General features: G+C 44.6%; 2 protein-coding genes across 4 annotated transcripts; one reads left to right on the forward strand and one right to left on the reverse strand.

Moving 5' to 3' along the window:
• The first annotated feature begins 5,259 nt into the window (after positions 1-5,259).
• On the forward strand, positions 5,260-76,588 carry Tnn (tenascin N). Its single transcript, XM_087906371.1, has 22 exons — positions 5,260-5,377; positions 11,760-12,201; positions 13,520-13,894; positions 14,640-14,903; positions 19,122-19,307; positions 20,826-20,915; positions 29,798-30,061; positions 33,185-33,448; positions 34,207-34,470; positions 36,967-37,230; positions 38,984-39,247; positions 43,844-44,107; positions 46,954-47,217; positions 48,267-48,530; positions 50,519-50,782; positions 54,462-54,592; positions 56,458-56,590; positions 56,995-57,146; positions 64,902-64,998; positions 65,788-65,955; positions 72,627-72,790; positions 75,463-76,588. Exons 2-22 carry the CDS (start codon positions 11,793-11,795, stop codon positions 75,601-75,603), a joined length of 4,686 nt encoding a protein of 1,561 aa, XP_087762497.1. The 5' UTR covers positions 5,260-5,377; positions 11,760-11,792; the 3' UTR covers positions 75,604-76,588.
• Positions 76,589-84,923: 8,335 nt separating this feature from the next.
• Kiaa0040 (KIAA0040 ortholog) lies at positions 84,924-119,120 on the reverse strand. Of its 3 annotated transcripts, none has more exons than XM_048420793.3 (4): positions 118,787-119,120; positions 105,147-105,218; positions 90,294-90,481; positions 84,924-88,436 (listed from the first exon to the last, which is right to left on the reverse strand). In XM_048420793.3, exon 4 carries the CDS (start codon positions 88,311-88,313, stop codon positions 88,008-88,010), a length of 306 nt encoding a protein of 101 aa, XP_048276750.1. In that variant the 5' UTR covers positions 88,314-88,436; positions 90,294-90,481; positions 105,147-105,218; positions 118,787-119,120; the 3' UTR covers positions 84,924-88,007. The 3 variants fall into 3 exon arrangements, with proteins under 3 accessions (XP_048276750.1, XP_048276752.1, XP_048276749.1); XM_048420795.3 differs by lacking the exon at positions 90,294-90,481 and adding an exon at positions 104,657-104,820; XM_048420792.3 differs by lacking the exon at positions 90,294-90,481.
• Between the last annotated feature and the right edge of the window lie 25,059 nt (positions 119,121-144,179).

Genomic DNA, 144,179 nt, shown 5'->3' on the forward strand with positions numbered 1-144,179 from the left:
AGTCTCTCGGGTAATAGGAAAGGAAGGGCTGTTGGAATCGGCTAACAGTGCCTATCGCCATGGCTCTGGCTCAGTTTGCCTGGTGTTGGAGTAGTTTGCTTTGTCCTGGAGCATCTCGAGAAACAGATCTGACAAGATGTGATTAGAAGTAACTTACTACATGCTTTGGATCAGTGTTAAAGCAGCAAAGAAAAACGGTTACCTCTTTCTCCATGACTCACAACGAAGTTAAGAACACTGCATGGACAGATTCATCCAAGAGCCCATGAGCACAGAACGTATCTAAATGGGATTCTAAGAAGAAATCCTACAATGCAGAGGTCAATCAAGGTTAAATGAAATCATCCCTAATCTCAGTCTTAAAGCCTACGAGAAGTCAAAGAATCCACTGCTCCTCCGTCCATCGCCAGCTTCTGTGACTTCTGTCCTGGGCAGGCAAAGGGACTGAATTCTGTCACAGTGTGCCCTACATCCTTTAGTCACCTCCTGCTCTTCGGCACTGCTGACCATGATGTGACCCAGTTCCTGTTTTTGGTTTATTTCCGTTCATAGGAGCAGCTGAAAAGTGTTGGTGTGTGTAGAAAACAGCCAAAGTGTGGGGTGATGGAGAGCGACTCACACAAACGTAAGCAATCTAACACTAGGTAGTCATTCTTGTTCTTAAAAGTGATCTGACTTACTTTTTGGTTGTGGGTTTGCTTGCTTGTTTGTTTGTTTGTATTTTGAGACAGGATTTCTCTGTGTAGTCCTGGCTATCCTGGAACCTGCTCTGTAGACCAGGCTGGCCTCGAATTCTAGAGTGCTGGTATTAAAGACATGTGCTACCACCACCCAGCAAGTAATTTGATTGTTTTGTTTTGTTCTGTTTTAGTCCAGGCTGAACTTGAACTTACAGAGATCCACCTGCCTCTGCCTCCCAAGTACTGGGATTAAAGGCATGCCTTTTAAGGACTCTGATTTTATTCCTCCTCAGGCTCTGGCCTTGCTGTCTCAACCCATTATAGCCTTGCTTGTTTTACCATTTCCAACCTTACTCGTTTCATGTAGGGCGGATTAGCTTTGTGGGTAGGTATTGCTTGTTTCATGTAGGGTGGATTAGCTTTGTGGGTAGGTATTGCTTGTTTCTTTGCAAGCTCATCCTTAGATCCCTAAATAATTACTTAAACTTCCCTGAGGGAAATTTTGGGGCAAGTTGTTTAAAAAGTAAAACTGGGGGCCAGGATCAGTGGTTACGAGTACTTGTTGCTTTTACAGAGGTCGTGGGTTCAATTCCCAGTACCCACATGGTAGTTTACAAGCCTCTGTAACTCCAGTTCTGGGGGATCCAATGCCTTCTGGCCTCCATAGATAGCAGGCATTTGATACACATACACAGAGCACACACACACACACACACACACACACACAAAATAAAATAAATAAATCTAAAACTAAAGCAGGGCTTGTCCCTTAATTCAGGTGATCTAGCAAGAAAAAGCAGAAAAGGTGTCATGGAGCAGGGCACTGAGAAGTGAGGGCCACATGACTAGTGATGGGAGGAGGGAGGGATGCTATGTCTACTCAGGTAGGGAGGAGCTGGGAAACACTAATCATTTGTGTTTGTAAGTAGAGGGAAAGAACTTGGATACGGGGTAAAATAGAAAGGGCTGTGATGGCCTAATCCCAGAGAACTTGAGAAGCCCAATCCCATAGTAAGAGTTTCCTGGGAAATTTTAGCATCAAGTCTAACATGATGAGAGAGATGATCTGAGAAGGCCAACTTTTTTTTTTAACCACTTCTTTTTCTTTTCTCTTTTCTTGCCTTTCTTTTTTTTGAGACAAGATTTCATTGCATAGTCCATGTTCACCTTACACTCCCAAGGCTCTTGTCTCAACCTTCTGGACTTAAAGGGATAAAACCCCATGACCAGTCGTCTTAAAGGTTCTTCTTGATGGCATCATCCCAGCTAATAAACACAGATGGTGTTAGAGGGCTCTCCATCAACCGCCACCATAGCCAGCAGTTGCTCCAGGTGAGAATCCGCAATAGTTAACTAAAAGTTACATGTGAGAGAAGGAGGGGATTTAAAGATTTCAAAATAAAGACTTACAAAGGGACTCACATTCGCCTTGAAGATGCTTGGTACAGATCACCGTAAGTAAGTGACCCAAGGGAGCACTGCCAACTGTAGGATAGCTTGACCTCAGTGCCCTCTGATACGGCAGGATGAGGAGGACTCCCAGCACCCTGCCAAAGCCACACGCTAACTCCAGTCATGAAGGAGCATTAGATAATAGTAAACTGCGGTGTTCTTCAAGATGACTGACCCCACTCTCCAAAGCTGCCAAGGCTGTGATCGATAAAGGGAAGAGGACCCACCCTAGACTGCAGACAGATGAATGCCACGAATTATCCTGGATTAGGTCCTGGGACAAAAACCATATTTTTTTTTGATATAAAGGACATTAGAGAGACAATTGATCTGGTTTGAATGCAATCTGTAAGCCAGGCAAGCAACAGTCTTATGTCAGTATCAATTCTGCTTTCTACCATGATGTGAAAGTGGTAGAAGGGCTTAGTTCTGCTTTGGGAGGCTCCTATGCACCAAAGTCATTTAGGATGAAGAAGCAAACCATATCCCGAGCATAGTCTCAAAAGTTTTAGGAGAATGTTGGGTCGAGGGGAATTCCTTATAATATTTTTGCAGTTTTTCTCTAAGTCTGAGTTGACTGTAAGATAAAGTAGTTTCATTTGTGCAAGCAATGACTTGTACTCTCTTCTGTTGTTATGCGCTCCCCGGTCTCCTTGGCTGAGCGATGGTTCTGGAGAGCCCTGTGATGGCAGCTCCCTGGCTAAGCTGCCTTTTGTGATGTCATGAGAGAGGAATCTTCCATCTTGTTTCGCTGTTGCAATGGGGGCACCAAGGAGCTTCTGTCACTGATGTAGTTATATCTACGGAAGGTGTAGAAAGTAGAGCAGTGCAGAGCGTAGACAAAGACCGCTCACGTGGGGAGCATTGCCAAAAGGAAATTAAGGCTGGGAACATGATGAGGGGTTGCTGCTGGCTTCAGGAGCAGCTCCTGAGGGCAGCTTGTGAAGTTAAGAAGCAGAAAAGGAGCCCCAAGAGGGAAGGAAAATATTTGGGGCTGGGGAATTTCAGCACACTGGTCATTTTGATGATTGCCTTGTCCTAATTCCTGGGGCAGAGTGCAGAACTGTTTGTGGTTGTAAATGGAGAAGATAGGCAACTAGGAAACATCTGGACTGAGATGGAGATTATCAAAGAGTATTTTGTGGAATACACAAGAATCAAAAGGGATAATAATCATAGTAACAGCAGCAGCGGATGCTGGTTCCTTGTCTTGTCCTATGATCTAATGTAGTTCAACTTGTTCGACCTGCACGATATGTGTAATGTTCCTGTTTCAGAGAGGAGTAAACTGAGGCCTGGCGAAGTTAAGACAAAGATCACTTGCCAGTTAGAGACACAAGCTTCAGACTCAAGCACCCTGACCCTGGGCTCGTCTCTAAACTGAAACCGAGGAGAATCCTGAGTGACTCCTTCAGACTGAACACACTCCACTCCCTTTCAGTTACTAGCTTTTATGACCAGTTTTAGAGACCTGTAACTAAGGGCTATATCATATCCACCAGTTTTGTTGTAGATGACATAGCTCTGCTACGTGAGTCATAAGAGAAAAAACCTGCCTAAGTTTTATGTTTTAGAGTTTGGAGGTATTTTTTTGCTATCTCAAATCAGTTGGAACTAGTCCGTCCTCCTGGACCTGTGCAAAGCGTAAGACCCTTTGACATCCGCTTTTTGAACCTGCTAGCACCAGTGTCTTCTGAACACGTGTCCTGTGAGGAGCTGGACATCTGGTCATGCATACTCTAGCCTCCAACTTCCTCACCTTTCCTCGCCTCTAATACCCTTCCCCATGCCTCTTGATGGCCCTGCTTCTTTATCCCTTGGGCATCGCTGAATCCCAGTTTCAGGGAGATAGGTTTGAGCTTTCCTTTCGCACCTTCATCCTTGGCCACTGTTTTTGTTATCTTCTCATTTCTGCGACAAAACACCTGACAGAGGAAACCTGATGGCGGATGAGTTTACTTTGGCTCTCGGCTTATGTAAAGTCTACCATGGCGAGAGAGGCAAGATGGCAGGAGGGTGTGGAGCCTGGGCGTGTTGAACCTGTCATCAGGCAGCAGAAAAAGACAAATTCTCCTGTCGCTCACTCCTTGTTCATTCAACCTGGGACCCACGTCCATGGGATGGTGCCACTGGCATTCAGGGTGGTCCTTTTCACCTCGGTTAAACCTCTGAAAACACCCTCACAGCCACACTCAGAAGCCCGTCTCCAAGGTGATTCTAAATCCCAACAAGATTAATTATCACAATAGACTTAAACCCTTTCTCTTTTGAAAAACATTGTTTCAGTATAGAGTCTGATGAACAGAATGGGCCTGGTTCAACACCAAACCTGGAGAACTTTTCCCCTCTGTCCCCATGCATCTCCTTTCCCCTTAACAGTCTTTGACGGCGGTAGAGATGAATTGAAAAGCCTTGGACTCTATCCATTGTGTTGTGATATGCACCCCCCCACCCGATTATGCTTTGGGCAGAGCCGGAGAGGAGTGGTAGGGGAGGAAGATGCAGGTTGGACTGTAACCTGCAGGAACGCCACAGGAGGATAAAGGTCTGTACAAGGCAAGAGAAAAGCAGTGGCTGGGAAGGATGCTCGTCTTCCTTGGCTAGGGTTCCCATGTAGGAGGATGTGGGAGGCATCTGGGAAGGTGTGTGGCACAGTGGGCCCCAAGGCCCCGGATCTGTTCTTGTCCTCAGCCCTCTTCGGAGCCCCGCCTCTCACAGGTGTGAGGTGATGGAGGACTTGGGTCAAAGTCGGGTCTGCTGCTGGAAGTTTCTGCTAACTTCTTTCTACTCTAAAGGATTTTTTTTCTTATTTTAAGAGTAGTAAGCAGTAAGTTCTGGAATGTCTGGAACATGGAAAAGAGACTGAATAAATATACTTTCAAACCCGAGACTCAGCTCCTGGCCAGGAGACACGCAAACTTTTTAATATCCTTCTGCATCTGCTTAAACGGAAACAGCCCCCGGTATTTTTAGCTGCTGTGTAATCAAAGGGGGAATGTATACTTTTTTCCTGTCCTCGTTAGAACAGGAGAATGAATTGCTCAATCCTTAACAGAGTCTGGGAAGGGAGGAAAATCCCAGAGTCCCCACTGATTGGCCCCTCCTCTGTCCTGGCCAGAATTTAAACCCAGGGAGGGAAGAAGAGAGAGAAGAAGTTGAGGGATAGACCAGCCCTGAGGTCTGCAGTACCCGGACCAGTTCACAGGAGGCAGGAGGGTTGGAAGTGGTGTCCAGCAACCTCTCAGGTAAGAACGCCAGCTCCTGACAGGAGGCTTTATCTGTGATGGGGGGAGGATGACCACTGTGGAACGGCAGCAGGCTGAAGTGTTCACTGCTGAAAATCCAGGTAAGGCAATACAGACTAAGTTCAAAAACGACTCCCAGGACCTGTGAGCCATGTCTGCAGCAGGTATTAGACTCTGTCCCCTCCACATCAGGGGGTACTGTTCCCTTACCTGCCGAGTGCAGTGTATAGGGCACTAGGTTCTACCGGGAGCAGTGCATTTGAGATGAAATGTTTTCTAAGTCTCTTCTTGTTTCTTCTTGCAAAGGCCTCTTCTCTCCATATAATTTCTTATGTGTTATAGCTCGCTGTTCTCTTAAAACAGAATTTTCATTCCAGTTGTGATTAGGAACTATTATAACTTTTCCATCTTTGAGATTTTGTATGAACCAATGAAGATGATGTTTGTGAACTCCCACAAAGGGGCTCATTTAGTTGTATGTTTTTTAATTATTATTTGTGAATAGGAGAATTTCTTTCCCTTCAATTCTCACATAGTTACCCTTTTACAGTGCCCCCAAAGCAGGTATTTTGAAATACTTCAAGAGTCATGTGGTAGACTAATTTTTGGAGATCTGACTTCTTGTTTGTAATTTTTGAGGGTGGGAGAAGGTTGGGCTAAGAAGGAGGGAGGACGACCAAGTGGGACAAAAACAGCGTATCACCCCTAAGGACGAGGATTGCTTAGACATGCATTAATAGAAGAATATGCTCAAGATAAAGATAACCAACTATCCACACAGGTCAGTCATGGCTCTGCAGCCCTTGCAGACTCAGATTGAAAGGCGGCAGTGTCAAGAGAAGAGACACAGGAGGGAGTAGAGAGCATTAATACTAGGGTCATTTCCCCCAGAGACAAAGGGGAAATCACACCTGGCTTTCTTTCACGCCCCTTTGAATTCTTTTAATGTTTCCAAGTGTGTTGATGCCCAAAGCACGGACACTAGGGCACATGATTTCCAGTTCATCTTGTGGCTGTTGACTTCCATGCCAGCGCTGTGCCGTGGTTTGACACGTAGGGTGGGCTGGCACTTTTCTGAGATGATGCCTGAGGAAATTATGCCCAGGCCCATGGAAACTCTACCTCTCCATCGCTCACTCCAGAGCCATGGCTCCCATAGGATCTGGCTGCAGACATGAGATCATGGTATAGGTTCTGCTGGAGCCTTTGGAACCACCAGTCTGGGAGCGGATGGTGCTGTGCCATCGGGTCTGATTCCTGTTGGCAGCAGCTTGGCCTGTTCCACCGCAGAGGACTCAGGCAGATGCCAACCAGCTGCTACCTAAATATGTGCATAGCCAATGAGGGTATGTAAATTCTTGGAAGTTAGCATTGCCCCTTCAGCTGGATGGGAGGCCGGAACTTTAAAGTTGTTTCAGTATGTGAAAAACACATTAAACTAAAGAGAGAAATTGTAACTTTGCATTATGCATGATTAGCATTTACCTGCAGCCCGCGTGTCATCAGGCGTCCATCACCACCATAGAGAATTGGGATAATTGTAGATTGACTAACACTTTATCATTCTGGAGACTGGGTTGGTAAAAGCAGGCTCCTGAATTTAGATCTCATATCTATTTTAGCTTCCCATTGTGAATGAGATTGGTCCATGGGGACTAACAGAAAGCCTTCCTGTGAGAAATTAATTCATTCCCCCGGGGACAAATGACTGTCTTTGCCCATTGTTCAAGACAGTTTTAAAGTTCTTAGCATAGAGACTGATGTATAAGAAGTGTTTAGAAAATGGTAGCTACCATTATCATCATTCACTGGACCCTTTGCAGAAGGCAGGTTGAGATTTAGTTGATAAAAGAAAATGAGCCTGTTGAAACTCCTGAAAAAGTAGTTGAGCTCCAGGGAAGGGCTGGGTGCATCATCCATTGTCTTTTCTATCCTGGATGATTGGAAACATATATAGATCGAGGGTGTTGCCTAGGGTTGGAGAACCCTTACAAACTCTTCCTGGGGACCCATTTGGAAAACCCACTGGACTAGGACCACAGGAGCACACAACCTGGCATGTGATATCATGTAAAGTCACATCTTCACTCTTGACTAATCTCTCATCCTGTTAGGAATGCCTGTTCAGAGAGTTCAGTCACAGGTAAGAATGTGTGTATGAGTTTGGCTCAGCTGGAGGCTGGCCTAGCAGAAAGAGTGCTGCTTCATACTCTAGATTCTCTTACAGACCGAAGAATGGAAAATGGGGACATTGGTTATCTGAGGTCTTATGTCCAGGATAGACCACACCACCGTAGATTGTTCAGCTCCCCGAGAACTTGGTTTCCTAGATCAAGAACTCCTGTTGCAAGATTCAGAACAGCCCAGGGCCCAGGCTGTTGAACACTGGCAAACTATGCTCAAGAAGAGTAAGGAGTAAAGTTCGCCATGACATTTGTGACTTCAGGACATCCACAGCCACCCGTTCCTTCATTTCTCCTTCGTAGTTCAATGGGTTCAACCCTATTATTTGGGGAGAGCATATCTTCTTAGTGACTCTATTGGAAATCCACAGTAATACAGCTTTTCTAAGACCCAAAGCGGTGCACTCATTTGCTTGTGGTTAACTGTTAGGCAGGATGAGGTCATGCAGGAGCAGAGAAAGCCTTGAATTTAAGTACGAAGCATTTTGCCAGTGGCTAGAAGTTGGCAAGTGCTTATTTGATGTAAGTATTTTTTTCCTGACTCAGAGAATGAGGTGACACAGGGGCCAGTCAGCCTTTCCGAGAAGACCTTGACAGCTGAGAGATCATTCTCTTCTGCTAAGATTTGGTTGACTTGAGCCCAGTGGATAGAGGTCTTGGTACCCTCTGCTGTTTCCTACCTTCTTGTGGGAAGTGGTGGGACCTAAGCCAACCAGGAGAGAAGGACAATTCATCATTCCAAGCATTGACTTGCACTGGTCACAGGCCAGGCAGGCTCAGGCTTCCCACAATTCATCATTCCAAGCATTGGCTTGCACTGGTCACAGGCCAGGCAGGCTCAGGCTTCCATTGCTGATTTATTGATGTTTTGCTGAGTACCTGATGTGCCTTGGCTTTTCCTTTCCCTTCAGAGCCTCTCTTGAAGGAAATATGGCAGGAAAGAGGATATTTGGTGTTTTTCTTTCCACATCTACAGTATATATTGCAGAAAGATGGAGAATCCAGACATTAATGGTGGATAGACCTGGTGTGTGATCCCAGCTCTGTTGCTTAACTAGTTGACTATCCTGACAATTATTTAACATTTTGAGTACTTATGACAAAGAATATTGTTGATTGATTCTCATCATTTTGAGCATTAATTAAAGCCAATGTTTTAAAATTGTTTGGCCCTGTACCCACCATCTAATAAATGCACACAAATCTAGTGCCCCTTATTATTTGATTTACAAAATATTTGGCCAAAGCTATGCTACATGGCTAGGAAAACAGGAGGGACCTGTACCGGCCCAGCAATCATCATCCCTGAACTGACAGGCAATCTGAGCTGGGAATAGACTTTCAGATTTGGACATGGACCATTTGGGCTAGAAATGAAAGCTACAGGAGTACCTGCGGCCACCAAGGAGAAAGAGCACACATAGAACCTTGTGACATCAGTGTGTCTCAAGGCTGATCCAGGGGACCATCCATCTAGGTCATGATGAGCAGTAAATGCTGTGGAAGACTTTCTCAGCATGATCACAGAGGCAGCATTTACTCCTGCCACTGTCCATACCTTCTCACACTACTCAATGCCCCTCCCACAGTGATGAGACAGTAGCCCTGGGGGACCCTTGGTGTCCATGGTTTCCTGTGTATAAATTCCCTTTGCTTCAAGAATTCCTCCAGCGTCTTCCCCACTTTCCACCAGAAACTACCTCCCCATAGAATCATCTTTACTCAGAAATGTATCATCTACCGTTTTTCTCAGTGAAATTTGGTGTCCCCCTCCCCTACACTGAGCTGTCTGCAGTGTGCTCTGCATATTAATACAGAGGATGAAGTCATGCCTTCCTCATGCTGTTCAGCTAGGCCAGTCTCTCTGCCCCCACTCGCTAGGGCCCGAGCCAGCATCTTCCCTTCTTGCTCACACTTGACAGTGTGAGATTGAGGGTTTCCCCTGTCCATCTTCTTTCGAGCAATCACTCTGCCCAGGAAAATCTGAGCTCAGCATATGCAATCTGAGAGGCTGTGATTAGCGAGGACATCTTGTTACAATTCAGGACAGGCGACACAGAAGGCTCCTGCAAGAGCTTCTGGGGCTTCTCATATTCCAGGCTTCAAAAACAAACACTGGGAGACGGGGTTTTGGACAGCCTTGCTGTGGTTTATGGCAGGAGTTCCCTCTTTTTGTTAGGAACTTCTTCAGAAAAAAAAAAGCCATCTGCATTCCATTTAGGGCTCAGGAATAGGGAGCAGTAGGCTGGAGGGGGGCGCTGGAGGGTAGGAGTGAACAGAGAAGTTGGTGTTGTTGACTCTATCATTGCCCAGAGTGGATTTTGGATAGTATAGTTTATGTCTTGCTACACCCACAGTAGGTGCTTGAGTGGGCACAGGAGCACACGGAAGTGAAGGCTCCGTTGCTCACCTAGGTCCAAACCTTGCATTTAGTGGTCACATACTCAGCAGCAAGTTGTTATGATCACTGCTTCTCAGCTTCCAGCTTGAGACTTGAGTGGACAGTTTGTGTTCGGTTGCTTTGTCATAGAGACGAACTTTTAAATGAATCTCTAGTCCACATTTCTGTTCTGCTCCTACCCTCCAACTCATTTTGGTGACTCTCCCAATTCCGCCTTCTCACAGAGGTCTCAAGCAGATTCCCAAGCTTTTCTATGCTTTGGGATTAAATGTCTTTCGTGAAGTCAAATTCTTTTTGTTGTCAGAACCTCAGTGCCCTCCAGTGCAAGGCTTTTCCTTTGTCCTGGCTCAGGTTGCTGGTATCCACACAGTATGAATGTGTGTGTGTGTGTGTGTTTGTGTGTGTGTGTGTGTGTGTTTGTGTGTGTGTGTGTGTGTTTGTGTATGTGTGGGGGGTTGTACCTAGATGTTGTTTGTCCTCTTCTCACAACTTGTACAACTGTTCTGGCTTTTCCAAGTTGCCTTCTGAGGTGTGGTGTGAGGAGGGAAGTGGACACCTTTATTAGTTAGCTCTCTCAGTTACTGTGATGATAAGTGTCTACAGTACTGAATGCATACCCCTTTGTAGGAACTGTTCATGAGTGCCAGAAACTCCCCAATTTCCCTGCTGGCACCTCCTACTTTGCCCACTAGGACAGAGAACCCCTGCTGAGCCTTGCCAGTTGTCCTGTTGGAGGCTTTAATGAGCCTTGCTCTATGGCATCAGCCTGACCTCATCAAACTCCAGGATGGAGTTCTTGTGGCGCTCCACCCATGTCTCTGCCAAGGGCCAACCCCTCAATTGCTCCTGGCTAGTCAGGCATCCATCTCCGTTCCTGCCATGTCTGCCCATTCATCTTGGTTTCTCCAATACTCCTAACTTTCGTTAGATGCCTAGGTGCCTCCCACCTATTTATTAATGGAACTCTGACAGTAAGAGATGTCTCCTGACCATTCCATCTGGAGAGTGTTCCTTATTCTCTGTGGGTTCATGTGTAGAGTCTTGAGCAGGAGTTTTGGAGACAGTGGACTTGGATCTGAGTGCTCTCTGCCCTTCCTGGCTGTAGTATCCAGGACAACTTGCTCAACCTCTCCAGCTTCTACCTCCTTACTGGTGCGGAAAAGCATGGTATGGTGGTATGGTGGTGAGCATGGACTTGAGAATCAGATTGCGCAGTTTCAAATCTTCCTCCTGGGTTGGAGTATATGTAACTTAGTGATAGAAACTTGCACGGTAAGCAAAAGATCCTCCCTTTAGCATTGAAAGAAAAAAATCCCATGACTTCTTAGCTGTGTACTTGCAAATGTGCTTCAGTTCCTGTCTGTAAATATGTATATATTTACAGATATACATATATATGTATGTACATATGTATGTATGTATCAGTGTAGTTCAGCATGAGAGTACTTGCCTAGCACATGCAAGGTTAAGCTCAATTCTAAGACACATGAAAAAAGTAATGGGGTTAACAACAGGATTGTTATGATGAATGAATGAGCTAGTAAATATGAAAACTCAGAATGGCTCCTGTTACATAGCAAGCATTCTATGTGCACCTATTGCTGTTGATCAAAGAACTGGTCAATATTCAGGCTGCTATAGACACTGGGGATTAGGGTGATAAAGGCTGGCTTAGGTGAATGTGAAGAGAAGCCCTTCCTGGCACTGTGGACAGTATATGGACTAAGAATCTGCTGAAAAGGACACTTTCCTCCTTGCAAGCCTCATGGCTTTCCTTGTGTTCTTTTCCTGGATCTAGGCCTCCTGGAGTGTCTGATCCCTTTCTCCAAGAATGGGTCTCTGGGGGATCTTTGCCTTCCCCCTGGGGCTCCTGCTTGCTTCTGTGCTCCTGGTGGCTTCAGCCCCAGCCACTCCGGAGTCTCCTGGCTGCAGTGACAAGGAGCAACAGGTCACCGTCAGCCACACCTACAAGATCGATGTGCCCAAGTCAGCTCTGGTTCAAGTAGAGACTGACCCACAGTCCCTCAGTGATGAAGGGACATCACTCTTGGCAGCCGGGGAGGCTGGGGAGGAGCAGAACTTCATCTTCAGGCACAACATCCGTCTTCAGACACCGCAGAAGAACTGTGATTGGGCAGACAGTATCCAGGACCTGCTGGCCCGGGTGAAGAAGCTGGAGGAAGAGATGGCAGAGATGAAGGAGCAGTGTAGTGCCAACCGCTGCTGCCAGGGAGCTACTGGTGAGCTTACCCTCTGGTATTCACTCTACGAACATTTAGTGAGAGTCTGCTATGTGTCAGGTTCTCCACTAGCCTCACGGGTACTGTGAGATCCTGGTGCAGGCCCCTCTCACTGTCAGCTTTTCTCGGGGTGCAGGACACACCCGTGCTGTTTATTTGCTGATACAGCTCAAGGGGCATCTGGAAGTCCAGGCAGGGAGGGTTCAATAGGCTGGCCTCCTGGGCTCATGACACCAGAAGGGAAAGATCCCAGGGCAGTCTGACTGACAGGCCTGATTGCTAGTCAAGGGGTAAGTATAGAAAGGGGAGGAGGGAAGCTGAACGTGATGTGAAATTTCTCCAGCTGTCCAACAAGGCTAATTTTATCAGCTATCACAGTTCTGAGACTAGAAGGTATGTATTTGTGTCCTGGCCCATAGTAAGAATTCAGAAAACTAAACATTTTATTAGTAATAAAGTACATTGTGGGTTTTATTTTTAAGACAAAGAATGATGTTTTCTCGGCTTCATGTTTTGTTTCTTTTTTTAATTTACTTAATTTTATGTACATTGTTGTAAGGGTGTCAGGTTCCCTAGAACTGGAGCTACAGACAGTTGTGAGCTGCCATGTGGGTGTTGGGAATTGAACCTGGGTCCTCTGGAAGAGCAGCCCATGCTCTTAACCACTGAGCCGTCTCTCCAGCCCTACAGTGTCATGTTTTAAGAACATAAGCTGCCCATGTGATAGAGAGTGGTGCTGTTTATTGTTCTAGTTAAGGGCACCTTCTAAATGCCAGGTACAAAACTAGAGACCAGGGACACACTACTGTGAAGAAAGCATTGTGATATCCCCTTTCCCCGCTACCCACACCAGAAGCCCCACTTTGGAGGTTTCCTTAAGAAGCAAAGACGGTATTTCAAGAGGCATAAGACTGACCTCCAGCTTCTCCCAGCTGGGTAGGAGGGCCCTGGCCTTAACTCACCCGTCATTGAGCCAGGGCTATTTTCTGTAGATTTGGTTCACAACCAGCCTTGCTTGGTCCCGGTACCGCTCCATCTACCTGCATATGGAGCCATTGGGGTCCTGCCCCTTTGAGGCTAGAGCCCGACCATCAATGTGGACCACTTAAAGTCCCTTTGTAGAAAAACGCTAGTCACCACCATTCAGAGAGGAAAGGACTCAGTGAATTCACCCAAGAAGCAGCGTTTTAGACAAACAAAAGAGAAACTGAGATTTGACTCCAGTGGAAAGTGTTTTCCTCACAGAGTCCCCACAAGATCCAGAAAATGTCAGTCATCTCTAACAAGTGGCCTCCACCTGTTTCTCCCCTCCTGGCAGATCTGAGCCGCCACTGCAGTGGCCATGGGACCTTCTTCCCTGAGACCTGCAGCTGCCACTGTGAGCAGGGCTGGGAAGGCGTGGACTGTGAACTGCCTACCTGTCCCGGGGCTTGCAGCGGTCACGGGAGCTGCGTGGATGGGCGCTGCGTGTGCGACCAGCCATACGTGGGGGTCGACTGCGCCTATGCCGCCTGCCCCCAGGACTGCAACGGGCATGGCGTGTGCGTGCATGGCGTCTGTCAATGTTATGAGGACTTCACCGCGGAGGACTGCAGCGAGCAGCGCTGTCCGGGTGACTGCAGTGGGCATGGCTTCTGTGACACTGGCGAGTGTTACTGCGAGATGGGCTTTACTGGCCCTGACTGTTCCCAGGGTGAGAGTTGGGAGAAGGGCTTTGAGGGCCACCCTTCCCACGATCCTTGGTCTCAGTTGCCCTAAGTCTATTTATTACATGTCTTACTTGAGAATCTCGCCCTTTAACCTAAATAACGATCCTTTTGGAGCTCTCAACGATAGAGTTGGCTGGTGGGAGAGGGGCTCCTCAAGTTCCTCCTCTACTCTAGGAGTTTAGACAATTGATGGCTGCTGGGCGTGACTTGTAGTAGGTTGGTGAGCATCACACCGAAGTGCATACAGGAAGCACTAACTGGACTCAACCAGTTATATACAAAAAGAAAGATGGGGGGCGGGGAGAAGAGTGGGAGAGGAGAAGCAGCGAGGGAAGGAGGGAAGGTGGGAAGGACCTCCCGGTGGGTGGGAAGGATTGTGTTTAGGGGTGGAAGCGGTAGATACACCCAAGATACATTGTACCTTTGTATGAAATTTTCAATGAATTAAACAAAAAAGAATCCAGTGCTGGGCCCGCAGCACTTTTTGGTAACACATACAAGTTCCTGGTAGGGATCGAGAATATGCATTTGCAGGAATTCCCCTGGGCCTGCTCCTGGTGGTGGTGGTCAGCGAACAGGCAAGAACTTCCTGGGGAGCGGTGTCCAGAATGGCATGATCCTTGGTCTGCATCCCGCAGGCCTCCTTATAGCCTTAAATAGGTGCTAGTTCACTTGATCGCCATGCATCACCCTCTCCACCTTCACCTCTTGTTCCTTTTCTGCTTGCAGTGGTGGCTCCTCAGGGCCTGCAGCTGCTGAAGAGCACGGAGAATTCCCTGCTGGTGAGCTGGGAGCCCTCCAGTGAGGTGGACCACTACCTGCTCAGCTACTATCCCCTGGGGAAGGAGCAGGACACAAAGCAGGTCCAGGTGCCCAAGGAACAGCATACCTATGACATCACCGGCCTGCTGCCTGGCACCAAATACATAGTCACCCTGCGCAATGTGAAGAAGGACATTTCCAGCAGTCCTCAGCATCTACTTGCCACCACAGGTGAGACACAGCCAGACACCCCAGGTTTCTCCGGGCAGACTCCATTTAAGATGTTTCTCCTGCCTTCCCCACAAAAGCTCTGCTGTTGATCGCCCTAACTTGGAGTCTGAAAACAGCAGCTGTGGTCCTGGGTGCTAGAGAATCCACCTACTTCTCTGTTGTCCTCTTCCGGAATCCTGGTTCCTGGGTCCTTCAAGCCAGGAATGGAAACTTGATGGATTGAGTCTCAAGAGGTCTCATGTTTCCGGAAGACCAGGAAGGTCTAGTTGCTCCCACACTCCCATACAAGTAGCCAAAGAGCGAATTGTCTGCTCCTTATTGAGCTTCCGAGGTCATTCGGCAAGTTCAAATAGGGCTGGGTGAGAAGTGGATTCCAGAAGAATCTACTGGAACAGGTAGATTCAGGTCCTGAGGGGAGAGAGAACACGGGGCAGCTGAAGGTTTACAGAGTTGTTTACAAAGGTATGGGCAGTATTTGGGCAGCTGAACACTCAAGGTCTAGCAGCAATCATTCTAGCTCGAAGGCTAGGATGGGCGTTGGTACACTGACCCAGGGGAAGCTGTAGGAAAAGCCGCCCAAATAGGGGATGCTGATAGAGGGATACAGGCAGTCTACTGCATCCCTGCCGAGAGAGTAAAAGAATCAATGGCTTGAGCTCTTTCCTGTTCCCCAATCTATTGCTGATTCCTTCTGGCTGAACCCAAACTGGAAGACTTAATTCACAGAGACAAAAACCTAGAGCACAGAACTGGGTGGAGTCCTGGACACAGAGCAAGGAGAGTGCAGGAGACTGGCTTGAAGGGCATAGTCTCCACTGTATCACCAAGTAACACTGAAATGATAGGAGGAAGGAACATCGCTGCTTATGTCACTAAATGCAATAGCTCATCTCTTGGTGAACATCCAGGGAATGAAAATAGTTGACAGGGATTTATTACTTGCAGCAAGTAAGGAAAGAGCTGGGACTAACTCTCTAAGCAGTCTTCTTTCCCAAACAAAGAAAGCGGAGGTAGGGTGGTATCTTCTATTCAGAAACATACTGATGAAGGAAAAATTACCATCACATGTAAAGATGAGCACATTCCTGAGCAGGCTAAAATAAGCAAACAAAAAGGCCAGGAACTTGAGCTTAGTTCCTAGAAACCATGTTAAAAAGGTGGGCACAAATATTTGTAATCCTAATGCTGGGGATGGAGAGTCAGGTGGATCTCTGGTCAGTCAGCCCTAGCCTGCTCAGTGAGCTCCAGACCAATGAGAGAGCCTGTCTCAGAAAAACAAGGTGGACAGTTCTTGAGAAACAACCCTCTGGCCTCCACACACATGTATAAGTGCACCCATGTATGTATACTCACACACCATGAACATACACAGTGGCTAATATTAACCATTCTGTGCAAAGAATTTAGTATTATAATGCAAATGAATGACTCGGAGCATCTGAACCATTCTGACTCAGTTGCTTTAATGGTCTTTAAATTGTAAAACCACCACCTGCACCATCACCACCACCTGCACCATCACCACCACCTGCACCATCACCACCACCCACCAGCACCACCACCAAGTGACTTTGAGCCAACTGTAGTGGCACATGTCTGTCATCCTAGCTCTCAGGAGCCAGATGCAGAAGGATCACCAGCTCTAGGCCAGCTTGAGCTACACAGTGAGACCCGTTTCAAAACAAAGGATTTTGAAAGTATGTTAAGTAGTTTAAAAAGGTGGCTGTTTTCCTCTAAGTGTGGATAGGAACTACACTATGTGGCTGCCTGGCAGCTAACACTCTCTAGAAATCTAGTTTTTCATGAATAGTCTTAAAGTGGTACTGACTTCCGGGAGTTTGCATCAATCTAGTTGTCCCAGTGACTCTGATTCGTTCCTTTACTCAACACTTGTTCACCAAGGAGCCAAGGTGTGCCAGGTGCTGTTCTAGGTGCTGATCAAAATGTACTGCCATCACCCTACTCCCAATCCTTGGGGGAAAGATCCAGATGGGTAGGATGTTGGCATGCAGTCGTCTTTGTGGAAACAGAAGGCTGCCTGTCCTATTTCAGTGGCAGGAATAAGGTTAGTTTGAGTAGATCAGTGTTGAAAATGGCTTGGAGAGATGTGGCAGTTTTAGGGCAGGCCTTTCTTGGGGATCACTAGAAATACCCCTGCAGCTCAACAGGTTGGATCTTGTTCATTTTATCCGAGGAAAATATCCATCTTGGAGAGCTCCAGTGGTATCTCAGCAAGAATGCAAGGAAGGATTGGCTCTAGACTAGGGGTTGAATTAGATAACAGGGAGCGCAGGGATTTGCTTTGGTGGGGATGCTATCAAGAAGTGGGGGCAATTCTGTGATTGAGCATCTTAGGGGATTTTCTCCAGAGTGAGGGCTCACTAGAGGCAACCAGAGCCATGACTGGAAAGAGGTAGTTGTGTTGCCTGTTAATCAGGAGGGGGAACATTTTGTTATTTCTGTGGACAATAGTCTTGCTTTTGTCTGTGTTCAGACACAGTCATAGGATGGCTTTGTTTTTGTCTCAATCTTGCTTGCTTGCTGAGTGTCCTTGGCTAATGCTAATGCACTGTGAAATGGTTTGTGAGCCCGGGAGAGCGCTGAGCACAGCTGCGAGAGCCAGGCCAATGTCTGACGGCAGGAGCTGCTTTTGTCTGCAGCTGCATTGTTTGTAGCTGCCTTGTCTGCAGCTGCATTGTCTGCAGCTGCATTGTCTGTAGCTGCATCTGCTACAGGCAGGACAGCGTTGAGACTCCCAGGAGAGCGCAGGAACATCTTGTGGAAAGCCTTAGCAACCCTTCTTAGAGTCTTCCTCTGAAGACTTGTAAAATCTCGCTACCTCGCTACTGTGAAGTTTGTCTTTCTGTCTAAAACTATTCAAGTTCAAACCTATCTTTCCTGCCCCTCGGGGAAGCTTTAACCTTCTAATACTCCCATCTTGAACATTCTCCTCAAGTCCTTGCTGCCTTTTTTTTTTTTTTAATTTGCGAATCTCCCAATTCTCTTAAGCCATGTAGGATGTCTTCCACAATCCTGCAGTCACCTTGGTCACTTTCCTGTTGCCTTTTCACTGGGGGGGGGGGATTTCCCTCTTTGAAAGAAATCTCAAAACAGAACCTGGGGCCAGCAGGAAGGAGCTGCAGGTGAGAAGAAAGGCTCTGAAGAGCTCCTTGTCTACAGAAGAGAGAATCACAGATATTCAGAGCTGAGGGAGCTTGAGATAACTGAGTTCATACTCTGCCTAATACGAAAGTTCCTTGTCTTATATCCTTAACAAGAGGTCAGTCAGCCGGGTGAAAGTGCCTCCAAGCTTAGGCAACGTGACCTTGGAAGGGGGTAAGGCTGGGAGTCTTGGAAGATGTTTCTCCCTGCCTCAGGCTTTAAGAGCGATCTCCATCAACCTGGGATACAGCTGTTGTAGTTCTAAGTCTTCACAGGAGTCCTGAGTTGCCCCTCTCAAAAGGTCTTTGCTTAGTGTGCCATTCCTTTGTATTATAATTTTGTGCTTTTCTTTCTAAGTGGCAGGGCAAATGTTTAACCCCATGCGTTTCACTGTGAACAAAGTCATATGATGAATGTTCTTTACAGGACAGGGCCGTGTGGCATCATGAGCACACTGGGGACCTTGTGAAAGTAGTAGAATTTGATTGACGGTTTGGGGAAGCTACAGAGACAGACCTAATTAAAAATCACCTGCTTTGTAGTTTTGCCTTGGGTTAATCTGTAGTGCATCTGAGCACCGTGGGCTCTAACTTGGGAGTTAGAGGAAGAGTCTGGCTCTATTAGAAATGTTATATATTGAAAATTTGAAATGAATTGCTCCAGCTTTACATGCATCTATTCCCATAGCTATTGCTAAGGACAGGGACTCAGTAGCCACAGGGAGAACACCAGTTCAGAGCGGCTGAATCCCAGGCTGAGTACTGTGGGGGCTGACCTGAGAGGAGCAGCTCTGGCTCCGTCTGAGTCTGTGTGGGGAGGTGGGATGTGTGGAATATAGTGTAATGAGGTGTGGGATCTTCTGTGGAAAATCTCGAGACTAACATCCAGCTTCTGCCTGGGGAGCTCTACAACCCCTATTAAAGACTGTCCTGGGGCTGAAGCCAGCTCTCAGTGTGTCAAGGAAGGGAGCTGACTTAGTGGCCAATGGCCCATTTCAGACTTTTGTGGCCTCTGTGATCAACCCTTTTCGCTTGTCTTCTCTTATCTTTGTCCTAGATCTTGCTGTGGTGGGCACTGCCTGGGTAAATGAAGAGACCGAGACGTCCCTTGATGTGGAGTGGGAGAACCCGCTGACTGAGGTGGACTATTACAAGCTTCGGTATGGCCCCTTAACAGGGCAGGAAGTTGCTGAGGTCACTGTGCCCAGGAGCCGTGATCCGAAGAGTAGATATGACATCACTGGTAAGAGTCTACACTGGGAGATTCTAGATGCTGGCTGCAGAAGCTATGGTGAAGGGAGGCAGTTTACACTGGGCCTTAGGGATCTAGATTCTAGATACGTAGGTACAAGCCTGCTCCCAAAGCATGATGTCTCTGTGCCAGCATTTCAGGACTGGAACCCCAGGACACTTCTTTAACAGTCTACTTCTAAAGTGTCATTCCTATCAGCAGAGTTTTTGAGGCCCTATGTGTATTTGGGGCTGGAGAGATGGCTCAGTGGTTAAGAGCACTGTTTTTCCAAAGGTCCTGAGTTCAATTCCCAGCAACCACATGGTGGCTCACACCATCTGTAACGTGATCTGGTGCCCTCTGGAGGAAGAGACCTGGTCAGTCATCCTCATCAACTTAGATCATGAAACCCAATATGGACAAGTTCAATAGAACTGCATACTGAAAAAGATGTATATTTTAGGATGTATTTGATGCTCTACAGGCACTTCTTTAGGAGGAATATTGCAGGGGAGTAGGGTGGGGAGATATCTATCTATCTATCTATCTATCTATCTATCTATCTATCTATCATCATCATCTATCTATCTATCTATCTATCATCTATCTATCTATCTATATATCTATCATCTATCTATCTATCATCTATCTATCAATCATCTATCTATCTATCTATCTATAATCTGTATATATAAATATACATATACATGCATATATTATTTAATTATGTATATATGCATATGTATAAATTGCTGAGTATCATGCTGAGAAGGGTTTTGTTAGGCAAACGGTAGGAATCCCTTCTTAGATGACTGAACTAATGTTACTAAGACCTGACTCTCAGGAAAGTCAGGGATGTGCCACACTTTGTAATACTCAGAGTTTCTATACTTTTCAAGGCCCTTTTAGAAAAGTGATATTATGTGATACACAGTCATGAGTATCAAGATAGACACAGGTCATTAGAAGAAGCCCATTCAAGTGAAGGATCCCCAGCTTCGTAGTCCATCCTCTGGGCCCTCACTCTGCTGCCTACTCCCTCAGTTCCTCTCTGAGAGAAGAGCTTGCAGCTCTCCCTGTTTGTGGGGAGGAGAATGAGCATGTGGGCTTCATACAAGCAACTGTTTGTTTCCATGTTGCCAGTGGAGTCTGAGCGGTCATGTCACGAGAAGCAACCACTCCAGTTGTTTCCACAGGGAGATAACTTAGGCCAGATTTCTCCTTTTTCTTCTATTATAAGAACGAGTTTGGAGGGAATCTGGTTGTTAGGAGCTGGAAAACATTTGGGCTATAAATAAAATCGGGAAGCAAGTAGTCAAGAGTCCACAAAGAACAGGAGACCCAAGGACTTTGTGCCACGTGTTCCTCACCCCTTCATGTTCTACCGATCCAGGGCTGCTTATCTGCCTCTACTGGCCAGTTTGGGGGTCAGCATAAATCTTACCTCCTCAAGAGAGCCCAGGTCAAAGCTGTGTGGGAGTGGGGTCTGGAGACTGTCTTCACATACACACCTTGGCTTCTTTTCTCTAGGACTGCAGCCTGGAACAGAATATAAGATCACAGTTGTTCCCATGAGAGGTGGCCTGGAGGGGAAGCCGATTCTCCTGAATGGCAGGACGGGTATGGAAGTTTAACCAATTTCACATTCTTGAATTTTTCTTGTCTCTGAGTGACAATTCCAGGATTTCCATGGAGAGATTCTTTGACTTTCTGGGTGGGCAGAAGAACAAAAGCAAATTTCTTCTGTTTCTGTAACATGAAGGGGCCTGCTTTTTTTCATTGCCATGAAGGGAATCTCTTCTTGGGATCTTGGAGTCCAGTGGAGATAGTATTCCTGACACTTGTCTTCTGATTTCAATTGTTTCAATCACTGAATTATTGTCTCAAGACACTTAGTAGTGTGCAGAAGTGCATTCCCCAAGGGCAGCTGGTCTAGATTATTTTTCATGTTGTATTTGCAGTTTTTCCATAATGTCCACATCCAAGCAGTCTGCTTTGAAATGGGAAGTGATGGTTAAGGCTGTCACAAGGAATCATGATATAGTTAGCATTTCTCTATGAGAATATTTATAAGAGGTTATGCAGCATTTACCAGCCAGAATGGAACTTGAAAATGTAGGCTTAAGTACATCTTGAACTGTGAGACTCCTGCAATGATTGCGCTCCTGCCCACGCAGATTGGGCTCTGGAAAAGGCTGATGCTTGGAGCCTGCAAAGAAGGAATCCTTCACTTTTGAGTTTTAGTTTAAAAAGTGGCTTAATTCTTTCCAGTTCAGTCTTAGAAGTAAGTAGGTGGGGGTGATGTAATAATGAGGACGAGGCAGTGTGAGGGTTGAATGAACTAGTTCTGTTTCCTCTGAGACAGTTGGAGTATGGAAGGGTTAGAGACCTGTGTAATTATAAAGGAAGAGATGTAATTTAATTTGTGACCCAGACAAGATGGACTGGGTTAGTCTGCCTAAATGGTTGCTGAGATATTTGAGTGAGTCAGAAAGTGGTAAATACTTCCCTTGCTTCTGAGAGCTTTCTCTATGGCGTGAGTGAGAAGTTACAGATCAATCGAAAGTTTGCTATGTGCCAGGCATCTTTCCCTGGACATCTTTCATGGGGCTTGTCATTTAGTTCTCAAGCCAGTCTATGGATGAGCTACTACTATTATTTCTAGGTCCTATGCATAAGAAAACAGACTCAAAGGAGTGAAGGCCAGGATCACCCAGCCAGGAAATGGCAGAATTGGATTTGAAAGAAGGATGTTCCCATTTAAACATTGAAGCTTAGCTACGGAGGCAAAGTGCTTCCTACTTGACCCATCTGTGAAAGATTAATAAGTTTTCTCCTCTTATACAATCAATACAACATATAACACTTGGTCATTAAAGTGTGTGTGTGTGTTCCACATGCACTAAGCTTCTCCATCAGATACCAACTGGGTATTGTACAAATCAGTTCACTTCTGATAGTACATACTAGAAGTAGTGTTAGATCCCAAGGCTGGAGAGATGGCTGAGGGGTCACTTGTTGCTCTTGTAGAGGACCTGAATTTAATTCCCCAAACCCACATGGTGGTTTACAACCATCCAGAACTCCACTTCTAGATCCAACACCCTCTTCTGACTTTCTTGAGCACCAAGCACACATGTGATGCACATAGGGATGTAAGCAAAACTCATACACAAAAAATAAAATGAATAAATGGTAAAAGAAAATAATAGAAGATTCCAAGGCTGACGGGTCAGAATTTAAAAATGGGTTCAGAAGGGAACTGGAGAAGTGTCTTATTAGAATTTGAAACAAAAACCTCAGCAGCCATGGAAGGAGATGGGTGGGGAAGGGGTGGAGATGTGAGTTAGGGTCTAAAAGAACTGGCTTGTTCAGTAGTGTAGTAGTGTAGACTGGCATGGAGCTGCATGGTAGGGGGTGAGGCGATGCTTCAGAGTGAGAAAGCCCAGAATGTTGGAAAAGGTTAGTATCCAAAAAAAAGAGAGAAGAAGAAAGAAGAAGAAGAAGAAGAAGAAGAAGAAGAAGAAGAAGAAGAAGAAGAAGAAAAAGAAGAAGAAGAAGAAGGAAAAGTATTTCTTTTTAAGTCTGAACTCAAAACAGCAAGCATGCTTGTACATTGATAAGTACATAATAAGTAATAATGATAAGTACATTATTGCATTAAGGGGATAATTATTCCTTTCATCGCCCTATCGTGTGGCTTGCCTGTGGCTAAATGTTTGTTTCCAGTGGATTAACTTTTGGGAGAGAGACAATAGTATGTCCTAATCTTTGCAGCAGATCAGAGTGGCAGTGTCTCCACCCAGAATACCCAAGAAGAGAAGTGAAACTCAGCTTCCTTTCCTTTGACCAGGGGGAGCTTGCTTTCCCTTAATTGATATAAGGAGCCCTGATACCTCTATCTTTTCATGTGTTATTTTAAACTTCAAGGAAGTCAGTTGTGAAGCTTCCCTTCCTAATGTTCCTGGAATGGTGGTAGGGATGGGGGATGGAGACACAGGATATAGACTCTAAAGCAGGATCAGGAGGAAAGATCCACTCTCACTGGCTGGCAAGTCAACTACAAGTCAGCCAATCCTGGTGGCAAAACTTTTACTTCTTGACTAAAGTCTTTCATAGTCACATTAAATGTCACAGTCTCTGAGTTCTTACAGCAATTAATTGCATGTACCATTGAATTGGTAGTTAACCTTTCAAGTATATTATCCCAACTAGACTATTAGCATCCGAGAAGTGTTTTTATTGTCAATTATATCCTAAAATCAGGATGAGATGCTTTATTGGATTGCAAATAAATCTATGGTATGTGCCCCACTAAAATAAAAAAGGAAAAGATTCTATGGTTTCTGAGGCCAGGAAATAATCTCAGGCCTGGTTAAGACTATTACTTAATTTAGGAGATGAACAGATTTGTGTTCTCCAAATGTTTTGCATCTCACAAGATGAAAAGAGTACCTGAGTTTAGGACAGCACATGCACAGGCAGGGAGGGAAGAATGTAGTTCGGTTATTTTCCACTTAGCAAGTCAGCCAGCGGAACTTGTTAAACCCAAACTCATAAAGCCGAAGGGTCTCCAAATAAGAGTTTATTGAGCTGTTACAGCTGCTTGACAGAAGCAAAACGAAACAAAACCCTGACCAGGTTCTTGGACAAGTTCCTTTGACTATTGGCAACAAAGCTAAGCAATCGGAAATATCACATGGGATATGAAATTAAGAATATATTTATAAAATTCTGGGAAGGAAAACGTGCATGCTTAACACTGAGTCTGCACTGACAATAGGGAAGAGAGATTGGATTATCATTGGCAGCAGGAGCACTCCACATTGTAACTCCACATTGACAGCTATGCCTCTTGAGTTCTCCCAGGGACCTCTGCTCTGCTACAGTCAGGACCTTGAATTATGCTGCAGAAAAGAATTTGAGGACAGAGCAATGAAGCACAATTAGTGTTTAGGAAGGAAACGGTGGCACAGGCTTCTCAAGGGATGGAGAATAACAAACATTTGACAACATCTATGAAGGATTCTGAAGTCAGATTGGTCAAAGGACAAGATCTGTATCTAAATTTAAAAATCTAAAATTAAAAAGGTGAATTAAAGAGTTCTAATATACTTATTTTTAATGGAAGACTTGTATCTGTCAGTGATATATAGGGTGGTTTATGAGTGTATTCTTCATGAATGAGCACAGGGAGTGCTGGGAAGGAAAGTTTCGGTCAAAAAGGTCGAAGAAGTTTTTACTATTTCTAGATCAGAAGAAAATCAAGACCTCTTCATCAAGACCTCATTTTGACTGTCAGCTCTATTCACAACATTTTTTAGGTTTCCCCCCCACCACCACCAGAAAAGTACAGGTTTATGATAAAAATCCTGATTTGGTGAACTCAAAGGCCACTAACATTTTGTTCTTCAACATGGCTAACTGGTTGTTTTAAGTGTTCTCCTTCATATATCTCCCAGGAAAAGTGACAGTGTTTCTATGCAGTTTTTACAATGGGGGTATGTGGTGATGGAACCTTTCCCTTCCCACCTCCCTTAATTTTCCTTATCTTCCTAACCTGTTTCAGGGTTATGCAGAGTGGAGAATATTTGAGGGGTAAGAGAGCAGTGTCTATTGCTCTGGATGAGTTGGTATTAGTACTTCTGAAAGCTTACAAGTTGACAGGAGCGGCCCTGGACAGTGACTAGATTTAAGTCAAGGTTTCTATGTAGCACGAAGAAGGGGGGAGGGCCTTATAGTTAGTTTCACTCAAATGTGCTAACAGATTCACTTCCTTTACTTCTTCTTCCCTCCTCCTCCTCAGCCATTCTTTTTATCAAGCTACTATTATGAAAAAGACAGGGCTGACAGAGGCGATGAGGAACCGCCCCCCCAAGTGTCCAGCAGGTGGGAAGTTGTAGCTGCACTTCCTCGTTGGGGCCAGGTTGGAGACATCCTGATCTGCAGCCGGGGCTACAGCTGTAACTCGTCTAGGATTTGGCCCACCACTGCAGCTACTGGAAGATTTTGCTGTGTGGAAAAAACGGTTTAATGATCCCCACATCCCCTCTTGGCAGACAGGGAGGTTTTGGTCTTGCGGCGCTGGCTTCATGCAATGTGGCATTTTGTGAGTGTGTGGGGTCCATCCATGAGGTCTGCCTTGCCTTCTCAGATGTCAGCATCTGATTACCACCCTTGTTCTGTCCTGTGAATACTTAGGGATCACAGCTTTGTGAGGATTTCCCTGCAAGTTTACGTTGTTCAAGAGTTGCGAGAAAGGGGAGGGGAAGGAGGCAGAAATCACGGAGTTCTAATCTCTAGCTGGACTTACACATCTAAAGCTGTTCTAGGCAAAGAACTAGACTGAGTTTTCTTTTCTGGTATCCATAACAAAGACCGATCTATTTATTTATTTGTTTATTTCTATGTATGTATACATTTATGTATGTATTTATTTATTTAGGCTTTTGGCTCAATTGTTACCTAAGCCAGGTCTGGAATCTTATCCCAAAGCAGGAAAACCCCATCATGTTGGGAAGATGAGTACTACAGAGAAAGAAATGCTTTCTTCAGTGACTGAAGAATGAAGAAATTGGAATTTTTCCTTGTAAATCACTCTAGAGTCTAGAGGGTCAAGGAGTAACAGACGTAGGATAAACCTGGTGAGGGAGAGAGAGAGTCCCTAATGAAGTGTGCGACTGTCTTTCAGAAACTCTGGTTCCTCCTCTTCATGGTCTATTGTGTCCGTGTAGCATCTGGTATATATATATATATATATATATATATTTAACCTTGGAGGAAGAAGAGAGACTTAGCAAGGTCTAAGTCAAGTTATAACCCTGCAGTATAAGCTTGAACAAAGCATTTCTCAAATGATGAGCATGTCTACACGCAGTGCAAAGTAGAATCTGATGCAAAGGGTAAAGCCACAGAGAGGACAGACCCAGCATGAAGACAAAGGTAGCAAGCGTTTGCATCCCAGTTTAGTCTCTCATCAGACGCACGCAGATAAAAGCCGTGAGCCGGTGTTCCTAGCAAAGTGTTCTTCAAGTCCTCGAAAAGTCATCTCTCTAGGCAACTGTTAACATTATAGCCACACACTGAAAGTTTCCCATGGCAGAACTGGTGGAAAACGACAGTGTGTTTAGCTTGCTTGTGTGACCTTCAAGGTTAGTGATTTTTAAGTGAAGGGCAAATGAGTCTAGAGGGCTTGTTTAGGGTTTTTCTTGGCAACTCCTTTACAGCATCAGTGTCCTGAGGCAGATGGAGGAGAATGAGCTCCAGGTCTAGCCATGTTGGACCTCTCAGTCCATGTAGACAGCTTTGGTCCTACCCACCCACTGGCCTGTGCTGAGTGCCCCACAGCTGTGGGCTGAGTACTGGATGGGCAAGCTGGAGAAGTGAGAGACACTGGGTGTTATAGATGTGGGCAGGCCACTTCAGAGAGAGTGAGGGTCAGGGACTTCAGGAGCAGGACTCACTCCTGTCTCTATGTCCTTACCCTCCTACTCGCATCTCATCACTATGTCCTCAGGCCGAGCTAGGGTCTTGGTAGGCTGTCACTATCATTTTCCTAGCAAGCACGGAATCATTTTGGATACAGAATGGGGAAGGGGGCAGGGAGGGAATCGTTTCTGTTGTGTGCATGCTTTCTTCTGAACAACCTCTTAAAGCCTCCTGAAGTTGGGGTTGGGATTTTGTAGGTTTCTACACCCAGATTTCCTCCTCTCTTGTAACATGAGGGCTGACTTGTTGGGGTTTCTGTCCTGCCCAGTACCCCACAACCATCAAGCCCCAAAGAAAATCACACACAGGACTCCATAAGATTATAAACTGATTGGCCCATTAGCTTAGTCTTCTTATTAACTAATTCTTACATCTTACAGTAACCCATAATTCTTGTCTGTGTTAGCCATGTGGCTCAGTACCTTTTCTAGCGGGGCAGTTTACATCTTGCTTCTCTGTGGTCTGGGCAGGAATGGAGGAATGGGCTTCCTCCTTCCTAGCCTTCTCCTGTTTTCAGGAGAATGCCCCGCCTCTACTTCCTGTCTGGTTGACCCGCCTATACTTCCTGCCTGGCCAATCAGTGTTTTATTAAAATACATGAATGACAGAATACAGATAATTCTCCCGCACCACTCTCTCATTCTAGGGGGCTCTCTTTGCTAGTGAGATAGACACATCTAGCACTCCAACAGCCTAGGGGCATTTTCTCTCTCTAGGATACTCCCCAAGTTCTAATATACTACTACTACTTTATTTCAGGTTACAGTAGCCTCTCAGAGCATATTTTCTCTACAACTTGTTATTAAGGGCTACTCCACGTAGATTGATGCTATGTCATTCATATTGAATTGGGTTCATCCAGATGACCCTATTTTGACTCTATCATCTCCTAAAGGATTGTTTAAAAGCAATAAGGTTCCAAACTGAGGTACAAAGCACAGCATGTTGGCATGTTGTATTGGAGCAGAAGGACTGGACACAATTTAACTCATGCCACCACCGATTCTCAGCTGCATGTGGGCATTCAAAGATTGTCAGTGGAGTGATGGCCACTAATATTTGCTACTATGGATCTTAGACAAGTTATATAACCTGTCGAAGCCTAGCATATACTTACTGTTCTAAGAGTGGAAGAGTAAAAATTTACTAGGAAAGTAGGCATTTCCTAGTAAATGCCTCTGTTTTTACCATGAGACTGATAAGTAATATATGAAAAGCACATGACCCCTGGTGTGTGCTTAGAAAATGGCAGTTGACTTACTAATGAAATATGAACGGCCTCTGGTAATGGAACACATTTCATCTTTTCATCAAATAAAACAGTGTTTGATGAAGGTGCACCGCCACTGAGGTCACAAAAAGGGACTGTGTGAAGTTGTCCCTTCTCTCTAGAAAGTCCTTTAATAAGACACCAAGAGTGGATTGGGGGAAAGGAGTTTCACTGCCTTAGACTAAGAAGTTGTTCAGTGGTTTTTTAGCTAAAAAGATGTAGATCCATATACAGAGGAATTGTAGTGGCTTGTCTTAGTTTTGTTCTGCTCAATAGCTTTATCGTTGCCTTGATAGATGTGTATGGATGACTTACTTGTAAAATTCTCCAATGGCAGGAAACTGGACAGAAAGGTGAGTATGTCGGATAAAAGACTAATTTATGACTGGAGCTTAGGAGGTAAAAGTAATTAGTAGGAATGTTGGGTCAGGACATTATGACACATTGCATAGAAAGGGGCTGATGGGCTTCACATGGAAGCCCTTATTCTATGATGTGCATCAGAACCACTAAAATTTTATAGTGTTTACTAACTTATTATGTATTTTTTAGATAAAGTTTTGCTCTGTGGTTTATTCTGGTGTTGAACTTCATATATATCCCAGGTTTACCCTGAACTCATGATTCTTCTGCTTCAAGCTCCCACGTGTAGGGATTACAGGCGTGTACCACCACAGCCAGGGAGCTATGTGTATATGTGGGGGTACTTGTCTCTAATCCCAGCATTCAGAGGGCTGAGGCAGAAGAGTGTGAGTTCAAGACCCAGCTGAGATAAATAGTAAGAATCTGTTTTAAAAGAACTATCCCACTCCCCCCGCCCACCAAAACCCAAAAGCAAAAAAGCAAGCAAGTAAGCAAAAAACCCAAAAAGAAACACTAGAAACAGAGATGCTAAGGCTCATTCTAAACTATCTGAAGTGGAACCTCTGCTGGTGGCACTTGGCAGGGACCTAGTGTTGACAAAATTTGAGTACCCTAAAGCTTGATAGTAAGTGCTGATATGAAAAAGCTTGGAGACTTCCTGAGGCCATAGGTACAGGGTGTGTTATTGAGACGAATGTTTGTATCCAGAATACAGTTGACCAATTGTTCTGAATATAAACGTCCTCAGCACAGACTTCCAGTTATTTATCCATAACTGCTGAGTGCTATCATGTTCCCTGTCATGCACATTGTGGTGAGGTAAATGAACTAATTTTTTGGCACTTTTATTTGAGAAAGAAAGAAGAAAGGAACATTATAGATAGATGATAAATGCCTGGTCTAGAAACATTCATTGGAAGAAGTAGATAGAAGAGATCAGTTGTTTTGATTTCAGGAGACGAGATGAGGAAGGCTACCTGTTCTTGAATACTTGCTGAGTGGTCTCCTGGAAAGGGACCTAGAGACATCCCATCTGGTATACCCTTTAAAGGAGTTATACTTCATAGAAACTACTACGTCATGTAGTAGTTTCTCATGTATGAGAACATTGACTACTTCTTAGGTGTTTATCTGCTGTGCCTGACGGAGGTAACTCAATGTGTTCTGTGATCTGAAATTAGAACAGCTATTTTTCTCAGTCTACCACAGACCTATTCTCAGTTTAAGATGAAAGCAGATGTTAGGTGTCTCCCTATCACAGTTGAAGGAGAGACCCCTTTGCATTATGGAGACCCCTGACCTGGACTCTAACTAAAGTGACTGTGGATTTCAATAGGCAAGTGGTTTCTCTAATTTTTCTTTCTCATGTATTTTTATGAAGAAATTGATGGACCAACCAATGTGGTCACTAATCAGGTGACAGAAGACACGGCATCTGTGTCCTGGGATCCAGTGAGGGCTGACATAGACAAGTACGTGGTGCGCTATATATCCCCCGATGGAGAGAGCAAGGAGAAAGCGGTCCCCAAGGACCAGAGCAGCACTGTTCTGACAGGCCTGAAGCCAGGAGAGGCCTACAAAGTCTTCGTGTGGGCTGAGAGAGGCAACCAGGGCAGCAAGAAAGCAGACACCAAGGCCCTTACAGGTAATGGGAGGATGGGATTGGGGAAGCTTCTTCAGGATAAGGAGAAGGTCGATTTTGAAGGTGAAGAGGTTGCCACTTGGCATCAATTCTTTTGTTTGTGGGGTTGAGGATATTTACAAAAGCAATTTAAAAATATCCCTTTTTATATAATATATTGTGATTACATTCTTTTCTGTATCCCAACCCATCCCAGATCCCCCATCTCACCTCCCTACTCATCCAACTTCAAGTTATTTCCCCCCTCAAAAAAAGACCCCAAGAAAAAAATAAAACAAAACCTTTAACACCCAAAAATCAAAGCAAACTAAACAAACAACCCCCCCTGCAAAACCATAACAATAAACTCATGAAAAAACATGGAGTTTGCTTTGTGTTGGCTTCCTGGGAATAGGGCCTGCTAGGAATATGATTGATATACCCAGTGATACTCCGTTGGAGAAAATGAATTTCTCTTTTCCCAGCGAGTATCAATTGTAGATAGAGTCTTGGTTAGGGGTCGGACATTGTGTTCACTTCCCCTGCTCAGTGCAGAGATTTTTGCCCCAAAACAAATTTCAATGTCATATTTATGATTTTTTTCCTTTTAACTTCAGACTGAGAAAGAAAACAATTTAATAGAAATGGTCATACTTATTTGGGATGAATTCTATATACATCTCTCTTGGAGTAGGGTAAAATTTTGTAATATTTACTTTTTTATTTATATTTATTCTTTCCTCCCATTCTCTTCTCCAAGCTCCTTCTCAATCCACTCCTTCTCTGTTTCTGTTCAGAAAGAGGCAGGTCTCCCATTGGTATAAACAAAGCATGGCATATCAAGTTGCTACAGAACTAAGCTTGTATTAAGGCTGGGCAAGGCAATCCAGTATGAGGAATAGGTTCTTAAGAGCCAGTCAAAGTGTTAGGGACAGCCCCTGCTCCCATTGTTAGGAGTTCCACAAGTAGACCAAGCTACACAACTGTCACATACATGTAGGTTGGTCCCAAGCAGGCTCTCTGGTTGTTGGTTCAGACTGTGAGTTTCTATGAGCCAGATTAGTTGTTTCTGTGGGTTTTCTTGTGATGCCCTAATCCTTCTGACTCCTATTTTTATTTTTTTAATAAAATCTATAAACATTGACCCAACTATGAATTTGAATGCTTAATGCTTATTTTGGTTTGCAGTGATGCAGAGGCGTTCTGCATTAACTTTTGCCAAATCCACTGATTCCTCTTTTAAGCATTCAGAAAGACAAGGACCTCCAAACGGCATGCACTTCTGCTCAGCTCAGGCCTTTGGGTGTTTTGAGACATACTGGGGCATAGCATGGCTGTCCTTCATGTTTAAACACTCCTTTGGTGGTTCCTTGAATTCACAAGCGCCTAATCGGTATCCACCTGCTCTTCCAAAAAACTTAATAGGAAGTTACAGGAAAAGGATTCACTGATTGTGTCTGGACAGTCACTGAATACAAAGAAAGAACTTCAGAGAAGTCTGCATAATAATTAGGACTATGGCTTTAGATCCTTGGCTGTTCAAATTTTAACCCCAGCGCTGCCATTAACTAGCTGAGGGACAGTGGGTCTATTCTGGTTCATAAAGTAGCTCAGGAGTGTCTATGTCGTAGGGATGTGGGGATATGCAACCATTGAGTGTCTTTCTTAGGCTTACTGTTGCTGTGATGAGGAAAAGGTATATTCAGCTTATGCTTCTGTGTCATAGTTCATCATCAAAGAAAGTCAGGACAGGGACCTGGAGGCAGGAGCTGACGCGGAGGTCACGGAGCTGCTTACTGGCTTTCTCTCGTGACTTGTTCAGTCTGCTTTCTTATAGAATCCAGGACCACCAGCCCAGGATTGAACACTGAATAAGAAAATGCCCTACTGGCTTGCCTACAGGCTGATCTTGTGGAAGTCTTTTCTTAATTGAGGGTCCCTCTTTTCAGATGACTTTAGCTTGTGTCAAGTTGACACAAAACCAGCCAGGCACAATGAGCTGATTCATAGAAAACAACCGATACATAGCAAGAGTCCTAGTTTGCTCACTGCTGTTGTGATAAAACACTGCCCAAAGCCAGTGTGGGTTGGGCCATTAGGTAATCTCAAGTGTCCTCTGTGGTAGACATGTCTGTGAGGTGGTAGGTACAATAGCAAGGGATGAGGCTGGGACATTAAAGGCAGCTCAGTGCCCTAGGAGTTAGAGCCTTTATCCTTCCATGACAGATGTCAGTGGTATGGCCCCATCTCTGTGCTTCTTAAGGTCGGTTGTCTCATAGGACTACACATTTTACTGAGGTGACTGCCAGGCTTTGGCAAGCTGCGATGTGCAGGGTGAAATGTTCTTTCCTTCTGGGAACATTCTGGAGGAGCTGGCTTTTAGAGAAGGGTAATCAAGGCATTGCTGTTTAGCAAAGTACAATGTTGTTACCTTACATTTTGAGGAGGAGGTGAGATCCCATACCCGAAATGCCACTATTAATAGCAGGCCATATAATCACTGACCATGTTGCCGTTCGTCTGTGAGGAAGGACTGCTCCTTCCTTCTCTGCAGAGGTACAGAGACAGAAACTTAAATCGCACAATTTCTCTTAGGTGAGGAACCCAGAAAACCAGAGCCGAGGCTCTAATCCAGCTTTGTCACACAGACACTCAGTCTGATTCTGCAAGGGTCATTTTCACTAGCCCACACCTCAGTACTGTCAGTTTAAAGCTCGCCCCAGGCCCTGACCACAGATACAATGTTTGTGTACAAAACATCGACAGCTCCTACTTCTAGAACATCTGTCTTCCCAAAGACCATGTCAGAGTAGATGGAGAAAATTATTGAAATACACTTGCTTTCAGGTGATCATGGTAAAGGAAAACTCCGTATGTAAAAGTCATTTTTTTAAACGCCAAAGCGACTTGTGGAAACAAGTTTACAGAATTGATCTATACATTTGCAGGGTCTGGAGACCCTTTCTTCCATTTATGCAAGTAGTTTATTCTGACCACTTGTCCACTTAAAGCTTTAAATTCTCTCAATCCCTGGCATATAGGTGACTCGAATTAATCGACATCGTTATTTTGGCTATGCCTTTGGCTGTTTAGAAAATTAGAGAGTAATAAGGCCCACCCTCTTTTTTTTTTGTATCTTCCTTGAAGAAATTGACAGCCCTGAAAACCTGGTGACTGACCGGGTGACAGAGAACACTCTTTCTGTCTCATGGGACCCAGTGGAAGCTGACATTGACAGGTATGTGGTAAGCTACACTTCCGTGGATGGCGAGACAAAGCAGGTTCCAGTGAGGAAGGATCAGAGAAGCACAGTCCTGACTGGCCTGAAACCAGGTGTGGAGTACAAAGTTTCCGTGTGGGCCGAGAAGGGCGATCGAGAGAGCAAGAAGGCTAACACCAAGGCTCCCACAGGTGAGCAGAGAGAGATGAACCGTTGGAATGAAATGTGAGCTTACGGATTTGAGTGTGTGTGGTCCCACAGGTTGGAGTCTGAGGTATGTTAAGATATGTGACACTGGGGAGGGGGGAGAGGTGAGGCAGAGGGTGGGGTAGGGTAGAGAGAGTGCTCAGATGGCAGAGGGCTTGCTGCCCATTCTGAGTCTGATCCTTAGCAGACCTGTGAAAAGCTGGATGTGGGAGCACACACTTGCAATCCCAGCACTGGGGAGGCAGACGGGTGGATCCCTGGGACTCATGGGCCTGCCAGCCAAGCCCAGTCAGCACATCTCAGTCTCAGTGAGAGCAGTACAAACTGCATAGAAGTGGTGCTGCTAACCGACGCACGGGATATGTGTAGAGGGTCTGGTTATGATTATATTTGGGACACTGCTTCCAGGGTTCTCACCGGTGAAGCAGCCCTTGATAAAATGATAAATTAGGTACCCTGACAGTGTGGCAGGTGTTTAATTGGCTGTCTTGATGTACCATATGTTACTAGGAAGCTATTGTTCCTTCTACATTTTAGGGAATCGAAAGTCAAGAAAAGATGCTAAGTGTGTAGCTAGCCTGACTTTGAAATTGAGATTCAGAAACTGCTTTCTCCCTTGACTCCCAGCAGAGACTCGGTGTGGTAACCCCCTGCCTGCCGAATGTTCTGGGAGAGAAAAAGCAGGATAACGGGGTGTGCCTTTCACTGTTACAGCTTAAACTTTCAAACATTTCTCTTCCAGACCTTGACAGCCCCAAAAACTTGGTGACTGACCAAGTCACAGAAAACACTCTTGGTGTCTCCTGGGACCCCGTTCAGGCCAACATTGACAGGTACATAGTGAGCTACACCTCTGCTGATGGCGAGACCAGGGAGGTTCCTGTGTCTAAGGAGAAGAGCAGCACTGTCCTGACGGGCCTGAGGCCGGGTGTGGAGTACAAGGTCCACGTGTGGGCCCAGAAGGGGACTCAGGAGAGCAGGAAAGCCAACACCAAGGCCCCCACAGGTGATGGAGCACGCCTTACCTCTCTATGCCATGGCTAAGCGTGTAAGATATTAGGTTGATTTCTCTTCCTCTAACCTTGGCAGCCAGGATGATTTCGTTGATTAGAGGTGGTTGTGCTCCCTAGCAAATTGTCTACCTCCTTCTCCCGGAATGTGTGTCTCATATTGTATTCTCCAAACTGTGGTCGTTAAAGATGGCTGCTTACTGCTCGCAGCCTCCACCTTTCTTCTACCTGCGTACCTCATCTGTTATTAGGGATAAACGTTTCGCTTTGGCAAGAAGCAGCTACGACAAAGCACAGATCACTGTCATGCCGAGAGAGCCAGACTTGCAGGTTGTGAGCCACAAATAATTTTTGCTTTTTAAAAATTTCTCCCTTGTTTAAACCCTTTCAATGAAGTTTGTTCCTATGTCTGCCCTTTGGATGAATGTTTTAGGCAGAAATAATTGCAGTGTTTTGTTATCTAAAAATAAGCCAGTGTCTAGTCACTCCCCCCAGTGTCGATTTTTTTTAGTAATGAAAATGTCCTTTTCCATGCAAGAGTCCATCCTTCATTTGCAGTTAGCTGTTTGCATGCTAGCTGCCTACCATGGGAATGGGCATTGCTCAGGTCTCTTCTGTTTTCTTCCTTGTACTTAAGTCTGTTCTTTCAGTTGGCTAAGTACATTTTTTTTCCCATCCTGACCCATTACCTCTCCTCCCTCCTATCTCCCCAGTACACTTCCTCTAATGGTTGGTGGACCAAGGTTGGTCAGCTGAGGATCCTAAAACTGCTCTGATGGCATCCTCTCTCCTCTAGGTGACCACCTCTAGGTAGTCCTCCAGCACAGCTCTTGACACAACCCCAGGCATATCCCACATTGCTCAACTGATATCTAGTCCATGGGAAACACGCATGCATCCTATGTCCACTCAGATAACACACAGTCTGTGTGAAATGCTGAAGCCCTTCTTGTTCTGTGTGAGAGCAACTGGCCTTTTCCTCATGGATGAGGCATTTTAGCTACCTGCCATATAGCAGCTCACTGATTCTCATGCCTTAGAAAGGGCTTCTCAACCTCATCACTATTGACATTTGAGCAGGGCACTCCTTTGTTTCAGGTGTGTGTGTGTGTGTGTGTGTGTGTGTGTGTGTGTGTGTGTGAGTGTTTCAGAGAATGTTTAGCACACTCTTGTATCCCCCTCTCCTACACTGAGTTGTGGCAATCAGAATGTCTTAGGCATTGCTAATCACCGTTGCTGAGATCTTTTGTTCCATAGCAAACACAATAAGCTCTATTGGGGATCCTGGTGAAACAAATTAAATTCAGACCTCATCTAAGGTACACACTATCTTTTCAAACAATTCCATTCTCTAAGTCCTAACATACTGGCCTCTCCAACTTCCTTAATAGTCTGGACATGGTTGGTCAGTCAAGGATCCTAAAACTGTTGATGCTGCCTTACTTGTAGGAAGTAGGAATTTAGATACCAGTTTCTTGTGGTCATAGCCTAAGGCAACGTATGAAGTAGAATCTTTGTGCAAATGGCCTTAGGAAAATGACTTTTGCAATGAATTATTTAGAAGAAAAAATATTACTAGTTTATTGATAAAACATGTTTTTTGATACCTTCTGCTATGTAGTATTAAGAAAGGTAATCTCTTGGATTTATAAAGTGTCAATGAATTGATTTCATCATTGGTGATAATTGAAGGTCTTGGGCATCTACTAATGTTAAGAACAGTCATAACATGTTATTAGTTTATGTGCTGTAACACTGTGACATAAAAATCCACAAGATATAAATAAACATCTCCCATCTCCTGTTTTTGTTTCCTCAGTGGAGAAGTTGAGGGACAAGGGCTGGAATGCCAATTATTACATTTTGAACCTCAGAAAGAATATACTGAGGTCCAGGAACTGTAAACATTGTTTTATTTTAGTTGACAGAGCTAACCACGCACACACACACACACACACACACACACACACACACACACACACACCCCTAAAGACTTTCATTCTACAAATGCAGAAGACAGTGAGGCAAGTTGTCCAAGTAATGAAACGAAGTTAATAATTGATGAAGGCAGGTGCACACGTTGAAGACAAGTCTCTGAAGGAGTCCGAAGTCTACATAACAATCTGTACATAATTTTCGAGATGAAGAAGGAGAGCTTACAAGCATCTAAGTGCGCCCGAGGCTACCAAAAGCTGGCTGACGGCAGAGCTGGGATGAGGTTCTCAGTCTGCTGGAACCTAAGGTGCCTCCTGCCCCTCAGCTCTGCTTCAGAACCCAGTCCCTTTGGGTGCAGCGCTCATTCTGCTCTCCTGTGCTGCCTCCTTGAGACTCTGAGCTCAGCTGTGGAGACCAGGTCTCCGGCCAGGAAACACTGAAAATGCATATAGGGTATGGGGAAACTGTAGGAACCGGAAAGTCTCCCGCCCAGGACAAATGGTCTCATTCTTTGGTGCCTGCTCCTAGTCTTTAGTGATCAGTTCTTTTCCTTTCAGATATTGATGGCCCCAAAAACCTGGTGACTGACCAGGTGACAGAGACCACTATCAGTGTCTCCTGGGAGCCAGTGGAGGCTGACATCGATAGGTACATAGTGCGCTACACCTCTGCTGATGGCGAGACCAGGGAGGTCCCTGTGTCTAAGGAGAAGAGCAGCACCGTCCTGACGGGCCTGAGGCCGGGTGTGGAGTACAAGGTTGATGTGTGGGCCCAGAAGGGGGCCCAGGACAGCAGGAAGGCCAACACCAAGGCCCCCACAGGTATGAACACTGCAGTTTGAGGATGTGACATGTTTCATGGTAAGCCTTTGGGAGGTGGGGGGCACTTGCTATTCCTTCTCTGGCCTTGGAAGAAACCAATGATTGTTAAAGACCAGAGGGGCAGGCTTCTGTCATATCTCCCACACCATCTCTGCATGCCCTTTACACTTAATCTGGAAATACAGACCTCATGTTTTGGTCTTACAAAGATAAATGACTGCTCACATCTCCACACTGTTCTTCTAATTGTGCATTTCCCTCACTGTCAATCACTGAATTGTTCCATCCGGAAGATGAAATGGCATAGAGAAAGCATATGGTTCAGCATCTAGGAACTAAGTGCTTCAGGGAGATAGTTTTCGCTGGGATTTTCTTGGCACAGGAGGGTTTATTGTTCTGTCGGGGAGTAGATTCTCTTTTGAGTACTGTGCGTTCCATTTTGACAAGCCTAGGCTTGCAGTCATACACAACAGCAGTGGATAATTTTAAGGCTTTTCTGTTCTTTCATTTGCAAGAATAGCTTTACTAAGATGTCTTTACATATAAAATTCTATCTTTAGCTGAGTATACAGCTCAGCATTCACTATTACATAGTCACACAGTCACCCAACTCTTAGATTGTATGTTTAGAAAATTTTCATCACAATAAGGAACATGATGTGCATTACCAGATATCATTCATACCCTCCCCGTAGGTAGCACCTGCTATCTGTTCTAGATTTCTCTGTTCTGGACAGTTCTAATACATGGATTAACATAGTATGTGGCATTGTATTATTTACTTCTTACACAAAACAGTTTTCAGGTTCATCTGTATTATAACATATATTGACACTTATTTTTATTAAAATTAATATTTGCTTGTATGGATACACACATTTATTTGCTAGTTTTTCTTGGTGGCTATTTGGTTTGTTTTCATGTTTTGAATATCATGAATAATGATATTGGGGCATTCATTTTTCCTTAGGTAGATATATTAGAACTGAACTGCTAATTCTGTATATTTGATTTTTGAGTTCCTGCCAAACTAATCTCCAAAGTGGTTGTGCCCTTTTACATACACACAAGCAAAAGTAAGAGTAATTTTCTTCATTTAGTTGGTCGTGAGAAGAATCTGTTGTGTGTGTGGAGCAGGAAACTGTGTTTCCATTCCCAGCTGAGAATTCTCAATCTAGGAGAGTACATTATTTCTGCAATTCTCACAGTTAGTGGATGATTCGTAGGGGTTGACTCATAAAATACCCATGAAATATTGCAGTATCTTATTATACATGTATCTAAGAAGCAGTTTTATAGGTGAGGAGACCGAGCTTTAGTTAGCTGCTGAGGTCTCTAAGGCCACCGCACTGGGACTGCGATCCAGCTTCTCTAATTCTGAGTACATTACTGTCTTCACTATCTTGGGCTACCGCCTTAAGGGTTCAAGAGTAGTTGTGGGGACAAGATCTCTGTCCACGAATCAACTGAAAACCAGTACAGGATGGGAAAACTGTAAGAACAGGAATGCTCAGCCCAGTATTAATGCTGGCTGGTGTGTGTGTGTGTGTGTGCGCGCGTGTGTGTATATGCATGTGCGTGCATGTGTGTGTATGTGTGTGTCTCAACAAAGTCTTGTTGAACAGCCTACACCGATCTCAAATTCATCATCTCATGCTTCCCTGCCTTGGCCTTCTGCATAATGGGACTACAGATTTGAGATATCACACTCAGTTTACTTACTAGGGGTTAATGGTCAAGTTTTTCCTTTTAGATATTGATAGCCCTAAAAACCTGGTGACTGAGCAGGTGACAGAGAACACTGCCACTGTGTCCTGGGACCCAGTAGAGGCCGACATTGACAGGTATGTGGTGCGCTACACCTCTGCTGATGGAGAGACCAGGGAAATCCTTGTTGGGAAGGAGGAGAGAAGCACCATCCTGACAGGCATGCGACCAGGTGTGGAGTATCAGGTCGACGTGTGGGCCCAGAAGGGGACACGGGAGAGCAGGAAGACCAGCACCAAAGCCCCCACAGGTAACGGGCATTACTTCTTAAGAACGTGACTGTTATCATCCTATGTGTATGGGAGATCATGTGCGCTTTCCTTCATGGCTATTGACCCAAATCAGTGATTTGGAGAGAATCAGGGTGGCAGAATATTGTCATACTGTTTCCAGCATCTCTCGTTGCCTTTGATATATTATCTCTCTTTTTTATCAAATAATAGGAAGTGTTTACTTAAACAATATTCAATAAATGTTACTTCTCTTCTTTTTTAATATCATCATTTTTATTAATGAAAACTTTCATTTATTTTATACCCCAACCATAGTTTCCTTTCCCTCCTCTCCTCCCATTCCCACCTCCATCTACCACCTCCTCTCTGCCCCTCCCCCACCCACTCCTCCTGTGTTTCTATTCAGGCCTCCTATGGGTGTCAGCAAAGCATTGCTTATCAAGTTGAGGTAGGGCTAAGATCCTCCCTTTGTACCAAGTGAAGCTAGGCTAGGCAACCCGGGATAGGGTCCCAAAAGTCAACTCAAGCCTTAGAGACAGGCCCTGGTCCCACTGCTAGGAGTCCTACACAACTGTCACACATATGTAGAGGGCCTAGATTGGTCCCATGAAGGCTCCAGAGTTTATGAGCTCCTATGAGCCCAGATTAGTTGTTTCTGTGGTTTCTCTTGTGATGAGCTTAACCCTCTTGACTTGAACAATCCTTCCTCCTTCTTTTCAACAGGATTCCCCTAGTGCTTGACTGTGGATCTCTCCATTTGTTTCCATCAGTTACTGGATGAAGGCTCTATGATGATGATTAGGGTAGTCACCAGTCTTATTACAGGAGACAGTCAGTTCAGGCACCCTCTCCACTATTGCTAGGGGTCTTAGCTGGGGCCCTCCTGTGGTTCTCCCTGACCCTGAAATGTGCTCCTGTCACCAAGACATGTCTTTCACCACTCTCCCACTCCATCCTGCCCCCAACCCGCCCAACCTATTCCTCATGATCCCATTACCAACCCCCCCCCCCACTCCTGTCTGTCCCGCGCTACCGTCTCGCCAGCAAGAACCACGCGGTACACATAGGATCCTTCTGCAGAAAAGCTTTATGTCTCTTGGGAGCTAGAGCATAAGCCACATGGCGGAGACCCAGATAAGATGGAACCCATCCCTTATATAGGAAACAGACCCTGCTTTGGGCGTGTCATTCTTGGATTGGTCAACTGCTCCCAGTCCCAGGTGATACCTTGGGAGTAGTGGAAAAATACCAACACGTGTGAGCTTTCTAGCTCACCTGGCGGTGCAGCGCCATCTATGATGGAGAGTGTGGTTGCGGCCTTCTACACCTGTCCTCAGTTTACCCAGGGAACTCTTCTATTTCCCCTTCCCAGAGAAATCCATGCATCCCTCTTTGGGCCCTCCTTGTTGCCTAGCCTCTCTGGGGCTGTGGACTGTAGCATGGTTATCCTTTACGGCTAATATCCACTTATGAGGGAGTACATACCACGTTTGCCTTTCTTAGTCTGGGTTATGTCACTCAGAATGTTTTTTTTCTACTTCTATCCATTTGCCTGCAAATTTCATGATGTCATTATTTTTTACAGTTGAGTACCACATTTTTTAAAATTCATTCTTTGGGTTAAGGAGGATCTAGGTTGTTTCCAGTTTCTGGCTATTACAAATAATGCTGCTATGAACATAATTTTGAGCAAGTGTCCTTGCAGTATTATTGAGCATTCTTTGGGTTTGTGCCCAAAATGGTATAACTGGGTCCTGAGGTAGATTGATTCCCAATTTTTGAGAAACTGTCATTTCAATTCCAGAGTGGCTGTACAAGTTTGTGCTCACATTAGCAGGGGAGGAGTGTTCCCCTTACTCCCATCCTTTCCAACATAAGCTGTCCTTAGTGTTTTTGATCTTAGCGACTCTGATAGGTATAAGATGGTATCTCAGAGTCATTTTGATTTTCATTTCCCTGATGGCTAAGATGTTGAACAATTCTTTAAGTGTATGCTAGCTGTTTGAGATTCTTCTGTTGAGAATTCTGTTTAGATCAGTATGCAGACAGAGGCTTATTGTTTGTTTCCCAGCCACCCAGACCCGAAATAATTGCACAGGAACTGTATTAATTGAAACACTGCTTGACCAATAGCTTAAGGGTATTTCTAGCTAGCTTTTATGTCTTAAATTAACCCACCTCTATTAATATGTATATTACCATGAGGTTGTGGCCTACTGGCAAGGTTCTGGCAGGCTCCTGCAGGCGTCTTTCTCCTTTGGCAGCTGTATGGCATCTCCCTGACTCTGCCTACTCTCTCTCTCTCTCTCTCTCTCTCTCTCTCTCTCTCTCTTTCTCTCTCTTTTCCAGCATGGCTATATTCTGTTAAGCCATTGGCTGAAAGTGGCTTCTTTATTAACCAATGGCAATAAAACATATTCATAGCATAAAGAGGGGAATCCCACATTATCAGTTCTCATTTGTTAATTGGATTATTTGATATTTTGATGTCTAGTTTCTTGAATTCTTTATATATTTTGGAGATCAGCCCAAATGATGTGTTGTTGGTGAAGATCTTTTCTTATTCTGTAGATTGCTGTTTTGTCTTATTGACAGTGTCCTTTGCCTTACAGAAGTGTCACAGTATTAGGAGGCCCTATTGATTGATTGTAGATTTCAATGTCTGTGTTACTGGTATTATATTTAGGAAGTGGTCTCCTGTGCCAATGTGTTCAAGGCTACTTCCCACTTTCTCTTCTATCACTTTCAGTGTATCTGGATTTATGCTGGGGTCTGTGATCCACTTGGACTTGAGTTTTGTGCGTGGTGATAGAGATGGATCTATTTGCATTCTTCTACACGTTGACATCTAGTTATGCCAGCATCATTTGTTGAGGATGCTTTCATTTTCCATTGTGTAATTTTGGCTTCTTTTTCAAAAACTAGGTGTTCATAGGGACATATTATCTCTTAATGAGGACCTCATGTCGAGCCTTATACTTCAGTCTCATAGAGATTGGTGGTGAGCTGTGGATATAGCTCAGGAATATAGTCCTGCATAGCATGAAAAAGGTCCTGGGTTTACTCTCCTGAATGAAAGTAAAAGGACCAATGGTGGTGACTCCTTCGCAGGATTCTTCCAACTGAGTATTCCCTTTGTGCTCAATCTCAAAATATTTCTGATTGAAGGGATAGATAGTGTGTGTGTGTGTGTGTGTGTGTGTGTGTGTATGTGTGTGTTTGTGTGTGTGTATGTGAGGGTCTGCGAGGTTAAGTACTCCAGGATTTCCCTGTGATCACTTTGGAGTAAGAAGATGTTGTTTTCTTAACTGTAAATCCTCTTCTGAGTACTGTGTTCCATTCTGAGGACTGTGCCATTGGTATTTCACATAACGTTTGGTAATTGTAAGGCCTTTTCATCTCTGCTCACACATTTGCTAAGAACAGCCATATTAAGAGATATTTCCGTATTAAAACTCGCCCTTTAAAATGTACAATTCAGTGAATTTAGTGTGCTCACAGTTCTGTAACTATTACTGGAGTCTATTACTATAGTCTGTTCTCATTACCACAAAGTACTGAGCTCAAGCTCACCTCCATTGCCAGTCACTTCCCAAGCCTTCTAACAATTGCTGCCTGTCTATTCTATAGAGTTCTCTGTTTCTACGTCTCTGGACTTTGTTTATAGGTGGGTTTATAATCTATATGGCCTCTGCTGAGATGCCCCTTATTTTCCAGCTTTATTTGTGTTGTAACATGTATCAGTATGCCAATTAGTGTTTCATAGTACATGCCATCACATTTGCTTTTCAGTTTGTTAGCTGTTTGACATTTGGATTATTTTAAATTGTCAAAGTCTATTATGAAGAATGTGATTAGGACACTTGTAATATAAATATTTTTGTGTGTGCAATGCTGAGAATCAACCCTAGGGCCTGGTGCATGCTAGGCCAGCGCTTCACTGTATTCCCACCTTACTGTGTACAAGTTTTATGCATATATATGCTGTCACTTTTCTTAGTTATTACAGGATCCTTTGGTAATTCTGGCAATAATTTACTAATAATAAGTTGTGATAGGCTTCGACTTTTCCACTAGCGACAGAGGAGGATTATGTTGCCCTCAGAGCATTTGCTGAGTTGGCAGAGCAGGAGTCAATGTCTCTGTTTTACATCTGAGAGCCCCCTCCCCTCCAGTTCTATGAAGTGGGTGATTTCCATAAGTCACATGGGTTTGAGTTCAGAAATACTCATGCAATACTGAGCTATCTCATAATTTATTAACCTAGACTCACGTTTACAAATGAGGAAAGTGGTCAGGATCAGTTGCCCAGGCTGACGGCAAAGCAGGGACAAGGTCCTCAGTCTGCTGACTGGAACCTAAGGTGCCTCCTGCCCCTCAGCTCTGCTTCAGAACCCAGTCCCTTTGGGTGCAGCGCTCATTCTGCTCTCCTGTGCTGCCTCCTTGAGACTCTGAGCTCAGCTGTGGAGACCAGGTCTCCGGCCAGGAAACACTGAAAATGCATATAGGGTATGGGGAAACTGTAGGAACCGGAAAGTCTCCCGCCCAGGACAAATGGTCTCATTCTTTGGTGCCTGCTCCTAGTCTTTAGTGATCAGTTCTTTTCCTTTCAGATATTGATGGCCCCAAAAACCTGGTGACTGACCAGGTGACAGAGACCACTATCAGTGTCTCCTGGGAGCCAGTGGAGGCTGACATCGATAGGTACATAGTGCGCTACACCTCTGCTGATGGCGAGACCAGGGAGGTCCCTGTGTCTAAGGAGAAGAGCAGCACCGTCCTGACGGGCCTGAGGCCGGGTGTGGAGTACAAGGTTGATGTGTGGGCCCAGAAGGGGGCCCAGGACAGCAGGAAGGCCAACACCAAGGCCCCCACAGGTATGAACATTGCAGTTTGAGGATGTGACATGTTTCATGGTAAGCCTTTGGGAGGTGGGGGGCACTTGCTATTCCTTCTCTGGCCTTGGAAGAAACCAATGATTGTTAAAGACCAGAGGGGCAGGCTTCTGTCATATCTCCCACACCATCTCCCCATGATATTTAACACATTAGTTCAAAATAAGGACTCTATATTCTCCTCTTCACTGGCTCCTGAAGCTTAATGGTGATTGGCGCATCCATCCACTGTTTATCAAAATGTCTATTTCCTTTGTGGTAAATTTCTTTCTTTGAAAGAAAAGATATTGCTAGGGTCTGTGGATTATATACTTCATCGAAATCAGTGGCTTTTGCTGTTCTCACTTTGGGATGGGGAGGACACTGGTTTCTTAGAAAAGAAACCCTCTTGAGTACTGTGTTTCCTACTCTGAAGATCCTGTGACTAATTATCTACAAGAACAGTTGATGATTCTAATTTTCATCCATGTTTCCTCTTCAAGAAGAACAGCCTTGCCAAGATGCATTTTCACACTAAAATCTACCCTCTTGAAGAGTCCAGTTCAAGGGATTTAGCGTATTCTTGATATATTCACAGAACTGCACAACTGCTACCACTATGTCAGTGACATCATCAGCTAAAGGGGCCTCATACTCATCACCAGCAACTTCCCATCCTCCTTCCCTGCAGCCTTATGTAACGATTGCTGTCTGTCTCTATAGGTTTCTCTGCTTGGGACATTTCTTTTTAAATAAAAGTATATTTTTGTTAATTCTTGAGATAATGCACACAATGCATTTTGACCATTCCCCACTCTTCCCCTAACTCATCCCAGATGCAACCCCCACTCCTCTCCTTCTCCCAAGCTTAGGTTGTTGTTTCCTCCTTCTTTATAATCCACTAAATCCAATCTGTACTGCCCACATACTCACGGGTATGGGGCCATCCATGGTGGACCTACCAGAGGCCACACCCTTAAAGACCCTTTCCTACAACCCACCAATAACTCCTCAATTGGGCATCAGGTTCCATGAGTCCATTTCCCATTCCTGCTGGAATGTTGACTGACTTCATGTTGTGCCTGTCTTATGTGGGCACTCCCAGCTGCTGAGTTATGACTGTAGTGGTCTTGTCACATCCAGAAGACACTGCTTTGTTCAGGTCCTCTTCAACTTCTGACTCTTACAGTCTTTCTGTTCTTTCTTCCTCAATGGTCCCTAAGCCAGGGTGTGTGTGATATAGATGTCACATTTGTGGCCGAGCATTGCATAGGCATTTATCCTTTGTACTGTGACAAATTGTGAGTTTCTGTATTAACTTATATCCATTATACAAAAAAACTTCTCTGATGAGGCTGAACATTTGTTATAGATGAATCCATATATCATGTGGCCTTTGGTGATTTACTTTTTTCATTAAACTGTATTCCTCAAGATCTTCCACTTTGTAACATGAATCCATTCTTAATTTTGTTAGTGAATATTTCATTGTATGACTGGCTATATGACATTTTGTCTATTGATTTGTTATTTGTGAATATATGAATTGTTTCTTTTCTACTCTCATTAATAATGATGCCATAGCATTTGTGTGCAAGTTTGTTTTCAAAGACATATATGCCTAGGAGCAGAGTTTCTGTATCATCCTCTTATTTAGTCCTTTATTATGCTAGTATATTCATATAGTGTTTATACTCATTTATATACCCACTAGGAATAAATAAGGCCTTCTTCCTCTCTTCAAAGTAATTTGTTGGGTAGATAGTACCCCCCAGTTTTATAATAAAAAAACCAAAGCCCTCAAATCCAGTGAAATCTTTGATTTCTACAAGACATAGAGATAGTTGATGAAGGTGGGATTTGATTCATGCAATATTCCTGGAATATTGACCTAATAACCTAGTTTAAGGTTCACATTTATGAGAAAGGAAACTGAGGCACACTCAGAGTATCTGAGCTGTCCAAGTTCATAGCTGGTCAATGACAGACTGGAGTGAGATTCTTTGTCTACTGACTATAAAATAATGTATTTTCTATCTATCAGCTGTTCTTCTGGGGTTGGGATTAGAACACAGCCCTACTAACTCTGGATATGGTAGCCATTCCATTATCTAGTGTAGCAAGGTTTCTCGTCAGACTATCTTTTTTTTTTTTTTTTTTTTTTTGAGGCAGGGTTTCTCTGTGTAACAGTCTTGGCTGTCCTGGAATTAGCTCTTGTAGACCAGGCTGGCCTTGAACTCACAGAGATCTGCTTGCTCTGCCTTCTGAGTGCTGGGATTAAAGGCATGTGCCACCACTGCCTGGATCCTGTCAGATTATCTTTGAACCATCAGCCCACAAATAACGACCCAGAGACTGATTATTAATTATGAAAGTTTGGCCTTAGCTTAGGCTTTTCCCCAACTAGCTCTTATAACTTAATTAACCCTTACTCTTTTGATCTATATTCTGCCATGTGGCTCGGTTACCTCTCCTTAGTATGGCACATCCGACTTGTTCTGAGTCTGACAGTGAAACTGTATGCCTAGATTCCTCCATCTCTTCCCTTCCTCTTTTCCCAGAAGTCCCACCTATCTCTCCTGCCTAACCACTGGCCATTTAGCTCTGTATTACCAACCATAAGGCATTTTAGGCAGACACACCCCGTTACAGTGTAAACAAATATTCCACAATAGCCCCGTTCTTCCTTTTTGAGGACCCCAAAGTCCAATTGTGGTCTCAATCTGTGAAAACTGAAGATATGCACATGAGATGAGAAATAAGAACAGGAAACTCAGCCCAAACAAAATGGCCTCAATTTTTTTTTGGTGTCTATTCTAGTGTTTATTGACTAGTACTTTTCTTTTCAGATATTGATAGTCCCAAAAACCTAGTGACTGACCAGGTGACAGAGACCACTCTCAGTGTCTCCTGGGACCCGGTGCAGGCTGACATTGACAGGTATGTGGTGCGCTATACCTCTGCTGATGGAGAATCCAAGGAATTTCTTATTGGGAAGGACCAGAGGAGCACCATCTTGACAGGCCTGAGGCCTGGCATGGAGTACAAGGTTGAAGTGTGGGCCCAGAAGGGAGCCCGGGAGAGCAAGAAGGCCAACACCAAAGCTCACACAGGTAATGAACAGCATAGTTTAGAGGTACGATGGCTGTCACGTTGAGTTTAGAGGAAGTCAAGTTTTAATTTCTTCCTCTGACACCGATGGGTCTTGGTGATTTTTGGAAGAGCAGGGTTACTTCTCCCACAACCAACTTCACACACCACCCTTACTTCATTGCATCTGGTTTCCTTAGGTGTTGGACTCTCCGAACAGTCTCCAAACTGTCTAGCTGACTGTGTGTATAGTTCCTCTTCTAGGTGCCTGGATCTTTTTCTAGAGATGTTGTTTTTGGTTTCTTTGAGAAGGGTACTAGGAAATATTAAAAAAAAATACATTTGTTTTAAGATTCTAGATTTTTTTCATCTGCTGTTGCAAGTAAAGGTTTGCTTTTTAACATCCAAGTCTTATTTTAATTATAAAACAAATTTGTCACTGTAGATGGTAAGTCTTTACTGTCTTGCTAATGGACTTTCTCCTTTTTGTTTGCAAAACCAAGGTCTTCAACTTGAATCTCTGTATATTGCCTGTAGCAGGCCTTGTATATAGAGCAGAGTCTTGATATTCCTTACCAAATGAATATGAAATTAGTTTTGTTAAACTTCTAGTAGAAGTCATACCCTAGATTTTCAGATTCTGGATGGTTGTTGGGTGTCTGGGTTGGGAAGCTTTCCTGGGAAGAGATGTGCATGCATGAAGCAGAAGTAAAAGACAAATATCAGACAGCAAATGAACAAACCCCCACCAAAATGGGAGTGGATAAGATAGAAAACCGCAGAAAATTAAAACTCTCACCAGTCAACGAGACCAGCAGTATCTGCACCCTGGCCCTCTGAATGGTGTATGTGGATTTGATGTTGTTGCTATCAATATCACCATCGTTGTGTGTGTGTGTGTGGCACATGTGTGGAGGTCAGAGGATAACTTTCTAGACTTAATTCTCTCCTTCTCCATTTCCATTAGTTTGGGAATCACACTCAGGGTGCCCCACTTCCGTACAATCGCCTTTACTGTCTGAGCCATCTTGCTGAGCCAATAGCACATACTGACTCAGACTTTTCCTCATAGACATCGACAGTCCCAAAAACCTGGTGACCAATCAAGTGACAGAAAATACAGCCACCATCTCCTGGGACCCAGTGCAGGCTGATATTGACAGGTACATGGTGCGCTACACATCTGCTGATGGCGAGACCAGGGAGGTTCCAGTGAGGAAGGGGAAGAGCAGTACCGTCCTGACGGGCTTGAGACCCGGTGTGGAGTACACCGTTCAAGTGTGGGCTCAGAAGGGGGCCCGGGAGAGCAAGAAGGCCAAAACCAAGGCCCCCACAGGTAAGGAATGTTGTTCACTGGTACCTGCAGGGGAAGCTAAAGTGTTCTTTTCCTGTTCTTACACTGATGTGAAATAAGGTAAGGGATGAGCAAACTGAGTTAATAAATTGAGGTTCATCCGCTACTGCTGAATGGTGACACAGGTGTTTCAGGGTCTGTGATGCCAGAGACTGGATTGTTTTAGGAGGGCACCTACCTCTATTTCTTCTGACATACAGAGTGCCTGTCTGAGACGGGGAAAGTTGTAAACAATAGAAAGTTTTTGGTTTATGGGTGTAGAGTCTGAAAGGCCCAAAACAAGAATCCTAGTGTCTTGTGGCCTTTGTCCTGTATCATAACACACATAGACAAATGAGCAGATGTAAAACAAAGAGAGGGCAAGAGGTCTTGAACTTCAGCCTGGACCCCAGCTGACTTTCCCGCTCCTGTGGAATGACATTAGTCCCTTTGTGAGAGCAGACCTAATCATGACCTAATCACCTCTAAAATATTCTACTTCTTAAAGCCTCACTGAGGGCTTTGGTGTAAAAAACCAAACTTCCATTTACTTTTAAAGAGAACAAAGTACTGTAATTAAGATCTGCTGCTGAGCAGTCCCATAATGCCTTGAAACTTTTTCCACAGCATATGTCCTTAACCGTTAATGTTTCTCAGCTACTGAAAATTACAGAACTAATATAAAAGTTCTAAAGTTATTGTATTAAGGAACTGTTCCGAGACAAGCTGTTCCATTAGAATTGACCTAATAGAAACTGTGTCACAAACAAACATCACCCTGGGAAGCGGGGACCCTGTGTCCAATATGCAGCTAACTTCTCATTGCCATCTTTTAAGTGCCAGGTCTAGGGATAGAGTGACAAACAGAAAATTATGTTCCCTGCTCTCCTGACAGCCAGTGGGAGAGACAGGCAATAAACAAAAAGAAAATTTGTAACTGTAAATTTTGATAAACCCTACGAAGGACATGACAATGTTGCAGGTCTAGAGATCAGTGGGTTGGAAGACACGGGTGTTGCGGGAGTATCTTCCGCTGCCTCAGCCACATGGGGTTTAGATGGTGTGAGTGCGTAGTCGTAGGATACATTGCCAGATACACCAAAGGGAAGGCTAAGACTGCAGTTTATATAGAACAGAGTGGACATGCTTAGGCTGCTGTGCTCATATAGCTCGCTCTGTGCTGGAGGCCCAGGTTCCTTGGCTGTTGTGGATCAGTCACCCTTAGGCAATTGTGTTTATTTACTTGGTTAACGTCACCTGCATTCCAGCCAATGGGAAGGCCAGGGCATGACTTGAATGTTACACACATCAGTTTTCAGAATTCTCTCTCAGATCCAAGATGTAGTTATAAGTCAAGGGGCTGGAGGATAGTTGGGGTTGCAGAGTAGGTGCCATGGGGGAGAGTCTATAGGATTGCTCCAACAATGGTTTCAGTGGTTGAATAGTTCAGGTTTTCATTGTTATGCTGGTGAAACTGGGCAGGACAGAATATTTCCAGATTGATAAATATAGAGAAGACCTGGTTCCTTCCATTGTAATATCTAGTGTCATGTTTCCCTGGAAAATGGAAACTGGAGGACTCTTAAAGGTGTTTCCCTTCCTTCCTTCCTTCCTTCCTTCCTTCCTTCCTTCCTTCCTTCCTTCCTTCCTCCTTCCCTCCTTCCTTCCTCCCCCCCTTTCTCATTTATTTATTTTTTTAAAATAGGGATTCACTATGTGGCCCTAGCTGTGCTCTTCTTGCCTCTGAACTGTGGGGATTGCAGGAGTGGGCACCATATCTGCTTTACTCCTGTATTCATGAGAATTAGACCACTATTAATGATAAAATTATACCAGTAATAATTATATTATTATGTCATTTTAATTATATACATATATATATATATATATAAAATGTCATAGCTCTTTTGAATGGAAGAATGCTTGTGGACAGGGTGGTAAGATGCCTTTCCATGGTTCTAAAGCCAGCCTTTTCTAAATCTTAAAAAAAGAAATTGACAGCCCCAAGAACTTGGTGACCAATCGGGTGACAGAGAATACAGCCACCATCTCCTGGGACCCAGTGCGAGCCACCATTGACAAGTACATGGTACGCTACACCTCTGCGGATGGAGAGACCAAAGAGATACCAGTGTCAAAGGATCAGAGTAGTACCGTCCTGACGGGTCTGAAGCCAGGCATGGAATATACCATCCATGTGTGGGCCCAGAAGGGACCCCAGGAGAGCAAGAAGGCTGACACAAAGGCCCTAACAGGTACTGTGATACTTCGCTCTTACCCAGAGTGAATCTCCCCCTATGAACAGGGTGAGGAGGGGAAGAGTGGGGCTGATGGCTTTATCTAAAGATGTCTTCCAAAGTGGTTTCCTGTTGACCTTGTTTAGGTGTTTATGTGTTCACACATTTATGTGCATGTATGCGTGTGTGCATGTGCATGAAGAGGTAGACATGGAGGAGTCAGCTGCTCTCCACATTATTTTTTGAGATGGTCTCTGTAGCCGGTGACTGCTCATTTGTTTGCCGGCTTTCTAGACCCAAATAATCAAACAGATACTATATTAATTATAATACTGTTTGACCAATAACTTAGGAATCTTTCTAGGTAGCTCTTACATCTTAAATTAACCCAATTTCTTTTATTCTATATATCACCATGAAGCTGTGGCCTACTGGTAAGGTTCGGTGTCTCCCTTCTTTGGCAGCTACATGGCATCTCCTTGACTCTATCTACTCTGTCTCTATATCTCTTCCAGTGTGGTTATATTCTGCCCTGCCATAGGCTAAAGCAGTTTTATTAATCAACCAATAAAAGCAACACATATACAGAAGGACATCTCACATCAGGTCTCTCTTTGATTTGGCGAGTCTGTCTGGTCAGTAAAGCTCAAGGGATATCTGCCTGTCTCTACCTCCTCTGCCCTGAGATTACAGACATGTGTTATTGTCCCTTTTTTTTTCTATAGGTAGTAGGGATCTGAACTTAGATGCTTATGTGTCTATGTGAATCACTTTGCCCACTGAGCCTTTCCTTCAGCCTCATAGTTATCCTTTTGAGGTAGTCCTTTGACAGTCAGGTAGGATGGAGGGCACATGGTACTGTGGCTGTATAAGTTATTCTTCCCCAGGCTTATCTGCTGAGCCCAGATGCCAGGATCTCTGCCCCTGCTTTGAATAAGAAATGGGACTGGGCCTCAGTTCCTACTGGGAAACGGAAGAAGCAGCAAGTTCTAGTTTCAGTCTTTCAAGGTGAAGATGGAGATGATGGGGAGCACCCTCCTCCATGTCATTATCTGTGGATGACCTAAGGTGAAGATGGAGATGATGGGGAGCACCCTCCTCCATGTCATTATCTGTGGATGACCTAAGGTGCCTGGGTTGCATGTGAATGTGTGTGACAGGGCCTCTGGGCATAGATGAGTATTATACAACTGGGCCTCCATGGGACCCAGGGTCTGTGATCCCTTTAGGCATTCTGAACAAGATCCATTTATCTCCTGTATGGTCAGTAGTGGTGCCATATATCTCTTGATGGTTTTTATTAGTTAAAATTAGATGGCATTAAAAATGCACATTAAGAATATAAAATCAAAAAGAATCACTTAAGAAAAAATGTGTAAACCAAAACCCAAAACAAACCCCAAGTTACTTTTCCCCTTGTCCCAGACTCCCCAGACTCCAGTGTGGCTCTCCAAAAGCAATGGACGGCTCTTGTCCTCCTTCCTTATCTCATTACTCTCTTCCTCTCTTCTACTCAACCCCTCTTCCTCCTTTTTCTTGTCTTCACTTTCCCCAATTTAAAATAAGTAAATTACATTTCTCTCTCCTTCCCTCTTCCTTCCTTCTTTTCCTCCCTCCTCTTCTCCCCCTCCCTCCTTCCCTCTCTCTCTCTCTCTCTTTCTCTCTCTCTCTCTCTCTCTCTCTCTCTCTCTCTCTCTGTGTGTGTGTGTGTGTGTGTGTGTGTGTGTGTGTGTGTGTGTATGTATGTATGTATGTATGTGTGGGTGTGAGCACAGCACACATGCGGAGACCAGAGAACAACTTATAGGAGTTGGTTCTCCCTTTCCTCCGTGTAAGATCTGGGATTGAATTCAGGCTGTCAAGCCTGGTGTCAAGCACCTGCCACCAGAGCCATTTTGCCTGTCCCACTTCTCCCAATTTAAGAACAGTAACGTGACTTTTATCTTTCTGCCTCATAGAGATATGAATGTAACCAAGTCAGACATCCCAAGTCCACAGTTGTTAATCAAAGAGGAGGACGCCAAAACTACCTTAAACTATTTAAATTCTGAAGGAAATCCAGTCTCTCTATGTGATGGATAAAGTATGATCCATGCCAGATGCTGTGCTTTAGAAAATCAAACCAAGCTGATATTACAGAGACTCAAAATTTGTCAAAACAACCTAATTCAAAACAACAGCTGTCTGATTTCTATTAAAATACTGCAATTCAGTTCTCAGCTGAAATGCTACTGGGGAGAAAATAGCCTGGAGATGGCTTTTTGGGAAGTTCTAAATTAAAATCGCCTTTTATGATATTTTTTCAAAATGGAAATTTCCATTCATATCTTGTTTGCTTAAAAAATATGAACATTCTAACCAGCGTTGGTGGAAATTAGTATTTTTGCTGAGCTTTTGTTTTCCTTGTCTTCACATACATGCTCACAGACCTGTGCATTCCCTCTGGTACACACTCACAGACCCATATAAGCCCTCTGGTATGTGATCCCATGCATGCCCTCTGGTACATGCTCACAGACCTGTGCATGCCCTCTGATATATACTCACAGACCCATGTATGCCCTCCAGTACATACTCAAATACATGTGCATGACCTCTGGTACATACTCAGATACCTGTGTATGCCTTCTGGTACATACTCACAGACCCATGTATGCTCTCCAGTACATACTCACATACCCATGTCTGCCCTCTGGTACATACTCACAGACCCATGTATGCCCTTTAGTACATACTCACATACCCATGTATGCTGTCTGGTACATGCTTACATATCCATGCATGCCCTCTGGTACATGCTCACATACCCGTGCATGCCTCTGGTACATGCTCACATACTTGTGCATGCCCTCTGGTACATGCTCACATGCCTGTGTGACCCTCTGGCATCTGAGTGGGCAAGTCTATACAAGAAAAAGAAAGGCTTTTCTTTGTCCGCACCCTTCCTAGCTAACAGCCCTCCCACCCCTCATTCTGAAACAGAGTCTGTCTGACTCTATAGGCCAGGAAGGCCTCTGGCCTTACTCTCTGAAATCCTCCTGGATCAGCCTCTTGAGTACTGGGATGAGCGATATGCGTAACCACACCCAATTTCTTTCTGTTTTAACATAAACACTATCTCTTATTTCTGTACTGGGTATATATGAAGGCCACACACTTATATGTTTAAGAAATAGAATTTTGTATTTTTATATTAAGTTAATTTTATCCTCAGTCCCCTTACATATTAAGGCTCCTAATCTCAGCATGTAAGTTTTGGGGTTTCTCAGTGCTAGACATTGACAGCACATCATCTTTTCATCTCCTCTCCAGACAGTGTCCTCTGAGTGGTTCCTAGGTTCTATGTGTAGGCTCTTTTCTAGCCTGTGGATCTCATCCTCCCAAATCACACAGGAAGCTCCACCACCACCGAGAACCAAAGTGCCAAATTACACTGTTCATATTTACCACTCTGAAAATCTCCTGGGGAAATGAGGTCCAGGGTCCCTCCCTCTCTAGACTACTCAAAGCCATATTCCTAAATCTTCCACTTCTACAGATCCGTACTTTTAGAAACAAAGACAAGGGAGGCTCTGAGCAAGACCAGGACTACCAACTACTTAAAGGCAGGGAGAGAAATGGGGAAATATACAGAAAGAAAATCACTTAAAATTATGCATATTTTAAGAACAATTGCTACCTGGCTTCTCATTTACAGAAATTGACCCTCCGAAAAATCTCCGTCCATTTGGTGTCACACATTCTGGTGGAGTATTGACCTGGATGCCCCCCTCTGCTCAAATTGATGGCTACATTTTGACCTACCAGCTCCCGAACGGCACAGTGAAGGTATGAGGAGTTCTTGTATTTCTCTTGGTGTCTTCTCTTCACACGATCCCTATACAACAAGCTGGCTTCACTGGTTGATCCCTCACTGCTAAGCCATGCTATTTGTGAATACTATGTTCTCATTGTAAGGACTAACCTCCGTGCCTGCTCCTTTTGACTGCGACACATCTGCTGCCTGGGCATAGACCCCATTTTATCGTTCACTTGTTCATCGCTTATCTTGCAATTCTAGGGGCTCAAACTCAGGGAGGTGTGCTTACTAGGCACGCTCTGTTTTCCTCCTCTTCCTCCTACTCCTTCTGAACCATCTCTTGTAACAGGAGGAGCTGGCTGCTTGTCATCCCAGCTGCCCAGCTATCTTACACCCGAAATAAGCACACAGAAACTGAATTCATTTAAACACTGCCTGGCTCATTAGTTCTAACCTCTTATTGGCTAATTCTTACATTTTAATTTAACACATTTCTGTTAATCTGTGTATCACCACGAGGTCGTGGCTTACCAGGAAAGATTCAGCATGTCTGATTCTGGCAGCTCCATGCTGGTTCTCTGACTCTTCTTTCTTCCTCCCAGTGTTCTATCTTCTCCGCCTACCTAAGTTCTGCCCTATCAGGTCAAACAGTTTCTTTTTTGATTAACCAATGAAAGCAATACATAAACAGAAGGACCTCCTACATCAATCTCTTGCTTCCCCTCCTCCTAGTCTTCCGGCCCCTCCTCCTGCCTCTCCTCTTCCTGTCCCTCCTCCTCATGATCCTCCGTCTGCCTTTCCTCTTTTTGCCCCATCTCCTCTTGCACCCCTTCTTCTTGCTGCTGCTCCTCTTGCTCCTCTTCTTTCTCCCCCTACTCCTCCTTCCCTTCTATAAATCATTGCATCTGCTTAACACTTTTAAGTTCCAGAAGGACTGAGAATTTTTTTTCTGTTTTGTTTATTTTTGTATCTAAAGCATTTTGGATAGTGCTTAGTATGCAGTTGGTGTGAATTTTTTGCTTTATTTTATTTTGGTGATAGTTAGGCTTGAACTCAGGACCTTGCATCTGTCAGACAAGTGTTCTACTCTGGAACTATGTGCCTAGCTCTTTTTAATATTTTTATTTTGGGACAAGATCTCACTAACTTGCCAAGCCTGACTTCAAACTTGAACTCTTTCTGTTTCAGTCTTGAAAGCAGCTAAGATCAGAGGTGTGTGTCACCATTCTTGGCCACCAATAAATATTCACTGACTAAATGGATGACCATTATTTCAAGGGCTAACCTTCCCCAAGCCTCTCTGAAGTCCAGCAGAGTTTTCAAACTTGGCCAATAGGAAACTGTCATTATCTCTCTTTGGCAATAAATAAAGACAAATACAAAATAAGAAAGAAAAAAGACACTGATTTATTCATTATTACAATGAGTGCACCTGACTGTCCAGCTTGGAGAGTTAGTCCAATGTTTATAGAGTGAATAAGACATGTTCAGAAGGATTTCTTGAAATACCAACTACTTCTATGTCTCACAGATATGATGACCGGTTTTGCCTCTCTTTTTTTTTTTTAAATGTACTTAGCCTAACTTATTCAACTTGCTTTTGATGGCACTGCAGTAGTCATCACCTCTCCATATCTGAAGGCACAGACCCCTAGGCAGCCTGGCTGGTGCTCCAGTGGTGGCCGTGCTTGTTCTTGGCTCTCAGCTCGTCCTTCTAGCAGGGCTGACTCTGTGGCATGGCCCTCCAGGAAAGTGACTGAGACTCACTAGGATTTTGGGCTGCCATTGAACTCTTGGAGATCTTCTGACATCATGTTAGTCAATGCTGTTGCTGCCCAGGGTGCTGGAAAGAGAAAATGAATCACCTACTGTCTGTTACCTCCTTTGTTTGTAGGAAGTGCAGCTCCAAAGAGGTCAGCAGAGGTTTGAATTGCAAGACCTGGAACAGGGTGTCACCTACCCTATTTCCTTGGTTGCCTTTAAGGGTGATCGCCGGAGTCGAAGTGTATCCACCACCCTTTCTACAGGTAATATGGAATCAAGCCCTTTAAATGACAATAAATAGAGGCAGGCATTGGAGAGGTCTTCGGGGAGCATGGAGTTATTGAGAAATAAGATGGGGTTATGGATTCCAAACAAATTCACCCCATAGTGAAGGGACTAAAGAGGGCAAAACTGAGTGTTACACCGGGAGAGCTAGCCTAGGACATCAAGCGACACAAACCTCATTTAATGGTGCATTTGCAGAATTGATGGGTACAGAGGGAGTGAAGAAACTAACATGTGAGCCAAGAATCAGAAGAAGCAAAATAGTGTAGGATGCTATGAAATGATTTCTGGACAAAGTAAATTACCTTATAACAGGGAAAGTTGAATTGTTTCCTCTTCCTTCCTTCCCTTCTAACAACTTTGTCCTTCTGCTTGCTCTCAGTGGATGCCCGTTATCCACACCCCTCAGACTGCACTCAGGTTCAGCAGAACACCGACGCTGCCAGTGGCCTCTACACAATCTACCTAAATGGCGATGCCAATCGGCCCATGCAGGTGTACTGTGACATGGACACGGATGGAGGCGGCTGGATTGTGAGTCCTAATGGTGCCCAGCGGCACTCCGTGGAATACCTTCTTTCTTAATCTAGGGAGATGGTCACAGCTGCCCCAGGGAGGCTTTCTTTCTTCTCTGCCAGTGGGGGAAGGAGCTTTAATGGCTTGCAGTTGTTTGCAGAGAGATCTTATCCCATTGTAAGGAAAGAATTTAGGGCTTAACTTGATCCTGTGACAGGCATGGTTCTTCAAAGCACTTTAAAAAATGAGACCTTCACATGATGCTTTAGTGTGAGAGGATTATTATTCTTGTCTTACAAAGACGCTGAAGCTTACATGGTTGAGTTGGTCACACACGTCAGTGACATTGCTAGAGTCACATTCCAGGAGTCATGACTGCTAGATTCTTGGATATTCTGATGGTTCGTCTTAGGTCGACCAAGATGTAGATTCATGGCCTTTTTTGATCTATCAGTCCTCTGAACTGGGACCTGGTCTGTGGTCTAGACTTTGCCTCTGCAGGACAGAAATATGATTCTAAGACTTTTGCTTACACTACACCACTTCTGTGATGGCTTGCTGATTCAGTCCTGTGAGGAACCTTTGAAGACTGCAGGCAGCTTGTTCTTTCTCCCTCACTTGGCTTCTCCCTGTGTCTGAACTGATGCAGGCTCTTATTTTCTTGAACTACAGACAGCCTTCACCTGCTGTACATTGCCACCCATTGTGGGAAAGAGAAAGCCTGGTCTCCTAGCGCCCAACTCTGTTCCTTTATATGTTTGCTCAGGGCTCTTTGAGCAGCCACAGGTGAAATGATATCATCTGATGAGCGGCGATGAAGAAAACTTAATATCTGCACAGTGGCAAAGAATACTTGAAAGTCCATTTCATTCAACAATTGGTTAGATGGCAGAAAGGCTTGATTTATAAAATAACACAGCAGATTGTAACACCGGAGGTCTCCCACCTGAGCAGACCTGTAGGGCTGTGCCTGCTGCTTTTCATCAACACCATTGTAACTCTATGGATCAGCCCACTCCGGCCTACAGCCCAATTTTCTGCCATTGTGCTTGTAATTGACCACTGGCGGGTTGTCTGCACTGTTTAGTGTGGCCGTTTTGAAAACCAAGCTTATACAGGAAATGAGTCAATTATCTACAGCAGCCAAGACAGAGAGAGAGAGAGAGAGAGAGAGAGAGAGAGAGAGAGAGAGAGAGAGAGAGATTGATTTGTCTCTCTGTTTGTACAGCCCATGAAATAGTGCAGATATTTAGTGAGCACCTATCAGACACTGTTTCATTGTCTGACAACACTGCAATGAACAAGCCTGATGGATGGCGGACGTCAAGGACCTTGCCTTCTGTACACCCATGCAAATGAGCCTGACTCAAACACAGTCAGTTATAGGACCACTGAATTCAGTCAGCCTGTGTTTTATTTGGTTCAAGGGTCAACTGTCCCTGAAAGATGATCCAGGTTTCCTCTAAGCTTTTAAAATCCTTTTATGGAAGTTGTTCTCTGTCCCAGGCAGCAGGAACCTAATTCGATGAACAGGCAGAAGGGCTTTGCCCTGAGGTAACGCAGGCTGCCAGGAGGAGACTGGAAAGAACATCAGGGAACACTTAGAAGTCTCCAATCTTTCCATCTTGGAAGTCTAAGGGCTGCAGCAGAGCTCTTCCCACAGGCATTTAAATGCAACCTTGACTTTGCTCTCCTGACTTAGTCATTCAAGACAATGAGTAATGTCTCCAGCACAATGACAGTGCTGGGTTGCAGAACCCTCTTAAGATACTTTACCACATCTTAAGACGTTTCCCTATTCTTACATAGCTCATTACAGAGCGTTTTAATCTCTCGAATTTCTTAATCAAACTAAGATGTATAAATTATCTGTGTGGTCAGTACACTTAAAGATGATAGAATAAAATACAAACTAACAATTATTGAGATATAATAACAGCTTATTGTTATCCGTGCCAGATTCTGCTGTTTCATGGTTTGCTGACCTACCTGAAGCCTCCTTTGAAGCTCTTGGGTGATGGGGTTCAGCTGTACCTTGATCTGACAGTTTAGTGAGGTGAAGCTTGGGCTGTGCTTGTGGCTCGGTTGGTAAAGTACTTGCCTAGCATGTGTGATGCTCAGGGACTATTCTTTGACATCACAGAGAACTGGATAACTGTAATGCTAGCCCATGGGATGTAACATGTTGGGCCTGTTTGTTTGTGTTTTCTGTCCCCGCCTGGTACCCCACAACCGGCAGGCCCCAGAGAAAATCAACCACACAAGAGATCTCTATAAGTTATAATGCTGATTGGCCCATTAGGTCAGGCTTCTTACTGGCTAACTCTCACATCTTGATTAACTCATTTTTCTGATCTATTTTAGCCATGTGGCTCAGTACCTTTTTCAGTGGGGCAGCTCACATCCTGCTGCTTCAGTGATCTGGGCAGGAGTGGGAGGAATCAACTTCCTCCTCCCCAGAATTCTCCTGCTCTCTTTGCATCATTTCCACTTCCTGTCTGGTTTTCTCGCCTGCACCTCCTGCCTGGCCAATCAGTGTTTTATTTAAAACATGATTGACAGAATACAGACAATTTTCCTGCACCATTTCCCCCTCTTTTTTTTTTAAAACAAACAAACAAAGGAAAATATCCATAGTCCAGTTTTTGGGAGTGTGGGCGTAGTATTCCAGGCTACTTCCTGCTGGTTGGGGGCGCTGATAATCTTATGGGGACCTAAAGAAAATTTAGAGTTATGATCAAGTCCTGACTGAAGTATCCTGTGAGTCTTGATCATTTCAGGCAGCGGTCTTGAACCTGTTCTGGATGAAGAACTCAGACATCTGGGCCATCTGTTCCTACCGGAGATTGCTCAGGTGGTCTCCCTTGGTCAAAGATGATTTTTCTTAACTCTGAATAAATCCAGAGCCTCTCATTTTCTGTGGAAACAAAAGCAAAATCTCTTCTCCAAAGTAACATACCTTTTGACTTCAATTCTGAAGCCAAGGTATTTTCAAAATATCTATTTTGGGTTAATTCTGCAGCCTTTATAAGCAAATATCTTTTAGTAGCTGTTGCTCCTTCCTCAGCATTTAAACAATTCAAAGAGAGCATAATAGCATACAGTATCAAGATTCTCTGTGTATTTTCCATCTTTACGTGGCTTTATTTTAACCTCTATTTTTTTATTTTTATTTTTAACTTTTGGCTTTTTGAGACAGGTTCTCTGCATATCTTTGTCCTGGAACTCCCTCTGTAGACCAGGCTATCCTTGAACTCCCAGAGATCTGTCTATCTCTGCCTCCCCAGTGCTGGGATTAAAGGTGTCTGCCATCACACCTTGAATTTACAGAGGTCTGTCTGCCTCTGCCTCCTAAACCTTGGGATTAAAGGTGTGTACCACCATATCCAATTACTCTCTTTCTTTCTTTCTTTCTTTTTTTTTTTTTAAGGACTTTAAATCATTTAGAGTTTTTTTTTTTTTAATTTCTCTTTACTGTATCTCTCTCTCTTTCTGACCATGTGAGTCTTTAATTTGCTAAGGAATATGGAGAAAACAACAGTCAAAAGCTCCTATGGCTTTTCAAGGTCCTTGCCAGGAAGCAAGCTGCAACAATGTTTCCATAATCAGGACGGCCTGCTTGAAAGAGTCAGAGTTTTCCCCGGCTTAAAACAGCGCAGCCTTTTCCCTGCTAAAGCTGAAAACCAAAATGCTTTACTCTAGTCTTTTACAAGCTTTTTCAGGCTTTTTGTGATTTCAGTTATCCACGTTGGGTGCCATTCTGTAACAATGGGAGGCAGAGATAAAAGGAGTGGGACCTTGGCTGCATGTGAGTTTGAGACCAGCCTGGGCTACACTGAGATCTTGTATTTGGGAGTAGGGGGAATGAAACTAGCTAACTTAAAAATGAAATTAGCCAATTTAGTCAAGGATACATCCAGTAAGTGTGGAGATTCCAGAATTGACTTCCCTAGACACACTGGGGCATTATTTAAAACAAAACAAAAAACCCAAACCCAAAACCTGCTCATTGATTGGAGATAGAGCCATTGGTACTGCATCCTTAGAAGGGTGGGCTCAGAATCAGTCCCAGCCTTGGAGAGGAAATGCTAGCGGCACAGTGGATACACATGTAAGGAAGTGTCAGTACTACATCCAGCTAGGAATTGTCAGTGATACAAGAAGAATCCCAGAGCAGTCTTGACACAGGCTCCTCACCAGGAAACAGGTCTTCCAAGTGTTCAAAAATGCTACCTGGGAAATAGACCCAGGAGGGTTAGATCTTCAAATGTTCCGACTGAATGATGGGATTGTGTGTTATCCTTGTTTGTGTCACCAAATGGTTGTGTGAACATGGCTAATTTCCTGATCTTTGCCATCTGTGAAATGGCATTGTTACCCTTTCCTCAGATCCAACACTCAGTCGGTGTCCAGCCAATGGTTGTTATAAAGGAAGTGAGTGAAGAATGAAGGGAAAAGAAAGAATGGGGAAGTTTAATGAGTGGGCAGCGGAGAAAAGAGTAAGAACAGCTGTGCTGACGGACAGTGTTAATACCGCGTGCAATGGCTTTCCCTAAATTCTGCTCATCAACGAACTGCCATTCCTAGGACATTTTTGTAAGACGCGTGCCCTCTCATCTAGTTTTCCCAGAAATGGTGTGGTAGACTTCTCTTTCCCACTTGTGTCTCTGCTTTACAGTGAGCTGGCTGAGATCAGAAACCAAAATGACTGACTCACTCTCCCCTCACCAGGCCGTGTCTGTGGCTGCCTTGGAGCCTGGAACATTCTCTTCCCATGGGTGTCTTTGTTCAGCACCTCCTAGGCCACAAGGCTTACTGGTGCTGCGAAAGGAGTTAATGTGGGCGCCTGTGTGGGGCTTGAGCAGGGTCAGGATTCTCACCTCCCTCCCCCACTCCTCCTAGAATGTAAAGATGACACAACCATCAGGTTCACTTTACCAGATTTAACACCGCGAATAGAATTTTGTGTTGGGACTTCTTCATTTAGATGAATACAGGGAAAAAAATAGGTAGAGATATAATTCTAGTCCTTGGTAAGTGGTTGTTAATCATTACTGAGTGGGCTAGGATGGCTTTTAGCTTGGCTCTCAAGTTCAAGTGGAATAATACACACTGCCATTTTCAATACTGTGCACAGGTGTGTTTGGGTTTAGAGACTTTTCAAGTTTATTTCATATAAAGGAGTCTGATTTTTCTCCAAGGGAAATTGACCTTTCTTTTCGGACTAGAGATCTTTTTGTAAAGAAAGCAACCCATTTGTCTGACATAGAACCCACATCAGCCTCCATTTTCTCATTTCCCATTTACTCCTTTGCCCATCCCAACCTGACTTCCTGTCTCCCTAACACAGCCCCTGCTGAAGAAGTGGGTGATTTCCATGTCACTAATCCCCAGGGAGTTTGGATCTTAACATCCCTTCACCTCTCATCAGTTTTGGACACGATTAACCATTATTTCTCTCTGTGGCTTACATGATTACCCATTTTTCTAGTTTTATTCCTGTGTTCCTAGTTGCTTCTTCGCTCCGTAGTGAAATCATCCATGTCCATGAGCATCCTGGAGATCTAAGTTCTGAATTTCTTCCTACATGGCAGTATCCTCCCCCGTTGCCCTGATTTCCCACTAAGTCTCTGTGGATCTTTATATTCATTAGGACAGAATGGCTCTGCAGAGTGACAAACCACCCTCTGTTCTCATGCTCGAATCCAGGAGCTATTTTGCTCATGTGTGTGTTGCTCTGTAGGTTTGGCAGTCACCACTCACAGAGGTGACTCAGTGATTCAGGCTGCTTCCATTTTGTGGTTGGGCTGTTTCGGTTTGTGGCTTCTACCATGGCACATGACAGTGGAAGACGACATGGTGCACTCCACCTACTCTTGTTCTTTTAACAGCCTTTCGGCTAGAAACACTCACACTTCATTTACTTAACTAAGACAAAGCTGGAAAAAGTCCTGTGTTCTTGGGACGAGAAAAGTCCAATGACTCGGTGAATTCCTACCATTTCCCCACACTCTCCCTCCTTAGAAATCAAGCCTAGGTCTCTCTTTATTCCCAAATCTCTAGCTGTTTACATGAGACCTCTCTTCGCCAGGAAACCTCAGAAAGAATTCGTACTGGATCAGGGATGCAGCCTAATGGTAGAGCTCTTGCTTAGCACTAACGAGACCCTAGGTTTGATTCCAAGTACAGCTAAGAAGAAAGGAAAACGAACACACCCCAACTCCCACAGTGTTACCAAATGAACTTATGATACTCTCAAAAAAGCTGCCCCTCTCAGAATTCCCCTTCTGTAAGAACAGCTGAGGAATAATTACTCAGTTCTGCAATCAAAACTCCTATAGAACAGGATTACCTGCGGTGGGGTTGTGTAGTTTGTCAAGACCCCAAAAACATGGACTGGAATTCCAAACCCAATCAGTTTTACAACTTATAGAGATCTCTGTGAGATTGATTTTCTCTTGGACTTGCTGGCTGTGGAGTACCGGGCGGGAACAGATACCCCAACAAGCTGGCCCGTCATACTACAGTGTGTGAGCTCTCACTATTGGCTCTCTTCTTTCAGGTCCACATTCTCTCTGTCACCACTCCTGCCAAGCTTACATTTTGTTGACTTCTGTCTGTTCTCGGGGTGGCTTCTTGTCTAAGTTACCATCCCCTGTTAACAGCACACTGCAGTGGTCTCCAGACTGGTCACCTTCCTACCACTCTTGCCTCTGGCCAGACTTTTCTCTACACTGCAGCCAGAAGGACCTGGGGAAGATCCCATTTCCTACTTAGAATCCTCCAAAATTACTATTGCTTTTATACAATGGGCCAACATCTTCAACCAAATTGAATCCTTCCAGGGTTGACCTTTGTCCGCATCCCAGCCTCCTCTCCTATCCCTTCCTAATGAAGACCCAGAACCACCAACAGCCCAGCTTTCCTTTCTCTTCCTGATGTTCTTGCTTACCCTGCAGCCCTCGGGTATTTTCCAGGGGAGTATTCTTGACTTTTGTGTAGGTGAGGTCTGCTGTGTCTTTCTTTCATAACTCTCATCACTGATTTAATTTAATTTTTATTCATTTGATTATTTAATTAATATCTTTCTTATTTACTGGACTGTTTGATCTGTTTGGGCAGAAACCAGTTCTGCTGTATTCATTTTGCCCATCAAAATGATTTACATGGTTTCTGCTATCCAGTAGATGCTCGATAAATATTTGTTGAGTGTGCTTCTGTTGTTCTATAAATACTAAATACTTGCTATGTTAGGATTCTTGTGAATTAAAATAATTCCCACTTTTAAACTATTTAAGTGGAAGTTAAAAGACAGCATACAAATATATCATGCTCCAATTGAGTCAATATTAAGGTTATATGTCAGAGACAGTGAAGATCTGGAATGTTCTATCCCCCACACCACACCCAACTACTAGTAATATATTACTGGTTCTCCCAAGTTTTTCTGTGCTCTATGATTGGAATTTCTTGAAGGTAGACATATTCTCTGTTAGGTACTATACCTTTTCATATCCGGAATGCACATTTTGCCTTAAATTCCTATGAATATAATAGACAGTATTGTCTATCATAAATAAATATAATTTAAATAAAATTTAAATTATAAATAAAATTTGTTTCTGAAAAATGAAGATGTACCGTTTTAGAAAATGTAGGGGTTCATAGTTTTCTTCTTGCCTTCCAGAACCACCTGGAAATACAGCTAGCATTTCCTGACCCTGCAGTTATGTCTGTTCAATAGCAGAGCAAGGCATTCTTTTCCTTTTACAGGTCTTCCAGAGACGGAACACTGGGCAGCTGGACTTCTTCAAGCGTTGGCGAAGTTATGTAGATGGTTTTGGGGATCCCATGAAGGAGTTCTGGCTTGGTATGATCTCTGAGAATCAGGAAAGTGGGGTTGTGGGAAGATAGCATCCCGCTTGATGATCTGGTCAGGCTGTTTACCCATTTTCAAGGACAGATCCAAAGGATAGGGATACTGTGTGGTGTGGTCATGCCAATTGGAAGGCTCTACAGAATCTTTCCAGAACCTGCATTTCATGTAACCACAGTAGAAAGACAGCTGATTGATTGGATTCTGGACTCTTGTTAAGACGATGTGCTAGCAGTTTCTGTAATTCTGCTAGTGCAGCCAGATATTATGGGCATTAGTTTTGCCCATTTTCCCTCTGCTCTCTTCTGGAGCAGATGTTCACAGAGAGTTAAATATCCAATAACATATCTACTGGGAAGTATGAAATTAAAAAGATTGAATCTGAGTATTCATTGTCTAATAGAGTAGATGACGTTTGTGGTTTTCTCGGTACAGCCTCTCCTTTGAGTTCTGAGGCTGAGTAGCTGATCTGCTCTTCTACTGTGAGATGTGTCAGCAGAAAGTCTACTTCTGCTTCAGCGAGGTGGACCCAAGGGGCAGGTCACCCCAGTGCTGCACACCCTCTCCTACATGGTGGCCTTCCATGAAGTCACCAGCACTGCTGTGCCAAAGAAATAGCAGAATGGGACTATTAGCACCCCAGGGAAAGTGTTGGGAAAGCCCTTTATTAACAGAGAAGGTAAATGCTAAGATGACCTTTTGCTTTGAGTGTCTCAGATGCAGCTAGTGAGAGCTCACCCACCTGAGCCGACTGGTCTTGAGAATTCCTCTCCATGTTTTCAGGACTGGATAAACTACACAATCTCACCTCTGGCACTTCTACACGGTACGAGGTGAGGGCAGACTTACAGACGTTCAACGAATCCGCCTACGCTGTGTATGATTTCTTCCAAGTAGCGTCCAGTAAAGAGCGGTACAAGCTGTCAGTTGGGAAGTACAGAGGCACAGCAGGTAAGGGGTCTTTCTCTCTCCTGGAGTCTCTTGCGCGTGTCATTTGAGGATTGGTTTGCCGTGTGCAAGGGATGTGGGTTGTGGGATACTGGCAGGTGGTTGTCCTCACTAACAATAGAAGTCATGCTCTCTGAAGGCATTTGAGGGTAAAGGAAGTCAAAACAATCTTTAACCACAAATCTGGATGGTTTGTATGTTCCCTCCCCCCAGACCCTTCCTTGTGGCTCCTCACAGTGTGACTGTTATGTTTGCCTGTGTAACAGTGTGTGTGTGTGTGTGTGTGTGTGTGTGTGTGTGTGTGTGTGTGTGAGAGAGAGAGAGAGAGAGAGAGAGAGAGAGAGAGAGAGAGAGAGAGAGTTATTTCAACATTTTGTAGTATTTTGCTGTAAATTAAAACAGAAAAATGGAAGTGCTGAGTCAAGCAGTGAGAGCTTTAGGTCTCATTAGCTTATACAACAGGGACAACACAAACATGAGTGGTTTAACCAAGAGCAGGGACTCTTAGCCTCCATTAGCAGCTCACTGGATTCTGGACAATGGGTGGAGTGTTCAGTTCTGTAGGGAAAGAGGGAAAGGAAAAGAATTAAGCAGCATGACTGAAATGCTGGGATTATACTGACAATTATTTTAAGAGATGGTGTGGTTATGGTTGCTTCTTTAATACTGATATTTAAAAACAAAACCAAAAACGATGTTCATGCCTTCTAAGCAAAGTCTGCCCTCTGCCTTTTACCTGATTCCCACTTTGGTATAACCGTGTAGGAATGTGTTGCCAGCCAAATTGGCTGACTGCATAGGTCACAGTCTCTCTCTAAAATACATGGGAAAAGGAGAATAAAAGCACAAAGTAACTTTTGCAGACCAAGTGGTAGGGGAAATGAGGAGCTCCGGAGCAGAGATGGTGGTACAGCCAGGGCCTGAGTGGTGGGGGGACGCTTCCTGTAGGATGGGGGAGTGCAGTTGGCTCAGACAGAAGGCTAAACACAGAGGGAGGAGAGGAAGGGGCTCACCACATCTGGGGGAGTCTTGGGGGAATCGAGGACCAAGCCAAGGCAAGGAGATTGCTATTACTCCAGAAGACTTGGAGGGGATCTCAAAATTGTGTCCTCAAGGCCCTCTGGGGTCTGGGGCCATGATCTGAAGTGATCAACTATGAACAGAAAATTTCTTTGAGCTCTATAATTTCATTTCTTAAAACAATAATATGATTTTCTCTCTTATTTCTTAGTATCCAGCATCAAGTCTGCTGCAGAGTTGGTGAAATTTTTAAAGCTGAAATTTCTAGCAGGATTTCCCTGTCTAATCTCAGGAATATTTAATGTATTTAATAGGAATAGACCCTCAGTTTGGTGTGGGAGCAGGTGGGTACCCATCACCCAGGAGTTTGCACTTGGTCAAGTTTGAATTGTCCAAGGAGTTGAAGCAGGGATTGAACGGGAAAGATGTGTTTCTGGGAGACATACGTTCAGAAAAAGGCTCTACAAAAGGCTCTACCAAGGCCCACTCTGCTTTGGACTCGCCCCTTCCTTCCTCAGGCGATCCGCATCTTCCTGGGCTAGAGATGGGCTGTGCTGTACGCTCTCAAAGTAGACTATAAAACACGGGGGTCAGCCCTGGAAGTCAGGCCAGTGGGAAAGTGAGCTGAAGGAGTCAACATATTCTAAACTAATTGCCTTTCCCCCAGGTACTTTATTTGCATTTTAACCCTGACAAAGTGATAACTCCTGTTCTAAACTTGCTCAGGCCAATAAGGCCAGTCAGTAAGGATTTTTTTTTTCCATTTAATTCAAGGAGGAAAAGACAGCTCGGATACAATTAGGAAACATGCATGGACCTTTGTTCATGTAATTATCAGACTTGTTACAGAATGATTTAAATGATCATAATTATTAATTTTTTTTAAAGACAGGCTCTTATTATGTATCCAAGGCTAGCATACAACTTGTAATCTTTCTGCCTTTGCCTCTTGAGTGCTGGGATTAACACATACACTACCATACACGGTGATCATAATAATTTAATACTAAAATAATTGAAATTCACTGTCTCAGAGGACTGAGCCAGTTACATAACTCACGCCTCATCTCTAAGGTCAGATTGAATTCCTGGTGGCTTCTTCTTATCATTTGGAATAAGAGAGGACTTGCAGGCCAACCTTCGGTTGCCCACATGGGCCTCCTTGTGCTCTGGTCTGTCTCCTGTAGTCTATCTGGCTGTCCTTTACACTTCCGCTAGACTTAGCCTTTCCTTCTCAGGTTAGAGTATCAGTTCTTACACACCTCATTCCTGAGATCTTCCTGGACAAGGTCAGAAGTCAGGTCTTCTCTTTGGCTCACCTGCCTTCCCGTCTCCCTGAAACCTGGCACCCTTCCTGGCCTCTTGGTTGAGACTTCATTCAGATCTATCTTTTCAGTTTGTTCCTTTCTTTCCTTTTCCTTTCTTGGACCATTAAACTTTGCCTTTCCTGAGCCTAGTTACCATAATCCAGCAAATGAACTGATGCTAATGGGTAAGGGAGTCAACATATTCTTAAATTAATGTGGTTCTCCTCCCAGGTACCCTATTTGCATTTAACTGAGACTAGGGAATAATTGCCATTCTGAGGTTGTTCAGGCCAGCAGGACCCATCAGTGGAGGATGTCTTTTTAAATAGGAAGCCTTGGGAGATTCTCAAATCACATAGCATTTAGGCAGCCAGCTAGTCTACCTGTGTGAATCATCACTCCTACCTTTATGTTCTGTCTTACAGTGGTGGGGTCAGTGGCATTTTAGCTTTTCTCAAATATGCTTCTAGGTTTGGGTGAGAGTTTTAAAACCTAGGGAGCTTCTGGCTACTTATGCCCTAAATGATGAGGTACAGTGTAGAGGACAGATGTTCAAGTGGAAGGTGAAGTTCTTGCTATCTCTGTGTGCACAACCTATCTCTGTGTCTAGACTAATCAGTGCTTCTATTATAGCAGAGATGCAAAGCTTTGGTGGAAAGGTAAGGTTTCAAGCTTGTCCCCACCTCAGCTGGGCTCATGGCTTCTGACTGCCACTAATGTCATGTCTTATGGGCTTATTATTTTATTATTAATACAAAGGAAACTTCAGCAAGGCCCCAGAATGCTAGCTTAGTTTCTGATTCTGTGTCTTAGAGGCTTTCTTATCTCCTACCATTGAGACGCTGTTCATTTATGTAGAGATAACAATGCAAACATAAGTAGACTCTGTCTCAGCATTTCCTCTGGGCTAGCCAACTACCTACAGCTTTTCTCATGTCCCTCTTACCCGAGGTTCAGTCATGCTGGGGTGCTCAAGGAATGGGTCCACGCCCTGGGGACACTGGGGAATGTGACTGCGGATCTCTAACAGCATGTAGTGGTCCAGGAATGACACTGTCCATACAGAGCCGTTTCAACCCAAAGCCAGTGTGGCCTATATTTTTAAATGTATTTTTAAAGGCTGCCCTTTGAGAAGAAAAATAAGTAATATATTCACGGGGAAAAGGAAAAGCTAGACGTTCATCACCACTCTTTACTTGCTACCCCCAATTTCAGGGACAGAACATTCAAGGTCTAGACTCTCAGCCCTGTGTCTGAATGTGACTTACAGGGGACATGATGTTTATGGCTTCTCCTGGTGTTAGATCTTAGGTGGTGGCTGCAGAGTCATCCTGTACCACAAAGTACTGGGGGAGGAGAGTGGGGGTCAGAGTGACGTTTGGATGAGATGGACAGTGACCAGCTGAGGGGCCACCCCTGGAGTGTGGGTTCAGGCTTTCTTTGAGCCTGCTACAACCAGAAGAACCGGTTTCCCTCTGAGCCAGTAGAATAGCACCCTTAGAATAGGGCTCAGCAGCAGTTTCTCTCTAAACATCACCGGATTACCTACTTTTAAAATTCATTATTTTTGAACTGGTATATAGTTCAGGCTGGCCTCAAACTTGCAATCCTCTGCCTTTGCTTCCAGAGTTCTGAGGTTAAGGCGTGCCCATTGTACCTAGATTAACTCCATTTGCCTTAGGAAGATAAACTCACTGACTCGTAATGTTCCCTCAGTCGGGGCCAATTATTTTCTGATTCACGAATATATTAATTTTCTACACTCTGAACAAGAGGGTGGCTTCAGTTTCTTGAAGGTAGAAAAATCCATATGCAGAAATGCAAAAAAAAAAAATCCCATACAGACAGAAACACTCTTCCTTTTTCTAGTCCAGGGTCCATAGTTAAATAACTGGAGTGATCTGAGAGGAATCACTTGTGTGGATTTGTGGAAAATAAGCTCTGGGAACTCATATTCCAGCCAGGAAAGCTGTGCTTATTAAAAGACCGTTACTAGGGGAGCCATTGTGTGTTATTTCAAGCTGTAGTTAACTGTCTGCAGGAATCTGGAGGGAGGAGGGAATGTGCACAGATAAAGTTATAGCCTATCTTTCTTTGACTGGAAGAAACCCATGCAGGCCTGGGCAGGCCTGGCCATCTTGGTGTCAGAGGAGTGGACTCCCTAGTTCCGTTCTTACTACTCCTGCCTTTGCTGGGTGAGGCATGAAGGGACCACTGCTAAGTTTACAGACTTGGAGGTACAAATTGGACCTTAATTTTGCACAGGGGCTATTCGCTTTTTAAGGGACAGAGGATGCTGGGGATTGAGCCAAGACCCTTGAACTTCCTATGTGGACATTACCTCTGTGCCCACGTCCCCTGCCCTCATGAGTTCTTTTCCTGCCTGCCCTAACTCACCCCAACTGCGTTTTCAAGAACAAGAAACTCCTCTGCTTTGTGTCCCCAGAACCTGGCATGGGACTCACCCACCGCAGGTGACATATGTGTTCTCTGAATAAGATGTGGATGGAGCTGCAGCTATGCCGGGGCCATAGGAAGGGCTGTGGAGGCACAGATGCACGCTCTCACCTTAAGTAAGAGCCTGAGAATTTGCATTTTAGTAGGTTCTCAGATGATGTCTGTGATTTAGGTCTTGGGAACTCCATCCAGAACCATTGTTAAAGGCTGTCAGAGACAGACTGCACTTACTGGTAGGAATGAAGCCCTCTGTGCGAGTGAGGTGGGCCCCAGGTGAATCTACGTTTCTTAGAATCTAAGAACCAACAGTTGAACTTTGGTGCTCGGGGACCTTAGGTGGCCACAGACTAATAATCCCCAGGTGTTCATTTCCTTGTGGGATCCAGAGGGGTCCTGCCCACCTTGTAGGCCTGTGAGAGTCACAGTAATCAGATGTAAATGTGACTGTCATTGTTGCAGGAGGGGAACTTGATTAAGGTGATGATTGATATAGGCTCTTATTGCCTTTTTTGAGCTGAAAAAGAAAGTAAACTTATAAATGGAAGACAAATGTGGTAGGCAAATGGGTGCAGTCGAGTGAAGTAATTAAAGCAGATGCCAGACAGGGTGTAATGAAGCATTAAATTGTACATACATGCCCAGAAGGGCTCGAGAAGTTCAGGTGTGTGTGTGTGTGTGTGTGTGTGTGTGCGCGCGCGCGTGTGTGTGTGCATGCGCGTGTGTGTACTAGAGGAGGATCAGTGAGGAGCATCTTATTCAGTAGTGGAGTTGAGCTAGGCTTTAAGGGAGGTTAGAGTTTGATTAACGAAGGGCAGAGGGCACATGGGCCTGTTTACCTCATCAGTAGAGACAGGGGATTGGAGGCTCCATAGGAGACAGCTCAGCGGCAAACCTGCCTGGCAAGGGGGATGAATCGTCTCTGTGATAGTAGGTGGTATGGTAGATTCAAAACAGTGCAATGGGTATTTCCACAGGGGCTGGGAGATGAAGTGTGAGGGGGAGGTTGGTGGGCGAACATAGGTTCTCAGAGCTGGAGCGAGGCCTGGGTGGCAGCTGTATAGAGGTGGGGAGAGTGAATAGAGAAAGTAGGGCTAGATTAAGGGTGTGGAAGGCTTTATCAAGCAAGGTGCATGTGTTTGGGCCTGGAACAGCAGGAACCATGGTCACTATGGCAAATGTAGAAGGACGGAGAATGGTTTCTTGAGAGAAGGGCAGTTAGACCTTTGATGTGATGATAGAACTTCCAAGGGTAAAGGCTGCTGAGGTTGATGGAGAAACAGGCCTGGTGTTTGAGTGACAGGCCTGCAAGGACAACCTCTTCATCTATCTACATCATGTTCTCATGTTAGTTCCAAGAGAGCTGTGAATATCTGTGATATACTACTGGATCCTTGGTGTTTTCCTGCCTAGATATTTCCTACTGGGGTTTCTTTCCTTATGGTTCTTGCCCCCACCCCCTTTGAGGTCTGAGAACAAGGTTTAATGCTAAACCCATCAAGGTAGCTCTAGTATCCAACAATATAGAGAGGCCGCCTACTGGTGATGCAGGCTTCCTCAGTGTTCCACATCCTCAGCATCCTCCACAGGGCTAAGATGTTTCTGAGGCAGCAGAATGTGACACCAGAGAGGCTTGTGGTGGGGGCGGTGGGGTGGCTGCCTGCTCATCCTCCTTAAATTTTCATTGATGTAAGGTAACTGGTCCAGGACCACAGCCATGCTAGACCCACAACATACTTGCTGGTTTTGGGGATCCAGTTCTTGGCCAGTTCCCAGTAGCACAGGCCCAGAAACCTGCTCAGCATCACTACAGGGTCTCCATACTCAGGACCATCCTGTTCAGTGGTACTGTCCTTGATTACAGCCTCAACTCCCTTTTTATCTCTCCCTCAGGGGATGCTCTCACTTACCACAATGGATGGAAGTTCACGACTTTTGACCGAGACAATGATATTGCCCTCAGCAACTGTGCGCTGACTCATCATGGTGGCTGGTGGTATAAGAACTGTCATTTGGCCAACCCTAATGGCAAATATGGGGAGACCAAGCATAGTGAGGTAAGTGACAGGTGCATATCTTTTCTATCACAAGCTTTGTCTGTCTATACTCCCAAAGTGACACCGGATAGATCAGCGTGGTAGCCCTGCCCCCTCTCTCTAAAGTTTTCAGTGAGGGCAGGAGAACATGATCTAGGCTTCAAGATGTCCCCAGACGACAGACACTATAGAGTCTGCATTGGACTACCACACCCTATAGGGTCTGCACTGCACTACTACACCCTATAGGGTCTGCACTGCACTACCACACCCTATAGGGTCTGTACTGCACTACCACACCCTATAGGATCTTCACTGCACTATCACACCCTATAGGGTCTGCACTGCACTATCACACCCTATAAGGTCTGCATTGCACTATCACACCCTATAGGGTCTGCACTGCACTACCACACATGTCCTCAGCTGCAGGTGGGTGACTGACTGTCACCCATTAATAAAAACATTGATGTGAATCATGTGCCATCTCACTTAATTTTTAAGTTTCTTTTGTAATCTTTATGAGACAGGGTGAGTCTCTTCTAGCCCAGGCTAGAAGACTGCCCTGTAGCTGAGGCTAATTGTAAACACATGACCTTCCTGCCTCTACCTTGTAAATTCCAGGATTATAGGCATTTGTCATCACATCTGGCTAAATTTTTGTTGTTGTTCATTTGTTTACACAAACAAATAGGATTTGCTTACTATTTAGCCTAGGCTGGCCCTGGACTCTGAATCCTGCTACCTTAGCCTCCTGAGAGCTGGGATCACAGGCCTTCGCCACCACACCTAGCTCTCAGTGTGCCTTACTAACTCACAAACAAACCCTGCTATAGATGGGGTTACTTTAACAAGGTTAGGTGATTTAGAAATAGGACATGCACCTGGTGGTGGTGGTGGTGGTGGTACACGTCTCTAATCTGAGCACTCAGGAGGCAGAGGCAGGTAGATCTCTGTGAATTTGAGGCCAACCTGGTCTACAAAGTGAGTTCCAGGACAGCCAGAGCTGTTACACAGAGAAACTCTGTCTCAAGAAAACAAAAACAAATGAACAAAACAGGGGGAGGGGGAGAAAGAAAGAAAAGAAAACAGACATGCATATATATATATATATATATATATATATATATATATATATATATCATAGTTCTAGAGGCTGCCTAATCCACCATCAGTGCCTACGTATTCATTCTTGATGGAGCCTTGCTTTTGGCTTGGAAACAGACACCTTTCAGCTTTATCTTCACACAACACAGAGAGACATTCTGACCTCTTTCTCTTCTATTGTGGGGGCATCTAAAAATGACCTCCCAGGGAACTGCCTCTGAATATCACCAAATGGGGCAATAAAACTTCAACATGCAGACTTTGGGGAGAGCACAGACATTCTGTTCAAAAGCAGACACTTCATTGTCTTTCTCGTTGTCTCCAACAGAGCTGTTCCTTTCAGTCCCTTGATCACTAGATGAGCAGATTCTACTTTAGGTCAGACCCATTCTTGGCTCCACTTTAACCCGTGTCACCAAGAGTCTGCTGCAAACACCCTGTCTGACTGTATTCAAGGCTGAGTGTATATGAGCGCTCCTCTCTTGCGGACTTTCCTGTCAGCACTTTCTGGGACCTCCATGACCCTTGCTTATCAGTGTGACCCTTTGCCAGCTGTCGGACATCTGCCGACCCTCTTGGCTTCTTGAAATTGTACTTTTTCTTATATTCACCATCAATCTCCTGTCCTTCATAAGCCTATCCCAGGTCTCTAATTTCCAACCAGGTCCTGATCCTGGCCTTTATGAAACCACCTCTCCCCAGAACTCAGACATACTAATATTACCATAAATATTAGCGCCTCTCAAATCCAGGTATATTTTTATTACTTTGGTCCTTACGAGGTAGCCAGCATTCCCAATCCTTATATAATTTTCGTTTTCAAAGGGAAGAAGAAATTTGCCCCCAGGGCAATGAGAAGGGTTGGCCCATGAATCATGGTGGCAGCATTGTGGGCTGACCAGGGGAAGCCTATGATCAGAAATCAAATATTTGAAATGAGTAGCCAGCATGCCCTAAACCATTCCTGCATTTGCTAATAAAAGACATTCATCTGCTTAATGTGTTTTTCTTGGTCTGCAAGGCATTTAGCTTCTTGTTTATTATTTACCTCACAAATTAAAATACATAAAATTGGTCACTTGGGGTCTTTATTGGCCAGGTTGCAAGGTTATTAAGTGAATTAAATATTATTGGGCTCACCAGTCAAAAGACATAAAATGAAATTTTGTTTTCAGCAGGCCATTTGTTACCCCAACACTAATATCTGAACAGTCTAAATTGAAAATGATTTTACACAATTGGCTAATTAATATGTTTATTTTTGCCTTTTAGTTTTTGGAAAAGAACAGAGTAAAGCAATAACTGGTTTACTGATCTCTGCCTAGATTGACCTTCTTGTCATCCTTGTTCTCTGGTCTCTCCCACATCTGTTTTCCCGCCAAGGAGGCCTGTCCACCCAGTTTGTCAAATTCCAGGAGAGGGTGCATGGTCTGGCCATCCTGTCTTGACTCATAACCCATTCCTACCCGAACTTCCTCTTTCAGAGAGGGAGTGACTTCACTGTCTAGGATCCCCTCTATCATAAACCACCTTACTTATCTCCCAAATACTTTTTCTTCATGTAGATTTGTTTGTTTGTTTTTTAGGGTGTGAACTGGGAGCCGTGGAAAGGTCATGAGTTCTCCATTCCTTACGTGGAGCTGAAAATCCGCCCCTTTGGTTACAGCAGAGACCGTTTCTCCGGCAGAAGGAAGCGGTCCATAGGAGGAAAAGCGAGAATGTTCTGAAGGCTGATTTGAGCCTGTCTTCACAGGAGACCAGACAAGCTTAGGGCGGGCAGGTGGCCGTGACTGCGAAGCTGAAGTCTGAGGGATGTTCATAGCCTCTAACTTCTTAGATTGCTGGATATCTACAGGGCTAACGATACCATCACACTTCAAGTTTTAGAGGTTCCAACCATGTCACCTGCATGTTTGCCAGTCTCTACGGAGGGCCCAGAAAGTCAACAATGTAATTAGACAGTTTGGACAGATGGGACACGGTGTTGGAGCCATATGGGTTTTTAAGTCCATCCTTAATGACAGCTGTATTGGATTAGGGTGAAGAAATGAACCATCCAGTTGATCACCAGCTGGAAATCTTTAGAAATTGGAGGAGATCTATGTATATATCCGATGATCTAGATCTTTCTAGAAGAAAAACGGAAAGTGAGGTTCCGATCCCTCAGAGTTTCGAGCTGAGGCAACCTGCTACTTGCTGTCTCTGGCTCCCCCTGAGTTTTGAAGGAAAGGCATAAATCTTCCTCCTTTTAAATTTCTTGTGTGATGAAGAAGGGTAGAGAGAGCACCGTGGGGCCCTGATGACTTCGTATTTAGCTAAGTTCTGACTGATCTCTAGCATGCTGGAGACCAAAGCTCCCATTTTATTGCTATTTTTAACCGCCCCCTTTCCAGATATTTGCATAATCTCTTTCCTAGATCTGCATATGTTGTAAATAAATTTGCAGTCATTTCAACTTTAAATAATCTGTCTCTCTAAATAACTGGTATCCGCCCCCCCCCCCCACCAAGTCTTCCCTGGCTCCTGCACGGCCCCAGCAGCCCTCAGCCTCCCTCCTTCCCTGCTCCCCACACTGGAAGCTCCCTCATCTCATCCTTTTTGTGTGTCTGGTATCATTTTGGAAGGTTTTCTGTAGCCAAGTCAGTGACCATTGAAGTAACTTAAATTCCCATTCAAGAAAAAAAAATAAACAAACCATTTGATTTTTCAAAATTGCCTTGTGTTATTTTCTTCACTTAAGTGCACTTGAATTCTAAATTTAACATAAGTACAAGTGAAGGGACAATTTGAGCATTATACAGGAATGCGGTTGACTGTAGTGATGAGACAGCATGCTCTTTGGAATGCAGCCGATGTATGAGTGGGGAGGAAGGCAAATGTTCTAGAAGCTGCACTTCTGGTCCAGGCTGTACATGGTTGCTTAGCTTTCCCAGATTTAACCTCTGGGTCAATGCCAAGCCACACACCAGAAATCACTTCTGTCAAGCTTTCAAATTTTCAGTCTCCACACCCCCTAGTAAGGCCACACCAACAACTAGATCTGTCTGCTAATGAGCGGGCTAAATGATGCTCACTAGGGGTTGGGGCTGATTATTAAAAAGGTGTGTGCGCATTGATCATTGATTCAAGAATGTAGTAAGTGGTGGCCTGCTAGAGAAACAGATGAATGAGCAATGCTCAGTCCTGGAGCTGAGGGAGCTCGGAGGCTGTCGTGTATTCAACACTTACTATTTAAATCTTATCCCGTACCAGGCTCTGTTCTGAGTGTCAAGCCTATCCAAATAAACAAACCATCCACGAACATACTTTGTTGTTTGTAGTCTAGCCAGAGGTTGACAATAAACAATGGTGCTTCTACTCCAGCAGTGGCGACTGACAGTAAATGACCAATCATCTCCTGTGTTGGAGACTGACAATGAAAACCAAGTCAGTTTTTAGGACTTCAAGTGATCACTGCTGAGGGGAGTCATGGAGGTGGACAGTGACGGAGGTGGGGACTTTGAAGACTTTCTGGAGGGGAGATATTTTCAGGACAGGTTCTTGGAATCTTGGTATGCTTTTGTTGGGGCTTAAGCCTGAGGTAACTTCCTCTTCTGTCTTGGCTCCCTCTGTAGAGCCTCCAAGCTCCATCCAGGTCCTCTCCTCAGATTCTTCAGCAGCACACTGTGCTTGTTTGCACAAACAGGCCTCATCTCTGCATATCAGAGTCCTTAGGCTCATCCTGGTGGGTCAAACCTTTTGCTGCCTTGGCAGAGTGGATTCAGTTCCCAGCACTGAGAACACCAACTTCTAACAGGCTTCTTACATGTGCTTGTTAAGACATTGTCTTAGTCAGTGTTCTATTGCTGGGAAGAGACTCCATGGCCACAGCAACTGTTTTCAAAAAAAGCATTTAACTGGGACCAGCTTACAGTTCAGAGGCTTAGTCCATTATCGTCACAGCGGGAAGCATGGTGGCAGGCAGTCAGACATGGTACTGCAGAGGTAGCTGAGCGTTCTACATTCAGATTCACAGGCCGCAGGAAGAGAGAAAGAGACACTGGGCCTGATTTGGGTTTTTGACATGTCAGAGCCTACTGCCCAATGACACACTTCCACCACCAAGGCTACACCTACTTAAGCAAGATCACACTTTCTAATCTCTCTCAAGTGGTCACCAGGCCACTCCCTGATGACCAAGCATTCAAATATATGAGCCTATGGGGCCATTCTGATTCACACCACCACAGACATAGACTGGTAGACTATCTCCTCAGGTGTTATGACCCATTGGAACTACTGTTAGGACTGGGGACTTCTCTAAGTAGTTTTGCTATGAAAACCACCCATAGCCTTTGTTCTGGAGGAGGCTTTGGTGGTACCAGATGATACCATGTATATCCCAGGTTCATTGACCCACAAGGGTTGCTCCACTGCTGGCCACTGTAGTGGCGTGTGAGAGATTGGGGCTGCTTTAGCATCTTTTACATCTATAACAAAGTCCTATGTTGCTATGGAGAAATCTTTAACTGAATGTGATGGTTTGAAAGAAAATGGCCCCCAAAGGGCGTGGAGCTATATAGGAGGTGTGGCCTTGTCAGAGTAGGTGTGGTCTTGTAGGAGGAAATGTGTCACTGTAGGTGTGGGCTTTGAGGTCTCTTTTGCTCAAACTACACTCAGTGTCTCTCATAGTTGTTTCCTGCTGCCTGTGTATCAGGACATAGAACTCTCAGCTTCGCCAGCACCATGGGTGCCTGCCTGCTGCCATATCCTGTCATGACAATAATGGACTAAATCTCTAAAACTGTAAGCCAGCCCCAGTGAAATGTTTCCTGTATAAGAGTTTTTGTGGTCATGGTGTCTCTTCACAGCACTAGAAACCCTAAGACCATTAATGACCTTCAAAGACTCTACTGTCAGCAGGGAAGGGATTCGTTTTCAAGGAGTGTTTAGAGAGTGCGCCACAGCCCAGCCCCCAGCTTTCCTCCTTGCTGCCCCTTGCTTTTATGTGGCCAGCCCAGCAGTACGGTCCTAGGAAATGGGTTTCCAGTAGATCTGCTTGTCAGGGAGGGTGAAACACTTTTCTTAGAGTCGGGTGGGTCCTCAAAGTTTTAAAGCTTAAAGAAGTCATCCCATGCTTCTTTAAGTGAATGACCCAAAGTGAACAGATGTTTGAGGAGTGGGAATGCACTAGAAGCCAGGAGCAGAGCATGGGCCAGGCCGTCTGTTCCACAAACTTTGATAGTTTCTCCGAGGTTGTCTATTCTGCGCATGCGCAAGGTAGAGCTGCGTAGGCAAACTGATCAACTCTCAGAAACGTGTGGGAAGACAGCTCGGAAACTAATCCGGATGGTGGTGGCTTAAGGAGAAAGTGAGTCACTAGGGGTGTGGTTGGCACTGTGGTTTGTGTGTGTGTAATTCCACCAAAATTATCAGAGCATCAGGCCTAGAAAGACAGAATGAATGTCAAGGGGAGCAGCCAGACACCTGGGAGAGTAAGGCTATGCTTGAGACAAGGCAACATAGCTTCTCAGCGGGTGAGAAGACCAGGGAACCTGTGGAAAGGACAAGCAGGGATTCTTTGCTGCAACGCTGTACTGTCTGTTTACATTGCCCGTCAGAGCCGGTGAGCTTTGATGTGTGTCCCTTTGCTCACTGCCCCTCCAGAGAGCCCCCTTCAGTGGTTCTCCGGTGAGTTCTGTGTATCAGAGCTTTTCAAAGTTCCCTAAGGGACTCTAAAAAGGACCTAGGTGGGAGAGCCACTGTTCCCATGAAAAGCATTTGGACAGTGGGGAGTGACCAGTGTTTTGAAACCTTGAAGTGATGTGGCAGGCTTGTAGTTAGGAAATGTCAGTTTGGTGATAGGATGGAGAAGGCAACATAGTGGGGTTTTTGGACACTATTTAAAATTGTGTGTGTGTGTGTGTGTGTGTGTGTGTGTGTGTGTGTGTGTGTGTGTGTATGAGTGGGCGTGCATGTATGGAGGCCAGAGGTTTACCCTGCATTTCCCCTGATTTCTTTCTACTTCATTTACTGAGACAGGCTCCCTTTCTGAACTCAGGACTCACAGATTTCAGCCAGTTGGTTCTGCCTTCTCTGTGTAAAGATTGACGTCAGGTGGGCTGCCGCACCGGACGAGCATTTACCTCAGACCTCACACCTGAGCAGCGGTTGCTTTCTCCACTCAGCTATTTCCCTAGCTGTTTTTAATCGGCACATATGGATGGGGAAAGTGTGACATTTCAATATGCTTATACGATGTGACAGGATCAGATCAGGGTGACTGACATATGCATCGGCTCAGACATTTATCCTATCTTAGTGTTGTGAACATGCAAAATCTTCTCTATTAGTTATTTTGAAATATACATTTAATCCTCGTCAGCCAGTTACTCCACTGTGATACATAACACCGGGATTTATTCCTCCTGTCTGAGAGCACCCTGTACCCCTTAACCACCTTCAAGGGCTGGGGTGGGGTGCCTAGGGAAAGGATGGAGGTTCCCAGACCAGCTCACAGCTGCTGTAAATAGTTCAGGCAAGAGGTAATGATTCCCTTGGTCTGTGTCGGAGAGATCTGTACAATCAGTAGGATTTAAGGTGGATTGCTTTCAAAGACTAGCTGGTAAACCTCAGAGCTTGGAACTAGTCGTATGTCATGGCTTCTTCCTCTGGAAATGTACAGCATTTATGTTTGTCATGTGAGTTCAAGCACTCTGTTTTATAACTTGGAATTATCAGGGATTCAAGGATTATAAAAGCTAGAAGATACTGCAGGGGAGAAAAAAAAGGAGAGAGGAGGGAGAGGGAGGGAGGAAGGGAGAAAGAGAGAGAGAGAGAGAGAGAGAGAGAGAGAGAGAGAGAGAGAGAGAGAGAGAGAGAGAGAGATTGAGAGAGAAAAGAGACACACACAGAGTCAGAGATTTTCAAAGAATTGTGATCAAGGAAAGAAAAAAGAAAGTGGTTGTGGGTTGTGTCCATGCAAAGAAAAGATGGTGGAAAGCTGCTGGTGGAACTTAGTTACTAGAAAATGTCCCCAGCTCCACTTAAAAAAAAATTACAGGTCATTTGCCAAACCTTTCACCAGGGTCCTGGAGAGGATCATCAGTTCATGTTAATGGGAGCCAATCAATACGGTTGGAGCCTGCAGCCAGGGGCAAGAGGCCTGCTATACCCAGTCTTGCCAGGAGATGGCAGTGTTGCCTTACCAGGTGCCTCTTGGCTCAGGTGAACCTTCTCCACGAAGGGAAAGTTCTAGAGAGGTTCCCCACTTTTCTTTCTTCTTGAGTAACATCCTCTGGAGAGTTGGTCAGTGGTGTCCAGTCAGCATCCAGCCTGAACCTAGTGGTTGCTTAGGCAGTGTTCTTCCTGGTCTAACACAACAGGGGAGCAGTTGTTCCCTGGAAAGGAATTCTTGACTCTGCCTACCCACTACCTGTCTACCACTATGTACTGGGCTGGGCAGTGGATAGACAGTTCCAGGGGTATTTCCAAACTCTTTCCAAAGTACCTCTGTGAGTGGATTGCTTCTGTGGATGCTTTGGGTTCCAGCCCCAGTGTTATGTAAATAAGGTCCCCAGGTTAACTCACAAACCCCTGCTCATTATAGAAATAGATGAACTTCTATATAAATAAGGACAAAGATAGAATAGTTCTAAAGTTGTACTGTAAATTTTAGTTATTTTACATTTGGTTTGTCAGCTTTTTAATTTGTACAAAGATTTGTTTTAGACTTAATTGTAGGCCCATATTTCTACATGGTATGGCGACCAGAATCCCAGGCCACAGTTTGCATCTGCCACACAGATGGTCACCTAGCCTGTTACCATCCCTAACAAAGGGTCAGGATGTTTTTCTGCTCCTCCTTTGTAATTTGAAGGATGCCTGAAAAGATGTTAATCCGGCCTACGTGACAGGGCAGGAAGATAGGGCATAGAAACAAAATGGGCATAGAAAGGTGTGGTCAAAGGTGTGGACGTGACCGCAGCCATTTACCTGGTTACCTCGGAAACAGAAGGCTAATGAATTTTCCCCTTAGTTTATGTTTTGGTATATAAGGCTGTTTGAAGAATAAACACAGAGGAATTTTCAGGATGTGAATACAGGATTTTGTGAGGGATCACTGAGAATCTCCCTCCTGATAAAGCCATGTGAGTTGTGTCTTTAGTCCCATGCCCTTCCTCTGGTCCGGAGGAATAACTTAGGGCCCGGGCTGGCACCAAACCCTGACACTTAATTATTTATTTTGTGTGCACAAATATTTATGCACATATATGTATATGCACCAGTACACACCTGGTGCCTATAGAGGTCAGAAGAGAACATTGGATGTCCCGAAACTATACTGACAGATGGCTGTGAGCAGCCATGTTTAGCTGGGAACCAAACCTGGGTCCTCTGAAAGAACAGCAAGTGTGCTTGACCATTGAGCCATCTCTCCAGTCCAGCATTGTAAGTTTAAAGAAAAATAAACGAATATGGTTCTTTGTTTTGGCTAGTAAAGAGCATTAGGTTTAGTTAGGAGAGGCCAAGGAGGTGGAGCTTGCTGTGGACTACATGAAAGGGACATTCGGAGGCTTACATACTTATGACTAGACCCATGAAGTTCCTGGAAGAAGACTGTGGTCTCCATTTCATGTCTTGGTATGCTGGCTTCTTTTCTTGGGGTTTTATTTTCTTTATTTGTGAAACAGGAACCAAATGTGATCATGAATGCTCCCTACATGCTACCGGGCCCTTTGGAATGGTAGGTGGAATGTTCAGAGCTTAAGACTTTATATTGTCATTCCAAACTTTTGACTCTTCTTTTTCCTCAGCAGGAGTATAGAACTAGCCAGTTCCAAGGCTAGTTTTTCAATGAATGGTCAACGGGATGATGAACAGAAGAAAGAGAAAGGTGAGTGAAATCCAGGGGGATAATTTGATTCTCTCCTCCGCAAGTTTTGCCTTTGATTTCTAGAACACCAACTGTGCTTTTCCTTCTTGTCACGTTAACAACACTTGAGCGCTCTCCATAAACCAGACCTTGTGCTAAATGTTTTATGTGCATTCTTCCTATTTAACTTTTAAAGAACGTCTTAATAGGGAGGTTACATCACACAGTGAGTGCTTGTGTGGCCATCAGGACCTGGACCATCCACAATGCCCAGGGACTCCCATCCATTCTGCCAATGGGGCCTCCCTTCTCAGTTCACCCCAGCACAAGAAGTTTTTGTTAGCCTGACTTCATGCCAGCCTTGGTGTGTATCCCTCTGAGATGCAATGAGCACACTGTTGATGTGGGATTCCCCTCTGTATGCTGTGAATACCATCAGTTAATAAAGAAACTGTCTTGGGCCTGCACAGGGAATAGAGGTAGGCAGGGAAAGGCTGGGAGGAAGTAGACAGAGTAAGGGAGAAGCCATGTAGCCCCAGCCAAGACAGACACCTGAACTTTGTCCATAAGCCACTGTCACGTGGCAATACACAGATTAATAGAAATGGGTTAAATTAATATGTAAGAGTTAGCCAATAATAAGCTAGAGCTAAGGGGCCAAGCAATGATTTAATTAATACAGTTTCTGTGTGATTATTTTGGGGCTAAGCGGCAGGGAACCAACAAGCGGCCCCCTCCTCCAACACACTGTACTGCACAGATCTGTTCCTTTAGGAAGGTTGTGACCCCTCAGGACAGAGTCTCATAAATGGGACTCAGTGGACTCGGCACATAACAAAAGCTAAAATATTTTCATGTGTATGCACTGCCATTACTAAATAAAGTGTGGCACTTGTCCCCATGGGAATCTGAAAACATCTCAATAAGTTGAACCTATGACAGATACAGTAAATTGTTCAAAGGGATTTATTTGTTCAGTCTTGTTTGCCTGTGACTTTGAATTCAATAACAATCTTAAGACCAAAGGGCAAGCAGCCAATAGAGTCCTCCAGTGAGTTGAGAATACCAATGGATGATCGCATTGTGCAACTCCATTTTTCCCCAGAGTATGGGCGGGCCTGGGCAGGTGGAGCTGAGGGGCCTTCAGGGAGTGGTGAGCCTGGGAGGAGCCTGGGAGGTATGGTTATGGCCTTCTGGGCAGCCCCTCCTCTGCACTGGAAAGTTTTGCAATGTCCGGGAGGAATGAATAGCAGACTGACTCAAGACTCTGCTCCCTGGTTGCTGTGGATGTGTGGTAGGGAAGGAACTCAAGAATCAACTGAAACCGTGAAACAGCTGGCCTTGGGAAAGACAGCAAAACGTACCACTGTGCTGCTAGCTTCCGTCTTAAGCCCCTTTAAAACAACACAGCTATTCACAAACATTTGCCTACTCTTCCCACAAGATGCCAGCCCCATGCCATGTGGGGTGGTGCTCCTAGCCATGGGGTGGCTATGGAACACTTGAAATATGGCTGGCATAATTGAGCTCTGGACTTTGACTTGATTTAATTTTAGTGAACTAAGCCACATGTGGCCAAGAGTGGCAGACTGAGTCATGTTGGTAGGGACCATTTCCACCATCTTGTTTCGGTTGGCCAGCACTCTAGGTGGCTTCTACTTTAATGACAAGCTAAGCATGGTTGAGAGAGGAATCAGGAGCATCTAACTCACTTCATCTCCTGACTAGTGCAAAGTCATGGTTGACTTAGAAAAAGGGCATATGTGCTTATATAAATACATGCATATGGACACACATGTCTGTGTCCCTCACAGCTACTGCAGGGCTCCTTGCTCCTTTGTTTCACAGCCACAGATTAACCTAGAGGTCCTGATTGTTGTTGCTGTTTTAAAAAAAGATCTTTACTATTTCTTCCTTTTCCTGTAAGAAGACACTGATTGACTTCACTGGAAAAATGTTTTCTAAGTGTCTCCAGGGAATACCAGCATGCTGTTCTGCACCCGTCATTGCCCAGTTCGGTCTCCATGGTTGCCTGCTTTACATAGAGGGGAGAGGTACCACATTCCTGGTCCTTGGCTCTGAGGTTCTAGGAGGGCAGTGACCAATCAGGGAGAATCCCTCCATCTGTCGTTTCTGGGTGAGAATATCTCAGTGACAGGACAGCAAGCAACTTACTCCAATGTGCAAGGAGGATTTCAGTTTCAAAATATTTATTTAAATAAACTTTATGTGTATTTTAATTTTACAGGAAAGACACTGGAAAATACTGTACAACTTTGATCATTTATATATTCTTCTTTTAAAAAGTGACTGCTCTTTCTTTACATTTTCCTGTTCTTTTTTCCTCCTCCCAAGAAATCAAAAGAATCCACTGAACAATGGATAAACACCCCTCTGACCGCATCTGAGTGTAGACCAGAAGACCAGCACAGGGGACCCTTCCCCAAGTCCATGCCAGTTTAGAAGACTTCTTCTTTATGAATCCTCTTCTGAAAAAAGTTTTAAGAGATTTATTTTATGTGTACAAGTGTTTTGCCTGCATGTGTACACGTGCACCATGTGTGTGCCTGGCACCTGGGTCTTCGACAAGAGCAACGGGTGCTCTTGAGTGCTGAGCCATCAGCCACACTGAAGCCTCTTATGTTCTCCACTGATTCCCCCTCCCCAGATGGGTCAGGTAGACACAGGTCCTGAGCTGCCCACCCCGACCCCTTGACTGTATCTGTGGCAGCTCTGGGATGGTCTATGATGGGGAAGAGGTGCAGAGTCATGAGGAATGAACGAACTGGTGTGATACAGAGAGAAGAAGCGCTAAGAGAAGGATAGAAAAGAGTGAAGCAGGGAGGCAGGACACCAGGCTTTGCTCTGGACCTCTGCTCCCCAGCGGCAATGGGAGGGGCTTTTCACATCACAGCCAGCACCATCCTAGGTGCTCTACAAAGGCTATCAGAGAGGTTGTGACAGGAAGGGGTCAGGAAGTGGTGATCCAATCAGGGTTGGGACTTCTGGATTCCAGGAAATGGAAGCAACTGAGAATTGACTTTCTGGGTGCTGAGTGACAGGAACTGGTTCAAGTCCATTTGATCAGAAAGCAGTAGGTACACTGTGCCTGGAGACAGAGGCCTCGTTATGGCATCAGTGACAACTGACTGCTGTCTTAATTCAAATTGGCAGCCAGTTGTCACGGAAACCATGGTATTTGTGTGGTCCTTGATGCTGGTGATCCATTCTTGCAGACCGTTCGTTATCTGACATCCCATCTTTGCTGTCTGGCTCTACCTCTACCCAAGTCTTCTGCCTTAGGGTAACTGAGAGTTAGAGGTGGGAAGGACACCTAATGGGTAGTAATTGACAGAGAGGGGCATGTGGTAGGTGGAGAAGCCTGGCCATTGTGTGACATGCGGCAGACGGCCAGGTGAACTATAACAAGTTTCTCATGTGACAAAGAGGCAGAGAATCAGGAAGTGCTGCTCTGGTCAAAGAGGCCTGTGACATTGGGGTTTTGGAGGAGAGAGTGAATAAGACTGCCCTATCTGGTAGAAGACCTGGGTGTGAGAACCACCACTAGCCAGCCACCCTCCAATGGCCTGAAGTAGCATCATGAGTACCAGGTAACCCACGTGAAAAAGCAGAATACAGCTTTCCATTCCCAGTCTCATCACATTCAGGGGCTTTTCTTGCACTGAAATGTCATAATTTGAATATGCCATTAATTAGACAGTGATTTGCCACTTTTCTATAATGGTCTCCATGGGGGGAAATATTTAAAGAACTCCCCAGTAGATGTGCAAATGAGCTGTTAAGAGTCCAATCCATTTCCAAGTTCGGGATTTCTCTGTCTTTGTAACATGGCCACAGTATAATCAAAACACCGAATAGTTCGTTCTCTTAGCTGTAGCTTGGGGGAGGAAAGGCTCTCCTCCACTCAGAACAGAGCTTGTGGGCATGTCCTCAGGTACCAGAGGGCACAAATGTCAACACAACCCTGCTCTCAATACGTGGTCTCATCTTTTGTAGCAGTTAGTGGGGTATCTTAAAAGAACAAGTCACTTGGGGAGGAACCGTGAGGTATTACAAGTATAACATCATTGTATAGCCATCCAGTTACGAGTACCTACTGTGCACAAGATATTTGCCTGAGCATCAACATAAATAGGGATGAACGACTTTACAGTTTAATCTTCCATTTAAGCTATGGCTTCTGTATCCCACCTCCAACACACCATGCACTGCTACAAGTGCAGGGGATTGCTTCCAGCGTGTGCGCTGCTTTTGAGACAGGACTTGGGATGACCTTCCATCTTTCCTTTCTGGAAACTTTCATCCACACAGGACATAACTAGCTCATGTGGGGCATCTCCTTACCTGTTCTATGTGTGTATACATTGCAGGGGCGCATAACTACAGCCCGTTGAAGAGAATAGATGGGTTTCCACGGCTTTCTAGTAGTCACTGCCAAGAGCTGCTCATCACTGCTTAGGAAAGGGCACCTTGCTGAGTAGTTATGGGGTGATGTCCCCGAACGGTCTTGGGGGACCACATAAAACACCTGCCAGTGGTAATGAGGACCTTGTCGTGAGTTGCAAGCAAAGAGCTTCAAGTGGATTTGGAACTATACTTTAAACTTTTAGGCACAGGTGAAAGGTCAGAAGCATCTAGGAATCACTATCTATGTCTGTATCAATACACACTGGGGTGGGAATGTTCAAATGTATCTCCAGTAAAATACTATGTCGGTAGAGGAATAGGAAAGCACCCATCTCCAACCTGAATGGCATATAGACAGCACATAGGGCCTTGCATGGTTATTTAATTATCCATACGTGCCTAAATCTGGACTTGTCTTCCTTTAAGACATTTCTGCAAGTATGTATATTTTAGCAAAGTACATATTAAATGGCCACATGATAAACAGAATATACTATTCCATGTACCTGCTGTCCAAATATCCATACATACATACATACAATGGCTGTGTGTATATACTCAGACTCCATCTAAAGTGCATGTATACATGCTTTCTGTGCTTTTGTGATAGAGTATACCAGAGACAGTGTAATGCATGCTTGGGACTACAACACAGATCACTGTTTTTGGACGCAAAGCTGTCAAGACAGTGGAAGAATTGTTTATATGCTCCCGTCCATTGGGATGCTCAGTCTGACCTCTGCTCCTTGGTTGAAGTAATCTGTAGGCGTGAGTGCATCACTGTTAAGGTACCTCCTGAGTTTCTGTGTTTAGAAGGAGGCTGGGTTTGAACGGGAGGACACTTGCTCACTAGATAGGCAATGATGGCCTCTTCTCCATCTGGAGAAGTTTGGGCTGAGCAGAGATCCAGAGGTCCTCATCCTTCTTTTTCTTCTTCTTCTTTTTCTTCTTCTTCTTCTTGTTTGGGTCTGGCTGTTGGCCGCTCTTGGGTGGCCGGCTGCAGCAGCAATGGCAGCAAATGAAGAGGAGTGTAAGAACCACCACCAGGGGCAACCCCAGGATGACAGCTAGGCAGACAGTGTTGAAGATGCCCCTTTCGTGTCTGGTCCGGATGGTTTCCCAGATAGAGTTGAAGAAGGAACTATTTCTCTCCATGGTGGTGGGCTAGTGTGGGGCCAGAGGATCGCAATTACCTGGCAAGCCCTGGGCTCCACAGTGCTGGCCACTTGTAACTGATTCCTCTTTGGGCTTCGGGGTTGAGCATGCCACCAGGAGCACCTGGAGGGAGTAAAACAGACAACTCAAGAGAAAGGCAGAGGGGATGGATGTTCCTTCATTTTTAGTGTCAGTGGTTTTATGCTTAGAAAGGAGGAGGAATCAATGATTTGTGGAGCTTAGTGAAATCATATTGAGGCTCAATAAATAAAGTCCATGTAATGAGTCAATAACTATTAACCCATTCTCATAATGTACATACATGATATTGGGCTTAGTACAAAAAATTAATATTGTATCAGACTTGGTGCACACTAGGTGCTCAGCAGTTTTTGGACAGATTAATCAGTGTGCACCATGTGTTTTCTGGTTAATTCTCTCCCTATGTCCTCTAAAGTGATAATTCTCAATCTTTTCTCACCTGTAGTTCACCTGGCAGGTAGTGAACGTGTGTTTCCCATATAATAACTTCATGTATGATTCTATAGGAACATAGCTTATCATTTTTGATGCTTTCTAGAGCTTAAACACAAGAAGACATTTCCTCTTCCTGGCTAAGAGTCCTCAGTCCTCATCTTGCTACATCCCTGCCACTGGGTGCTTGCTCTTCTCCCCACTCCCTAGTTCCTCTACCTCTTACACCCCACTCCTGTGTCTGGTTCTCTATGCTCTCTGTCTTCTCCGTCTTCATCATCCTACTTGCTACTTCCAAACAAACCTTCCCAGTATCTTCCCTACCTCTTCCATTCCTTTTTTCCTTGGGGAGAGAAGCTTAATAGCCCCTGGGAACTGATGCTTGGGAACAGGCATGGGGCCCCTATTCCAAGCTCAGGAGACAGGGATCGTCTTCCTATTCTCGTATAAGTAGATTCTCTTTCTTTGTACCTCCTCCTCTCCACACATATCTTAGGGAGCAGCTCTCAGGTGTAAAGTCTCAGCGGGTCCCATGGATTCTGGAATACACAGGTTCTTCTATTCAGATATAACTTTGGGAACAGATATGATACAGAGAAATGGAGGAACCCCCTTGCTGTGTAATGCATTACCCTGGACTCAAATAACATGAATAATTGGTTTCTAGGCTGGAGACTTCTGGCCAGTTCTTTCATTTGAGGATGACAGATGTGAGGTCTAGACTGGTGAAGCTGGATGTCCGAGGCTACATGGCGCTGTAGGGGACACCCAGAGTTTTGGATAATAAACCCAGCATCCTCTCAAGGTTGCTGATAAGCAGAGGATGATAATGATGTGAATTATATTGCATTTCCCTTGGCACTTTGCTGACCAACGGGGTCTCCATAGGTCAACCATATAGACTTGAACTTACTGTCACCCAGCCATGGACTCCTGAGCGATTGGGGCATCTTTTAAAGTGAGCAATAGGGTGGTACTGTGACTATTGATGGGCGCGCCAGGAGGCCTGTGTGTATCCTGGGCTCCAAATTCTAGATTCAGGTTTGGTTCTGTTTCCTGGAGGCTGAAGTTGTACTCTATACGCAGTGGTAGATTACAAGGTGCCCTAGAGGCTGTCCTAGAGGAAGTATAATTCTTTGGCTAACATTATTTATAATTGTCCTATATACTCAGTAGCCATTTGCCCATCCTGGCTTCACCTGGCCTGTTCTGCTGAAATCTGGCCTCAATCCAAGTGGTATTATTTGTACAGGTTGGCATCTATTAGTGTACCCCATATCCCATGGTAACCAAAGTAATGCCACAAAAGTGCAACAATGATTTTAGCCCATTTTTAAAAGCACTTATTTTGTGCCCGGCATTGTTCTAGGCACGCTCTGTCTATTAATTCACTTCACTCCCACCGACTCATTGTTACCATGTGCAGCAAATGCTATCATTCTCCAGCCTTCAGCTAGCAATGGAGGCGTGAGTCACAAGACACATGAGTGGCAGAACTGGACTTACTCATTCTGGGACGTGTGGCTCCAGATCTCCAGTGAGTGAACTGTTCACAGGCATTGCTTCAGGCCTCCTAGTCCTTTGTATGGAATTAACCCATTTTTGGCAAGCAGCCCAGGATTTGTAGAGCCTTACAATCCTTGGCTGTTCCTCAGACTGACTTAAACATTTATCCCACTCTACTGTAGAGCAGTCTGCAAAGAGATTGATTTCCCAGTGTGAGACACCTCCCAAATGTATAAAGAGGCCCAGAAGAAAACCCAATTCCGTCCTAAGTGCAGGTTTACAGAAAGCGTAAGTCAAAACTAAAATCAACATGCAACAAAGTAAAAAAGACTCTGGAAAGCCTTGTCCTCTCACTGGGGCATTGCCTAGGTCCCTGGGAGGGCTGGAGGCACTCATGATGTGGATCTGCCTATACTCCATTTCGATTCCAAGACTCTAAGCTCCCTGGAGAGAAGCCATTGGTACAAGCCATAATTCCACAGCACCTCCCAGGCACACAACACACACACACACCATAACTTCTTATAACTCTTTTGGTTCATTTAGAGCAGTGGTTCTCAACCTTTCTAATGCTGCAACCCTTTAACACAGTTCCTCATGTTGTGGTGACCCCCTGAAACCATAAAAGTATCTTGTTGCTCCTTCATAACTGTAATTTATCATGGTTATAAATGATAATGTAAATATCTGACATGCAGGATATCTGATATGAGACTCCCAAGGGGTCTCAACCCACAAGTTGAGAACCATTGACTTAGAGCAAGTTTTCTGTTCTGTTGTGGGAGAATTTGGGTGATCTCTTCTCAGTTGATCCCAAGCATATCTGTCCTGGGACCAAGGGCTCCTTGCACAGTATCTGTGATTCATGTTCTGTGACACCAAGACCACAGTTACTCATAGACTGTTCTACACCAGGTGGTGCCGGGCTCTGCAAGGAGGAGAAGGGTGTCCGTGAGAGGAAGGACACTGAGTCATGAAGAATGTTAGGGCAGTTTCCAGCCACTTGGAAATTATCTTAAAGATAATAGGATTTTGACTGAGAACTGGGCAAAAAGGATATTTAAGCATCTCAGGCAGCGCAATGTCTAGAACGTGAATGGAAGAGCGGGCTGCTTTCCAATAGCCTGTAGCCCAGAGTGGGAGGGCAGAGACTGGGGAGCAGTGAGAAGGGCGAATGGCGGTTACGGTAGAGAATGGGCCTTATGTGGGAGCACTGCAGCAGTCTCTGAGACCCGAGCTGACATTAGGAAAAGATCACAGATCTGAGAGGCTCTGTAAAATATTGAAAGAGAGCCCTTTATCCATTTAACAAACATTTATTGGACATTTGATTTGTGCCAGAGTCTGTGCTGGGCATAGTAGATTCAGCAATGAATGACAAAGTTATAGTTTCTGACACCAGCTTTTAGAGCCCAGGGCAGTTATTATTATTGAAGGATTGTGTCATCAAAGACAAATATAATAAGCAAATTCTAACTTGGATTGCTTAGTTGGCTGAAATAGAAGCATGCATTTGAATTATGTGTTTATCTCAACGTCCCAGGCTCTCCTACCCTCTTTCCTTTGTCTTAAGCACGTCCATCCTGTGGCACCTAAATTAGCCTTTGAATAAATAGATTTCTTTTCAACTAAAGCTAAGTCAATAATTCACTTCTGCATTCTTAAAGGTACTTGTTCGAGTCAGCTCTCCACACAGTCAGAGAAATTACTCATTAACATTTGGGAGCCCAGTCTGGGGAAAATTCAATTAAAAGATATTCTTTATATTTTTTAATCTAAGAATTCTTGTCTAGGCTCCCTAGGTTACTTGCTGAGCTCCACTAATCTATAGCATTTCATTAGTATTTATGAGCTTTGCGTTATTGGTGTTTTCAGGAAACAATCAAATATCTCCTCAGTGGTATGAATGAAAAGTTAGGGCTTGCATGGGACAGTATACAAAGTAAGTCACACAGTGGGCTGAATGTACTCAGGAAAAGCCTCTCCTTTTGTTGCTCTCAAGTATCACTGACATAGGAACATCATTCATCTATTCTTGTAAAGTGAACAATAGGTGCCAGCCAATCTTCGTATTTGTGCTTGTGGGGCTGGGTTTGAAAGAGAGCGAGAATGGGGGAAAATTACCTTGAGTTCCCTAGAAACAAAATATTCTCAATCTCTCCAATCCTCCATAGTATCCAGCTAGGGAAAGAGATCTTTATTCACTGTTGTTTCTTCCCCAACTTCTTTCTGCCTGAGTATGAGGTGATGTTGGGAAACATAGGACTAGAGCCAGGGGATCTGGGTTTGAGCCCCAGATTAACCTACGTGACCACAGCAAGTTATTGACCCTCAACTACAAAATGAAGCTAATAAGCATCACACGGTGCTGTGAGGTCAAACAGTCAAGCCTGTTTCATGCATTTTGTAAACTGTAAACTATGCAAACATGATCCATAAAACAGCAGGTTCTCTCCAATAACAACAGGTTAATTCCGGCTCTGAGCTTTTGCTTCCCATCCAGAACCTCCAAGCCCCACCCTCATTGTTAAGCTCAAAAGCTGGTCCTCAGGGAGGAGGCTTTCAGTTCAGTTCCAGCTCAGGGACCTCTCGACCCTATGTTTGAAATTATGATGTCTTCAGCAATAGGGACTTACCTTCCACCTCTGGGAGGTAACCAAGGGCAACAATAATAGGTCGTATGTTTTGTAAATCTCTTGGACAACCTTGGCCAACAGCTCAAAAGAGGGCTTCTAATATCTGGTACTGGGGTTTTGTTGGGTGGTCTTTGACTCTTGGAGGGAGCACTGTTAACCCAGATGGAAAATTTTCATTTAAACTATATACACATATTTATGTACAGATGTGTGTATATTGTAGGCTTCTTGTTTTAGTGTTTTGGTAGATTGTTACTAGTATGTTTCCTTATGACTTGTTCAGACATTGTTACTGTTATGTTACCCTCCTTTATTTATTTATATGTTTATAAATATGTTACCTATATTTATCCCTGTCCCCATTCCTAATTGGTGCCCCTTCATTGTTCTCGTCTTTACCATCAGATTATTTGTATTCCTCTCTTTATTGTTCTCATACTCCCACCACAGCCGTGGTCCCTTTTAGTTTCCTGGTTTCTGTAGTTACTCTAGGCTGTGTACTTGCATCTGAAGATTTGGAGCTAGGAGCCTCAGATGAGAGAGAACACGTGACATTTGTCTTCCTGTGTCTGGGTTACCTCACTCAGTATGATCTTTTCTAGTTCCATCCATACAGGTTTGTACAGTTTCTGATTTAACTTTTCTTAACAGCTAAGTAGCTTGAGGAAGTTTCCAAAGGACGGAGGCAACCCAACCAGCAACCTTACCCAGCTATGACACTATGAACCACGCAGTGGTCAGCATGACACAATAAGCATTTGGGTGCAGTAGTGGCACACATACCTTGGTGGTAACCAGCAGTTTCCTATATTGGACTTAAGACACACTCAACAAGAGGGAAACCATGTTTGTACCGGAAACCTAGCTAACTACCTGGGGCTACTGAAGTCATGTATTTTGGAGGAGAACCCCACCCACTGCTTCACTAAACCAGCATAATCCCTAACAGAAGAGTTAATGACTCAATAGCCTTCTGTGGGCTGGTAAACAAACACTGGACTGGAAAATTGACTTGATTGATAACACCTATGGGCTATCAGGATCTGGAGGGGAGTTCAAAGAATAGTGTATCCTCCTAAACAAAGGAATTTCTCTTTCTCCAGAAAACATTCCCTCCTGACAAGGTGACCATCCCAGCCTCCTTTGGTAATTGTCACTTTGAAACTGCAGGGGGACTGATTTGAAGACCTGTGGGTCGTGACCCTTTGGGTCAAACAAGCCTTTCACAGGAGTTGCTTAAGACCATTGGAAAACACAAATAGTTACATTATGATTTGTAACAATAGCAAAATTGCAGTTAAGGAGCAGCAAAAAAAAAAAATAATTTTATGGATTGGGGTCATCACAACCTGAGGAACTGTTATAAAGGGTCGCAGCATTAGGAAGGTGGAGAACCACTTTTTCTTTTAAAGTATTTTATCTGGCCTGCATGCCAGAAGAGGGCATCAGATCCCATAATAGATGGTTGTAAACTACCATGTGGTTGCTGGAAATCGAACTCAGGACTTCTGGAAGAACAGCCAGTGCTTTTAACCACTGACCCATCTCCTCAGCCCAGGGAGCACCACTGCTGTACAGGCTGAGCAAGCTATGTTTACATATTACATATCTATGTATTATGTAACAATTAATAAAAATAATGAGGCCATGGATTTGAAAGAGAGCAAGGAGAGATATATGGGAGTTTGGAGGGAAGAAAGAAAAGGGGGAAATGATGTAATTATAATTTCAAAAGCAACAAAAAAATTTACAAAAAGAAGCCTCTAACCCCACTGAATGAAAGAGGCTTCACAAGGGGTTTCAATGTTTGCCAGCACCCTACAGGTCTGTGACTTTAATTCTAGACTCAGGCATCCAGAGACCAGAAGAGGAAGGTCATCTGGGGGAAACCTGCCAGTGTTTAGAGGTCTGTTTAAGTTCATAGGCTCACTTCAGGAGAGTGACTGCATTTGCAGGCCCAGTTCATAGGCTCAGGAGAGCGCCTGCATTTGCAGGCCTGAACCTTGCTACAGGCTTTGGGACCTGTGGGAGGGAGTACACGGGTGTGATTCATTGCTCAGAGAGGGTGAACTGAATCTCTGAGGGTCAAAGGTGGCTGCAGGGCTACGCCCAGGGCTGTGCTCAGTCTTGGGTGTGCTGTGACAGAGTGGGACTAAAATGAATGTGGACTCTGTAAAAAGGATGCCACGCAGGCACGAGAAAACAAACTGCAGAGGTTGAGGTGGGGAGGCCATTCCAGTTGTTTGGAGAGAAGAGCAACAGGACAGAGGATGACAGTATTGGAGAGGGTGGGACACAAGGCCTGGCTCAGATGTTCTCCAGATGTGAGGAGGAGAATTTACAAGACATGAAGATGAGTTCCTTGCCTCTACTTTTCTTCTTCTAGCTCTGGTCTCCAATGAGGAGTCTGAATGGGCGTGCACGTGTGTGTGTGCGCGCACGTGTGTGTGTGTAAATACATAAATACACATTTTTTTTTATACACAAAGAGGAAAGAAGAATCCCATCAAGAAGTTCCTGACTCCCACCATCTCTAATCCCTTATCCCACCTTGGCCGCCCAATCCTCACCCCGGCTCTCAAACCATGCACCTTACAAAATCCCTGTGGTTATGACATCACACAGTTCACAACGCAAGCATCTCTGGCTGTGAGGGAACAGAGTGGAGCCTGAGTCAGTGGTATTGCCTCTGCTGACCTGGGTTGTATTTTAGTGACAGCTCTTACCCTCTAACCCGGGATACGTAGGTACTCCCTAATTCATGGAAGAACCGTGTTGAACAAAACTGTTGGGTTGTGGCAAATAATCTGCATGCTGAACATTAAATCTGTTCCTGAAACCCAGTGCTTGACATTATAAAAATAAACATATTTCTCCAATGTAATGTACTGCTTCACATAACTAGTTCTAATAAAAGTTGGAGGCTTGTTCTTTCCCTAAAGCATGCATATGCGATATATGACTAGAAATTGATTGTTGAAAGAAAATAGATAGTGCTTCCCTCTAGAATCAATGCTACAATTATGGTTACAATTTTGAACAAAAATACAAATAGATCATCAATATTGAAATGTTTACGGTTCCTAGAGTTCTTAACAATGATCAGAGGTTACTTTGTTATAATGTGCTTCCTGGATTAGAAGAGCTGTGAGAAGGGTCACTGTGAGACTCCTGTAGTTAGTGAGGAGTCTGGAGTCCATTGCTGGAGGTCAGCCATGAACAACTTCCACAGTCAGAATGAGAACCTTCTTCCATCTTCTCAGTTCACTTTGCTAGACTTTCTCCAAAGAAGTCCTTAAAAATGGGCACCTATGAGGTGTCTTGTAAAAGCACACCTACGTGTTGCCTTTCTGGATGTGGGCCATAAGGCCTTGCAGCCCCTTTATATTCCTAGGGGCCATGGGAATGGTGCTGGTCAAGGTCCTCTCCTTGTTCTGCCTACTCGTATGGCCGGGGAAGGACAGCATGGGCCCAGGGACAGTGGGGATGAAGATGTCTCTGAATGAGTATGGGGCAGAACTTAATTGTTGTGGGAAGCCACTGAGTTTGGTCCCTGCACCCCCCAACCCCTGCCAGCAGTTAGCCCATTCCAACCAATACAGCTGACGAACAGCTCATATCAATATTGCTTACAGCACACGTATGCTGAGTTAGGTCTACAGTGCTCCTTGAGAGCAACTTTGGCCCAAGAATGGGTCACCTCAGTGCCTCAGACTGGTGGTTCTGAGACCAAGTGTCCTGGTTTAAATTCTGGCTCTTCTGCTCATTAAGTATGCCACATGGCAGGTCCACCCTCTCTCCCTGGGGCTCAATTTTCTCACCTGTAAAGTGGAGCTGACAGCAGAGTGTTTTTAGAAGTGACTGCACCAGTTGGTAGAGTATCTGTCTCCACATAGCATGATTAATAAGAACCCAGAGACAGATATTGGGGTTCAACATGAAGACCAGAAAAGCAAAACAACCAGACACTGGCTCTTAACTCTACCTCAGTTCGAAATGGCGATCCTGCCTCCAGGAATCTCAGAATGAGACTGTGTCTGAGAGTTGTCTCCCATTTTATATTCCTCTCTAGTGCTGGGATTAAAGGTATGCACCACTACTGCTCGGTTTCTATGGCAAACTATGTGTCTACTGGGATTAAAGGTGTGTGTCACCACTGCATGATCTGTAAGGCTGACCAGTGCATCTGTCTTACTCTCTGAATTTCAGGCAAGCTTTATTGATTTAAACACCAATGAAATATCATTACATCCTTTGAATCTACCTAGGCAATAAATATGTTGATTTGACCTCAAGCAAAAAGACTTGCTGGCTAAAATAAACAGACCCCAGCTGCCCAGTTAATGATGATTTTGTTTGCCCATTAAAATTTCAGCATGTTTCTGATATAATATTTTTGATATGCAAGAGACTCTGAAAGAGACTGTCTCCTCTCTCTCTACTTTTCCTGGGATATGGGGGCTCATTCTAACTATCTCTCTAACTGTTGCTTTTATCTCCAGTGATCCCAGGAATGTGAAGGGCATCACTTGGAGGCAGAAATACGTCTCTTCCTCCTCTTCTCATGCCCTCACCCGACAGTGCCGAATGGTACCCAAGTCACCTCCACGTGACACTATCCTTTACCGCCTCTTCTTCTCCCTTTTTCCTCCTGCCAAAGTACTTAGTGAGTTGCTTGTCCATGCCGATTTGCATCCTAGGCACTGCTCTCGACTCATGGACAGGCGAGATGTGACTGAGCAACTTATTCTCTACAGGGAGAAGACAATAGACAAGTGAGCAGAGAAATAAACCCAAGCGTGTCCTCTTTATACAAAGGAAATGATTACAGTGGCCCCTGCGGAGGTGATTTTGGGGGTGACAAAGATCCACATATGCACAGAGATATGAACAAAGACCCCCAGAAGGCAGGAGCAGCAAGGGCGGGGCTCTTCCGGGAGAAAGAACAGGGATGTCCAGGAGTGAGGGAGGTAGCACACTTGCCAAAGGTGAACATTTTCTAAGCAGGCCTTTGTGAGTGAACTCAAGCCCTGTGTGTGGGAAGAGGAGGTGCTAGGGAGAGGGTCCAGAGATGAGTGGTGTGCCCTCTTCAAAGCCACTGCTGTTGCATTTGTCCAAGTACTCAAATGAGTCTCTTGGTTTTGTTCCCCTCTCCTTTAATCTGTCAGAACTCTAAATGTGACTTGTATCCACTGCTTAACCCTCAGTGATGGAAACCATGCTTAGCACAGAGGACCTACTCCTCCTTTCATCCGAGCCTCATCTACCCCACTGGCATCTCCATTCATTGCTAAGTGCACTTCTGGTTTTCCCCACTGCAATGCTCAGCCACGTTCCATCTGTCCCGTGTCTTCCCCCCTTCCTCCCCTCCTCCATCCACTCCTCAGGTGGACTCCTGTCCGTTCAGGCCTTGTCTTGAGGTATGACTCTAAATCTCCCATTCCCCACGAAATGATTGCTTTTCCTTCTGAGTTTCCACAGAGCCAATTACCTACTAGAGCCCTGATCTCAATGCATTATAAATGTGTTTGCTTTGAAAAATTACAAGGATTCAGAAAAACGCAGAGGGTTATATAAGACTCAAACACTCTTGTGTTTGTTGACTTGTTTTTCATACTCACCTTGCCGGCTCCTGAAAACAGTGATTCTCACTCCTCTGTTTGGCCTGGAGATCTAGCTTTGTTCTTATCATATAATAGGTGATAATGAATATTTGACATGCAAAGGTATTCTGTGGACATTTAAACCAAGCAAAAGAATGACCTCATCATCTGGATTCTAATTCCAAAATACCTTCTACAACTTATCCACTTCTCTGCACTTCCAAGGCTAGATCCCAGCTCCCTGTTAACTGGGTTCCTGCAGTAGCCCCCTTGTCAGTCTTTCTGGTTCTACTTTTCCCTTGCTTTAGTTTGTTCTCGCCACATGAACAGGCCAGCGTGCACTCATCCCTAACTTATGCTCCATGAAGTGTAAAAGAGAAAAGCTATATCATATCCCACAGGTTACCCCCATCACCTGCCTCCTGCCTCCATCATCTGGTACCTGTTTTCTACCTTTTAGCCCCCGCCTTCATCATATGTACTCTGTCTCCATCATCCAGCCCTGTTTCTGACATTGTATTGCATTCCTTTCTGTTTCATTCACTATGTCCTATCCTGGGATTCTCTACCTGCTCAAAACTTTTATCTCTTTGCTTGGCCCATGTAATCTCAGAATTTGATATGAATTCAGGTCTTACTGCAAATAAATTTCAAATTTCCTGCAATGATACCTCAATAAGGGCCTTCTCCTGGCATCTTGTCTCATTGCCTTTGTAGGTTGACTCACTTTGAAATACTTCACTCAGATTCTTTCCTCTGTCCTCCTCGTCTCATCATCTTCATCGTCTTCCTCCTCCTCCCCCCTCTCTTTCTCTCATCCTTTCTTTCCCTTTCTCATCTCATCCCTAACTACATGATTTCCCCTTCATGGAGATATACATGTTTAAAGGCCGTCTTTCTCCTCTGGAATACAAGCCACAGGAGAACAGGGCCGTTCACCTGGCTTTTCTGTTTGAATGCCCAGACTTTGGCAGTAGCCATATGAATGAATGAACTTCACCCAGGGGTTCTGCAAAGAAAGGGGAACCTGACTGGACATGATTCAGTCGTTCAGGTCACTGGGGAGAAGGAACAGAATGGAGTGTGTAAAAGGTGAGCACTGATCGTAGCTGGACTTGGATGATAGCTGCCCAGCCACTTAGCACTGTCCAGTCAGATCCTCCAGCCATAGAATTCCTTTGAGAGGGAAATAATGACCACGAAAATTCCATTATCCAGAGAGCAGTTGGGAGTGTTGTATGTTTTATCAACTTCTCAATAATCACCTGCTTTCCATGTGCTCAGTTACAAAGGGCCCATTGTAGCCGGGACTTCCAGATAACAAGGGACCCTTCCTAATTACTGTCCTCTCTATTTCAGGTTCAGCAGAAAAGAAAATTAAAAAGCTCCATTTCACTTTGGGTTCAAATGAGTCAATCTCTCAATCAATCAAGTATTAATTAAGCCATGGTAGGACATACAGGGAGAGCCAGAGATAGCCTCTTCTTAAAGATGATACCAGGGAAATAATTAGCGAATGATTTAGGAACAAAGAAAAGAGTTTAAAATGGGCTTTATTTGGACCTTTTTTGATTTTTTTTTTGATTTTCTATGGTGGAAAAAAAAAACAGACGATCTGGAGTCTCCAATTCCTCTATTCTTTATTTCTGTCTTTTTTCCTCCCCTTCCTTTGGTCACCTTTTCACTATTTCCAAAGGGTCCGTGCCAGAGGCCCGAGAACAGCTCACCTCACTCGGTCCACTCCCAGGCACACTCCCTGGCATGCATGGCTCTCTGATTCCTTGAGACACCCAACTGTGCTCATGTGACAAGAATCTCCAGCCCATAGCAAGTCGGCAAGGTGCTCAGATTTACACCCCCGAGTTCATAAGGAAGATGTCTTCCTAACCTTCCTTCTTATAAGCCAGAAAATGTGTAGCTAAGGACTTTGTGTCTTTGGCCAGCATGGTGGAGGGTCTGGGAGCAGTCACACCCGTGCCGTGTGGTCAGCTTTTCCCTCTGGCTTACAGGGTGGAGTGTTTATCCATGGTGTAACAGCATTTGGCCCTGAGTCTGACACGGTGCGGTGCCTGGTGGAATGTGGACGAACAGCATCATCTGAGTGACTAACCAGAGAACATGTTTCTAGGTGAAAGGCATCAGGCGGTGTGCAAAGCACGCACTACAATGGGTACCTTAAAGTGACCCCGAGGAGTAAAAGCAGTGTAGTATTCTAGAACATCCTTTTATTAACAGACCATTTGTTCTGATCCCTGTTTGATCAGTTTTTTACTGAATTGCTTTCAAGGGCGTGTTAACCAGCTCCTAGGAAAGCAGGGCAGCTATGGTTGGCTCTTCTCTCTGCTATCTTGCTGCCCTTATTTCCATCCATTCCTGGTTCTGTCCCTCCCATCAGCCCCCCTGACCTCCAGGATCAAATTTCTTGGGGGGCTTGCTTTGTCCATCACTATCAGTCTTTCTCTTCTTAGTTTCAGCTACAAACTACAAAAACACTCACTTGTTTTGATTTGAGCCGGCTTTTGACTTAGATATTTCAGAGGGTCAAAGCCTCCAAACAGAGCGTTGGCAAACATCCAGGCACCTTTCACAAGAACAGGCGATGTAATAACTAAAATGCTACCATTTGCTGAGGTCTGACTAAGTGCACAAGTCTCTTCCCCTCTCCAACCGCCCCCCTCCTGTGTGTGATCAGGCCTTTATATCAATGGGGAGTTAAATGACTCAAGGTAATTCTTTCTATCTTCGTTGAGGAAATTGAGGCCATCAGAGATTAAGAAATCTGTCCAAGGCCATGGCTACCAAAGGGCAAGATGAGGTTTCAATCTAATCCCAGTGGAGCACATAGGTTCTGCTGCAGCCGCTCTTGTATGTGATCTCCATTCTCAGGAGACCAAGGACTTCAGTTTCTGGACCTTTTCTGTCAGGATGATGGTTTCTCACCCAGTAATCCCCTACAGCATGGTAGAACTTACACTTGTGCCACAGCCTATGGAAATATCCTGATGGCACTTAGGTTGTGATTTTAAAGGGCCTCATATTTTCAAAATTTAGTTTTATTCATGCACGTGTCTGATTGCTTGTGCGCCACCTGCTTTCAGTGCCCATAGAGGCCAGAAGAGGGCATCAGATCCCTTGGAATAGGAGTCACAGGTGGTGCTAGGAATTGAACTTAGGTTCTCTGCACCATGGCACCAACGCTCCAAACCTAACTATACATCAGCAGGGGGAGCCTGGATTTGAGCCAGGGATCTTTGGATTTGCTGTCTAGTGCTCTATCTCCTGATTTTTAACAAGACCACACAGAGCAGGAGGGGAGTGCAAGCCAATGCCACATATGTCAGAAGGCCATGGGCCTCTAAGGCCCACTTGTATTCCAAGAGTTAGAGCCGACACACCTATGCTTCGTTACGATGATCGATCACTTTCCCTCTTCACTTATATAAAATGCTCAGTTTTTAGCTAGCCCTACAACTGAGCTGCACTTACATGAATGCATCGTCTGTGGAGCTTTGAAGGGCCAGAACTCTCTCTGATCCCTGTTTCATCTAGTCACGTTCACTACCTGGTCCCTGGAGGCATTTAAAGCTTGTAGCCTGAATTATAAAATTCCTGTTGTAGGGACCGCAGTACCTAGTCTCTGTGCTGCCCTCTCTGTAGAGAGGGCCACACAGCAGCTGGGAAAATGTAAATGAGGATAAAGTGCCAGGCTGTCTGAGCAGCACTTGCCTCCTGGATGACAGAGCTTGGTCTCTGGTCCACGTGAGAAATGATAAAGATGAGGAACGATATCGAAGGAGGTGGTCCACATGCAGACATCCCTGGGCTCAAACGCTGGTAGAGGGGGAAGGGAAATGACTATGCAGCTAGGGGTCACAGGAACCAGGTCTAGCTCCTGTTCAGTTGCCTTCCATGTCATTGACCCCCAGCATCAGTGAAGTTTTCTGAGTCCTTGCTTTGTCTGAGAAACAAGGTATTACCTGCCGTGGATAGCCTTTAAGATTCTTGTAAGGAACAGACAAGACATTCGAAAAACACTGAGGGGGTGAGGGGGAATCGCAGCTGAAATGCCAGGTAGTGGCATTTTAAGGATAACACAAAAAAGATGAAATTAAATCTAGAATTGGAACCCCGAGCTTTTCTCTCCAGTGCAGCGCACTACCCTTCCCCACCACTCCTTCCCCAGGTCCCTTAGGAGACTCAGCCAGCAGGAGCTAGGCTTCCAAGGCCGAGGATCCACGGATACACACAGGTACCACTCCCACTTCTGTGCGTTCAATCAGGTCACAAAGTCTGGAGCCACCGTCATGGCAAAAGACCTCCATTACCCGGCTCTCACTTTCATTCTTTGCAAGTGTTTGGTGAAAGTTTGGAGCCAATTTTTGTGGGTGTGGTAAAGTAGCTAGGTGAGGTTTTACTTTTGGAAGTCTCAAACCTCTGAGGTCATCTGTGAGTCAGGAGTGGTTAGGGTGGGGCGGCACCACTTCTGTTCCATAAATAAAGGGAGCCTTCAGCTCCTCGGGACTCCAGCCACCGCTGCTTAAGGCTTCCAACTTATATCCTTTAGAAGGGGAAAGTATGTTTTTTTTTTCTTTTTTCTTTTTCTAAAGCAAGAGGTCAGCCAAACACTTATGTGATTCAAGGGCTCCTACACAGGTGGCAATTAAAAAAATAGACCCTAAATTAAAAGTTACATTTTTTTTAAAAAAAAAAAATACCAGAGAAGGGCATTTAGAGTTCTGTGAACTGCAGCACTAACAGAAAGACAGACTTATTTCTTCTTCTCGGTGATGACAGAGGGAAGGTTTGCAGGCTGGAAACTAATGGTGTGGCAAAAATATACAATTATGTGAGCTGAAAGCTGTACAGATAGGGTTCTATTTTCCTTCCCATTTCCCCCCTTCATTTAATGTTAACAGAAGCTCAAGGCAATTAAAAGTCAAATGCTGCCTTATTACAGTGTCGAGGCTTAAAACGCCCATGCCATATCGGGGGAATGAGCAGAAATACTGTCATTTCAGTAATAAGTCAGCCCCATGGAATGTATAGCACGGTGTGATGACTCGGTCACCAGGCTTTGGGTCACAGCCTCCTTTATCCCGGGAAACTGTGAAGAAGATGACCCCTCACCTGTCCTCTGCGTGACTGTAAACCCATGTCTCTAAGAGAGCTTGGAGACCTTTTCCTTGTGATCATTTTGATAACAGTTGATCAATGCAAAGGGCTTATATTATTGAGCTAAGATACTGAATACAACCAAGTGCCAGGCAAATAGCATCTCTTTGCCCTACCATGCTAGGACTCTATCCCAAAGATAGGACATTTCTGTAGTCTCAGATGCAGCTGCCTCCTTGTTAACTCTACCAGCTTCACCGTTTCCCTTCACCCCTTCCCAGATCTACCCTGCATAGCAAACAAGTGCTTTCTCAGGTCTGAAATGCCTTCCAAAGGAAAACACAATCATAGGTGTCCCCCTTAACCCAGGCTCCACTTTCTGCAGTTCTAATACCCTGCCATCAAAAATCATTACTGAGAAAATTCTAGAAATACACAATTTACCATTCTGAGGCTTGTCATAACATCCTGGCCAGTGTGTACAGCTAAGGATATGAATCATTCTTTTGCACTGTCTCCACACTGTCTATACTATTGACCTGTTACTCCCTTAGTAGATGCCTGGGTTATGAGACTGTCTTCTAAAGCATGGCAGTGCTATGTTCAAATAATTTTCACCTAATAAGGACTCATATAACAAGGGAACTGATGTTGGCCATATATATTGTATATTTATATATAAATATATATAATATTCTAAAATAGGTATATATCTTAATAGAATCAAATTCAAAATTAGATATTTACCTCATCTGGATTAGCTAGGTAACATGTACATTATATATAATATATATGTGCATGTGCATCTTTTTAATATACTACATATAATAGTAAAATTGTAATATATTGCTAATAATATATAAACTTATTTCAGTATATTATGATTACTCTATTTTATTATTTTTTACTGTTAATGTTTTACCATGACTAATAAATTAAAATTAACTTCAGGTATAGATAATATAGACAGAAGATAGATAAAACATGTGCACCGCTTACAGTCCTCTCCTACCCCTTGTTCCAGATGTCTAAATGATGGGAGAGGCTAGGAACCTCAGATCTCATCATCCCAGGCCTTCGATGGTGTGGTCACAAGGTGGGCTTTCTTCTGGCTTAGATTGTCTCTCTCTTCAGCACTCAGACAGCCTTATGACAGCAACTGCCATGCTGTTGAATCTTGAAGGAATAGGGGTAGGGTAGGAACGCTTACTAGAGAATGGTCTGAACAATGGGTCTGGGCCCACCTGTTAGAAGGCAGCAATGGCTCCTGGGGATGAGGGTTGGCCTGGAGCAGCCAGGGAGGGGAATATGTCATAATGTAGTTAGGCTCCGTGATGGGAAGTCTGTGGGTCCCAGGCCTCCAGCTTGGGTTTTGACTTTTCCTGGTTTTATTAGCCTATACTTTTGTGAATTCCCCATGAGTCAAAATCAAAATCCAGCTAACGGACAGTCGAAGAGCCACAGACTCGCAGACAGAGACATGATGAGCTGGTATGACTTACTCGGTGTGTGTCTTGGGACAGTCACGCAGTTGCTCTGGGCTGCAGTTCCTTTATCTCCAACATGCGGATAATCTAGAATACACAAAGCGCTTGTATGAATGCATTGTTTTTACTGTTTCTCTAGAAGACAGCTGGAGGTGTGGACTGATCTTTGGATGCAGTTCTAATGAGTTTAATGCACTCTCCCTAAAGTCAGATACCCTTTGTGATGTGGTTGTGATGCTCTTCGCACGGGGTCCACCAGGTGAAGCAGGTGGTGTTGTGACGTGCAGCCAGGCTGCTAGCAACTGTATGTTCAGCATGACACTTGGTATCGTTCTGGTAGAGGAAGACATATGACAAACAACAGCAGTCACTCCTTGACTCTGCCCAAGGCCAGAGCAGCCTAGAGTTCTAGGGAGAATTATTTCAGTCATCGGGGGTGGGTGTTCTCTCTGCATTCTTCCAGAATGAAAGAGTAGTCGATCATCACTCTGCCTAATTCCAGAGAAGTTCTTTCTACCAGGGTGGTGAAGCGGAGGCCTACTTGATGTCTAGGTGCTGGAAATTTGAGTCCTTGTGTGCACTCTGGACAAACAACATGTCCACCCTGTTGAGCAGGTTCTGATATGTGTATTCCATCCATTACCCAGAGGCAGTGGGGCTGCTCATGAGAACAGAGGGAGTGACCCTCATGGCTGCCCTCTGGTTGTTCCGTTAGAGACTACTTATGAGTCTCCCTTGCCTGTTTACTGAGTCTCTCTCATAAAAATAACACCACAAGCTCCGTTCTTTACACTCAGAGAGGCTCATGGTGCCTCTCATATCTGTGCCAATGCAATATGGCATTTGAATTATTTCCTTGTAGAGGCATATGGATTTTACGTCAAGAAGTGTTAGTTAAGTATCTACTATGTGATCAGCATATGCTAAAGGGCTGGAGGGGTAAGAGCTATGACATGGTGTTTATCTTAAGAGCTTCTTCACGACATTAGAACACAGCAAGTTCCTGTTTTGCCTCGCCAGAGGGTGGGTCAAGAGGCACAGCACTAGAAGCCTCAGGGTTTCCCAACAGTATCAGGGAAGACAGCAACATTGGCTCCACTCATCCTCCAGCATTAATCCCAAAGCCCACAGGAATATACGTGTGAATTCTTTGTAATCTGAAAATGCCCTGCAGAGTAGCTTTTATGGTTTTGAGGCAGAATTCTTTCATCCCAGGCTGGCCTCCAACTTGTTACTTTGCTGAAGATGATCTTGAACTTCTGACCTCCCTGCCTCTATTACCACTCTTCCCAAACCTAGTTTTCTTTGTTTTTTTGTTTTTTTGTCTATTCATCTTTTAAGCCTCATTTCAAACCTTATTCCTCTTGGGAAACCCCAAGCATATGAAAGGTCAGAGTCCTGGCTCTGGGCCCTTTTCTGTCTCTATACTCTTGCCACAGCCCATGCCAACATTAGGGTAATTTCTTATCCCGGCATCCTTTTTCCTTTCCACATGAAATCTCCCATCATGGGATCCCCATACTTGGCTTCCCCGAGTCCTGGGATTACAGGTGTGTGCCAGCATGCCAGGCTTTATCCTTTCAAGGCTTTGTGGATGCTAGGCAGGCCCTTTACCTGCTGAGCTACATCCTCAGTTCCTCCAAAGTAGTATCCAAATGCTAAACCAAGAGCCAGCAAGTGCCCCCGTGTGAGTTCTGTCAGACTAGAGAGATAGATATGGGCTGGAAAGTGGGATGGCAAGAGGAGTCGAGGCTCTGATAGCCCGTGTTTGAATTTAGTCTTTACACCAGGGTTGGACATGTTGATGGAGAATTAAGGCTACGTGGGAAAGTTGCTGCAGAGAGACGGGGTAGCAGCATGCACAGAGCCTGAGTGTGAACTAGCAGGGAGAACATTTGATAAATGACATCAGGGAGACTCCAATATGCTTGATATGGGCTCAGTGCAATGAAGCTCATGGAGGCTCCAGAAGCCCTGGGCAGAGACCTGATAACACCAACATTTCAGTAGTAGCACCTAATCTTCCTCACAAATGAAAGCACACCTTGCCAGAATTCAGGATTACCCAGCTTTAAGCAACCCCAGGTCCAATGGTGGTGTGTAGGCATAGTATTCATATATATCACAATTAAAAACTTTTATTAATAGCTTATGTTCTCCCTTAGACAAAAATCTGATTATGATCTGAAATGAAATATCACCAAACAAATAAGAAAGAAGCTGTTATTTATTTCCTGATCCCTTGGGAAAGGGGGTGGGAGCTAAGGATATCTGCATACTCATGTCTCACCTTTGAACTGACACCAGTCAGGCTTGGTTTTATTTATGATTGAATTGAGTACTATTATGGCCTCACACTTACAACTCTGGATTTGGGGGTGGTAGGGAGAGGGCCTCATCATGTAGCCCAGCTGGCCTCAAACTGGAGCTTCTCTGACCTCAGCCTGTCTAGTGCTAGAATTTTAGGCCTACACCATCACGCCCAGCTCAGGGATTCGTTAATGGATCCTGCGAACATTTTTCCTTTGTCATACTGTGAATGAAGCATAAGGATTTGTTCCAGGCTGTTGTGTCGTCACGGGAAGACAGGTTGTAGTTTTTGTGTCCCTGTGTGATGCACTCCACACTACACTGGCTCCCGAGAAACAACACCAAGGGCACCACCAGCGGCCACCAATCCCTTTGGAAGTGTATGAGGCCTTCTCTTTCTCAAACTCTGGGACCCATGGTTCCCCTCCTGCTTTGGAGTCTCAAACATGCTTCTCTCTCTGCTCCAGCACTGTTCCCATTGAGTTTCCTGTCTACTCATCTTCTAGACCTAAGCTAAAGCCTTGTTCCTCCTGGGAAAACTTCCTGGGTCGTGTTAAAGGTCAGAGCCCCAACTCTGTGCCCTTCACTCTTTATACTCTTGCCACAGCCCTGGTCAGTGTTAGGGTAATTTCATATCTAACCATCCTCCCTCCTTTTCACATGGAATCTTCTCTCATCATAGGATCCACAGTGTCTGGGACCTATTTTGTTCCTGAGAAATATTTGCCAAGTTAGTGAATGGACATCTTTTCTAGATAAGAAAACCGCGAGGTTTGTGAACATTAAATGACTCATCCAAGGTCTCACAGCTATCAAGGGTGCCTTGACAAAAATTTCTACCTATGAATACCTAGCACTCATGCCCAGGCTGATGTCTAGGTCCACACACAGCACTGTAGTCAAAGAAAAGATACTTAGAAAAAGTGCACACATTGGAATTTCAGTATTCTGCATCTGGAGAACTCTTTTAGCCTGGCCACCACTCAGATACCACGTGTTTCTGGGTTTCCCAGAGTAGCACACTCTGCAGGCAAAGGTGATTGGCCTCAGTGTACGTTGACCCTTTCATGGGACACCAGATGGAATTTTACGATGACATTACTTGAAAGTGACTGCTCCCAATTTGTTGGAAAACCCTGCCTGCTCATGTTTTTGACATGTCTGTGTTCTTGACGGATGATATTTCACATAGTGACACCAGCAGTCACACAAACTGTGTACAGGATGTGTGTGTGTGTGTAGTAGCATCTCACTATCCCATTGCTATTACTACAAAAATTGATTGTCTGTGTTCCCTAATTCCCAGAGGGCCTTCCTTTACTGTCTTCTGTTCTCCATTGTTGAGCCTGGGTTGCTGACATCACTAAGGCAGAGGAAACCAGAGCTGCCATTTCTGCTCCCTGCAGCACACAGTTTGTTTCAGTTTCATCTTGCTACCTACTATATACACGAAGGACATCTCTCTTTTCTAAGACTTCCCAGAAAATGCTGCACAATGGAAAACAAACACTCTGCCAGCTCTCTGGGTAAAAGATTCAAAACTGAGCCGAAGACAGACTATGTTTAGAAATTTGTTTCTTACTGGGGAACTGGGTGAGCACAGGGGAAGCACCATAAGGCAGGGTTAGTTATGTGTCCCAAAGGGAATTCAAACAAACGGTTATGGTAGCCACAAGGCAGGATGAACTAATCTCCGTGAGGAATGTATGGAAGGATCCAGACAGGTGAGCACTGAGTGGGCATCTGTCAGACGACGGGGCAGCAAGGATGGGAAAGGAAAGTGACTACAGCTTGCTAAAGAAGAGAGGTGGCCCCAGGAAGAATCCAATTATGGTGGCTCAGGCTCCAGCTCAGACCTGGAGGTTTCCAACCTCCCTGTTACTATGACAATCCTCAACCAGCTTCCTCCTCTGACCTCCCTCTTCCTGGGTCTTTATACAGTTGCTTTAAATGCCAAGGCATTCCAGGGAACAGCCTGGCACATGGCAGGGATTCCTCAGGGCCACAGCCTATGGAGGAAACTATTGGGAAACTTACTTTCCCTACCTATTTCATGAGGTATTATGACTTGAAAGTCCAAGGATGGGGAGTCACTGCTGACGCACCAGGCCTGAAAATCTTCAATATTTTTCATGTTTGATCAAGGAGGTAGACTGTTTTATGAATACTAGAGTGAACAATGGTGTTTTTTCTGTCTCCTTCCCCAACCCCCACTTCAACTATGCTTTTTCTCTTAGATGTAATCCTGATTTCAGATCTATCACAAGGCCTTGGGCAACTAAAGTTGGTTGGGTTCAAAGGGATTCTCATTCTCTTACTCTATACATATACCTACAACCCACCATGCTTCCATATCCCCCTACACTGCAGGGCAGGGGGACAGACAGACAAACACACACAGAGATAGACAGACAGAGACCAAGAGACAGAGAGAGACAAACAAACATACACACACACACACACACACAGACACACACACACGAGGTGGGGGGTAAGGGAGCGACAGAGGGAGAGGAAAAGGTAAATGGAAAGAGAGAGAGGGAAAGAGAGAGAGAGCGAGAGAGCAAGAGAGTTTGCATAGCAACACTGCCAATATTTAGCATAAGTTTGTGGAAACCAAATGAGCTTTGGGGAATATCTGGACCGGTCCGTGGGTGAGAGCTGAGGGATGGGAAGTGTGTAAGATGGGTGTGCCCAGTGAAGGGGATTTCTACAGTCTCACTTCCTGCTCTCCAGTTAACAGAGTGCCTGCCATGTTTGTGATTCTGACTCTACATGACCTAAGTTTCTCTTTCAGAGAGGACAGCCTGGGTCAGTCCTGCCTACTCCAACTCTGGTTATCTGAACATGGTAATCACTGACACCCATCCCTGCCCCTGGCCATGTTTTTCAGCTGTAAAAGGAAACTATGGACATATCCTGTGTCCTAGGATTGTTGCACCAATCAGATAAGTTAAATACATACACTGTAGTTAAAACTGCTGACGAGGGGCAAATGTACAGTGAATGTTAGCTTTGTCCCTCTGTTTCCCCGTAGGATTTGTTCTGTGGTCTCTGCTGTGGTCCCATGGCAGGGAGCTGGAGTGTACAGAAGGCATCACAGTGATGACGCCTGTGTGTGTCAATGGAAAGATGGCTTTCATATTTCAGACCCAAGGAGGAATGTAAAACTGTAGCAAAGATTGACTCTTGTACAGCTCCCAGCAGGTAGGGATGAGATAAGGAAGATTTGGTAGCTTGATTTGTCTTCTGGAATCTTTATAACCTAGGGATCATGCTATTTGAAGTCCTCCTCACCACCACATGGCCTCCATAACAACGCATGGAAGATGGTTATTTCCCTGACAGCGTGGGTGTGACTCTTGTCTCTTCCCTGCTCAACACTGGTCTATTTCTGTGCCTTTTTTTCTGGGCATCTCCTGTCCAGTTTGGTAGAAGCACACGAAGATGTTTGTAAATCTACTGTTGATGATGAATGGATTGACTGACCCCTTGTGGTCTGGGGAGATGAAAAAATGGAGTCTAGCATGTCTCTGTGAGGACGTTGTTGGCCAACACTAGGACTAGACACTCACATTTGACACCGACATCCTATCTAGATATACATCTTTGCAGGCCTCTGCAATCTTAGGTCATGGGGTGAGAGAAAAGAGACTGAGATCCAGGAGGAGCAGGAAAGCCTTGGAGGAAGTGAAGCTCTCTGTTGCAGCCCCAAACAGCAAGTATGGATCAAACAAACTGGCTAGCTGTCTGGGGAGCTAGCCCAGCGGGAATGAAGAAGCTGGTGCCAGAAGTTACAGAAAGGCAGCACACTGACCTGACCAGCGAGTGAAGACCTGGTAGCAGGAGCAGAGACACCCTTCCCTGGGGAAGATGCCTCTGTCAGCCCTAGATGAAGAGGGGCAGGTGATTGCAGGCTCCCGGGTGGCAGGTCCCCGCAGGTGTAGTCTTTGTTTTAAAGATTGCCCACAGCCTCTAGCGTGTCACACACACAGGTGTCAAAGGAATGCTTGTGCATTAAAAAAAAATGCTGCCCAAGTCATGTTGAGACGGCCTTTGACATTGGAGCAAGACCACCAGGCTCCTAAAGGTTTTTACCATTTTCTCTTCTCTGAGAAGAGCTGAGAACACACCCAGCTCTCACTGATCCTGGGAAAGATGGTTGAGACTTGTGTTTATTATTATTATTAATTATTATTATTTAAAGATAGATTCACAGGGTATGATAGCATATGCCTTTAATCCCATCACTCCAGAGGCAGGTAGATCTAGGTGAGTTTGAGGATAGCCTGGTCTACAAAGTGAGTTCCAGGAGAGCCAGGGCTACACAGAGGGACCTTGTCCCAACCATCATGGCCCCACACTGTACACGAGGTAAGTAGGGAAGACAGGCTCTCATTATATAGTTCTGGCTGGCTTAGAACTCACTAGGTAGATTAGGCTGCCTTCAAACTTATAGAGAGGGAACCACCAGGCTTTGATCTCTAAATTCTAGAACTAAAGGTGTGCCATGTGCCTGGAGAGACTTACTTCTGGGGGACACTCTAGACTGGCCGTAAAGCTGTTGCCTCCTATACCTGTTGGCTGAGGTGTTTATGCCCATGTAGCCATAAAGTAGGAGTCTAAACAACTCAGAAATTTCTAAAGCAATGGGATTTAATATCTCTGGTTAAAATTTAAGTTCCAAGGCATCAAATAAGAGATCAGGCATTGAAAGTTACGCCACATACTATGGCATACTTTGGAGCACAGTGAATTCTGTAAATATGTAGATGAAAATGTGGAGAAAAGGAAACGAGCTTGACAATTTCTGACAAAGTTAAACATAGGATTATCATAATCATAGGCTCCACCAATTCTACTCCCTGGCATACACCCCAAAGAGCTACAAGCAGGCGTTCAAGGGAGTCCTCGTATGTACCTATGGCCAACAGTGTTACCCACGGTAACTGAAAGGCGGAAACTCAAATGCCCGTAAGCCGACGGTGTGTATATATAATGGAATAAGATTGCGATATAAACAGAATAAAGCATTAATAGAAGCTGCAACACAGCTGAATTTTAAGAACATACCAAGTGAAAAACACCAGTCACCAAATGTCATATGGTTCACAGTTCCATTGCTGTGAAATTCTTGGAACAGGTAAGGCCATAGAGGTAGAATCTAGGTCAGTGAGCGTCAGAGACGAGAGCATGAAGGGACAAGAGGAACTGCTTAATGGTTTCATGTGGGGGCAGGGCAAATATTTTAGATGTAGATAGGCATGGTGGTTGCTTGGTACTAACTACCACTGAACTGTTTATCACAGGTAATTTTACATAATGCTCATTTCAGGTCAGTAGAGATACAGGTGATGATACAAAATTTCTTGAAAACAAATGACGGCCCAGCTATCATTCTAACCATTTAAAAAGTACAAAGTATTAAAGGTCTCTGAATCTTCACCCATCCCGATATCAGATGTTAAATGGCCACACACATCAATGATGTTTTCCCTTCACTCTTGGGCCCCATCTTGAAAAAACAGTATTTTTCAAAACACTAAACTCTTATTCCTGGAAAATGTCAGTCAGGAACATCTGACCTTCCGTGTGGTGCGTGTCCCATGACTGTCTCCTCCCTTGGCCCAGACAGTCTGAAAGAGAGAGCTTCTTTCCATGGGGAAGTGGCGCCATCCATCCATGTAAATTAAAATCCCGGCTCTTTCCTCCAAGAGGCCAGTGAAATAATCCTTACGCCGAGAAGAATGCAGCCATTGCAAGTCAGCTTGTGTGTTGTGCCGCCTGGCAGGGCATTGCTTTCTTCCTGACCCAGAGAAGGCTGTGGTCCAAATATCCCACAGGGCAGAGTTGAACTTTTTAATTTGGAAGCCAGGAGATCTCTGAGCAGGCTGTGTCTAGGTGGAGGTGGCGGGCTAATCTGTCTCCTTTCCCAGCGAAGGTTTCATTTCTCAATGGTGGGGCTACCCTTGTGTCAGGCTTTCATCTAGGCTGTGCTGTGCTAAGCTGGCAACCACTACTCAGCAGACTGCAGGCCTCAGGCAGCAGGTTAGGAGTGGAAACTGGAGAGAGCAAAGGGCGGGGTGGGGGCAGAGGGGTTGGGAGGTGGAAACCAAGGTGTCAGTCTGCAGAGTTAGATTTAAGAGTGATGCACTCTCCGTTCACTTAGAAGTTTCTCCCTAATGTAACACTGAAGAACCAAAATATATTGTGATGTGTTCCTTAGGCAATCTGAAGGGTAGGAGGCAGTGATGACTGTCATCTTTGAGTGCCTCACATTCTTAACAGGACCCCCGAAGAAACTATGGAGAGACTGGTACGCACCCAGAAGCTCGGGGGAGCCGGGAAAGAGTGGATGAACACTGTTTACTCTGGTTTCCATGAGGTCACGGCGACAACAACTACTTCCTGTGTGGTTTGAGGCTGGTGTATGAGTGGCTGGCTGAAGTTTACAGGTTACCCCAAGGCTCTGGGTGTCCGAGGACCACAGGTGGAAAGGATATTGTAAACCTGTCCTGCTCATGGATCAGTCAATGATGAGGAACCATAGGAAGACAGAGACAGACTTCGTTGGTGTCTTACTTGGGTTGGGGAGAAAATAAGAATTCTCTGACTCGAACAGCTGAGTTCCCTTACTCACAGTTGCCACCGTGACATGTCATTTAGGTTCATGCACAGCATGTCCTTGCTGTCATTCTGCTCCATTGAACTAACACTGGTGGAACTCCCCAGTTCCCACTGCTTCTCTCCCTGCCTTCAGGCCTCGCCTCTACCCCATCTCTGTATCCATGACCCCAGACCTCTTCCCTCCTAGAACAATCTGAAGAATGAAGGTTCTCTAAGATGCAGCCATCCTATCAGAGTTGTTCAAATGTTTGTTTGTCTTCTGCCAACTTTCTTTTATTAGTAGCAGAAACAAAACCCCCAACAAAACCCCCTAAAAGGAATTGCTTATGGGCTTTCCTTAGACCTCTTTGTCTTGAAATGAGAGTCTTGTTGAAGAGAAAATAAACTCAGCTGAAAAATACTGTGTGGAGGGGAAGTTGCAGAGTTAAGAGTGAGGGCAAGCCTCGAGTGGGTTATAAGCACTCTCTCTGCTTCAAGTTTAAGCCAAGACATTTTGGAAAGGTTATGGTTTATTTTTTTTTCTTAGAGAAAAAATTCCAGGAGTAGCTTGCTTACAACAGTGGGAGCAAGTGCCTGGTCAGACACGAGGACTGGGGCCTCAACACTGCCATGGTCCCTTGAGACCTTCCCCTAATGAAGAAATCCCAGGTTTGTGTTCCTTTTAGAACTCAACTCCCTTTTCTGTCCTCCACTGAATGTCTACCCCACAGCCCCAGACAACGATCTGTTCAGACAGCCCTGGACAAAGTTGGGGAAAGAACGGACACCTAAGCTGGCATCTGCTGTCGATAGTCCCTTGCTGCTTAGAGAGGGAAGAGGTCTCTTGTCACGGTCCTTATTTCTCACTGTAACCATGACCAGTGTCATGTGCTCTGGCTGTTCACCTGAAGCTTTTCTCATCAAACAAATGCATTATGCGTTGGTGTCTGGTGAGGAATGGGAACATCTTGCTGGTCTCTTAGAGTAGTTTTCACGGTTATTTGAGCAAGCACTGAAAAGTGCTTAAGTGCACTTGAAAAGTTACTTAAGGCACCTAGTATGTGGTCTCCCTGCTTAAACAGTGTTTCCGAACTCCTAAGGACAGTTACAGATTGAAGTTTCAGAAAGGAGGAGCCAGGGATGGTCTGGATATCGTCAGAAAAGATGAGGTCTACCTGAGTCGCTTCAGGATCTGGAGTTTGCCCCAGAAGTCACCCCGAGAGGACCCAGCCTTTATGAGTCATCTTCTCCTTTTCTCTCTGCCATCACTTGAGTACTGCATTTGTCCTTGTGGACAGATGTCCAGGGGATACCAGCCTTCGATGGGACTGGGTATAACTAAAAGAAAGCAATGGTGCTTGGGTTGTGGTTCCTCCACAAACTGGTCGTATGACTATGGCACTCACTTCCCCTCTCTGAACCCCAGTTTGCTCATCTCTGAAGTGAAAGGGCAGGGTTGGTTTATCTCTAGAGAGTTTTTTTTTTCCATTTGAAGTCTCTGAATCTACTTCCTTTTCTTCATCAACAAACAGCCCCTGTTCACTTAAAAATCTTGATGCTGGCATACTATTCAAACTCTACTACTTTGGAGTATGAGATACACATGAATCTTTTCAGGATACAGGCTTCACTGGTGAGGATGAGAGAAAGCCACCAATATACCTTAGTTAAAACTGATGTCCAGATTTAGAACTACCACCTACTAGACTGGTACCTTTATGAGGATTAGAAAAAAAGAGTCACCTGTGGGTTGACTCAGCTGCAAGGTGGGTGGGCCAATGGCCTATCAGAATTCTGGCTACTGTTAGCCCCTTGAGGGCTCATACGTTCTTGTGAAGTGAACAACCTGCTTGCCCACATATTCCAGAACATTTCTACTTGGGCCTCTGGTCCTTTAGTTGAGCCATAGGAAAGGAGAAGGATGAGGAGAGGTTACACTAATGCACATCATTGATAAGACAGAGACTTCTGTCATTCCTACCTAAAAATATTTCATGTGATTAAAAGAACACCAAGTCTAGCCCATGACGCTGCTGTGTCCTGCACCAGCACACCCCATCTGGTTTAGGCAGCTTCAAGAGATCATAATAATAAGCCCTTACATTTAATAGAGCCTTAAAATTTATGTAGCACGTTAAATGTACTTACTTTTTCAATTGGATTCTGAGTCTAACCATTGCCCTGGTGAGTAATAATTATCCCAGTTTTAAATACAAAGGAAATGAAGCAGAGTGAGTCAAAGACTTGTTCAAGGGCAGTTGATAAGTGGTTAAGCCGGGCACTGCACACACATCTGTCTAAGCTCCACCAAGGATCTTTCTTTCTTCTCTTTCTTTCTTTCTTTCTTTCTTTCTTTCCTTCCTTCCTTCCTTCCTTCCTTCCTTCCTTCCTTCCTTCCTTCCTTCCTTTCTTTTTATAAATTTCTGTGCAAGTTGCATAAGGTCTGGATCTGGGCCCTGGCATTCAGATCTAAAAGTAACTGTGCAAGGGTCTGGAATCAGTCTTAATTGGTCATTCTCTTCATTCTAATATAGACAGGTCTCTCAAACAGGTGTGGTAACTAAAGAGATGGCAATACATTCTGGAGAAGGTGTAGTTAGGTAGTTACAACCTAACTAAGGTTTCTTCCATCTTCTTTATAATAAGGTAATGATTCCTAGAGATTTCCTCACTTAGTCAAATGGGCATGTCATACTTGTGTGCCATTGATCCAGAATTATTTCACGGTTTTAAGAACTTCTCCCTCAGACATCTCAGAAAAACCTGACTCTGAGCTATCTTCCTAGCTTGCACTCACCAGTCTCCCCTGTTCATGTCTTTACATAGGACCCCTGCTTCTCTTCTTTCAGAGCCAGATCTCTTATGGGCCAGTAATCCTTTCTCCAAACACAAATCTGAGGGTGCCTTTTCACTATCTAATGAAGGCTTAGTAGGGCTGGAAAAAGACAACTCACTCTTGGCAGGAGAAGATCTAATCCCCATTTGTGCTGTTTCTCCCACTTGCCTTTGACTTTGTGCAAGATTTTCCTTTGCCCACAGTACCTCCTCCTTGGGAGATGCTAGTCATTTTCAAAATCCTGCTCATGCACCACTTCTGAGGTGCTTACTTCCCAGGTAACCCCTGCTCATCCTTGGGATGGTTTCACTGTTACTATCAATATGATGTACATAGTTCTGAACTGTAGCTAGTTTCTTAGCATTAATTTGCCAGTCTGGGGTTCTTCTATTCCCCATCATCTTCGATTCCATAGCTCTGGCACCTTGCTCAACACACAGAGGTGCAGTCAAGCTTAGGAATGGATGGGATGTCCTTCCTCTGTGATAAAAACCAGTAAGGTAGCTTGCTGTGTGTTTATTATCTTCTCGGGTGTGATCCTGAGGCTTTCACCACTTTTCATTCCATAGGCAGAATGTTGACAATGAAGGCCAGAGACACATTTGTTTTGTAATGGTCTTCTTTCCTAGAACTGTGTTATGGGTAAAGGTGGGGAGGCAGAATTTCAGAAAAAGGGAGGCACTGGGCCGAAGGAAGGCCCATCAGACTAAGTAGTTGATAGATCTGGATTAGTTCAAAGGTAGGAGAGAGAACCTTGCGGAATTTTCCCACTCACACATAACTCTATGGAATAAGAAGGTTTACTTAAAAAAATTACATTAAAAACCCCCACAATAATCAAAAAGCCGTACCCTGTGCTTAAGGTAGCAGTGACTTTCAGTTGCAGGATTCTGCAGCTCAGGTGGCATTGGTAAACTTTGTAAAAGGTTAAGGAAATGATGCACCCATCTATCTTGTAAGATTTGTTTTTGGTCCCCAACAGGACTTCACAACGAAGGTTCCTTAGATGACCTTCAGGCTCTTAAGGATGCAGCACAGGTACTTTGGAATGCAGGTGCTCTGGAGACCCTTAGGTGCTGAGCAGACAGGCCGAGCAGGCCTGCAGGTCCCATGGCAGACTGGCTGGTGTTCTCTGTTAAATTAGGGCAAGCATTGGTCCCTGCTTCAGGTTCCCTTTAGTTAGGCAGGGCTGGTGCTCAAAACCTCGGCTACCTCTCAGGCTATCATTTACTTAACTATTATTACACAAATCATTCCTACAAAGCCCTTTCAAGTGCAGGCAGGGAATCAGGGCCGCTGTGAGCTCTGCTCTGCTTTCACGGGTCTACCTTCCCAGGTGGGAAGAAGATCAAGGACCGTTTAGAGAGTCAGAAAAGTTTAGGAAAAAAAAATCTGTGTCACACAAATTCTCTGGAAACTCAGAATCGCACACAGGTCTTACTCCACCCCTTGGCTCCAGGCCACATTTTCAGTTTGGTCAGTTTCTTAGCCCGGCTGAAACTATAGTTTCTCTTAGAGTGATTAAGAAAAATTCAAACCCACCCGTGTGGTTTTAGGAGCATCTCAAATACTGACTTTGTCCGTGGAGACAGTATCTGTCTGCTCCTTTTCAAGTGACTTCTACCCACAACTGGTGTCAACTGGAGCTGAGAACTCTACCCCAGACTCCAGGGGAGCCCAAGTGGCAGGCTGGGGGCGGAAAGGAGGAAAGTAAGCTAGAACGAAAGCAACCCGGCGGCGAGAGGCTTCTTAGAAATAACCGCTTTATCTCACTTCTCTCCGGGCGGATTTCACCCTTCTACAGACAGAAGTGACTGGGAAGTCCCTTTCCACACGAGGGGCGGCTCCCAAATGTATTCTGAAAACAACAGCACAAAGCACTATAGAAAGTTTTGAAACTCACCTTTGGGACCCGCTGGAGGATTTCCTGCATGTGGGACCCCTGGACCTGCTCCGGGGCTGTCTGGGTCACTTGGGCACAAGGGCGAGGTCTCAGTCCCTCCTCCAGCTCTTCCCTCCCCCTGCCAGGTCCCGGGAGGGAGGCGGCGCTGCAGATCAGTGGGTGCCACCCATGCGGTGTGGAGGAAAGCACCCCCTGTGTTCCCTGCTGAGGTTTCGCGGCTCCCACCTCTGCTCCTGAGGTCAGGAGCTTGACTTCCTGAATCTGACTGGCTGACTCCTGCCGCTCCCCAGCCCAGCCCACGCCTTAAACTAGGGCGCACACGCCACAGCCACAGCCCAGTCCCCTTCCTCTGGGGCTCCCCGCCAGTGCCCCCACCCCGCCCCGCTGTGACGTACTTTTGCCCCTCTGCCCCGCCCGTGCTCTCCTTGAGTAGACAGATGTCCCAGTGTTCGCAGGGAGGTGGGGTGTAAACTCCCAATCCGGAGGTTAGGGGAAAACAACAGCCCGGTATTGCCACCTTCTAGGAAAGGGAGAGCAGGCTGCAATGCCTCATCCCAACTAGGTATCCTTGTTGTGTGTGCTTCGAGGCATCATCGCCTGGAAAATCTTAGGCTGCTGACTGAAGACACTGAGGAAAAGTGATAGGAGCCGCCTGAAGCGGTTAGGAGCACAGAAGGCGGAGACAACAGACTTTAAAAAGTTCTCAGGACTTCTCCTCTTTTACTTCATTTGTTCTTCCTGTGCTTTTCAGATCTCTTGGTTCTAACTCCTCCCGCAAATGTGAAGGCTCTGATAATAAAGTACCTCCAGGGAAGATGGAAGGTGTGATGGCAGAAGCGGCTGTGGGCAGCTAGGAAGGTCCCCATAATCACCTTGGGAGATCTCACCATGATAAGGACATGGGATTCTGCCCACTGGATTGTAGGTGGTAGGGGCAGAGTTGGTGCTTGCTTCCCAGTTACTGTGCCTGGGCTATAGGTTCCCTTTGGCCTTTGCGTGCCTGAATTAAAATGACTGGTGAATTGGTCATAACTGAGAAACAAGAGTGTTCTTCCTGTTTACTTAAGAGAAGTCAGCTGGTCCTGGGTTGACAGTCTGAAGAGAAGGCCCAGCATTTGTCCAGAAAGGCCAAGAATAGTTAGGTAAACCACCCCCCAAGGGTGTCTGTAGCTTTGGAGCCTGTCCTGGAACTAGCTCTTGTAGACCAGGCTGACCTCGAACTCACAGAGATCCACCTGCCTCTGGCTCCCGAGTGCTGGAATTAAATTCCTTTGCCACCACTGCCTGGCCTGGGGTCTTCTTTCAAAGGCAAATTAATTAGAGTTCTTCTCAGAAATCACAGCAGAGAGAACTCGATCTAGATTTGTTGTTGTGTGTTTGAAATCAAGTTTCACAATATAGCCCTGGCTGGCCTGGAACTCACACTGGAGACCAGACTGGCCTCGCAAAGATCCGCTGGCTGGGCTATGCCTCTTGAGTGTTGGAATTGAGGGTGTGTTCCATCATGCCCTGCATCCATCCAGATTTGAATAAAAACAGAAGAGTGGTCCCAGAGGTCTTATATGGTCTCAGAGGAGTTAGTATGGTTGAGTGGGTGGGGATGGGAAGGTCAGACTGTGAAAGAAGACAGAATTCTTGGCAGGACTTCATCAACAACTGGGGGGGGGGGCAGGGAGAGTTGGGGAGATGCCAAGATGGAGGGCTTTCCTGGTGTGTCAAATCTGAACCCCTGGTCTGGAGTCTAATGGAGCAAGGTGCTGGAGGAAGACAGACTTGGTGGATGACAGGAAACCTTAAGTGAAAACCTGGTGTTTGGTTTTCCACGACCTACAACTTTAAACTGTATATCATTTTGTCTGACACCCTACATGTGTGAGATGTAATTTGACCCTCCCTTTGAGGATTGTCCAAGGTCATAGCTAAAACCCCCATCCCCAGAAGAGAGAATGGCTTGTGTGAACTGGGTTGATGTGCAAGTCTGAACAACTTTATTGACGGGTTCAGGCTGAGTTTACAGTCACACTGCTTTTCAGGAAAACAAAAACAATAACTCAGATAAATGAAACAAAAAAAAAAATGAGGAAGCCAGCACAAGCTTTGTGAGTATGACAGGAAGATATGGAGGAAAAGCCAGACACTTGTCTAAAGGGCAGAATCTCACCGTTGTCTCAGATCACAGGGAGGCAAGTCTAGTAAGGAGACCGATTGGGGACCTGATCTATGACACCACAGCAGGTGTGCTGTCGCTGAATTCCAAGGCTCCGGGGTCTGCTGTGGTGCTGACACCACGAGGAAGACACATCCATGGCACGAGCAAAGGAGTAAACATCTGGCCTGGATGGATAACATATCCCTTAAGAAAAAGTAAGTCAGAAGTCAGAACGTCCACCTACTGCTTCGCCCCTTTGGCAGTGAAATCTCTACTCTTACATGAACTCATGAACGGCCCCAAGCAACCACAGTGCTGTTCCAGGTTTTAAAAATCCTCATTAGTTTTCTTGTTTTTTTTTTTTTTTTAATAGATCTTTGAAGGTGGTCAGGAAGTTAGTGGGCTCCAAGTGGCGTGAATCGGAGCATTAACGCATCTAATTAAGAAACAAAAGGCCAAAACAGCAGACTTGTGAACCAAGACTGGAGATTTAACCCCTGCCACCCCGTTGTGATTGACTACCCCTCACTAACTTTAGCACCTGATAAGCTCTGGTTCCATATCACGACGTTGCAGACAAAAACTGTTGACTTCCTCCCAAGAGGACATTAAACATTGAATTTCAACCTGCTTTGAAGGTGAAGACTGACTATGCTTCTCTCTTGGCAACGTCCTATATCAGACAGGTCAATGGCAGCGTTGGCCAGCCCTGGTTCATCTGTGCAGGCCACCTGTGGGAGATGGTTTTCCATCAGGTCTCCCGCTCAGAACAGTGCTATACAACGCTAACAAGAAGAGGGGTGCCTCCATCCGAGTGAGAAATATTAAATGGAGACTACTGCATTATTATCACCTAAAACTGGTGCATTCTTGCCTGCAACAATGTATGCTGCTCAGGCATGTCCAGGCTTTAACACTGCAACACAATAGTGTCATCTACAAGAAGCCACAGAAACAGGATACAAAGAAAGAATGAAATAAAAACACCCACACTTCACAGTGGTTTAGGGGCAGTCTTTGATTTTGTGCTGGTCTGCATATAGAGCTACCCTTGGTTGGTTCCGTGTGGCTCTGGGGCAGACCATGAGTTGGATGGGTTCCGTAGAGGTGAGAGCATGCTATTAAAAGAAGGCAGAATGGTTGCTGGCCAGACGGAGGGTGTTAGGGGAAGTGATGAAACTGTCAGTGGTATGGGCAAGATGAGTGCAGACTTGTTCCTCAGATCTTAAGATGCAGCTGCATCTGAGAAGCCCGAGAAAGGCAAGTTCAGGACAAGTCGTTGGAAATACTGCTTCATGCAGTGGGTAATGAGTTTGCAGAATGGATTATCTCCCAGAGGTGGCCTACACTGGTAGTGTACGTGGATTCCAGAAAGCTATGGACAGGCGTGTGAATGGCAGAGCTATAATGGAGAGGTTAGGAAAGCTGAGATGTCCACCAAGTATCTGGGAGCTCAAGGTGGTCCCACAGTATGGACCTTTTGTCTTTGCAGCCAAAGGAGTCCTGGCCTCCGTGTGCTAAGATTTGAGCCAATAGACGACCCGTACACTCCCTCCCCATCTTACAGTGTCAGTAGCCTTGGCTTCATACAGACAATAAAACCACTCTTTTTGTCTGTCTTACTTGTTAAAACATGTTACTCTTTCATTTTGGCTCTTAGCTTCTGAAAAGAGTTTGAATATGCCTTCAGACTGATTATTGTGTATATACACCTCTTGCAATTAGATTCCTGTCAGACTTTCCTCCTAAATTATCAGATTCGAACATAAACGTCTCTAATTTTGAAAGCTCCTCCGCAGAAAAACACTAACGATACACTTCTCAGGAATACTTCTTAGCACGTCATCCGAAGTGGATGCTGGGCAAGAATGTTCCTTTGACAGCCATTGTGTCAAATCTTGGTGTTGGTGGTGGAGGGAGAGTTAAGGAAACTCATGGTTTTCTCTTTGAATAATCCATCTGTCCCCCAAGCCCCTGCTCCATGTACCCTATGCTTTCTTTAATGTTCATGTCGGTTGTAGGAAACGGCTCTCTGCCCCACCTGCCGGAGTACAGACATGACTCCAGCAGGGTGGTTTTTGTATTTCTGGGCACTAAGGGGCTCAGTTTTCATTTTCAGTCTAGTTCAGAGTAACCCCAGTGCTGCTTTCAAAGCCCTTTCATGGTGATAGAGCCTGCCTTTGTGAACTGGCAGCCTGCTGCCTAGAGCCCTTTGCTGGATTCCACCTTGGCTTTGTTAATGTAAACAGTGGGCATCTGGGTTCCATTCTTGTGGTGGGCATATCAGAGCAGGAGAGCCCACAGAGTTCTCATTTGGCCTCTTTTTGTGGTTTCCTTTGTCACCTGCTCTTCTGACGGGGATGGGTTTAATTATTGATTTATTGAGTGAGTCCTCTGTACGGGGTCCCAAAACCTCCACAGAGCAGGTAGGCCATTTCTTGTCACTTTGTCGAAGAGATCCCTGGGAACCCCTTGCTTACTCTGCCTAGCCCATTCATTCTGGCAGAAAGTTCCGTGAAGGCAGAAACTATTGGAGCCTCTTACCCCGAGGCCCCATGAAATAACCGGCTTTGAAATTTGCTTCCTTGACTACTTCAGTGACTCAGAGCATCAGTTTGCCACAAACCAACTTCCTGTCCCCCGGGGGTGGCTCTTTCATAACAGGCAAAAGGAAGGGCTTGAAAGAGAAAGAGAGAGAGAGAGAGAGAGAGAGAGAGAGAGAGAGAGAGAGATAAAGAAAGCAAGGATGAGAGAGCCCTCGTTTACCAGGTTACAGGAGTGAGTTCTTCCTGTTTCAATGACTGTTGATGCATTGCTTTCTTTGTGCCAAGTACTGTACTTTGTGTCAATAGAAAACTGTTTAAAATGAAAGGCTACACTCTGTAATTTGGATTTAATGGCAGTAAGACCGGAACACTCAAAGAAATTTTCTTAATGAAGGTGGATTGACCAAAACGTGGAGGTACAAAAGAATTGGAGAGTACGGTGAGTGAGTGATCTCTGGCTGGGTAGAACATGAACAAAGGTGTTGCGACGGAACAAACATGGCAGGACTCCCTTGTGCCTCTCTGAAAGATTCCAAACTATAAAAGAAAGCATTATTCAGAATTTCGCTATCCCAAATAACCACCGTAGCATTTTAGTATGTGTTATTCTAGTCTCTCGAGACTGGAGTTGGAATCTCTGTGTAGGTAATTGATATCACTCCAGATTTTTGATAATAAACTGACTATTAAAAAAAATGGAGGTAAACCTAGTGGCTTTTTGTAGCATTTGTTTGGGTGCAGAGAGACTGAATTCTGAAACGTTACTGGATGGAAAGGACATTATACACTCCAGCTTCTGTGTTTACTGTGCATTTGTGTGTATGCATGTTTGTATGTGGTGTGTCAAGCCACAGCCTGGGTGGAGCTCGAAGGACAAAGGTGGGTGTCAGTTCTCTCCTTTCACCATGTGGTCCTGGGGACACTGGCTGAGCTATGCTTCCTGTGCCAGTTTCTGCCTGTAAGACCAAGTAATGACCACTAATGAGTTCCTTGATCAGTGAGGAGTCGCTGCTGCTGAGCCCGTCATCCAGAGACTGAGCCCCTGGAGGATGCTGGAGAGGGACCGCTGCACTTCAAGGGAGGATTCAGTGTGACTTTTCCCAAGCCCCTAATTTTAGGATTTGCATTGTTAGTTGTAGAAACTCATGTTTACATAAATTATGGTACCCTTTTATTTTAAGATTTGGCCACAATTGACTTATTTAATATGTGTTATTGGGCAATATGGTAAATGTTACTGGGCAGTAGATGTCAACTTTGAAACACCAAGGCTAAGTCCCTCCCTCCCTCTCTTCTCTCCGTTTCTTCTCCCTTCCTTTCTTCCTTTTGTTTTCAAGACAGTGCTTCACTCGGTAGCTCAGGCTGACCTGAGCTGGAAGCTATCCTCCCGCCCCAGTCTCTAAGTGTGGTTACAGACACAACTTACCATGCCTAGCTTGCTAAATTCTTATATAGTAACACTACAATTTTGACACCGGAAAGCCTACCATATATCCCTTATGGGGAATATTTCAGGAATAATTCTAACTTCTATCATGCCTCTGTCTTCCTAGCTCCATGATCTCGGTGGTTCCTCAAGACTGAGGTAGAAACAAGTCCTTTGTATTCCCACAGGCTCTGTGCTGGTCTACCGTATAACTGCCCCGCACTAATGAGATCGACCATTTATATGCCCCCTACACGGACTGTAAGCTCTGTAGGCAGGACAGTGCCTGGAAAATGGTAAGTGCCTTGGTAAATAGTTGCCACCCTAGGCCACAGGATGGAGTCTAGGAGCTTTTGTTTCCTTCTGTGCACAAGGACAGGTATGATAACCATATCCGTGCACCTGGTGCTGTGCGCGTTCCCAAAGCATGCGTTTCTTTTCTTCCTCAGTATTCCTTTGGATCTACATCTTTGTCTTTAGAAACCTCTGGAAGCATAACTGGGACCGATTACAGAAAGGACATAAGCAGAAAAAACAAATAGCTGAAGGTGATTCAGGGATAGGGAGAGAGGGACAAGATGAAAAGTCTCTTCTATAGCTGGACACGGTGCCCACATTCCCTCAGATGGAGGACCATTAATGAGGGAGGACTCCTCCCCCGTGGGAGTATTGGAATGCCTGTCTTTAGCATCCAGCTGCTTCCAGGCAAACAGAAAGGGGTGACTGCTCCTCCAGCTAGCCTCCATCTCCGTTCAGCATCCTCCCCTTCTCGAATTCTTCATGTCTCAGTGAGGACTGGATCTGAAGTGTTTGCATCTTACTGCCCAGGTGTGAAGACGCTGGATCCAGGTTCCACCTAGAGCTCGAAGAGGGAAAACATGTACAAACATATTGTCCACTTCTCTAATGGAACCACTAAGTAACCCAGTTTTCAGCAGCTCTTCAAAACGTGGGTGAAAGATTACTTCTATATATGGCCAGAGAATAGCCCAGGCGCAGGGTTAGCTTCCTGGTGGACATGCTCCAGTTTTTTCCAGACCTACATACTCCAGAGACTCCCCGGCTGGACGCTGGCTTCTGTGGTGTGTGTATAATGAGATGCAGCAATGGAAAAATTTGGCTCTCGGCATGATTGCCTCTACTTTCTTCAGACCCCCTCACTGCCACACAGGCACGCTCTTGCCTCTGCTCCCTTGGAACGCTGCAGCTAAAAGCAAAGAATGACGTTCCCGCAGCTGTGGCCCTGATAAAAATAGAAAGTTTGTTTATTTTTATGTTCATAAAACCTTTTTCCTGCTGCTGCCGCCGCCGCCACTGTTGTTGTTATGAGTGGGACTCCCAGGCCGGAAGAGGACAGACCGACAGCACTGGTCCCTTGCCAAATGGATTCTAGCCTCTCTCTCTCTCTCTGTGTCCCCCCCCCACCTCTCTCGCTGTGTTTGTGTGTGTGTGTGTGTGTGTGTGTCTATCAAATCTAGCCTAGTATGGACCAAAGTACTAAGTGATCTATTTTCTTTTATGAGCCTCTTGGTTAGCGGGCATCTGGTTTCCAGAACTTGGAGGGGGTTCCTTGGTTTGAGGGCAATCTTCCTGAATGTGCTTCTCTTTCAGTCACAGCTGCCTCTTTCGTCACGGCCAGCCCTTAGCAGAGGTGCGACGAGAGGAAAGAGCCCTGAGTTTAGAGGCAAGAACCTTGTTCTTCTGGGGATTCTGTTACTTTGCTACTAACAAGAGACCCTGAACAAATTTAACCCCTCTAAACCTCAGTTCCATCACCTGTGCAATAGATACAATGGTCAGTGCCCAAGACTCAAATGAAATTAGTGCGAATGAGACGGCTCTGAGAGGTTCAAGGTGTCTGCAAACGAATTTTCAGTTCAAGTTCCCCAAACATGTCCAAGAAATAAAGATTTCCTATATTTCTAGGGTCCTGAGTATCCTCCCCCAAAGCGTGGTGGATGGAGTCTATGTGGGATGTATCTCTCTTCTCATCACATTTACTTCAAGATGAGCAAAACACAAGTCTGTATTGAAAAACCCAGGAGATGGTGTTTTAGGTTACTATTGCTGTGATGAAATACAATGATGATGATGATGGTAAACTTTGGAAGTAAAGGGTTTATTTGGCTTATGTATCCTGAATCACAGTCCTCTGATAGGAGACAAGTAGGAACTCAAACTGAACAGGAACCTGGAGGTAAGAGCTGATGCAGAGGCCATGGAGGGTTGCTGCTAACTGGCTTGTTCTTCATGGCTTGCTTAGCCTGCTTTCTTATAGAACCAGGACTACCAGCCTAGGGATGGAACAACCCACAATGGGCTGGGCCCTTCCTCATCTGTAACTAAAAAAATGTCCTATAGGCTTGCCTGCAGTCTGGTCTTATGAAGACATTTTCTCTGCTGAGGCTTCTTCCTCTCAGATGACTGTAGCTTGTGTCAAATTGACTTAAAAACTAGCCCGGGACAGATGGCTGAAGTGAAAGGAAAGAGTCCTAGATTAGGATATCGGGGCATGACATCTTTCTGGTGGTTTGATGTAGACTCTGGAGGGAGAGTTGTGTTGTGTGCCTTAGCACTTTTCTCAGCCTACCGAGCCATTGTTAATAACTGCTTGCTCCAGCTGGAAGGGTTCTCCACTTGCTTAGCCATCTAGAACACTGAGCACATACCACACACATAGTGACGGACACGTGTTTTCCACAGAGGGTTCTGTACGGTTACCAGTGATTCTTCCTCCTCTAAGGTCCTGGCTGAGAATGGGGCTTTGGTTGTTGTCTTTGTCTTACTTCAAGCCACTGTAACTGGTTTTTTTTGCTCATTTTATGTTTCTTCAATTTATTTATTTATTGTGAAGAACTGTCATATATGTGGGACTGGTTCTGACTCGAGGCTCATATTAGACTCAAGTATTGATAAGGTTTTAATCTGAGAATTTATTTAAAGGAAAACTCCTCACTTGTTTCCCTTATTTAAAATGTATGGGATTTGGTTTTTAGATGCATCCTCTCTTCCCACTTAGTTGTCCCATATTCTTTTCCAGCTTGGTGGTTTCTTAAGCTGTAAATGTACACAATAAACTAGGTAACTGTGATTTTATTGTACTAGGAAAACACATATACTTCTGGTACAGATCGGAAAGGGCCCCGACTCCACCACCAAAACTTCCTGCTCTGTCATACACCATTTTTATAGGACCTGTCTGCAGAAAACCAGGTCTGGAAAGTACAGGATTTCCACAAAGAAGTCCAAGAGACTTTCCTGCAACCCTTGTACGTGCAGAAAAACCAGGCTTACTCTGACCACTGTATGACCTTCCTGGGGTATTGGAAATGAGACCTCTGTCACCTCTCCACAAGTCATGTGCAAACAGCCTCAACATTCGTGAGCAAATCTTTGTACCAAATACAGGCCTGCCAGCAGAGATGTGGGAGGTAGCACAGCTCCTGGACTGGCACAGTTCAGGATCAGAAAGAGTACATCCCAGGTGAATCTGGATAAGAGAACCCGTATCCATGTGCTTAGCCATGTCTTCCTGTGCTCAAATTTACGTGCATCAACACCTGCTTTGTTTGGAATTGCTTGGCTCTTCATGAATTCTGTCTTAGATTAAGCAAAATTAATCCTAGGATGATTGACAACGCTATTGGTGACCCAGATGAGATCCTCTGTTTAGGTCTCACAGGGCTGACAGCGGTGGTGATGGGCACAGACTTGCTTTGTTATCACAAAGTGGCTATTTGAACCTCTGCTTCAGTGTTAGGTTCTGCTCCGGCCACTTCCTGCTGTGCAGGTCTTCCCACAGTGCTCTCTTCTGTTTCCCCGACCTTTTATTCTGCAGTCAGTTTTTGTCCCTTTGATTCCCATTTAACATTGCTCACCATTTAAAACTCATTTTATTTAAGGTGAATGAGTGTTTTGCCCGTGTGTGTGTATGTATAGCATGTATCTGCCTGGTGCACAGGGAGGTTGGAAGAGGGAGCTGGATCCCCTGGCACTGGAGTTACAGCTGGTTGCGAGGCTCCAGGTCAGTGCTGAAGACTGAACATGGCCCTTCTGCCAGAGCAACACGTGTTTTAAACTGCTGAGCCTTCTCTCTAGCCCCTCGCTCACCATTCTGATTCTGGTGGTAATCTGTTGTACTTTAGACATTTGTAGCAGGGACAGATTGCGGCCATGATAGGCCTGGCTTGAAGGGCCCTATGGTCTAGACTGCCAATCAGCTTGCAGCCTCTCTGCCAGTCTCTGCTTTGGTTTTGAAAGTTTTATATTTGGTGTATTCTTTTTCTGTGATTGTCTTCCTTCTCTTCTCCTAGCCAGTTACAGCATTCTCTGAGCACCTCAATGTTGTCTCTGAGTAGACTGTACCCAACACTCTGGGAGGTATCCCTTAACGACCTAGGATTTCTACCTGGCCTAGTTTTAATTGTACTATAAAGCACCTTCTCTTGCTTTTCAGCTATAATGAATTGTGATCTTGAATTTAGTAGAATATGAACTTGGTATAAATGTGAGATTATTAAAAATTCCTTCAAGGTTTGAGGACACCACAAATATCCTGATGAGAAATATCTCTCCCTTTCCTTCTTAGCCCTTGATTGCTAATTCTCACCAGTAGCTCCATTCCTGGGCCTTATGGGAGCAGGACTGGTTATATACCCAAGCGGGAATTTTTCTCGTAGACTTTATACCTATTACCCAGATCTTAAATTGTGAGTTACCACCTCTCTAGACATGAGGGTTACTCTTAGCAGACCAAAAGACCCTCTGGCAGAATTTCTGATTCCTAGTTGGTACCAATTTAAGCTTGATGTTTCAAGAAAAAAAATGCTGATTTTTTAATTTTTTTTTAATTTTTATTTTTTTAAATATTGACTTGCCTAAATATAAGCTGGAAGACAAAGAGCATCGGCCAGAAAACTGGTCCCTAAAATCTGTTTGTTGTCATCTTCAAACCCAAACTGATCTGGAAGAAGAATTGAGGAAAAACCCTCCATTTCCATGAAGTTATACCGTACCCTGGGCTGATGGACTTCTGCTGGGTTGGTGTGTCTGTAGTTTTGAAGCCCTCTAGGCCTGTTGACTCTAACCTAGACATTCTAACCGATTTCTGTCTTCAACTTGTGCCTCACTAGCAGTTTCAGCATCAGAGTCTTGGACCTTCTCCATTTCTGGCACAAACCCCTACTGTATTCTCTTCAGTGGTGCCTTCTATGAATCTTACATCAGGTGATAGCTTCATCTGTCCTGGCTCCTTTTCTGCCATGTCTGAAGTAGAAGGCCGCTATTCTCTGACCATGGGACTACCTACCCAGTGATCCTGTTTTTAATGGGGCCATGAAACAAATTGGTGCTCCTTGTTCCCTCTTATCAAGGGGAAGCGTGTAGCCATAAGGGGTGTCAGCTGGAAGTGAAAGAATTATTAGAGCATGTGTTCTCTTCTTAGTAATGGGCATGGTCCAATATAAGGAAAGACTTGGCAACTTCCCATAAATTCTTTTAGAGATCCAACAATGAGATCCTTGAATTTTACCTTTGTCTTGACTTGGAAGGATATCACTGTGCTACTGGCTCACTGTGGATGATAAAGGACATAAAGAAAGTGTTCTTTAAAAGTAGCTCGTGGGCTAGCAGCTGGCATCCAAGGCCACATTATTCTTGGCCCAAGGAAGAAGTGATCACTAATGCCGATTCTTGCAGGATTCACAAAGGAATTTTCTTTGGTCCCAGGAAAGGCCAACTGCACAACAACCAGATCTGAACCCAAGCACAAGCATGGTCCTTCGAGAGAGAAAGCTCATCACTGTCACATAGCAGAGCTTCGGGAGCCTTGGGTGCGGCCATAGGAAAGCAGGACTTTTACCGGATACCGGGGATGCCTTTGTGTCTTCATCAGACTTGTTGGCCCTTTCTCCAGTGTTGACTGCACAGGTGGAGGTGGGCAAGGTAGGGTCAGAAAATTTGCCTGTTCCCTTCATTTTAAAAAGGTCCCCCAGTTCTCTTAAAGGGAGAACACACAGAGGTCTTCATAAAGCAAGAGAGACATTTGTTAGCTCTCCTTTGGTGTTTGTGGATACCTTCACAGGGTGGACTAAAGTGTGTGACTGAGGTCTGTAAGGAGCTTTTACAAGGGATGGTTCCTAAATTTGGACTTCTTGGGTCTCTCCAGGGTAACAAGGACCCCTCTTTTATAGCTAAAGTTAATCAGGAGCTGGCATTTAGCTTAGGAATTGAGTATTTACTATCGGCTAATAAAAAGAATGAGAAGGGGGGAGACAGCTAGTGCAGTTGTTTTACATGGGCAATCTAGGTTCAAATATTTATTTTAATGCAGAAGACAAGACTATTTAAGAGGAAGAGTTGGGAGTGAGAGGAGAGATCAGGTAGGCAGTAGAGCGAGTAAGCACGAGCAAAGCACCATGGCGTACATGTATGAACATGTCACAAGCCCATTGCTTTGTGTGATTACTAAAGATTAATTTTAAAAAGTGGAACAAAAAGAATTTTTGGCACTTGGAGTCTTTAAGAGAAGTTCAAAGGACAAGTGAAAATATCAAGGATGTTTAACAAAACTGTCAGGATATTCAGTGGTCTTGGTTCAAATATTTCTCAGACTTTTCCATATTACAACAGCACCTACAGTGGGATTAAAATTAACCCCCTTTGAGGTAATGTATGGCAGGTCATTTGTCACTCATGACCTTCTTAATAGATGATGTCAGCTGGGGCCTGAGATGTATAATTAGTCGGAACCAAATCCAAAAAGCAATATAGAAATATGGGAGCAAGCTACTCCTAGGAAGTACATGTCAATACCCCATTACCATATGTCTAGATCAGCTCTAGGGCTCTGTGCATGGAAATGCCTCCCCAGATTTGCCCCTAGGCTTTGTCTTCCTCTAAGGGTGTCAGCCCAATAGCACCACTTGGCTTCCAGCCTCTTTCTTACTCACTGGGTTAAAACTCAGCAGCCCAAACCAGTGTTCACTGTGGATGAGGGAGGAGCTAGGTGGAGGCTCAGCTGCCTCTTATACCCTGCAGATACCAGAGTGAACACAGCATCTCAAGAGTCATTGCTAAGAGGAAGGCCCTCTATCTCCACTGTCTGCCCAGCTTTTGGTTTGGGCAAAGTCTCTAACTAAAGGGTTCAGTTCTTCAACTATTCATTGGCTTGTACGCTCCTGGGATGTCTGTTTCTTTGTGGCCATTCATAAACCTTATTCTCTACAAGAATTCCAGTTTTGTGTTTTTTAATACCTAGCAAGTATTAGCTTACTGCTACATAAATAACACAATTTCAGAAAAATGCATTACTAATATGCTGGGATCTAGGGAATAGGTGTCACCTGCCTTGTGACAGGATCCAAGAGGGTAACTGGGTTAGTTCTAGCAGTAGTTGGGTACATTTGCTGAAGTACATTGCTGGAGTAGCTTCATGTATTATGTAGCCACTCTAAGAATCTTAGTCTATAAACTAAACTATCTGGTCAGAAACTGCAAAAACCACCACTGATCACTTTGAATTACTAGCTGCGCTTGCCATGTGCTTGATAACCCTCTAGCTTTAGACTTCTTCCTATCTGCATAGGGAAGAGCCTTTGTCCTTATTAATACGACTTACTACATTAGATAAGCCACATGGGATGAAGGGAAGTAAGCATATGGCTATGCTCTTTTGAACAAGACAACGCTATAGACACTTCCATGTGGGATACAGTCAGGTTTTCTCTACCCTCTCTATCATGATTCCTTACTATCTTGGTTCCATTTGTAAATATACTGTTGATAATGCTTTGTGGTTGAAGTTTTAGCATTTTGATTATGTCCGTGTTTTCTAGGCTTTACTAGTTCCAAGCAGCCAAATGAATGGCTACACAATGCTTCTAACTGGTATCTTTGGGGAGAGAAAGTGGGCCATATAAGTTCCCAGAGGGGCCAATGATATTTTTTTCAACTGTCTCCAAGAAACCATAAAGTCAATGTTCCTGATCATCAGGACACAGTTTCAAAACACGTAGACTCTTATCCACGATCCCCGGAGATTAAGGGCCTTCAAATGTTGAATGGGGTATGAGACATAGTAGAGAGGGCCCTGCACCCCTGCCAAAGTTAGCTTCCCTGATAGAAGTTGTTTTTATGGGATGTGTCCACAGGTAATCAGGCCCAGGAACTGGTAACTTCTTCCAGTGTTTACAAAGAGATTATCCCATAAGATTCATATGCATATAATGCCTAATTCAACCACTAGATGACTTCCCAGGGGCATTGCTAATGAGCCTCTGCTATCTTTCTGTGACCCAAACATAAACAGGCTCAGTGCAATGAGAAACTTGGTGCTGAGAGCAAAGATCAGATGATGTGTGTGCAAGTAATCCTGGACTGTGTGTGGCAACCATTGCTGTGCCTGAGTAGGGATGACATCCAGACTACTAAACACCATGTCTGACACCTCGGAGTGCCAATCAAAGAACCAGTATCCCTGCATGTCCTTCTTGTGTTCAAGCATAAGTTCCAGGAAACCCTTGTTTAGTCTGTGCTGCTTGTGTTTTTCCTGATTTCTCTCTTGCGTTGAACAAAAAGCCACAGGTTGGTTGATAATACTCTGAGTCACATTTCAGTTGTTGAAGACATTCTGAAGATTGCTTGTCCTCATCATTATTTCTGAATAACAGAATTTATTAGTCTTGATGCTAGGTTTACTTAATTCAAGATAACTCAAATGTTATGCTACCACATATTTGTTGTTTTAAAAAAAATCAGTCATATTTCAGTATAATTTCACCCATATCTTTTATTTTATACAATAAAAAATTCTTTTCTGTGGTTGCTAGCTCTCTGAAGGGCTTATCTTTATGAAAGGTTAGGGCCTTAGCCCAAGGAATACTAACTAGGTTGCAATGGAATTGGCTACATAATTTTCAGAGGTCAAATAAAATGAAAATGAAAGGTCTCCTGATCCAAGAGTGTCAAGAATTGTAAAATGGCAGCAGCAGAGCATTAAAACAAGCAGAGAGCCCGCTGAACCCGGGGCCTTGTGCCTAATTACCTGTGGACAGAGCACGGACTGCGAAGCTGGTCCTGCTTCATAGAATTTCCCGAAGGTCAAAGGGCCTGGCACAGTGGCTGTCCAGATTGTTCTGAAGAACTGACCTGGTGAATGCCCATGCTGCCCCACTGGGCACAGATGCCTCAGCAGGTCCCTATGCCATGCTGACCGCAAATGCTGGACACCTCCCTTGAAGCTGCTTCCACAGACCTGTTCGGTAGACTTCACAGAGCCGTCCCCAGTGTCGGAGTGAGTTCTGTGCAACTCCTGATCTTTTGAACCACTAGTTTCCAGTCTAAACTCATGGGTCGTGTGCTTTTGATTGATGAAGCTGGTTCACAGCCAACCTGCCAACCACTTCTGTTGTTGCTAGCTTACATTGATGGAAATCAGCCCGGCCTCACTGGGAGAGGGAGTTCACATGCACATGAAAGAGGCTCAGCTGCTAAGTAGCCTGAGTGTATGAGAAACAGTCTTGATGGATCCCACCATCTGAGGAGTCCTCGGGCCACTTTTGAAGAATATGTGGCTCCCTTTAGGTAGACAGGGACATTTGACAGAGTACGCTTTCTTTATGAGTAGAAATATTTTTAATTTCTAGGACATTTGGATGATTTCTAAGAACACTGAGAATATTTAAAAAAGAGATTGAGAAAATTTACAGCCCCTAGAAGCAGGGCATTGAAACTTGATTTTTTTTTCCCTCTCCCAAATTTCTATTCACAAGACCAGGCAGAGACAGGAAGAACGAATGAGCTCTACATTGTCACAAAATGACAGGTCTAATTACTACAACTGTTTTCTCGAAGCAAAGAATGTCAAGTTAATGTTCGTGCTGGCACTGTTGGCCAGCCAAAGGGAGCAAGGCTTGCTCTAGAAATGAGCAGCTCTGATCTGTAGGGCTCCGTGGAGCAGAGGCTGGGCCTCTGCTGGTGGCTTCTGCTTCCCTTGCAGGTGGAACTGGAAAGAAAAGCAGCTGGAATGACATAGGCCTCTCTCTCCCACAGTGGAGGGTGGGCGGTCCTCTGGAATGGGTCCTTTAGCGAGGGCTGAGCTACCAGCAGGAGGCTGGGCAGAGTGCAAACTCTCTTATAAAGTGGCTTGGAGAGGCTAGCTCTCATTCTCCAGGGGCTCAGTCACTCAACAGCTCCTGGAAAGCTGGAAACACAGGGAAGCTACCTGCAGAAGGTTCAGAGCACATGCTGTCCTTTATAAAAGCTCCCAGTGGCATCTTCTCACTGGGCTGACTGAGCCGCCTGTGGGGATGTCCTGGGGAGAAGGAATACCATATTGGAGGTCTACTCTTTGTCTCACCGTCTCTTTTTCTCCACAGGAATGGTCAGGAGAGGCATCTTAATTCTCATCTTCTAGACTAGAAGTGCAATTCCCAATTCTCACTTTCTCAGCATATAATGTGATGGGAGAGGAGCTGGCCACCACCTTGTGCTCGCCCTCTCTCTCGGAAGGCTAGGAGTGGTTGTTTTTATCATGTCCTTTTTATTGTGGAAAGAAAAATGGCAGTCACCCTCATTTGCCAAATAAAACACCCTTCACCAACAGAAAAGCCCCCAAAGAACTGTAACATATTATTTTTTTTTCTAAGTCTTGGAGATAATTTTAGATTTACAAAATGCAGCAAAAGTAAGAACAGAGATTCAGTGTACCCTTAGTTCAGCTTCCCCAAACATTCACAGCCAAGATAATCAATGTTACATCTGTCAAAGCTAACAACATTGGTGTATACTACTAACAGAGCTAGGCTTTTTATTCTTGGGCTGGCAAGGTGTCTTAGCAGGTAGCGGTGAGTGCCACCTCTGACAACCTAAGTTGGATCCTTGGGACTCACATGGTGGGGAGAAAAACTGACCTCCTTAAGCTGCCCTCTGACCCCACATGCACTGTCCTGTTGCATGCACATGCCTCGGGCCCACTGGCCCCAGAGACACAAAATACAGAAACAAAAACATAACTGGATTTCACCAGTGTACCTGCTAATGGTCCCTTCCCCTTGTTTGTTTTAGATCTGGTTGAGGATGCCACATTGCTGGGGGGCGGGGGGCGGAAACCCTGAAACTTAGGAGAGTTTCCAGAGAGTCAGTGGAGTATTTAAGGCAGGTTTTTTTTTGTTTATTTTTTTTAAAAAGGTTTCCTTACAATTTTTCTTGCCTTCTTAGCAAGATGTATTCAACCTTAAGTGCTCTGTGAATTCTTGTGGCCTCGATGAACTTTTAGCCAGTTCTTAGCCAGTTTGAAGAAATGTTAATGCCAGGCAAGGAGAAATGCTTTGCAGATTTATGAGTAAAGATATTGCAAAAAACAAAGCGTATTATGGTTTTGGATTGTAACATGTACTATTCAGGTATATTTCTTTGGTCCAAATTCCACATTTATAAAGCAGAATACTTTCCACAGACAGAACCGTACACACGTTTGTGGAACCACTTATATTTGGACTTAGAAATTTGCTCTGAGGTGAGGCTTGGTGGTTTGAATGAGAATGGCCCCCGGAGGCTCATGTATTCAAATATTTGGTCCCCAGTGGAACTGTTTGGGATGGATTAGGAAGTGTGGCCTTGTTGGAAGAGGTATGTCACTGTGGGTGGGCTTCAAAATTTCATGCCATTGCTAGTTCTCTTTCTCCTTTGTGGTCGTCATCTCAGCTACAGCTCTAGGGTCATGTTTGCCTACCTGCTGCCAACCTCCTGGCCACGATAGGCACGGACTAACTCAGTAAATGCTTTTTTCTCTGAGTTGCCTTAGTCATGGCGCCTCTTTACAGCAATAGAAAGGCAACTAAAACATGATGACAAAAGATGACAAACAGTGAGGCATTAGGTGAAGTCATTTAGGAAGTTTGGTTTTCCTGAGTTACTGGGTCCAGTGTACACCACATGGGCTTCTTTGGACCATGTTCCAAAGCCTGGAGCATCTAGCTGTAGTTGCCTGAGATTCTGCCTTTCTGTTAGGTATCTTTGCTAATATAGTTTGTTTTCTCTTCAAATGGAATTAGAAATGGATTTATTACGAAATAGTCTTGTGTCTATGACAATTCCCTTTGACAGTCTATTGACCTGGGCTCCTGTGGGAATCTGTAACATTTCAGGAGCTGGGATTCTAGGATTCCCTCTGGTGGTTCTATACAATGAAGATCTCCCAGAATAATTCTAGCAAGCTTTCTTTAAGAGGATGTTTGGGTAAGGTCCAGCATTTTTAACATGCTAGTCTGATCAGTTAGGTCTTCACGCCCAGTCTTTGTCTACTTTAGTACAAAATTAGAGGACTATTATAGAAGCAAACACACAGCTCTATTCCCCAGACTTTATAGCCCACCTATCAGTGCTTACATTTAAATTTACTAATATTTATTGATCATTTACTCTGTGTGAGGTAGTCTGCTCTCTTGTATGTATTTTTTGTTTTATGTAATGCCTCGTAATTTTAGATACCTCTATGTACTGGCTGATTTTGTGTGTCAACTTGACACAAGCTGGAGTCATCAGAGAGGAAGGCGTCTCAGTTGAGGAGATGCCTCCATGAGATCCAGCTGTAAGGCATTTGATCATGTCCTGCCTTTCTTCAGTGATGAACAGCAATGTGGACATGTAAGTCAACGAAACCCATTTCTCCCACAACCTGCCTTTTGGTCATGATGTTTTGTTGTAGCAGTAGAAACGCTATATAAGACACTCTACTACATTCATAATTTCAATGAAGCAAATTACATTATAACTCAATCTCATTCATAGTCACATGGCTAGGAAATAGTGAAGCCAGAAATCAAAATCAAAATTGTCTGTCTTCAAATTCAGTAGTATTCTTTTTGGTTACTGAGTCAGAATGTACAGGTGGTTAGTAAATACACATCTATCTTTCTAGGTAAGAACTCTCTATACCCTCTTAGGAAAATATAACACTAGTTTCAGAAACAGATGATCTGTATCATTTATTGAAAAATTTTCCATGTAAAACTCTGTGCTTGATACAGAGGGGAGGGAAAGTGATGAAAGAAAATCAGAGTGTTGGAATGGAAAGAGCTCACGAGACCTGGAGGAACATTCTAGACCCATCTCCTCAATTTGGCCACACTGTATGACCTCTTTGGGCATCAAATGACTTATTTGTAAAATGAGCAAGTGTGATTAGCTGACCTCAAAGGCTTCTGCCAGCTCTTTGATTCGTGACCCAAAGCTTTCTGTCAGAGATGGCACAGAATAAATGCCAGATGTCATCTCTACCCTCTAGGATTGTGAAACAAACATTCAAACATGTGAAGCAGCGGGGGATGGTGGAGTAGAAAATTGCCTACTGTGGACTCCGGGCAGCCTGCAGGCAAGTACCTACTTGAACTTCTACATACTTGCCAGTTTTAAGGACAAAGACATATGTCATCATGTCTTTCATTAATGATTGTACAAATTAGTTGGAGAAACAGGACCCAGAAACTTGGAACAGTGACTAATACAAAATTCTAGATAATTAGGGACTAGAATGTATGATGGCCTTTCTGTGGGTATGGTAAAAATGTTAGCAGCTGCTGGGCATGGTGGAGCATGTCTATACTTCCCGCACTCTAGAGGTAGAGGCAGGGGGATCAGGTGCTCAAGACCAGTCTATTGTATAAGACTTCCAAAAATAGAAAAGAAAAGAAAAGAAAGAACAACAACAACAACAACAACAAAATTAGCAGGGATTGAATTCAGGGGTCTTGCTTATACCAGGTGATTTTTTTCTAAGATTGAGCTATATCCCCAGACCATGTGTAATATATTTAAAGATAAGAATTAGTGGAACCGGATAGATGGCTCAGAGAGCACGGGCTGCTGTTCCAGAGGACTCACATTCAATTCGCAGAGATCACAGGGTGATTCACAGCCCTGCAGCCCCAGGAGTTGCTGACTCCCTCTTCTGGATCCCTCGGCACTGCATGCACAGGGCGCACAGGTACACCTGCAGGCAAAACATCCACCCATGTAAAAATTAACACAAATGTAAAAGATCAGAACTAGTGTAAAAAAAAAACCCACAGAGAACCGATAATCAAATATACAAGTAAACACTGGATCACTATAGTTACAGATTTTCTCTTTGGTTTCAAGCTCTAACAAGGCTCAGTGCTGGAGGTGTGCCAGGTGCTTTACCTTAGTGTTTTATATTATCTAATAGCCCTCTTGCTCATCTTTGTGACATGAGTCTATTGTTAGTGTGGTTTTTGTGGATGAGGAAGCTGAGGCTTGCCAAGCTCAAGCCATAGGAGGGGCCAATGGCTCACACCCGGTTCCCACTCTCTGATGGATGCTTTTAAACTCTGCCCTGCATGCCCTTTACAAACAGGCACAAAAGGTCCCTGCTGGGAGAAGGTGGTCCCAGGTGTTGCTGCCTTGCTCAGTGCAGCTGTGTTCCTTGCACCTGCGGCTAACTGGCTCCGTCCCCACCCCGTGGATTCCACTGATGCTTAAACCACAGCTGGGGTCCCACCCAAACCGCAACTCTAGGATGCTCATCACTTTCTTGAGTGAGCACTACATTGATTTCATCTAGAGCTAGGGCTCTCCAGCAGAGAACATTTCAGCTGTGCTTTTTGCCTGACAACAACACACACGCACACACACACACACACACACACACACACACACACACACCCCAAAACAAAGCAAAATCCAAAACAACTAAAACCCCCCAGAGCTCTGTGGTGTTTGCTGACATCTCCCAGGAAAAAAGAAACTGTTCTGAACTCAGTACAGGTGTTTGCTGTCCTGGGCCCCATTTTCAGCCCCAAACTCTATTTCTGACAGGATGCAGAACCACAGAGAGAAAAAGAGATCTTGATTTTCAAGTCACTTCTCTGAGGGCAGCCACTGTCTTGGCAGCGGTGCATCTAGCAAAATTAGTATGGAGACATGCTATTTGGACCGGCAACCCACTTGAGTGCTTTGGGAGAGTGGGAGTTAGATTTTTGAAGCCCAAGACACTGATTATTAGTCAGAATAGGGGCTTGAGATAGCTAGATTATTTTTTTTTTAAAAAAAAGAAATTAAGACAAAATAAACGGTCAGAATGAGAACTGATTTGGGAGCTCACCAAGTCATTTCTTCATCGTATAATAGAAACATGAGAAGTCTAGAGAAATTGTATGATCCTGGGAAAGGATATGTAACCACTTTGTGGCCAACATGAGACAAAAACTGAGACGATAACATTGTGAAGTGGTAGTTTTAACTCAGCCACTGGCAATTTCAATAATGCCGCAAACACATACTTATTCCATTATTATTATTGTATAGTAATTGTATAGAACAGCGAGTTTCATCATGCCACTTCATATATGTTGTACTGGCTCATTTTTATGCTAGCCTGACACAGGTTGGAGTCATTGGGAAGGAGCTACCTTCAGTTGAAAAAGTGCCTTCACTAAAACGGTGGGTAGGAAAAACCTGGAGTTCATTTTTTTGATTGATGATTGAAGTAGGGATGGGGGCAGCTCACCTTGGGTGGTGCTACCTCTGAGTCAATGGTTGTGACTGCGGTAAGCAGGCTGAGCAAGCCATGGGGAACAATCAGTAAGCAGCATTCTTCCATGGCCTCTGCATCAGCCCCTGCCTCCAGGTTCCTGTCTTGTTTGAGTTCCTGCTCTGACTTCGCTCAGAAGTGGAATGTGACCTGAGAGTTGTGAGCTGAAACAAACGCTTCCATTCATAAATGCTTATGGTCATGTGTTTTATCACAGTGCCAGGAACCTTAGCTAAGGTATGTCTATAGCATATTTTGATCATATTCGCCCCTCAGTTCTCCCCTTCCCTATTCCTGATGGCCCCCTTCCCCAATAGCCCTCCTGCTTCCATGCTTATTTGCTTTTTAAACTGAGGTTTTATATTAGAGAAAACATGCAATATTTGTCTCTTTGATTCTTATGTCTTTCACCTGAAATGATGAACTCCAGTTTTGTCCATTTTCTTGCAAGTGACAAGACTTAATTCCTTACTCCATTGTGTACTCCATTGTGTACATAAACGCCATTTTCTTTATCTATGCATCTGTTGATATGTACCTAGGCTGACTTGTCCACTTAGTCACAGTAACTTGGTTATTGTGAACAGTGTTGCAATAAATATGACTGTTCAAGTATCTCTGTGAAATTAAAAAAAATTTTTAGAGGACAATGAGTTTCTTTTTTTTCCTTTGGTTTTTTTTTTTTTAAATTTTCTTCTTGGTTCATTGGGAAAATATTGTAATCCCCTAGTAATGTCTTCTGGGGAAGCCTGTGTGTGGTGAGATGGCATTTTCCATGGCATAAGATAGTCTATGTGTTGTAGATCTCCGCCTGAGTTGGCAATGCTGCCTTTTTGTTATAGCTTCATGAGAAAAGTTTCTTTCTCACGCTGTGGAAAAGGGAAGCTATTTCTTAGGTTTCATAACATGCATAACTGATTCACATACCATTTGCAGAATGAGTGTTTTCTGACACTTTCAAAGGCTCTAGTCCTCCAGTATGTTGGTGCTTTTTCCCCCCTGGGCCATCAAGGTGTTCATGATGGGCAGTTGAGCTCCTTGCTCTCTTAGCCCCTCTCCCATTCCATTCATCTCCAAGATCTGTGTAATCTGGATGTCCTGTTTCATAGAAATTGAAGAACTTATATGGAACAAGGAATTAATGAGAGAGGTCTATTTAGTTACCTATAACAAATATCAGCCGTGAGTATTTGATTGAAAAAATATTAGGTGAATCTGATGAACTCACAGAATAAGGGTAAAAGATATCAACCCTATTGTAATAATTGCTTGCCATCAAGAGCACAGGGAGTGCATGGTATATTCATGTTACCCAGTATATACATTATACATCCTTTGAAAACATTCCAGTTCTTATGGATTGCTCTGATTTCATCCTATTTATTTGAGCCTATGGCAAAGCTATTCTCCTGCATTAACTGCTGTTACTACTTGTTAGCTTCATTAGCTTCTTAAGGTACAGCTTGATCGTTCCTATTTTTGAGAGGTCTTTTCTTGGTGCTTTAGGAAACCAGACTGTTCTCTTTGCCACCATGTGTCTGTGTACGTAACTCTGATGTGGCCAGACACTCCTTGTTTGTGTCTTGTTACACAAGAGGACAGGGTTGCACTGCATTTTTCTGGCTGGCCTAGAGCCTCATGCAGGACCTAGAAGTTGAACAGATATTCATCAGGTGTAGATGGATATTTCTGTCCTGTCTGGTCCCACAGCAATTCAGTCCCCTCCCCCCCCAAAAAAAAACCACACACACACACACAGAGGCTTATATTAATTATAAACTGTTTGGTCTATTAGCTCAGGCTTATTCTTAACTAGCTTTTAGAATTGAAATTAACCCATAATTCTTGTCTATGTTTAGTCATAAGGCTTGCTACCTTTTCTCAGTGAGGCATTCTTACCTTGCTTCCTCTGCGTTTGGCTGGTGACTGTATCTCTTTGCCTTTCCTCTTCCCAGAATTCTCTTAGTCTTGTCACCCCACTTATACTTCCTGCCTGGCCACTGACCAATCAGTGTTTTATTAAACTGATAGGAGTAACAAACCTTTACAGTGCACAAGAACATTATCCACAGCAATTAGGTGAACTCTGTCTTCAGGATCCTGGTGCTCTCCAAAGGATGTCATTGGGTCTTCAATTTTGGGCTCATAGGTCATAGGTCAGCTTGTGGACTAAGGCCTCTCTCTCCCTGTCATTTGGAAGAAGGTAGTTGCAGACACCACAAGAAGATTGCACACACACACACACACACACACACACACACACACACACACACCTCTCTTTATATGTATAATACCTTTACTTCTTATTTAGAAAAATTGCCAGCAAGACACCAGCACTTTGGACACTGCACTTCTGTGCCTATAGGCATTCATATCAACTTGCAATCACAAAAGAAAACTTGATTAAAAAAAGATTTCCAGTTTCCTTTAATATTGCTTCAAAAAAGTAAAATACTTACTGAAGTGTAATCATTATCCTGTGTGGATTCCAAATTACCTTTTTATGCAGTTATCCCTTTCTATCTATATGACTTTATGTTCTGACAACACATCTGTCAGACCACAAGTGTTTATTGAGAGCCCTGCAGGGTGTCTAACACAGCATTTTTCATGCGTATCATACTTTTCCTTAAGTATTCTCCTGGTGTTCTAACTCTGCTTTTAACACAGTTTCAGAAAGAAGAGTATTTCACATGAAAGTGTTTATAACCCAGAGATTGGTGACTTTGATGAGGAAAGGGACAGCTATAATTTATTTGCCTACTGCATGCCAGGCATTATACCCTGAAATTGACATTCATCGATCTCATTTCTTTCTTACATACTCTACAGACACATGCTCTTCTAACACACTTTAAAGATTTATTTTTCTATTATTTTTTTTAAAGCTGTGTATATGTGCTTATCTGTATGTGGGTATGTGCATGTGTGTACAGGGGCCTATGGAAACCAGAGACATTGGCTCCCCAGAAACTGGAGTTAAGGTGCTTGTGAGCCTCCTAATGTGGGTGCTGGGAATTGAACTAGGGTCATCTTTAAGAACAGTATGTACTCTTAACTGTTGGGCTATCTCTCCAGTCCCTGCTATTATACTTTACAGCCAAGGAACGAGATTCCAAGCTTACAGTATTCTATGACCTCAGAGGGTCAGGCCAGGGCTTGAACTCAGGCCCATACACTAAAGCTTACATTATTCACTGTGTATTAGCATCTCATTAGTTAAATTACTCATAAAGGCAAACATCTGGGTTGATTACAACTGAAGGTATGCTATAGTTTCTCAAGGGTGGGATGTACCATTTGATAATTTTGACATGTCTTTGTGTCTCTGCTTTTCTGTGTTTGTGAGAAATAGGACTCACACTGAGATCCTTCCCTGGGAAGCTGGAAATGATGTGAAGATTTCTCACCCTTCCTCTTTCCATCAGCCACAAAGAACAATTTGCAGGACTGAATCCAGGCTTAAAGGCTGCACAAGGACCTTCATGATTCCAGCCATATAGTCGTTCTGCCCTTGTTTCATTGAGTTCTTTGTGTTTTATTTGAGTTTTGTGTGGCTCTTTGTCTCTCTGTCTCAGCATCTGTCTTTATTTCTCATAAGTCCCAGAGAAAAGAAAACAATGGCTTTTATTTAATATCTGGGGTACATTGTGGTCATTGACTCATTTGTTCATTCACTCATCAATCAGTTCTGAGTTCTTCATGTGTCTAAAGGATGTGTG

The sequence above is a fragment of the Myodes glareolus genome, chromosome 5 (assembly GCF_982192425.1).
Source record: "Myodes glareolus chromosome 5, mMyoGla1.1, whole genome shotgun sequence".
NCBI lineage: Eukaryota > Metazoa > Chordata > Mammalia > Rodentia > Cricetidae > Myodes > Myodes glareolus.

Excerpts from the sequence above, each read along its gene's own strand:
- Kiaa0040 (XM_048420792.3), bottom strand. The coding sequence starts at position 88,313 with ATGGAGAGAAATAGTTCCTTCTTCAACTCTATCTGGGAAACCATCCGG.
- Tnn (XM_087906371.1), top strand. The coding sequence starts at position 11,793 with ATGGGTCTCTGGGGGATCTTTGCCTTCCCCCTGGGGCTCCTGCTTGCT. Across the intron at positions 20,916-29,797 it reads TCTCCTGAATGGCAGGACGG|AAATTGATGGACCAACCAAT; the intron begins GTATGGAAGTTT and ends ATTTTTATGAAG. Across the intron at positions 34,471-36,966 it reads CAACACCAAGGCCCCCACAG|ATATTGATGGCCCCAAAAAC; the intron begins GTGATGGAGCAC and ends TTTTCCTTTCAG.